Below are 108,724 nucleotides of genomic sequence, written 5' to 3' on the forward strand. Positions count from 1 at the left end.
AGTTCTCACCCTAGTCCCCCAGCGGCAAAGATGTTCATCACAGTGTTATTTAGGGTGGTGTGTGGGAGGGAGGGGCGTATCCAAGGCAACCTGGTGTCCATCACTGGGGAGGAGGAGGTGTCCGTGGGTGTCTAGGGCAAGCATTCTGCAGCTGTGGGAAGCAACAGACTAGGCTGCCCACCCAGCAACAAGAATGGATCTGGATGACAAAAGTAAGAAACGGACGGAAACCTACCACCCAATACCACTGACATAAACTTAAACTTCTTACCTCCCAAATAAAAATATACAATGTGTAAGAACACCCACGAACAAAAACATGTACAATAAACATGATGGCAGGGAAGGAAAAAAGAGTAGGTGGTGAGGGCAAAATGGAGTAAATGACTAAGAAGTAAAAGTAACACTGGCTTTGGTGTGAACCAGATGGTCAAGGGGACTGCTGGGGTCAGACTGGTTGAGTTTGAATTAATTCATCATTAAGCTCTGTCATTTAATTATTGGGTGAGCTTAGGCAAATTAGGTTATCTCTCTGTGACTCAGCGGCCTCATCCAGAAAGTGGGATCACAAGAGTCCCCACATTACAGTGTTGTCCCAAGGATTAAATAACGTAAAAACGTTTAAAGAACTTAGAACAGTACACAGAAAGTGCTATTTAAATGCTGGCTATTTTGTAAGGTTTACGAACTGAAGATTATGATTTATTTAATTTTTTTGCACCTAAGGTTATTAAAAAGGGAAAGGAAGAGGAAAAGGGAGGCCTACTAATCTTGGGAGGGGAGAGAGAGTCAAGAAAGAGAAGAAACAATAGATTTGGATGTGAATGTGGGGCCTTCTGAGTCTGGGGTGGGAAGGGGACATGAAAGGTGTCTGTATTCATCAGGATGGGCTCAGTTATACTGTTGTAACAGTATAATCCTAATATCTCAGTAGCTTAAAACAACAAGTTTATTTTTCGCTTTTGTCATTGCTGGTCAGGACTCTGTCCAAGGGAAAAAAAGAAAACCGAAAATCCAGTCATTCTGAAATGATTCCACCCATATGTGACACCTGCTTGTTGGCCAAGCTGAGTGATATGGCTGCTCCACACTTCATGCGAGTGAGGAAGAGTGACCCCTCCTGCAGCCAGAAGGACTGAGAGTGGCATATTTATGAGGAGCTTAAATGACTGGCTTGAAGCTCCCTTTAAGCTTACCTAAGAACTGAGACAACTTGTCCCTCAAGCCTGGAGCTGGCTCAGAGAGAAGACAAGCCTGTCAGAGAAGTTCCCTCATGGTGGGTCAGTGCAATAGTCACCTATGGCTGCATAACACAGTAGTCTGAAATACAGTGCCTAAAAACAATAATAAGCATTTGTTATCTCACAGTGTCTGTTGGTCAGCAATTAAGAAGTGGCTTAGCTGTACAGTTCTGGCTCAGAATCTCATGACATCAGAGGGGCTGCAGTCATCCGAAGGCAAGACTGGGGATGGAGAATCTGCTTCCAAGATTGCACACTGGCAAGAAGGTACTGGTTCTTGGCAGAAAGCTCCAAGTCGGGCCGACCTGGTGGCTCAGGCAGTTGGAGCTCCATGCTCCTAACTCCAAAGGCTGCCAGTTCGATTCCCACATAGGCCAGTGGGCTCTCAACCACAAGGTTGCCAGTTCGATTCCTCGAGTCCCACCAGGGATGGTGGGCAGCGCCCCCTGCAACTAAAGATTGAACACGGCACCTTGAGCTGAGCTGCCACTGAGCTCCCAGATGGCTCAGTTGGTTGGAGCGCGGGCTCTCAACCACAGGTTGCCAGTTCAACTTCTGGAGTCCCACAAGAGATGGTGGGCAGCGCCCCCTGCAACTAGCAACGGCAACTAGACCTGGAGCTGAGCTGCGCCCTCCACAACTAAGATTTAAAGGACAACAACTTGACTTGGAAAAAAGTCCTGGAAGTACACAGTTCCCCAATAAAGTCCTGTCCCCCTTCCCCAATAAAATGAAAAAAAAGAAAAAGAAAAAGAAAGCCCCAAGTCCTTGCTATATAGGTCTCTTCACAGCCTTGTCAAAGGTCTGCAAGATATAGTGGCTAACATTCCAGGAGAAAGCATATTCCAGGAGAAAGCCAGGAGGAAGGAGTCAGGTGTCTTGTGACCTAGCCTCAAAAGTCATACACTGTGACTTCCACCAATTTGTTAGGAGCCAGCCACCAAGTCTGGCTCACATTCAACAGAAGTGAGAATTAGTTTCTACCTTTTGAAGGGAGGAGGGTCAAAGAATTTGTGGATGTATTCTAAAACCATCCATGGTAGCCATATGGTGGAATGGTAGGGTGTGTGTTTGGCTATGAGAAGGCTCCATAAATGTCCTATTGTCTCAGGGGCATTATGGGAAATGTGGTGGAGACTTCCAGTTATCACCAAAATCTGGTCTCCCCTTTGAGCATGTCCTCAGTTCCACACACTATTCTAAGTACTCATATGTGTTAATTCAAGTTATTCTCACAACTCCATGAGGTAATAAAACAACACGTAACATTTATTGAGCCCTTATTACATGTCTTAAGTGCTTTACATGTATCAACGCATTTAATCTCACAAGAACTCAATGAGACAGGTACTGTTTTGACCCCCAGTGATAAATGGGGAAACTGTGGACCAGAGAAGTTAAGTAACTATTCCAAGGTGGCACAGCTGGTTAGTCAGGGAGCTGGGATCTGAACCCAGGCAGCCTGGTTGCAGGGTCCATGCTCTTGACTATTACACTACGTTATAAAGAAAAGTCACTGTACTTAATGCATGCATTGTGACTGTAAAAAGTTGTTCCTGTTGCTGGAATCTTTTCAGAGAGGTCATTGTGCTCCATAAACCTTGTAAAGTAATTGACATAGAATAGTGTATTGCCTGAATGAAGGCATGCCTTAGCAAAGTTCATCGGTGCACCATTTTTTACATCCCCATTTGACAGATGTGGAAATTGAGGCTTGGCAGGGTCAAGCCATTAACTCTGGGTTGCATAGGTAGAGACAGAAGCAGGAGTAGGGGTAGGCAGCCAAGATGAGGTCACGCCAGGCAGTCTGCAGGGCGACACTAATAGCCCCTTTTGGTGTTGGTGTGAAGCAGGAGGGCAGAATGCCAGGGAAACCATTGGAGAGATTTGGCTTTGAGCCCAGAGGAGGAGAAGTGAAAGAAGGTGGCTCCAGCGTTGGGTGGGGGCGAGGGAGGTACTGTGTTCCCAGAGTCCACTGCCAGTGCCCAGCCGCCTCTCCAGGCCACACTGAATGGTTGCAGAAACAGTGGCCTGTCCTCATGCACTGTTGTGGGAGGATACTTTGGGACAACCTCTTTGGAAAACTTACCGCAGCATCTGCGAAAGTTGGCTCCCTGCACATCCCCTCCTCAGTGTGTACCCAGGAGAAGTGGGTGCACACGTCCGCCAGGGGTCACCTACACCAGCACCCACAGCCACGCTGTTTGTAATAAGCCCACATTGGAAACAACCCAGTGTCCACCAACGGGAAACTCATTAGATAAACTCACTTTGTTGTTCTATTTTTGTTGTTGCTTGTGTTTTAGATTAGTAAAGGCGCACTGCTGCTTTCCTGTACCTTTATTCAAAGCTAATAAGTGCTTTTCTTAGTTTTCTAGTAGCTGGGTGTAAAAATAATGTGTTGCAGCTTTACAGTTTTAAAAATATTTTAGATGTTCTTAAATTATGAACCTTCTTAAAGTTACTGTCTTGCCAGATGCCCAACCTGGCACCGGGACTCACACTGACGCTCCTCTTCCCGCCCCCTATGGGGACATGCGCTTGGGCTTTGCTTTACCTAACAATGTTCCTTTGGGTCTGTGATGTCCTGTAAACCCCTCCCCTGCTAACAGAACCCTGTGTCACTTACCCACTGGCAAGAATACAAGGTTGGACCATTCAACCGCTAGAACTAAAATTTTAAATTGATGCCAGACCACTGCACTGCACACCATAGCTGAATAATATTATATGTCAAGTATAATTTAATATATATATATATAGTCACAGGAGGTGGAGTACAGCATAGGGAATAGAATCAATGGAATTGTAATAGATATATACGATCTCAGACGGGCAAGAGATTGGGGGAGGGGAGTTATCACTTTGTGAGGAGTGAAATGTCTAACTAGTACATTGTTTTGTAATAAACTAATAAAATTTAAAAAAAAGAATTTTAATTACCAGTTGCAGACGTGGAGTGTTTTTACACTGATCTCTTGCTAATGTGGTTAGCAGTATGCTTTGCATGTAGGACTTAGTAAACTCTTGAATGATTAAAAAAAAAAAGGCACCCACTGTGGCACATTCATCCGATGGACTTCCGCACAGCCCCGGGATGGATGCGGTCAAGACGCTCACACCGTCTTGGCTACCTCCCTCCCGCGCAATGTTAAGCAAAAGACGCCACAAGCAAACAACAGGGTCGGGTCCTTAGATGGTAAATGGATGGCGAAGTGACGGTGGGAAAGTGCGGAAAGTGATGGTGGGAAAGTGAGGAGGGAGAGACTGATGGAGGGGCTGGCAGGCTTCTGTTTCTTGACCTGGTGGAGACTACGAGGGTTTAATTTCCCAGTCATGGTTTAAGCTGCAAACTAGAGTTTTAAAACTCAGTTATATATTTTATCCTAAGAGTAAGGATAAGTGACACGATCTGATTTACATGTCTTAAAATTGTGGTAAAATACAAACAACATAAAATGTACTACTTAAATGATTTTTTAGAGTACAGTGCAGTGGCATTTAACGATTTTTAAGGGTACAGTGTACAGTGCAAGGGTATATTCACGTGGTTATGCAACCATCACCAGCATCCTCCTCCCGAACTATTTTCATCTTGCAAAACAGAAACGTCCCATTATACACTAACTCCCCTCAACCTCTGGTGTCCAATATTCTACTTTCTGTCTCTAGGAATTTAACTGCTCTAAGTACCTCCTATAAATGGAATCATGTGGTGTTTGTGTCTCTGTGACAGGCTGATTTCACTTAGCAGAATTTCATCAGGGCTGATCCAAGTTGTAGCACAGGTCAGAATCTCCTTGCTTTTTAAGGCTTTGGATGGATGGAGCACCTTGTGTTTATCTGCTCATCCGCTGACAGACAGACACATTAGTTGCTTGCATACACCATTTCCCAGAAAATAAGACCTGGCCGGACAATCAGCTCTAATGCATCTTTTGGAGCAAAAATTAACATAAGACTCGGTATTATATTATATTATATTAATTATACTGGGTCTTATTTTACTATAAGCCAAGACCAGGTCTTATATTAATTTTTGCTCCAAAAGACACATTAGAGCTGATTGTCCGACTAGGTCTTGTTTTCAGGGAAACACCTAATGTGTTATGCCCTTTTCTGGATGTGTGCTACATTTCACAATACAACAGCTTTAAAAATAAATAATGTGAGGTGTAATTTGCTAAGTATTGTGTGCATGTACACACACACACACACACACACACATACACACCCTGGCCTGGGCCTGGGTGTCTCCCTGAGGCAGAGGTAGGGCCATTGATTTGTCTCCTGGGGCACTTCTCCGCTTAGTCAGTTACTCTCACCACACACACAGGGTGGGGCTCCAAACGCTGTCACACCCATCTGCCAGCTTCCTCTGGACTCAGTCACCTGTCCTGGGGGCACTCCACCGTTCTCTACTCAGACCTCAGTTCCCAAGCTGCTCCTGGGGACAGAACACCTTATGCTCTCAGCAAACCTGGGGCTTCTCTGCAAACAGCTGCCCCCCACCTCCTCTCCCAGCATGCAGCTGGAGTAGCGGGGTGACAACAGGCCGTCTGCCCCCTACAGTCACTGCTGTTCTTCCTGTTCCTCCGACACAGGCCCTCACTCAGCTTTCCCCTCTTTTTGTCTTTCTTTCTCTTTCTGGGTCTCTATTCCTCTCTCTGTGGGTCTCAATATTTCTGTGCCTCTCCTTTGCTTGGCTTTCAAGTCAACAATTACAAACTGATAACCCAATTAAGAAATAGCAGAAGAACTTGAATAGATATTTTCTCCTAAGATACACAAATGGCCAATAACCACGCGGAAAGATGCTCAATGTCATTAATCATCAAGGAAACAAACATAAACCACAATGACATACTACCTCTCACCCCCCGAGACGGTTATAATAAAAAAAAAAAATCAGGTAATAATAAGTGTTGGTCAGAATGTGTTGAAACTGGAACCCTCATTCATTGCTAATGGGAATGTAAAATGGTGTACCTGCTCTGGAAAGCAGTCTGGAAATTCCTCAAAAAGTTTAACATCAAGTTACCCTATGACCCAGAAATTCCATTCCTTGGTAAATATCCAAAATAAGTGAAAGCATATGTCCCCCCAACAAACATATACACGAATGTTCAGAGCAGCACTATTCAGAGCAGCCAAAGGGTGGAAATAACACGAATGCCCATCAACTGATGTACGAATCACTCAAATGCAGACTATTCATGCAATGGAATATTACTCTACCATAAAAAGGAATGAAGCAGCAATACACGCTCCCATGGTCGTGAACCTTGAAAACATATGCTGAGCAAAAGAAGCCAGACACAAAAGACCATGTGTTGTAGAATTCCATTTATAGGAAATGTCCAGAATAGACATCCTTAGAGACAGAAGGCCGATCAGTGGTTGCCAGGGCTTGGGGGTATTGGGAAGTGACTGCTAAGGGGTGCAGGGCTTCTTTTTAGGGTGATGCAACTGTCCTGGAATTAGATAGTGATGCTGATCATATGATCTTGTGAATGTACTAAAAATCACTGACGGTTAAAAAAGGGAAAACAAACAACCAAAGCCTGAGTTGTAGAGTCAGATTCCCAGCTTGGCTCCTTGTGATCTGTGTGACTGGGGCACAGTTCCCTCACCGAGCCTCAGTGTTCTCATCTGTGTAATGAGGACGTATTTGTAACATTACTTTTGCTGTCAGGGGAAAATGGGATGCTGGATTCAAAGTCCTTGGCACACAGACATTGTCCCATAAACGTGAGCTGGGAGCAGCAGGAGAGGTATCCCATTTGATCCACTAGAAATTCTAATTGGTGAAGAAGACTCAGTCCCCATCCTCTGCCCCGCCCCTGGCCCCAGCCTCCTCCCTGGCCTCCCTGCCTCCAGTCTCCCCACTTCGGTCCATTTCCTCCAGGTCCCAGAGCTGATCCAGCACCCCTCCTTTGCTCAAAGCCCTGCCATGCCTCCCTAGTGGCCCAATACAGAGTCCAGCCTGCATTGGAGACACCTGGCCACACTCTCCCGTGCACACCTTGTGTCATCTATCACCTTTGCTGTGTGGACTCAAGCACTCTGCATGGCCTGACTCACACCTCTGTACCCTTAGCCTTGCGCCCGCAATCCCCTCCCCTTTCTCTCCTTCCCCACCTTCCCAGTGAACTCACTCAATGTTATGCCAACGTCACTGCCTGGCACACACCCTTTGACCCAGCCACTCCAAGTCTAGGAATTTAGCCTTCGGATAACACCCATACAAAGAACTAAGCATAAGGATAGTCACTGCAGCACTCATCATGGCAGGGAGAAATAACCTAGATGTTTATCAGGAGGGGACTGTCAGATAAACCCCAGGAGGGGGCTGTTAGATAAACGAATGTGACAGATGCCCACGGACGGAACTCTGTCCAAGACGTGCAAAACCTAATGTGCTCTGTGCTTTGCCCTTCCCTCTCTCGCTGTGTGACCTTGGGAAAATTACCTCCCCTTTCTGAACCTCCATTTCCTTATCTATAAAAGAGAATATTCATAATCTCAAAGGTTACGGTGAAGATGAAACAACAAAACAGGTGAGGGAAAACCATCTCTATAGCATATAGTAAGCATTCAGAAAATGTTGACTTTTAATATTAGGGCAGAGGTTGGCACACTTTTTCTGTAAAGGGCCAGATAGTAAATATTTTTGGCCATGGTCTGTGTTGCAACCATTCAGCTCTGTTGTTGTAGCAGAAAGCAGTCACCGAGAGTGCATCAATGAATGGACACAGCTGTGTTCCAATAAAATTGTATTTAATAAACCAGACAGCTGGAAAAAAAAACAGACAGCTGGCCCATGGGCCATAGTTTGCCAACCTCTCTATTAGAATTGAGAAAGAGGCAACTATTTATTTTCATAGGCTTTGTATGCCCCACCAACCTCTGAACTCTTGTCCTTTACAGCCCTTATTAGACTGCATTGTGGTATCGGTTTCGTCTTCCCTTTAGGGCTCCAGCCCTTCCCACCCCAGACCTTGAACTCTCCCATGGCGGGAGCCTTACTTGAGCTATCTCGATCTTCAGAATCCAGCCTCCATCCCTATTCTAGGAGCACAGCAGAAATAGTTGTTAAATTCATTCATTCATTCATTCATTCATTCATTCATTCATGGAAACAGCATATGCACCAACTGTATGCCAGGCACTGTTCTAGATACTGAGGCCAACAGTGACCAACACAGACACAGACTCCTGAAGCTTATGTTCAAAGTGGGGAGATAGATCCTTAATAAAATAAACACAAAATATATACCCTATTAGATGGTCTTATGCACCAAAGAGAAGTAAATAAAGCAGGAAAGGAAGATGAGAGGTGAAGGGGTGCTGCTAATTTTTGTGGCTCTGCCAGGGGAGGTGTCATTGAGAAGGTAAAGTCTGGAAGGAGATGAAGGAGTGAGTCACAAGGCTATCTCAGAGAAAGCTTTCCGGGCAAAGGGAACAGCAAGTGCAAAGGTCCTGGGGTAGGAATGTGCCTAGCATTTTCAAGGAATAAAACCAGTGTGACAGCAACTGAGTGAGTGAGGGACAGGATCAGAGGGATGATGGAGTGGCTCGTTCAGTCTTTACAGGCCGTATGTGAGTGCTTTGCTTTAACTCTGTGTGGGGTGGGAGCCTGGGGAGATGTCTTAGTCTGCTCGGGCTGCCCTAACAAAATACCACAGACCGGGCAGCTTAAACAACGGGAATTTATTTCTCACAGTCTAGAGGCTGGGAAGTCCAAGATCAAGGTGCCAGTAGATTTGTTCACCAGTGAGAGCTCTCTTCCTGGCTTACAGACGGTGGTTCCCCCCTCTGTCCTATGGTGGAGAGAGTGTGAGTTCTGGTCTCTCTTCCTCTTCACATAGGGGCACTGATTCCATCATGGGAGCCCCAACCTCATGACCTAATTACCTCCAAAGACTCCATCTCAATACCATCATAATGAGGGTTAAGGCTTCAACAGATTCGTTTTGGGGGGACACAAACATTCAGTCCATATGGGGAGAGTTTGGGCAGAGGAGGGATGAGACGTGATTGAGGTTTTACCAGGATCCTCTGGCTGTCAGGTGGGGAAAAGGCTGTGGATGGAAGCAGAGAGCCCAGCGAGAAGGCAAGAGATGGACCAGGAGGTGATGGTAGGCCGGCCCAGAGTGGTGGCAGATGAGGTAATGAGAGGTGGTGGAATCTGGAGCATGTTTTGAAGGTGGAGAATATGGAAAGTCTGAGATCAGGCATCAGCATGGTCGGGTAAGGGCCCTATTCCAGATCACGGACTTCTGGCTGTGCCCACATGTGGCGGAAGGGGTGGTGGAGCTCTGTGGGGCCTCTCTTATAAGGTCGCTATTCCCAATCACAAGGGCTACACCTTCATGACTTGAAGGTCCCAAAGGTTCCACCTCCTAACACCTTCACCTTGGGGGTTGGGATTCCAACATTTGAATTTGTGGGGGGACACAAATATCTAGATCATAGCAACAACCCAGATCGTCTGCAGACATTGCAAGTGTCCCCTGAATGACACAATTGCTCCCTGTTGAGAATCACTGATCTAATGTGATTACAAAAATCTGACAGCCCCTGTATCAGAATATTCTTAGCAGCCCTATTGTAATAAATCCAAGCTGTAAACTACACAAATACCCATTCACAGTTGGATGAATAAAAAGTGTTATGTTTGTACACTGGAATGTCATCCAGAAGGAGCTCACAAACTTTTTCTGTGAAGGGACAAATAGCAAATATTTTCGGCTTTCTGGGCCATACGTTCTCTGCTGCAGCCCTTGTAGCATGCAAACAGCGATTGACAACAGCAAATGAATGGTGTGGCTATGTCCCAATGAAACTTTATTTATACAGACAGGCAGCAGGCAGGTTCTGTCCCCAGGCTGTAGTTTGCAGATCCTCACCATGCAAGATGAAAATACACAACCCACGACAGAACCATGCAGATACGTTATATAAGAATGGGAAGAACTAGTCTATGGTGTTAAAAGTGAAGATAGTGGTGACTTGCCAGGGAAGGGGCACAAGGAGGATTGGGGGAGGGGCTGTGGTATTCTACATTTTAAATCTGGCTTCACAAGCTCACTTTGTGATAATTCACTGAGCTGTACCTTTAGGATGGGAGCCCCTCTTTTATGTTTGTGTTGTTTTACATAAGGTTGGCAGGGGTGTCGGCTGTGACAGTTTGAGACCTGGCACAGCAGCTGGCACGCACCAGAGGCCCCCAACCTCTGTTTGGAAGAGGGATCTGATGGCTTCCTAGCCTCACAGCTGTTGGGGCTTCTCAGAGCTGCTGACAGAGTGAATTCGACACTGCGGAAAAATTCTCAGGTTCTTAGAAGAACCACGCCTCCGTGATTCTACTCCCTCTTAATCTCACCGGTTTCAAACCAGGAAACGAGCAGGAAAAAAACAAATTAGACACCTGTGAGATGCCAAGGGAAATGTAATAAATGCCAGGCGATGAAATTCACATTCATTACTCATAGGAGAGCGCTGTCAACGCCTCTCCTTCAGGCTATGACTCAAGTGTCCCCTCCACAGAGAGACCTTCCCAGGCCACCTGACCTGAGGGAGCAGCCACTCACCCACCACTTCCTGTCCCCCTTCTCTGCTTTGTGCTTTCCCTTAGTTTGTGTTAGGGATTAAATTGTGCGCCCCTCGAAAGGACATGTTAAAGTCCTAACTCCCAGGATCTCAGAATATGACCTTATTTGGACATAGGGTCATTGCAGATGGAATTAGTTAGGATGAGGTCATACGGGAGCAGGGTGGGTCCCTAATCCAACAGGATTGGTGCCCTCACAAAAAGAACACCATGTGAAGAGATGCAGAGGGCCAAAGCCACAGGACTCCAAAGGCAGAGACCGTGGTAATGCTGCTGCCAGCCAAGCAACACCAAACGTTGCTGGCCACTCTCGGAGGCTCGGAAGAGCCTCAGAAGATTCTCTCCTACGGGTCTCAGACGGAGCGTGGCCCTGCTGACACCTTCATCTCAGGCTTCTGGTCTCTAGAACTGTGAGATAATACATTTCTGTCTTCTTGAGCCCGTTTCTGCCTTGGCCAAATTGAGAAGTACTGGCATTTGTTTTGCAGACTGTCCTTTGGTTTTGATTTGTTTGACGTTTTCCTCATGCTTACATGCAGTTAGGCATTTTGAACAGAAACACCACGGAAGTGATGCCAGTTCTTCTCGGTGCATGACATCAGGAGGCGCATGACACCATGACGTCACGAGGTCTCATTACTGAGCCTATTAGCTTTGACAACTTGCTTTGGACACTGTCTTCCTAGGGCTTCTCTGTAAACTTACTATTTTTTTATACAGGGTTCATTTGATGTTAACTACTGTTTATCAGTTTTTTTCAACACACATTTACTGGACATGTACTATGTGCCAGGCCCTGTCCAAGATGCTGTAGTGACTAAGAGGAGAGACACTTTTCCCCTCTGGGAGGTCACACCCTCGTAAGGAAGATTGATGGATGGCCAGAAATCCGCAACAGCCCAGTTGGTGACCATTCTCACAGGGCACTGCAGGGGCTCAGAGGGTGTGTAGTGGTCTATCTGAGAGAGTCAGAGAAAGCTTTCTGGAACAGGGGATATTTGAGTTGGGTGTTGAGAGATGAGTAGGAGTTCACCAAGGAGAGACAGAGAAAGGAATTCTGGGCAAAAAGAGCTGTGTTTATGCAGAGATGAAAGAGAGCAGTTCCAATGACAAATTGAAGAGCTGGGATATTGTCCTAAAAGCACTGCAAGGGCTGTGAACAGGGGATAGACAGGATCAGTTCTGGGTATAAAAAGACCTTCTGGGGCCATAGGGGGAACAGACCAGAGAGGAGAACCTGGAGGCTTGGGAAGAGACTGGGATGAGGGTCCACGTGGGAGAGGATGACGCTTGAATGGAGGTTGTAGCTATGGGGATGAAGAGAAGGGCTTGGGGCAGAGACGGGGGTCTGGATGACCTACCTATGGGGGACAGGCAAGGACGAACGAGGTAGTGACAATGGTGTCTCTGTTGGATAACCTGGATAACTGGATATACCAAGTGGCCATTTACCAAGAGGGAAGATACATGTATTGGAGCAGGTTTGGCAGGGAAGATAATGAGCCCTGTTTTAGCATGTGCTTGGCACGTTTTAGAGAGATTTCCTTCCAAGATGATTGGCCCCAAGAGATGTGTGGAGTTTAAAGATGTAATCCCTTTGCTATTTGGAAAAGAAAGGGTTTGGTTAAAGTATCTTTCTCTCTTGCTCTTCCTATTTCTCTTGGAATAAACAGATGGAGATAATGTAGACAAAAAAGTACCTGGCATCAGTAAATACTCATTAGATGGTAGTTATGTGTGTTTTTTTTTAATGTAATGAGTACTTACTAAGTGCCAGACAATTATTACTATGGTTCACAGTTTTTTCTCATTCTCACCGCTCCTTTATTTCTTCCTTTCCTCACCCCCAGTGGGAAGGCAGCTGTCTGGAACAATAACACATCTGTGCAATTAGCTTCCATCCAGTTTGAAAAGCAGTCACTACTGCAAGAGTCAGGTTGGTTTCCCTGTAGCTACTTCTAGAACTTTCCACAATGATGGAAGTGTTATCTATCTGTGCTGCTGACCTGGTAGCCACCAACCTTGTGTGACTATAGAACACTTGAAATATGGCTAGCAAGACTGAGGAACTGAATTCTCAATCTAATTTAATTTTAATTCATTTAAACTTACAGCCTCTTGTGCCACTGGCAATCATGCTGGGCAGTGTGGTCCTAAAACTAAACTTGCTCCCCAGGAAATATAAAAATTTATCCCCTTTCCCCCAAAGGCACAAAGTCTCAAGAGCTATTGAGGTGGCAGGGGAGGGGGAGAAAAGAATAATAAAAGGGACAAACTGGGAATCTTCTATGTGGATGATGGGAGTGTGAACTGAGTTAGTTAAATAAAAAAGGCACATATCCTTCCTGGAACTGAGGAATAAAAAGACAAACAGCCCAATTCAAATATGGGCCAAAGATCTGAACAGACACTGCGTGAAGGAGAACATATAAATGGCCAATAAGCACATGAAAAATAAAATGCTTAACATCATTAGTCATCAGGAAAGTGCAAACTGAAATACTCACACACCACAATGGCGAATATTAAAATGACTGACAGTGTTACATGTTGACGAGGATGTGGAGAGACCAGAACTGCTGATGGGAATGTAAAAGGCAGGCAGAGTAATATCCCCCAAAGATGACCATGTCCTAATTCCCCCACAGAACCTGTAACTATGACCTTACACGGCAAAAGGAACTTTGCAGATGTGATTAGATTAGGGATCTTGAGTTGGGGAGACGATCCTGGATTATCTGGTGGGTCCTAAATGTCATCAGAAGGGTCCTTATATGAGGGAGGCAAGAGGGTCAAAGTCAGAGGAGATGTGATGAGGAAGCAGAGGTTGGAATGACGAGGTCACAAGCCAAGGAGTGAAGGCAGCCATGAGAAGAAGAGAAAGGGATTGAAGCTAATTCTCCTTTAGAGTCTCCAGAAGGAACTCAGTTCTGCTGACACCTTGATTTTAGCCCTGTAACATACATTTCATATATCTGACCCCCAGAATTATGAGGTGATAAATTGTGCTGTTCTAAGGCACTGAGATTGTGGCAATCTGCTACAGCAGCAATAGAAAACTAATACAGCCACCTTGGGCAAAGGTCTGGCATTTTCTTATAAATTAAACTTACACCTACTCTACGACTAAGAAATTCCACTCTTAGCTATTTACTCAAGAGAAATAAAAACGCGTGCCCCTTTGAAAAACTGGTACAAGGATATTGATTGATAGCAACTTTATTTATGATAGTCCCAAACTGGAAACATGCCAGGTATCCATCAACAGGAGAATGGATAAACAAATGGCTACATCCATATAATGGGGTACCACACAGCAATAGAAAGGAACAAAATATTGATTCATATATAACAACATATCAAAAACATTACAGGGAGTAAAGGAAACCAGACACAATAGATCACTTACTCTAGGATTCTATTTATAAAAAGGACTAGAACAGACAAAACGAATCTATGGTGATAAAAGTCAGAACAGTAGTTGCCTGGGGTGGGGTTGAGGGGGTGAGTGGAGGTGGGGAGAGAGCATAAGCTAACTTTCTGGGGTATAGAAATGCTCTCTATTTTTTTATACCTGAGTATATACTTGTTAAAACTCATCGAATGATAGGAATTGTGCATTTCACTGCATTAAAATGTCACCTCAAAAAGGGAACCATAAACAGATAAAGAACTCTATGTAATAATGTGCTTGATGAAGTGTTTAGGACTGAAGTACATGGATGTCTGCAAATTATTCTAATGAGTGGGTAGACTGCAGGGTTTCTCAACTTTGATGCTACTGACCTTTGGGGCCACATCATTCTTTGTTGTGGGGCCGTCCTGTGTATGGGGGGATGTTGATAGCATCTCTCCCACACACATGCGTTGTGACAATAAAAAAAAAAAGTCAACTTCCAGACATTGCCAAATGTCCCCTGGAGGGCAAATTTGTCCCTGGTTCAGAATCAATGAGATAGAGGAAAGGATAAATGGATACATCTGTAATAAAGCGAACATAGCAAAATGATAACAATGGTAGAATCTTTTTTTTTTTTTCACCTCTTTTAATTTTCAGGGAAACAATGGTAGAATCTAACCAGGGGCTACTGTGTAGTCATCGCACATGTTTTTTCAACCTTTCTATATACTTGAAATGTTTCAATGAAATATTAGGGAATAATGCACAAGTTCTAAGATCCAGCAGTACTATTTCCTAGCGTCTGTCCTAGGGAATAGCAATTGGCCCATGCTTACAAGAAGGCATGTATCAGAACATTTATTCCCCACCCCCCATTTCCTTGTTTATGACAGCAAAACACTGGAAACAATCTACACTGCCCATCAACCCTGTGAACTGTGGATTGTTTAATACAAACTATAGTGCATTCATGGTATGGAATTCTGTGCAGATGTTTTTGGGTTTGTTTTGAATGAGAAAGACATGCATGTATAGCTCAGAGCAAACTTTAGGACATACTGCATGCGGTGCTGCCAGGACGTAGGTAACGGGAACTGTAAAGGGGATGAGGGAATTTCAGAGCGGACGGATCTGTGCTCTGTGAACCTCTGTGAACAGCTGTGAACATCTGTGAACATTCACAGACTTGTGCAGTAGAAAGGGTGAATTCTACCTTATATAGAAAAATGATCTATTCTGTAATTATACATTTGTATATGAATGCTACCTTAATGAACCTGGCTTTTACAAAATCTATTCTGAGTAGGAATCTGTAGGTTTTATCAGAGGCAGAAGAGATCCATAACAAAGGTAGGAACCATCTGGTGCGGGAAGGCAGGCTCACGAGGGTTAGGCATGACTGTTGCTTGGGCACATTTCTATCACCTGCCGAGGTGCAAATAGAAGGGGAAGGAAGGACATTTAAAGGACAGGGTCCTGCCAGGGCTCAGGCTGAGGCTCAGAGGTGGGTCCTGGGACAGGTGTGCCAACCACGGGGCTGGAATACAGGGAACCTCCAGGGAGTGATGGGAAGGAGGCAGGACAGGGTGAAACCAGATGGGGACTCTCGTACATATGGTTTCTACTCTGTCACCAGGATGTTATCATATACAGCTGGCCATATATTCGTTAATTATACACCTGCCTTATCTGTCCTTCCAGCTTGCTATTCAGATGGGTAGTCAGTTCTGGAAGCCCAAGGGACATCGGCCACTATGCTGGGCTCTGAGAAACCCGAGGTGAACCGACCCTGGTCCCTGCCGTTGAGGAGGTCCCAGATCAGCGGAGGAGACCAACAGGTGAGCAGGTAGTGCCCACACCTGGGGAAGAGGCTATGGAGGGGCCACAGCCGCTGACAGAGCTCCCTACTAGAAATCATGGAAGACTTCCTAAAGGAGGAGGCATTGGGGGGAGGCTTTTCCCAATGCCCTGAGGCCACTCTCAAAAATAATCATAATAGTAATACCTGCCAATATTTATTGTTTACAGTGTGCCAAAATCACTGCACTTGGCCTACAGAAATCAAGTAACTTATTCAAGTTAACCCTCCAATAACTCTATATGGTACTTTGATCATTACCCCCTTCCACAGATTAAGAAAATTGAGGCACAGACTCTGTTCCCCATCCCCAAAATGTTCCTGCTCTGGTTGGGGAGACCACTACAGACACAGTCTCAATCCAATGAACTTGTGCTTTAATGGTGTTAGCAGAAGGCATGGTGGGAACTGAGTGGAGGGCATGACAGAATCTGGTTGGGGAAGGAGTGAAGGGTGGGGGAAGACCTCCAAGAAAAGACGGCCCCCTAAGATGGATCCTTTGGCTGGGCGTGGAGTTAGGCGCATAGAGTTACATCATAGTTTCAGTTCTTATCTCTCTATCATTTGTCCATACTCTATTTTGCTTTCTTTTTTTCTTTTTCCCTTTAATTCTCTTGCCCACCCCGTTCCCTCCCCAGCACCCCATGGACAAACCCAACACATTTAACATTCATACATCCTTGGGTAGCTGTAAACACTCGCACACCAGACAGTGGAGACAGTGCGTATCTCCACCTTCTAAATTGATACAAAAGATATAAATTATATCTTTTTAATTGTGCTATAGACCGATTTTGTTTCTTATATTTTCCACTCAACATTACATTTTTAGGATCTCTCCTTATCACTTGTATAACTCTGACTTCTTGCTTCTAGAACACCATGAGGGAATCCACTCTCTTTTACTTACCCAATCCCCAAGTAACAGACCCCATGGTGTTCTCCATGACTCCACTCCCACCCAATGCTGGCCTGGGCATCTTTAGATATGTCCTTGTATGCCACCTGTGTCACCCTTTCCTGTGGGTTCCTACTTGGAAATGGGATTGCTGGGAAACAGGATATGTGTGTAGTTAATGTCACAAAATTCTATCCAATTATCTAAGGGGGATCCGAGGTGCTATCAGCATTTTACCAGGCAGAGAAGGATGGAGAAGGGAACAGTCAGCCCAAGGGGCTGAGAATGTCCATGGTGCATGCTGGGGGCAGGAAATTATGGATGAACCTCCCCCTGGGGTGGAACCTTTCACAGAACAGCCGTGTAGTAAACACTTGACCGGATTACTTTCTTTTTCCTTTTCTTTCCTAAAAAGGAAACTAGTATTGTTGTGGGTGGCACTTTAGCAATACCTGTTAATATCTTAACTGCATTATACTCTAAGCCAGCAATATCTCTACATGCACTTAAGGAAGTAGGAAGAAGGATGTTCACTGAGTTATCATTTGCAAAGGTGAAAAATGAGGAACCACAGAAAGCACCATCAATAGGAGAGAGGTCCAAGGGAGTACAGACTGTGACTATGGACTGTCATGCAGGTGTGAAAAAGATTAAGGTGAATGTAAATGTTGGGGCATGGAAAGTTCCCCAAAGCATATTGCCAAGTAAAAATAGTAAGCCACAGTGTAATATATCAAATATTATCCTACTTCCTAAACACGAGATCACAGGGTATATTTCTCAGTTACTTATCCATGTGTATAAGTCAGAGGTTAGCAAACTTCCTATAAAGTCTCAAATAGTAAATGTTTTCAGCTTTGAGCATCATACAGTCTGTATGACAATCCCTCAACTCTGCCCTTATAGTGTGAAAGAAGCGATAGGTGATACATAAAAAAATGAGCTTGGCTGTGTGCCAATAAATCTTTATTTATAAACACAGGCCGAGGGCCAGATATGGCCTACAGACTTTTGTCTGCTGACCCCTGATGTAAATAAATAGTATATTTTCTGAAGAAGCCACACCAAAATATTATCAGGGGTACATCTGGAAGGGGAAGTGAGAAGGAAAGTGCTGGTCAAGGGAAATGTTACCCTCTTATTTGAAATTTTCCACCTTGTGTAATTAAAATGGTCTTACCTCAAAAAGAAAATAATGTTTTAAAAATAACCTTTTCTCAACGATTGTCATTTTAGAAAATGCCAGCAGCAAGTAAGAGTAACAAGGAGGTAAAAGTTCACCGTCATTCTACCAGCTCAAGTAGAATTGCCTAAAGGGTTTATTTCATCTCTGCAACAGATATTTAAGGAGTACTAACTGTGTGCAAGGAACTGTCCTAGGTGCTGGGGACAGAGCAGTAAATAATCAGTTCCTCGCCCACTCTAGGGCTGATACTCTGTGGTCAAAGAGAGACGGACAATAAATAACAAACCGCGAATAAGTAAATGATATAATATGTTGATATAATATATGATATAATATGTAAAGGTTAGCAGTGCTATGGACAACGAAAACAGGAGAGAAGCTTCCGAGGGGCTGGTTGGATATTCAACAGAGTGGTCAGAGAAGGCCTCAGGACTAAGGCGACATTTAAACAAAGACCTGAATCAATGCAGGGAGCGAGCCCTGGCAATGTCCGGGAGGAAGAGTATTCAAGGCAGAGGCAACAGTCCGTGCAAAGGTCCTCAGGTGGGAGTATGCCAGGTGTATTCACGGCACTGAGTGGTGTGGATAGAGCGCAGTGAGTGAGAGGAGAGGGTGGGAGGTGAGGTTAAGGAGGGGACATAGGGGACCATATCCTGCAGGGTCTTTTGCTCACGGTGAGGACTTCACTGTTATTCTGAATGAGATAGGAACCCTGGGAGGGCTCTGAGCTGAGGAGGGGCATGAGCTGATTTGGGGAATAGAGTGAGGAAGTCAAGAAACAGAAGCAGGGAGACCAGAAAGGAGGTGACTGCAATGGTCAAGGCAGGAGGTGGGGTTGGGTTGATTAGACCAGAATGGTGGCAGTGGGTGTGGCAAGAAGGGGTCAGATTCTGGACACTCTTTGAAGGTCAAGTTGACCTTCCATTGATCCATTTGTGGATCCATTGATTCATTGATTCTTCCATCCATTTGCCCATTTACTTATTTACTCATTGTGTATACCCTCCATTCATTCATTTATCCATCCAAACTGTCATCGATGCCCTCAATCACCCATGTATTTATCCATTCATCCATTTATTCCATCACTTACACACATCCATCCATTTGTTTATTTATTCATCAGTATCAACTGTCATATGATCCTTCCACTCTAATGTCCCTTTCTCAGGAAGCCTTCCCTGATGCCCTTTCTAAAATAATTCCCTCTCCTGCCCTCCTTTCCTTTTTCTTTGCGGCACTTGTCCTGACTTGCCATTGTGGTCTGTAATTACACGTTCACTTGTTAGGTCTGTGTCTACCACCAGAATGCATTCATTCCTTTGGCAGGTATTTGTTGAGTATCTACTGTGTGCCAGGTTCTGTTTTAGGCACTGAGAACACAGCAGGAAACAAGACAGACAAAAATCCTCACTCATGAGGAGCTGACCTTTTAGTTGCGGTCATCAGACAATAAGCAATACATTTAAGAAGTCAATTACTGGCAGACTGGAGGAGGCTGAGTGCTGTGGTAAAAGAAAATTGAGAGCAGGGGAGGGGTATCAGGAGAGAAAGTGCTCAGAGAAGGCCTCACAGAGGAGTGATACTTGAGCAAAGCCTGGAAGAAGATGAGGGGCCCAAGTGGTTATCTAAGGGAAAAGCATTCCAGTAGCGAGAATGACATGTGCAAAGGTCCCGAGGCAGGGCTGAGCCTGGTGTGTTTGAGAAGCTTCCAGGAGGCCAATGTGGTTGGAGCAGAGTAATCAAGAGGGAGAGGTTGGGAGGTGAAGGTAGAGAGAGGACAAAGGGTGAGGACTTTGCTTTAACTCTGGAGGCAGGGGTGCACTTCACTTAGATGTAAACAGGTTCCCTCTACCTGCTGTGTAGGAGCAGATTAATGTCTAAATTCTGTGAGACCTGTGATTGATTATGTCTTTGTTTTCTCCATCTCCTCAGCTTTAGCAACAAGGGTATGTCCGCAAACTATGGCCCACAGGCCAAATCCTCCCACCTCTTATTTTATTGAAACACAACCACACCCATTCATTTATATATTATCTATGGCTGCTTACCTGCTACAAGGGTGAGTGAAATAGCTTACAGCAGCGACCATCTGGCCTTTGAAGCTGAAATATTTACTGTCTGGCTTTTTCCAGGAAATGTTTGCTGGCCCCTGGTCTAAAACAAGGCCTGGTACATAGTAGGCACTCAATAAATATTTGTTGTCGCATAATGGGGCCCTTCACTCATCTGTGACCCACACGAGGGAGGCCGCCAGCTTTCTCTTGTCCCAGAGCCATTTCCAGCTCTGAGTCACATGCAGGAAAACAACAGCCCAGTGACAAAAATAAAATACTGGAACCATTGAAATCTTGCCACAGAGAAAATGCCCAGGCAGGATTACAGTCAAGACTCACAGTGACACTTAGCATGGTCTTTGTCCCTCTGTTTTCCTACTAAGGTCCCCTTAGCCCCCACCAGGCACAGAAGCTTCTCCCCCAATATTTTTCCTCACTCAAAAATGCCCCCAAACCCTCTTCCACAGAGGCTCTCCTGTCTCCTCCCTTCTCAGCTCCAACATTTTATTTTCCTACATGAACTTGGAGCCCCGCTGGCTTTTTTCTTACACCTGTGCTGCCCATTGTTCAGATTCTCCATAACAAGGGTAGTTATGAGTTAAGAATAATGAGAGCTGTGTCAGCTGGCAGGAATTCCTCTCTTCTAGGAACTCGGAATTCTCCCATATTCCCATTTTCTTTCCCCCCGTTACGCATCCATTCTGATATTCCATCCACTTCCATTTTCTGAGTTCCATCTCTACTGCAGTTTATGCTGTACCCTGAAGACCCACTGAGGAATCAGACCCGGCCCCTGACAGCCAGAGGCTCACAATTTAATGGGGACAATCCCAGTGCTGGGGGAGGAGGGGAGAAATAGATGCAGGGTGGGTATGGCTTGACCATCAACGCAATGAGTGTGGGGCTTAATCCTGGGGACCCTTTCTGGCAGATTTGGAAGGAGGACAGATGGAGGGCTCTGAGGCAGTGGAGTGTCTCCTTCCAACTTGGTTTCCTGGGTCTCGGCCACCTTAGTGGTTTCATATGGTGATCCACAACCCAAGCTCTGGAGCCAGACTACCTGGGTTCAAATTCAGACTGAGGCTTTCTAGCTGTGCAACCTTGAGCAGCTTTCCTTCAATGTCCTCATCTGTAAAATGGTACTTACCACTTAGAGTTATTGGGAGGATTATGGGATTTAATACATACAAAGGGCTTAGAACTGCACCTGGCATACGGTAAGTGCTCAATAAATATCAGCAACTATTAAAATGCTTAGCACAGGTGACCACCTCCTAGAATGCCCTCAGCAAAAAGACGCTCAATATTATCATTCAATGATGTCATCAATTATCCCACAGAGTGAGCAGCATTAATGACATCTCCCTTGGTGGGAATGATGACATCACTAGTTGCCAGGTAGATTTAATCCTGGATGGCATTGATGACATCACCAGTTATCTGGGAGAATATGGTTAGATTGTGGGTGCCAGAGCCTGATTTCAGTTTGAATTTCTGTTGTTCCAGTCCACACCCTTCCTTGGTGCCCTCAGACACATGGGATTTTCATCTGTCTGAGCCTCAGTTTTCTAGCAGTCAAATGGGGATAATAAAAGCATCAATCTCATAGGATTGTTGAATCTAATGAGTTAATACATACAAAGGGCACAATGTCCAGCACACAGTTGGCACTCAATAAACAGCAGCTCCTGTTATCCTCTCTGTAGGAGGCTTTCAAGGAGGACACTCTGCCAGAGTAACAGGGGCCTTCAGCTCTGTCTTGGTTAAGAGCATAGACTCACGAGTGTGACCTATTACAATCTGAGCCCAGATCTGCCACCAGGAGCAGCCAGAAGACTCTGGGCATGTTACTGGCCTGCAAAGTGGGGTAATGACAGTGAAATAATGAGGATGCATTGAGATAATGATGGTCATGTTCCCAGCAGAAAACCAGGCCTCATACATGTGAGCTGTATCATCACTGCAGGTAGCCTCAGTAAGATCCTCCCCTCCCTAGAACTCAGTTTCCCCATCTGCAAATAATGGGCAGTGCCATGGCAACTTCAAAGCTTCTTTCTGCCAAGCAAATGCTTTGGGAGTTGGATGCTTGCACCTGTGTCTGTCCTCCACCCAAGTCCAGCTCTCTCCTCCCATCTCTTACCTCTCCACCTTTCCCTTTCCCTTTCTCTGGCTTCTTCCCCCGTCCTAGACTTTCTCTCTCTATCTTGTTTCTGTCCTGCATACTATCAGAAGGCTATGTGTACGGCGATAAATAACAATGGTAATAACAATCAATGCTTGTTTATTGAGATTTATCTGATGGCAGGACCCCACTAAGCTCCTTGCATGCATTAACTCATTTCATTCACACAATACAAGGACTTGTTACTTTTGATTCAACAGTTATTGAGCACCTACCTGTGCCAGGCCCTAAGAATCCAGCACTGAACAAAACAAAAGATCCCTGCCCTCATGGGACTTACTTCCTAGTGGGGACACAGAGGATAAACAGATAAACAAATAAGCAAACATTACCAGTGCTATGAGCTAAAACAAAGCAGGGTCATGGGGAGAGTGATGAGGGGAACTGTTTTATATAGAATGGTCAGGAAAGGCCTTCTGAAGGAGGTGACACTGGAGCAGACCTGACGATGTGAGACCTGACGAGGCAGCCATGTAAAACCGGGGTAAAGAGCATTCTTAGTGGAAGGAAAAGCAAATGCAAAGGCCTTGAGGCAGGACCATGCCTGGGGAGTGTTTAAGGAGTTGAGGAACAGTCAGGAGGCCAGTGTAGCTGGAATGGAATGAAGGGGAGAATGGGAGATTAGATCAGACAGAGTCGCAGGGTGGCCACATTGTGTAGGGCTTGTGGGCCAAGGTGTGGACATCAGCTTTTACTCTGAGATAGAGCCATGAAAGGTTTTGAACAGAGAAGGGGAGCAGTCTGAACAGAGTTTGACAGGTTCGCATTGGCAGTAGACTATGTGTGTGTGTGTGGGGGGTGACTATCAAAGGGGAGGCAGAGGCCATCATTCCCATTTTACAGATGCAGAAATAAATGGAACCTCAAAAAAGGCCAGCAACAGCTGTTGAGCAGCTGGCTGGGGCTTGATTGGAGTGCAGCCCTCAGTTCCCACTCCAGGTGTTCTCTTCTGGAGCCTAGTATACACCTGTAAAATGGGGACACAGCTCAAAGACCAGTTGTGCAGAACTCACCAGCAACAGGTGAGCTTCAGACATGGTCATCACCTTGGGGTTCAGCAGAGCCTTCCCTTTGCGACTTTCAGAAGCTGACTTCCTCTCCTTAGCCTCCGTTTTTCCATCTGCAAATTGGGAAGCACTAACCAACGTTTGGGTGTAGTATAGTGGCTAAGAGCACAAGTTCCGGAGTCCGATTTGGCGGGATCCAAGTCCTTGCTCTGCCATTTGTCAGCTCTATGACTTTTGGCAATTAACACCCTCTTTTTCTAAGCTTCGGTTTACCTCATCTGGAAGATGAAGATCTTAATAACATCAATTCCGAAGGGTAGTTGTAAAGATTAAATGAGATCATGCAGGTAAAGCGCTTAGCACAGTTCCTGGCACACACCGGGCACTCAATAAATGATCATTATTTACCGACAGTATCGCCCACACCTTCCCAGTGGGTGAGAGCCTGGGAGAGTGCCTGGTACGCGGTCGGCATTCGACAAAAGTGAATTCTCTCTCCGGTCTCTCCTGCCCGCCAGCTCCCCAGGGATCCAGGCATTCCGGCCTCCAGTCGCTCCCCTACGCTAGCCCTCACAAAGGCCCCCATTCATGCTTCGCGTACAAAGCCGCCCATTCACCCAGGTCCCTTGGGTCTCCCGCCCCCGGCCACCTCCTGCGCCTCGCTATTGGTCGCACCTGCTGCACTTCAGGCCTCTGGTCCCGCCCACGACCGCTCCGCCTAGCTCCAGGCTCCGGCTCGGTCCTTTTCCCACGGCTGGCACACTCCAGCAACTTCTGATTGGCCCCGCCTGCCAGCCGCTCCTCTTGATTGGCGGGCGCGTCCCCCCATGGGCGGGGCCGTAGCTTGCCGCAGAGGGCGCCGATTGGTCGCTGCTGCGCTCGTGTGGGCGGGGCTTTCCAGGCGGGTCCTCCCCTCTTTCTCCTCAGGCCGAAGCCTCGGGACGGCTCTGGAAGCCGGTGAGTGCCCGGGGCCCGCTGCCCGCCGGAGGCGGCGGAGCGGGACTGGGTCCGGGGTGGCTGGGGCCTCAGGGCTGCAAACGGGGCCCCGGAGGCTTCGGCCCGGGCGGGGGGGAAGGAGTGACGACGGGGACACTCACCTTGGGCGCGCTGCGGGACTGCGGCGGGGGGGGGCGGGGCGGGGCGTTTAGACTCCCCCAACTTGAATTTCTACTGTGTGCAAGGCAGGGTCGGGGTACTAGCTGGCGGCCCTGGGCCTATTCCGCAGATGGAGAAACTGAGGCTCACTTTGGGACCTTGGACGCTTTAATACCTGAGTCATCGCCTTCAATCCCCCGCCCCCAGATGACAGTGTCTGTTTGCACTTGTAAAAATTGCGGACCAGAGACAGGGATCATGACTCGCAGAGGCATCAGGGTGGGGAGAGACATACTTGAGCGCCTGCAATGTACTTGGAAGCTTTTGTTTTTATAATTAAATAATGCTCTTTAATTACGTTAACTCGAGGTGGCCTATATTGTACCCATTTTACAGGGAGAGGAAAACCGAGGCTGGACAGAGGCGGTGACTGCAGGGGGATGGGGTTGAGGACAACACTTGAGAGACCAGCTGTGTGCTGGGTGCCTTCGCCTTTTTAAACCCATAGCAGTTCCCTGAGGAAGGCTGCGGTCCCTATGGCGTAGATGGGGAAGTGGGTTCAAGAGGCACCAAGTGGGACGAGAAAAGTAACACCTTTGAGGACCTACGACACGTTCTTCCCCAAACCCCTCGTTCTAACTGCAGAAAACGATCCGAGCTCTCTTACTGACTGTATGACCTTGAGTGCGTTACTTCGCCTCTCAGTGCCTCGGTTTCCCCATCAGAGAAATGGAGATGCCGATCGTCCCCATCTCAGTGGTTTTTTGAGATCATTGTGTGAGTTAAAACTCAGGGAGCTGTTCTGAGAGCAGAAAACACCAGGCACACAGTAGGTGTGCTCACCACTATTTAGTCCTCATTTCACCCATGGCGTGATTGAAGCTCCGCAAGCCAGAATAGCGAACGTGTCGTCCTCTTCTTTAGTACTCCTCGTACCTACCCTCTGTGGGTTTTGTCCCATTTCCAGGGCGGGAGGGACTGAGGCTCAGCGAGATTAAACGATTTGAGAGGCATTACTTGTGTAAGCACTGAGCTGGGCACTTTCTCCCACGTCGTTTTATTTGTTTCACTGGCCGCAATTCACAGAGCGGAAAGTTGCGGCCCAGAGACAGCTTGAGCGGGATTCGAACCCCGGAGTCCTCCAACCTCTCCGCAGTGGGCGCCTGGCCTTTACCGGTCAGAAGTGGGGAGCCCTGGCGCCGCCGCCCCCGCCCGCCTCGCAACGGGCTCTTCCCCGCCTTCCCCCATCCTCCTGTCCAGGGCCTGGCGGCTCCCGGGCCCGCCCCCTTCCCTAGGCCGGCAGGTGCTGGGTGACATCAGAGCCAGGCTTCCTCCTGGTGACGCGACGTGGCCCCGCCCCGCGCTGGACCGCGGAGGTAGCCGCACCTGAGAGCTCTGGAGCGGACCTGGGATTCCCGTATCCCCTCCCCATCTTCCCGCTTCCTGAAACGGCCGGCTCCCCCAGGTAGCCCGAGGGATCTGCGGTGTTAGGGGTCGGCGACCCGGCTCATGGGTCTCGGGGAGATGGGGGTTGGGCGCTCGGATTCCTGGATCCGAGGAGGGGGGTTGGGGGCCAGGAATTCCAGTCTGAGTAAGGACGGCTCTGGGAGCCGGGACTCCTAGGTCTCGAGGGAGGAAGGCACTCCGGGCTGGGGGCCTGGATTCCCGGGTCTTGAGGGAAGAGGGGTTTGAGGACCTGTACTCGTGAGTTGTAGGGGCAGGGGCTGGGGGTCCCGACTCCTGGGTCTGGTGGGGGCCTGGCCTCTTGGGTCTGAGGGTGGAGGCTGGGGGGCTGGACCCCTGGGCCTGAGGGAGGAGGGGCTGGAGGTCTGGACTCCTGGGTCTGAGAAAAGATTTGTGGGTCTGGGGGCACAGGGGGCTCCTGAATACAAGCGCTTATCTGAGGTCAGAGGGCTGGATGCCAAGGGCCCCAATCCCTGCCTCAGGGGCGGATCCCTGGCTCCTTTTCCTTTTCCAGCCCAGCATTCTCTGCCCCTCCCAGGGCAGGTGAAAGCACCTGCCCTGGTGACAGTAATGAGCCCTGGCAGAGGTGTTAAAGAGGGTGCGGCTGTCAGAGGGGCTCACAGAGGAGGCCTGCAGGCCGGGCCCATGTGGGCTGTTGTCAGTTCTCAGAATCAGTCCCCAGGCACCCTCACCTCTCACCTGGCTACAGTGAGGTGAGGGTGCCAGGACTCATGGGTCCAAGGGAGGAAGGGGCTGAGGGTTCAGATTCCAGGGTCCTGGAAGATTAGGGTCCTGGGGGCCTGGGCTCCTCAGTCTGGAGAAGGAGGGTGCTGGGGGCCTGGGTTCCTGAGTCTGGAGAAGGAGGGTGCTGGGGGCCTGGGCTCCTCAGTCTGGAGAAGGAGGGTGCTGGGAGTCTGCGTTCCTGGCTCTAGGGAGGGAAAGCGTAGGACTCGGTGATTGCAAAAACTCCCGAACTCTTCCTGGTCAAAGGCCGTTGGCCAGAGAGGAAGTGGGTGGGGCAGAGTAGGGTGAAGGTGGGGGTAAAGTCCCAGGGACAGGGACAGGCTCATCAGGGCGGCACAGGAGGCCTGGAGTGAGCTTTGGCAATTTGGGGTCTGGGAGGTGGAGAAACACCATTTGCTCGTGATAGAACCCTGCTGTTTGAGTGCAGGGGCCCAGGGTTTGAGGCCAGAGAGCATCAGGGGTCTCTGGGGACTAGGACTGCTGGTACTGGGCAGGTGAGGAGAGGGTCTGGGAGGATGTGGGACATGTCACCTGGACCAGGTTTCTGGGTGGCAGAGGCTCTGCGGGAAAGACAAGAGCCTGATGGGACCAGATCTGGGGAAGCTTTAAGAGGAGCTGAGTGTTGGGAGGGACTTTTCCAGGGGTGTGTTGGAGGTGAGGGGCCTGGAGGGCAGGGGCAGAAGCCCCGAGGTAGAGGAGACAGAAATACTGGGCTGTTCCTGTGACTGGTGTGGTAGGGCCATGAAGTGGACATCTGGGGCAGTGGAAGAGAATAAAGTCTCCGTCAGGAACGGGCCACAAGACAGGGAGAGTATTTTTCATGACCAGTGCTTAGACTGTTCTAGAATTGCTGTGGTCTGTTCACTACTGTACTGTGGCCCCTTTGAGCGCGGGGAGGGGTCTAGCACATTCTGGCTCACCCAGTGCCTCCATTATAGCTTTCAGCTCACACTGGGTTATGATGGTCTGAGACTAGAGCTGGATCACCCCAGACCAGGAGCTCCTCGAGGCAGGGTCCTGTCTGACTCATCTCAGGGTCCCCAGACTTGGGGCAGAACCTGGTACTTGAACGGCCTCAGGGAAGGTTGACTGACTGGAGGAAGAAGGAATGAATGGGTCCAGTCTTCCCATTATAAAGAGAAGGAAGCCAGGTCACAAGGAAGGAAGGCACTGTTAACTGAGGGAAGAGATTCACGTCTGTTCTGCAGGCATGGGGTAGACCAGAGGTAGTCTGGGAACCCGAGTGACAGAAATTAGATTGATACCTTTCTAGGGTTCATATCTAAGAGCTCAAAGTCCTCATCATGATCTAATCTGGTCCCCTTTGTCCCCAATCTTACCTCATCTACCACCCGTCCCCCCTGGGAGGCTTGGCTCCAGCCTCACTGGCCTGTCGCAATGCCACAGACGTACAGGCACACCTGCCTCCGGGCCTTTGCACTGGCTATTCTCCCAGCCTGGAATACTTTTCCTCCCAACATTCCCATGGCTCGCTCCCTTCATCTCCCTCAGATCTTTTTTCAAATGCCACATCAGAGAGGCCTTCCCTGACCACTCCAATTAAAACTGCAACACCCTTCAACCCTAACATCCTGCCTTATTTTTCTCCTTGGCATTTCTCATCATTTAACGTACTATATAATTTACTTATTTTTCTTTTTATCTGTCTTCTAGGATTACAGCCACACTATTTAATAGAAATATAATACAAGCCAAATGTATAATTTAAAATTTTCTAGTAGCAACATTAGAAAAAAAAAGTAAAAAGGAACAGGTAACATTAACGTTAATGATACGTTTTTTAACCCAATACGTCTCAAACATTATTGCAATATGTCATCAAATAGAAATCTGGTGTGTATCTTGTACTTAGAACCGCATCTCAGTTGGATTCTCCATTTTCAAGTGCCCAGTAGTCACATGGGGCTATTTATATTTAAATTTAATTAAAGTCGAATACAATTAAAAATTCATTTCCTCAGCCGCACTTGCCACATTTCAAGTGCCCAGTGACTCCCTTATTTGACGACACAGGGCTAGCATGTAAACCTCTTATGGAGGCAGGGGTCTTTTTCTAGCTTGTTCTTTGCTATATGGCCAATGCCTTGAACAGTGCCTGGCTCACAGCCTGACTTATCAGATAAGTATTGAACGAATGAAAGAATGAATGGAGGGGTAAATGAATAAAATGAGTAAAGAGATCTGTGGACCCATTTTGCAGATGTGTAAAAAGAGGTTTGGTGAAAAAGGCAGTGGGGATTGCCTGGGGGATTTGGGATGGGGATGGAGCCCCACTTGACATCAGTTCTCTTCTCTTCCCCTGTAGACCATGGCAGCAGTGACCATGACTGTGCCCGGGCGGAAGGTGCCCCCCAGGACCGGCCCAGTGCCAGAGGCGGCCCAGCCGTACCTGTTTGCACCCCGTGGGCCAGGCGCGGGTGTCGGGCCTGGGGGCTCGGGCACCTCCCCGCAGGTGGAGTGGACAGCACGGCGCCTGGTATGGGTGCCTTCAGAGCTACACGGGTTCGAGGCGGCGGCGCTGCGGGATGAGGGCGAGGAGGAGGCCGAAGTGGAGCTGGCGGAGAGTGGGCGGCGACTGCGGCTTCCGCGGGACCAGGTCCAGCGCATGAACCCGCCCAAGTTCAGCAAGGCTGAGGACATGGCCGAGCTGACCTGCCTCAACGAGGCCTCGGTGCTGCATAACCTCCGTGAGCGGTACTACTCTGGCCTCATCTATGTGAGTGGCCTCCTGCCTGGGAGGGCATTGCCCAGGGTGGGAACCTGGGTGTCAGCACCCCGACGTGAATTAACGTGAGGGTATTTATAATCTTTATCCCACATCGTGTGACTATTCCTACCCTGAGTCGCCAAGTTGTAAATGATTGCATTACCACGCGGGGCTCAGACTCCATTGGGGGTGCTCTGTAATAGTATGCGGTAGACGCACCTTAATATTTCCGTGAAGTATAAATTTTCTGAATTCTCAACTATAATGCATCCAAAGTGTTTTGAGAAAGGGATATGGGTCTGTAATCCTAATTAGCGAGAACCCTTGAGAATGGAAAATCGAATGTCAGGCTGTGCTAAATGCCTTCCATGTATTAATTCCCTTTTTCTCACCTTACACAAAGTAGTCTATTATTATTCCCATTTTATCTAAAAGAAAACAGAGACCCAGAGAGATTTAATAACAATACAAGTTAACATTTATCAAGCATGTACTAGGCACTCGAAAATATATCGTCTCATGGGGACGGGTGGAAAAAAAAATTTAATAGCAGGTTATAATTAAATAATACATTACTTCAAGATCAAAAACTAATGAGAACACATAACTTACATAAAAAAATATATATATTGTCTCAATAAATCTTCACAATTATAAAGCATTTTGTAGATAAGGAAACTGAGGCACAGAAAGATCAAAGTCACCTAGTTGGAGGGTGGGCAGACCGAAGTCGTCCGTCTCCAGGCTCTACCGTTTGGCTGTGGTGCCTCTTAGGGTTAAGACCAGATTGACGACACTGAGGCTGAGTATGATAGTCTAGTTTCTCTTAAGCATTGATTGTCTCTCACCTTATCTAATCTTTACAGCAAATAGATGGAATAGGGAGGAGTTCTTAATCCTGCCTTCATTTTAGAATCACCTGGGGAATTTCAAAAAAAATACAACACCTGAGCCCCACCCCAACCCATTTAAATCTCTGGCAGGGTGACATGGTAGTTGGTATTTTTACTAAGCTTCTAGGTGGTTCTAATGGGCAGCCAAAGCGTCATTAAGAGCAAACAGGATTAGAGAGATTGACAAGGAATGTCGACAATAATAATGAAAAATAATAATAGTGGGTGGCTAGCAAATATTTATTGAGCACTTACAATGTGCCAAGTACTGTTCTAAGTGCTGCATGTGGGTTATCAGCTCACTTCTGGGTCCGGGTCTGTTGTTATCACCTGATGTTCAGGAATGTTAAGTGATGGCTCCCAGGTCACAGAGACACGAAGAAGTCCTGCCAAGATTTGAACCCAGTCATCTGCCCCTAGAGTCATGCTCCAAACACCAGCTTAGAGGGCTGGTGTGAGACTTGCTCATTTAAACTGGCTCCACATGAAAAATCATAAAATACCTAGCTGAAAACCTAAGAGGAAAAGTTCTGGTTTTATATTTTTAAAAACTACAAAGCTTTCATGAGAATAGTGAAGGAATATTTTGATAAGTGATGGATGAGATATATAAAAAAAATAAAAATTAATAAACTGGCCCCAATAGCTACCCATTTGAAGGTCACAAAGCATGAAATCAGAATATGTTTATGAATTCTAACTCCCATCTGGGTAGGAGGAAGCCTCCTCCTGTGGGAGGCCAGTGACTGGCTCAGGGCTCCTCAGCTTGTGGTGGCAGATGTGGGATTTGAATTGAGGGCCGTGTGACCCTGGATAGGGTTAGCACCTTCTCCAGGCTGCACTGGCCCCTTCTGATGCCTCACTCGCCTTTGTAAGCCCTTGGAAAGGGGCCTCTGCCCAAGCCACTCCCCTGATCTCACCAAAGGCATGGAGATCAGAGGGACCCCCAAAGCACTGAGCCACCCTTTGCCTTTTAATTAATACTCCGAACCCTCAAAACAACCTTATAAGGTATCTGCTGTCATGCCCATTCTGCAGGTGGGCAAACTGAGCCTCAGAGAGGGGAGCCACGACTTGGATGACACCCCACAGCTAGGAACTGGCTAAGCTGGGATTTGAACACTGGGCATCTAACTCCAGGCCCTATGTCCTATCTACTGCACTAGGAAGATAACTGGGAAAGTTCAGGGGAGAAAATGGTGAGGGCTGAGTGAATGCTGTGGCCCAGGAACCAGAGAATTGAGGCGTGACAGATGGAAGTGAGCTGGGAGTTTCCAGAAGCCCAGATAGAAGCGAATGTACAATATGAACACGTGCATGGCTCCCAGCATCCCTAGGTGCCCTAGGGAGCTCTGTTCCTGTCCCCATTTGATGAGAAAATGAGACCCAGAAAGATTCAGGTGCTTGCTGAAGCCACCCAGCTAGACAATATCAGAGGTGCGATTCAAGCACCGCCCTGCTGGTCTTTGGGCCCATGCTTAATACTTTCCTATTTTGCTGACTGGCCACTGGTGATGGGAAAGGCAGTGTTGCCCAGTGGAAAGGAAGGGCATCCCGGGCTCTAGAAACTCAGTTTCTGCCACTGATAGGCTATTGGGCTTTAGTTGCTTGGGGTCACGGGTTTAGTTGCTTGGGATGCTTGGGGGCAGGAAGGGCGCCCATTTGTTGAGCACTTGTGATGCTTCCTGTTCTGTGGGGGCACTGGGAGATTCATTGTGGCTTTTTACTCTAGAATCCTTCTAGGGGGTGGGGGTTAAAAGCCCCATTTTCCAGGGCTGGAGACTGAGGCTCAGAGAGGGCAAATCCCATGTGCAGTCACACAGCTAGAAACCCAGGCTGACACGTCTTCGAAGTCTGAGAGCTCTCAGCTCCCAGGCAGGATGGGTAACACGAGAGTCCCAGGACCCATGTTACAGTGCCTTTGTGGGCCCCTCCTTGGGCCAGCTGGTTTTTATCCCCACAGCCTCTGTAATGAAGCGGGGAGTGTCATTCCTGGTTTCTCAAGGAGGAAACCGAGACTATGGGAGGGAGTCACTGCTCTGAGCAGAGGTGGAGGTGGGAGCTGGACCCCGTGAGTCTGCCTTCAGAGCCCCGTGTGCTGGGGCAGCCGCTCCAGACCCTTCCACCAAGGTTTCCTCAGCTGTGACCCAGCAACTCGGGTGTCCCCGACCCTCTCGGGGTGTACCAGCCTCTGCCTTTTGCCCATTGGCCTTGGCAGCCAGCTCAGGTTCCTGTCGGGGTGTCACCCAGGTGACAAGGTGTGGCTGCAGGAGAGGGCTGGGGTGGGGTGGGTGGCATGGGGGAGTGGGTTCCTCCGCCAGCCAAGAGTGGGGGCCTGGGGCGCCAGCAGCCATGAGATACCCTCCCAGGGAATGTGGTCTGGCGGCCCCGCCCTCAGAGAGCCCGGGACCGCAGCTCCTGGGAGCACCCAGCAAACCGGTTGTTCTGCTCCCAGCTGGCCACCCACCCTCCCACCGTTAAAAGGGAGTCAGGCAGCCTGTGGTGACCACACCCTGCTCTGCTGGAGTACAAGCTGTCATGGAGTTTAAAGCAGTCCTGCTACTAACCAACCAACTAACCAGCTCCTGGCTAACTAGCTAAGTAGCTGACTAGCTAGCTAAGTAGCTAACTAGTTTAATAGTTAATTAGCTACTCCACTAAGCAGCTGACTCTCTGGCTAGTTGAGCTGGCTAATTCCAGCTAGCTTAGTGGTTAGTTCTCTGGGTTGCTTTTACTAGGTGACCAGCTAGCTCTCTAGTGGTCTAACTGTCCTGAGTGCCTCTTGCCCGTGTGTGCTGAAACAGTTCTTAAGCAGTTCCAGGGTCCTGAACCCAGGCCCAGCAGATGTGTGGAAAAATTCAGGGAGTCCATGAACTTGGATTAAAAAAAAAAAAAAAAATTACATCTTTATTTTCATGTACCTGGAACCTGAAATTTAGGATTTCCTCCAATAAGAGTGGACCACTAGTACAATACACAATCTATAATATACCTGTTTTATGCAATAGAACATATTTAGATGTTGTGTTTAAATTTGTATTTAATCACAGGTAACACTTATTTGGTTATATAATCTAATTCGTGCAAGCAGAACCTGTGAGTCTGTTATTAATAGAAAACACAGACTATACCTGTCATGTTTCAGTTGCTGCTGATACCCTCCCCAAGATATTATATGTATATTCAAGCAAATACATAAAGATATTCCTGTTCCACCCCTTTCAATGCAAACAGTTCTCACCTTGTTTCCTTTCACTTGATAGTACTTTGGAGATCATTCCATACCCGTACCCTGAGAGCATTATAGGAATCTGTTGTATGAACACACATTCAGGTCGCTTCCAGTCTTTGCTGTTATAAGGAGTGCTACACTAGATCAGTTTGCACGCAGTCATTTCATGTGTGTGTACGTCCAGGTGTTGACAGGCTGTGACCCAAGTCTGGATGGCTGCAAATGCCACTTTCTCTTTCGGCGAATCCTCACCCATATACCACCTTTGTGCAATTTGGAAAGATTCTTTTCTACCATCAGCCTGAAAATGTTTGTAACAAATGTGTTCAGCCTGCCATTGTCCTGATGTGAACAGCAACCTCTTTGACTGGTGTCCTTGTGCAGTGCACAACCTACCCCACTGTACACGGTAGCCCCGTGGTGCCCTCTAGGTCACAGGCAGGCAGCTGAGGCCCTCTCCTTTTTTGCCTACTGCAGACGTACTCCGGCCTTTTCTGTGTGGTCATCAACCCATACAAGCAGCTTCCCATCTATACAGAGGCGATTGTGGAGATGTACCGCGGCAAGAAGCGCCATGAAGTGCCACCTCACGTGTACGCAGTGACTGAGGGGGCCTACCGAAGCATGCTCCAGGGTGAGCGGAGGGCTGCGGAGGCTGCAGATGGCCCTTCACTGAGGGCCTGATTGGGGGTCAGGATCAGGTCACAGGTCCAGATTCTCTGAGGCTTCTTTGTGGACACGAGGGAACGCAAATGGAGGGCTACGTGGGTGAGGTTCTGGGTTCTACCGAACAGGCCTCTTTCTATCTGTCCCTGTGTTCGTTTCTTCTCTCAACAAGCAGCATTTGGGAGCCAATTGGTGCCAGTCTTTTGCCAAAATTTCTCTTGAGACAATGATTCTTAGAGAGTTCATTCATTCAACATTTATGTTGGTGACGTGATCCACATTGTCATGGCGTGAATGGCAGTCCCTTAGGTGATGGGCAGCGTGGGGTTGCTGTGTACAGCTGGGCAGGTTGTACACTGCATAAGGATGTCTGTTACAGGGGCTGCTGTTCGTGCCATGACAATCTAAAATTACATAATTCACATAACATACATAATACGTTTATTATTTATTATATATCATCTATATTTTAATAAATATTTTGTATATCCGAAAATATATACTAAATATTTTTAAATTTATATCTTTCTATCATCTGACATATAGTCTGAGGCAATATATTTCTGTTATACATATTCTACTTATTTACCATATGCTATATTTCTAGTGTGTGTTATAATAGTATGTTTACATCGTGTAATGCTGTGGTTCTGAGTGTGGTCCGCTCACCAGTATTACCTGGGAACTTGTCAGAAATGCAAACTTGGGCCCAGACCTGCTGAGTCAGAAGCTCTGGGGGTGAGGGGCAGCTCCGCAGTCAATGTTTTCACAAGATTCCCCCAGGCTCCTTCTGGAGATTGTAGTGCAGGTATAATAGACAATCTGTAATATACCTGTTTTGTGCAATAGAACATATTTAAATGTCATGTTTTATATTCACGTTATAAATTTGTATTTAATCACAGGTGACACTTATTTGGTTATATAATCTAATTTGCTATACATTTATTTTTATAATTTTCAGCTGTTATTATATCCTATTATTATATCTTAGGAATAAATGTATAATAAAGTAAGAGTTAGTTGAGAGCCTACTCTGTGCGAAGCACTTTTCATGGATTAACACATTTAACCTCCCACCAACCCCATGAAGTAGGTGAGCTCATCTCCCTGGCTTCCAGATGGGGAAACTGAGGCGCAGAGCAGTGCAGCTTTGCCCACAGTCGCACTGGTGGGTGGGTGGCTGAGGTGGGATTTGAACCCAGGGCCCCCTAGCACTGCCTCCTTGGGGTCCAGGATATCCCTCTCGTGTCTTTGAATCTCACATGTCCAGCATGAGGCAGCACATAGAAGGGGCTCAAACTGAAGTTTGTTGACTGAATTACATTCTGTTTAGTTGGAGTTCATTGTCTCCATTTTATAGGTGAGGAAACTGAGGCTCATAGAGGGTTAGCTGCTTTCCCAGGGTCACGCAGCAAGCCAGAGGCTTGAATCAGATGGGGTATTAGAATCAAGGAAGGTCACATATCAAAACCGAAACTTTTCCTTATTCCCCTGGGATGATTTTGAAAAGGGAGTGGCCAGTGTAAGGGGCCGGGGTCCTGCTGGAGAGACCATCTCATGTGACATGTCCCCTTCTGTCCCCCACAGATCGTGAGGATCAGTCCATTCTTTGCACGTGAGTAATCCTGAAGGGCTTCCTGGAGGAGATGGGGTCCTGGCTGGCTATGGCTCTCCTTGGAAAGTGTGGGGCTTACCTGGCATCATTGCCAACCTCTCTTACTTCCCCTTGTCCTGCCCCAACCCCCACCCTCCATAGTGGAGAGTCCGGGGCTGGGAAGACAGAAAACACCAAGAAGGTCATCCAGTACCTCGCCCATGTGGCATCGTCACCAAAGGGCAGGAAGGAACCAGGCGTCCCGGTAAGTGACCTGTTTTGGAACATGCTCTGGACCCTGCCACCAGCAATGCCCCCTCCATCTCAGGGCCTGCTTCCCCATAGCTCCCTGCCTCCCTCATAGAGAACCATTACTGTGGGTCTTCCCCTGGCTGCCCATGCTGCCTCTACACCTACTATGTGTCTGATAAAATGCTGGGAGTGGCAACAGGGTGGACAGAAATGCGAAGGCCAGTTCTGGGCCTTATTGGCCCTTGGAACAGCACTTGGTGCATAGTAGGTGCTTACATTCCTGAGCACCGTTTATGTATCGGGCCTGATTTAGGTACCTGCAATGCCCAGGTTGGCCGTATAAGTGAGCATTTATATAGTGTTTGTCTCTTTGCTCACATTCACTTGACACTCCAGTGAGGTGGTTGTTATTTTCCTGTGTTAAAGATGAGAAACGGAAGGCGTGGCTGGGGTGAATTGGGTTTGGAGGTCACATACCCGGCAAAGGCTAGAGTGGATTCAACCCGAGGCATTGTGGTCACCCAGGCCACCCCACTCCACGTACCGTTTCCCCAGCCCCTCGTCTTCCCCCCACTCCGCCCACCGCCCAAGACCACCAGTTCACCTGTGTGTCTGTCCGTGTTCCATGTGCTGTGTCCCGGTCCGTGTCCTGGTCCATGTCTCGTGTCCTGTGACCTCCTCAGGCCTCCACCAGCGCCATGTCTTATGTGAGTAGCAGGGAATCACCTGAAGTCATGCTGCCCCTCATGCCACCCAGGTCACCCCAACCCGCAGTCTTCCTGGCAGACAAGGCCCAAGGCACTGATGGTCCCATCTGCCAAGGAGCCACACAGCCATTTATGGCAGTCCTACTATGTGCACGTAAGGCCCTGTGCTGTCATTTAATGCATCCCTGCTGTGTACACACAGGGCCCCCTGTTTGTGGCAGCCCTAGTGCATACACACACCCAGGGCCTGTGCTGTCATTTAGTGTGGTTCTACTATGTGTGTGTAGGTCCAGCCTGCACTGCCACTTAGGTTAGCTCTGCTGTGCGTGTGCAGACCGGCCACACATACCAACATGAAATAACCCAGAGACCAAAACCACTGTTTACTGCTGATGTGCTAAATGTGTAAGATGGGGCCCACAGACACTGTGAATTCACACAACCCAGAGACCCACACTGCCATTTAGTGCAGGCCTACTGTATACCCCCAGCTCAGGCTAGAGACTAGGCTTACAGGAAACTTAAATAGTCAACCAAAAAAAGCGGAAAAACTGTTAAAAAAAAAGAAAAAAGAAAAAGAAATAGTCAATGCTCTAGGGAACCTGGCTAGAAAGGAGGGGAAGGGGCTTGCCATTTATTGAGCACCTCCTATGGTCCTGGCTCTGACACCCACGTGGGTGTGGGGAAATTCAGAGTAAGATCCCTACCCATGGAGTAGTCTGGTTGGGGAAGGAAATTACTCTTTCTTGAATGCCTGTGATGTGCCAGTTTTAAACATTTTACATAGATAGTATAGATTTTTCCTTAATTTCATTAGTAATACATGAGTACATATTCACTGTAACAACAACAAAAATCAGATAAAGTGAAATTCCTCTTTCCTGCCCTCAGTCCCCCTTCCTTGGAGTGGCTTACACCGTTGACAGTTGGTGTGTATCCTTGCAGACCTTTCTCTAAATGTTTCCAAACTGTATACATACCTGTAGAAATGTGAGTCTCATTTGGTAGTGTTTTTCCTCAATTTATTTTATTATCAATGGGATCACATTGTAGGTATTGTTCTGCAGTTTGGTTTCTTTGTTTTGTTTTGCTTTATTTCCTCTTAACAATGTACCTTGAAGATGTTTCCTTGTTCCCTTCACAATAGACTGAAGGGCAAGACCCAAATGTGGGAAAGCAGCACACACCCAGACACACACACGCACGCGTGCACACACACACATTCAGCCAGCTGTAACACAGACCCCGACCTCCAGCCCTGGTTCTCACTGAGGTGCTATCTCCCAACCCCCGCAGGGTGAGCTGGAGCGGCAGCTTCTCCAGGCTAACCCCATCCTGGAGGCGTTTGGCAACGCCAAGACGGTGAAGAATGACAACTCCTCTCGATTTGTGAGTGCTGGGCGAGGGCGGTTCCTGGCTATACGTCAGCCAAAGGGCAGCTGGGCATGTAGAAGGGTGGTGGGGGAAGGCAAGAGGTGTGTCTGAGGGAGGAGGGGCTGGCGACCTGGGTCCTGAGGAAAGAAGTCAAAGGGGCCTGGACCTTGAATTCCCCAGGGACCCCCCCCCCCCGAGGGGCCCCATGATTGAGGTGGGGTTCAGGTGGAGAACGAGAGAAAGTGAAGAGGCTGCCCTGGTTCTGGGAGGGGTGAGTGTGGGTTGGGTGTGCCTGTCAGCCCCTTGGGAAGCAGAGGATCCTAAGCTCCGCCCTTGCCCCTACCCTCCCAGGGCAAATTCATCCGCATCAACTTTGACGTTGCCGGATACATCGTGGGTGCCAACATCGAGACCTGTATCCTTCATGACCTGGAGGGTGCCTGAGGGGACAAGGGTGGTGGCTGAAGAGGGGGACTCTTGGGCTCACCACTTGTGGGAAACAGGCATCCACACAGGGAACCTGGCTTCCTGCTACTTGGACACTGTGCCTCAGTTTCCCCCTCTGCAGAAGAAAGATCACAGAACCTTGGGAAGGGATAGACACAGCATCCCCACGTGGAGGGAAGTGGGTTGGGAGCTTCCACTGCTTTTACGAGAAGGTCAGCACAGCCTCACTATGGGGTCATGGGTCGGAGGTCCCTAGGACCACCTCTAGTTTCAGTGATTCACTAAGATTCTCAGGACTCGACCATGATTCATCACAAGGAAAGGACACCGAGCACAGCCAGCAAAGGCGCACCGGGGGAAGTGTGGGGGAGGTCAGCGCAGCGTCCAGTGTCCTCTCCCCGTGGAGCCACACAGGACATGCTAATTCCCCTAGCATTGAGTTGTGACAACGTATCGTGTGTACCGGGGAGCTCATCAGACACTCGGCGCCCAGGGTTTTTATTGAGGGCTGGTCATGTCTATCACCCCCTGCCTGGAACATTCCAACATTCCAGACTCCCTGAAGGAAAGAAAGCAGGTGTTCAGTAGAAACCATGTTGTTTTGTACAGACAGTTTAGGCGCAGGGAGCCCCTCCTGAAATCCAGGTTCCCAGACACCAGTCAAGGGCAGCCTGGCGAACAGGCAGTCTCAGGCCTGCTGTGTCCACCCTGTTCTGACAGGCGGCATGCAAGCTCCGTAGGAATTTACGAGATAAAACAGGAGCTCCTGGAGTGCAGATCTAAGAATGGCCAACAAATCACACCAACCTGGGCTCCAATCAAGCTCTGCCACCATGAGGCGTGGGAACTTGGCACGTGATGTGACCTCTCTGTGCCTCCGTTTCCCCTTTGTAGAAGGGGTAGGATCATAGATAGAACCTATCCTTCAAGGGTCTGGAGGGCAACATGAATCAAATTCTTAGCACGGCCACATGATAAGCACTCAAGAACAAGGTCCAGTATTAGAAATTAATGATTGGAGTAAATTAACAATGTCCTAATCACTGTTAATATTATTGACTAATAACTATTGATCGTAAAATGTTAACAATATTAATAATAACCCTATCTCTGGCCTCAGGGGTGTCTGATAAGCTTACTGTCTTCCGTAATCTGGGGAAGGTTGAGACATCTCGTGTCCCCTTGCAGCGACAAGCTTCCCACAGTCCCCAAGGCCCATTTCTTCTCTGTGTCATGGCTCCTGCTGACACGGGTTCTTATCGCTCCCAACCCTTTCTGCCCCATCCATCCTGCCATCCCGTGCCTCCTCCAACTGTGTGGGTCCTGCAGTCTCTTTTTATCCTCACACTCATGTTCCCACCTGCTGCTGATCGCGAACTTTCTCTCATCCATACTCCACATGCCTTTGTGGTTGCCTCCTCCAGACACAGCTCTTAGGTCCCAACTGTCTCTGCCTGGGGGTCAGTGAACAGCCTGTGGATTTATGCTCATGGGGCAGGTGCCACCCCCAGGCCAATCAGATGGGTCTGGGGCTCAGCCTGGCTCCTGGGCATCAGTGTCGGCGTGACCAACATGTCTTGAGTGTTTACGATGCCCATGGTGCCATCCGGAGAGCTGTCTATGTGTTAGCTCAGCTCCTCCTCTCTCTAACGCCACCAGGCAGATGCTGTTATCATTCCATTTAACAGAAGAGGAAACTGAGGCTCAGGGCTCTTGGCACCCAGGGTCGTACAGTTGTGTGTGTTTCCCCCACCCCACCCTGCCTTTGTGGGACCCCCCTCTTCCTGCTTCTCCCCACGCCCCCAGCAGGTTAGTAACCCCAGGGCTTTAAGTCAGTGGACCTCGGTTTGCAGCCAATCGGGCAAGGCTCTGTGTTATGACGATTATGCAAAATATGTTCTCCGTGGTCCATGAGTGTGGGGCACGGAGGGTAAACGAGTTATTGGGTATTTTATTTGCTCTAAGGTGTCTCACCGATTTTTAGTGTGTGAACGAGCCATGTGATTTTCCTAGAAAGGAGGACCTAATAACCCCAATATTCATATAGGGGAAACTGAGGCTGGGAAGGTAATGATGCAGGTGATATTCTTACTATAACTCATTTACCCTCACAGCAACTCATTGGTGGGTGCCCCTTGCACAGATGAGGAAACTGAACCACTGGGGTTAAGTGACATGCTCAAGACCATGAATCTAGTTAGTGGCAAGGTCAGCGGCCTGGGCTGTGAAAGACTCCACTGCTGTATGGGATAGCAGCGGGCAGAATGGATTGAGGGGCTGAGTGGAATCTCCACCCCTCTTTGGTGGCACCTTGACTCGCCTCTGCCCAGACCTGCTGGAGAAGTCGCGGGCCATCCGCCAGGCCAAGGACGAGTGCAGCTTCCACATCTTCTACCAGCTGCTGGGCGGCGCAGGGGAGCAGCTCAAGGGTCAGTGCTGCCGCTCAGGGGCAGTGAGAGGGGCCACGCCGTCCACCCGGAGCTTGAGCTACTTCCTGGCTTCTCTGGGCCTCCAGGGAGGAGGAGACGGGAAGCACTGGTGTTTTCAAGCACATGCTTTATGTCAGGATCCTGCTGGGGAGTGGATTCTGTCATCTCCTGGATCCCGCTGCCCCTTCTTCCTGCCGCCTCACAACTTTTGCCAAAAAAGAGAATTCGGCCCCTCGCCCACCCCAGGCTCGGGCTGCCGGGCAGATTCTGCTGCCCCCTGGTCCTGCCGTCTTCTGGATGTTGATCACACTGGCTACATAGCTATGTGGCTCCTGTTCACACTCATTTACTTCTCTTGTGCTTACTCCAGCGTGTGTGACTCCAGCTTTGCCGCGACTCCCGCTGCCTCATGGGTCCCCGTGGTCCTGGTCTGTGTGGCTTCATGGCGCCTGCTGCCTCACGCTCCCCTTCACTCTGGCTCCTGCTGCCACGCTCCTGCCTGAGGTTCCTTCTGTCTCCTGCTCCACACTCTTCCTGCCCGCTGGGCCGCCTCCTGGCCCCTTGTCATACAGGCTCCCTCTTGGGGTGGCTTCTGAACCCCCACGCCCTCTGCTGCTGGCCCCTGCGGCCCCGGCTTCTGCTAACTTGGTCACCCTCGGGCCTATTGCTTCTGCCGACCAGCGGCTCCTGCCTGCTCTGGGCAATTCTGGAACTTGAGAACTCTGTGGAAGGAGGGAAGAGAAAGGTCTAATATGTGCTGAGCACCCACTCCATGCCCCATCCTTCCACAGAAACTGTGAGAAAAAGATTCTCACTCATTTAACAGAGGAGGAGACTGTGGTCCCCAGCGGGGTAGTAACTCATCCGCGGTGGCCACTGAGAAAGCCAGTATGTCAGTCTGACTCCACAACTTGCCCTTGACCTTGGCCTCTGCTCATTATTCCTACAGCCGACCTCCTCCTGGAACCATGCTCCAACTACCGCTTCCTGACCAACGGGCCAGCGTCCTCCCCCGGCCAGGAACGGGAGCTCTTCCAGGAGACCCTGGAGTCCCTGCGGGTCCTGGGATTCACCCATGAGGAAATCACCTGTGAGTGAGCTCCAAGTCCCCAAGAAGGGTAGGGGTGGGCACTGCACAGGCAAGAAGGGGATGTGGTCATTCACTCCTTGGTTTATTTGCTCAAGTGTTTATTAAGAAACTACTGTGTGTGGGCACTGGAGCCACGGCAGGGAATGAAACCAACAAGTGTCCGTGCTTAAGGGAGATTGACTAAACGAGAACCACCGTCCAGATAAGGGAAGAATTCTATGGTCTATGAGAAGGCGATGAGTGCCAGGGAGAAAAACAGAACAAGGAATGGAGGAGGGTACTGTTTTAAGTAGGTAATTTGGAAGGGCCCACTGAGATGGTGATGTTTCAGCAAAGGCCTGGAGAAACTCAGTGAGTGAGCATTGGTGATATGAGGGGAGGAGCATTCCAGGCAGGGGGAACAGCCTGTGCAAAGGCCCTGAGGCAGGAAAGGCATGGCATATTCGAGGAATTGAAACTTCGGTCTAGCGTATGACAGAGGGAAGTGAAGGAAGGAGCTGCAGAGGCAGGCAGGACCTCAAACGCCAGCCTGAGAGACTGGGATTTTGTCCTGGGGCTGCTGGGGAGCCACAGAGAGCTGGGAGCAGGGCAGAGGCAGCTCTGAGTCATGTGGAGGACGGACTGGCGGTCTGGAGGAGGCTGAGGTGAGGGTGCAGAGAAGAAGGTGTTGGTCCGAGCTGGGTGGCCCTGGTGTGAAATACTCAGGTCATTACCCTGGGTTATGCTCGTTGGCCCCTTGACCTTTTCACCAGTTTGTTTTGAGAGTAGTCCTGTTGCAGTGCTATATTCATAAACTAGGGCTGCCATAATGAAGCGCTGCAAACCGAGTCTCTCAAACAGCAAAAATTGGTTGTCTCCCAGTTCCGGAGACCAGAAGTCTGAGATGGAGGTGTTGGTAGGGTTGACGGGTCCTGGGAGAATCTGTTCCCTGCCTCTTCCCTAGCTTCTGGTGGTTTCCTGGCAACCTTCCATGTTCCTTGGCTTGTAGAAGCATCACCTGATCTCTGCCTTCATCTTCACTTGGCGTTCTCCCGTGTGCACGTCTGTGTGTCCAATTTCCACTTGTTATAAGGACACCCGTCATCCGGGATTAGGGGTGCACTCTACTCTCGCGCAACCTCCTCTTAACTTAAATAGTTCCGTTTGGCATGGCTCACAACCCAAATAAGGTCGCATTCTGAGAGGTCTTGAGGGTTAGGATATCAACATACCTTTTGGGGGGAGGGATACGATTTACCTAGAACAAGCACATAGAGGTGGACCTTAGTCTTTTTTGCAAAAGCTGACGTTTTGTTGTTTGGATCAATTATGATTTTTTCACTGGTCCAGGGCTGAGCGGGGCCAGGCCAGACTCATTCTCCTCTGGCCCCTGGTGCTGCGGGCGGTCCCGGGAGGGCAGCAAACTAAGTGCCAGCTTGGCTATCCACCCAGGCTGCACACAGGCTGGTCTCCTTGGGTGTATTGACACAGGGTCCCAAGTTTCTCCTGCTGGATTTCCCAACCACAGTTGCGTAACTCCCCCGCCTGCCTGTCTCCACTCTCCTCCCTGGGCAGCTGACAAACAAATTCAGAAGGTAGCTGTGGCAGAGGCCTGCACCTCCCAGCCTGGTCCCTTAGTTCCCGCCTGGCCTCCTGACACATGTCACCTCAGGTAACCCTCCCGGTGCAACCTATGGCATGTAGTGACATAATGTGAATATGTCCAAAGGTCCTACTGGGAAAACCAAGTCTCCTAACGGCCACCCCCCTGCCGCCCTGCTCTAGTCTCCCACTGTTAAGCTTCCTGCATTTCCTTCTAGAAATGGTTTAGGTGAGTAAGAAAAGACACATGTTATTTTTTCTATAAAGAGAGGCATTCTTTAGCTGTGCTGTTATTAAAATGTTAAGATATTTCTCTACTGATTTAAAAATTCCTGCACAGCAGGAGCTTGAGGTGGACCCCACCTCCTGACTTTCCTCCCAGGACCATCCGAGATATACCAACTAGCAGGGAAACACATCTGGCATATCAGGCCCCACATCGAGTCCCAAGTGGCACTGGGGTTGGCTCATCACCCAGTGCTAGGGGCCTTTGTCCCCCACTTTTCCCACCAAACAGTATATTTTGGCCATCATTCTGTTTTAGTCTATATACGTGAACTTCAGTGTTTTTTTTTGTGGCTGCGTAAGGCTTCATTGTTTAGATGAACTATGAGTCTTTTAACCAATCCCTGCCTTGCAGGCAGACCCTTAGGGTGATTACGTCCCACTGCTGCGGGAATGACTGCCCCCCTCCACCAAGAAAAAGCCATGAATATCCTTGTACATAAGCCTTTGTGCTCATGTGTGAGCAGAACCATAGGCCCAATTCTTAGAAGTGAAGTGGTGGAATTCAAGGAGAGGAGCAAGTGTTGTTTTTATCCAGCTTTTAAAAAATTAAATAGGCTTATTGAGATATAATTTACGTACCAAACCATTCACCCATTTAAAGTGTACCAGTCAGTGGCTTTGAGCATATTCACAGAGTTGTGTACCCATCACCACCATCAATTTTAGGACATTCTCAGTGGCCCAAGGAGATAGATAACCTACATCCCTTGGCCATCACTTGCCAGTTTCCACGGCCAGCGCCTGGCAACCACTATTAGGCTTCCTGTCTCTATGGATTTGCTTATCCAGGACCTTTCCTATAAATGGAATCATTTGATATGGGGTCCTTTGTGGCTAGTTTCTTTCACTCAGCATGATGGTTTCACGGTTTACCCATGAGGTCACATGTATCAGTGCTTCATTCCTTTTTATTGCTGAATGATTTTGATTTTTATCTTTTTATTATAGGACATTTCAAACACGTATGCAACTAGAGAGCAGAGGGTAATCACCCCCTGGGTACCTGGCACCAGATCCAACAAATACGCACTGGTGGCTTTTTAGGTCTCACCTCTAATCCCTTCCTCTCTCTTCCCACTTTTTTAAATTGTAGAGAATCAACCTTGTCGCCGTCCAGAAGGTGGCGCTCGTTTTCCGTTCCGCCATCCGTGCTCTTGGAGCCCTTTTCCCCACCTGCACGCCAGCAACCATCCTTGTGAGCTTTTCTGGCTTTTGCTGGTGTGGTAGGTGGATGGGGTCTCATTATCTCTTGATTTTGTGTTTCATCCATGAGGTGTGGAGCCAGCTGGTCATGTTTTCATAGGCTGTCCTTTTGACAAAAGAGGAGACAGTGGTCCAGGGGAGTGGGGCGTCTGTCTGGGGACTCACCCTAACTGATGAGGAGATGGTGGAACCCAGTGTGACTTGAAGGCCAGCCCCTGATCCTTCCCAGAGAGGCAGGTGGGCGCCTCTAGGTTGCCCTCGGGAAGCCCAGGGCAGCAGGACATAGAACGTGGGGGCCAGTCCAGCCAGGACCTCCATCCTCCATCCGCCCGCACTGGCACCATAAATGCCACCTTGAGAGGTTGAGCTGGGAGCCTTCCCCAAAGGGAGACAGGTTCCCATTCACATGAAGCAGGATCGGCGTCACCAGCCCCAGGCCTCTGCCTCTGCAGGCGGGGACTTGCTTGCGATCTGCTGGTCTGAAGTCACCCGTGAGAACTAACTGCCAACTCCTCAGGCATCATATTTACCCGGGTGCTTGGCACCACTACAGGTGTCTAAGCCAACTGTAAAAGGCCATTTTAAAGGCTATGAGGGAACTCCTTCTGGGCCGGTCTGAGCTGATGTTAAGGAATGAATGATCATTCAGTTTTTTAGGGGTGATGATGTCATTGCATGTCTATAAGGAGGTGTCCTTATTTATTTAGCTTTTGGGAGGCACCCTGCGGGAACCTCCCAGCATTTCCGGAGCTCTCCACTGTCCCTGTCCAACCAGTCGCCCTGAACCCAGACAGGCTGAAACAGAGACCGCTGAGCCCATCCCTCCCGCTGGGCGGCCCGGAAACCAAGGCCCAGGAGGCCGAGATTGCTCAAGGTCACAGCAAACTCCTGCCACTCACTAATGTGTCTCCCATTCGTTAACTCTTTGCCATTTATTCATTAACATATCAGTTCGTTCCACACGTGATGGAGTGTGTGAGGCTTGGCTAAACTAACAGGGACCAGCACAGAACTAGCCCGTGATCTGCGAAGCACTCCAGGTAGCCTCAAATCACACAAGTGGATTAAAGTTCAGTCTGTGGAAGGGTGACAGGTGGAAGGTGCTTGGAGCCGTGACTGCATGTCACCAATTCTGATGTGGTCTGAGAAAGGTCAGGGCAGTCCCTGGAGGAGGCGTGGCTTGGCTAAGCCCTGATGGTCCGGCAGGAATTTACCAGGCGTGGGTGGTGCGGGAAAGGCATCTAGGTGGAGGGAACTGCCTGGGCAAAGGCCTGGCAGCACCAAAGAGCTGAAAGGAGGCTGATGTGGCTGGAGTCAGTGAGGGGATCCCGGGCTGGAAGGAGTGTGAGGGTCGGGGACAGGTAGAAGACCCTGATAAGAGGTTAGATTGAATCTCAGAAGTAGTGGGGATCATGGAAGGAATTCTTGCCCCGAAGCTGGCAAGCTAAAGTTGATTCATGAAAACATTTATAGAGCACGTATGTAGAATGTACGGTTAGGAGATTAGTAAGGAACAGATACTTCCCACAAGGAGTTATGATCTCAATGGAGACAAAGAGGAAAAATTAATGTTTGTTGCACACCGAGCGTGCCCTACAAACTATACCAAGACCTTGTTTTTGGAGATAGAATTCACATACTGTAAAATTTGCTATTGTAAAGTGTACAATTTAGTAGGCTGTAGTATAGTCACAAGGTTGTGCAATCATCACTATAATCTCACCAATTCCAGAACCCAGGTCCTTTTTTAACAGTGATTTTTTTTCTGGACTGGGGCTTATATTTCAAAATGTATGAAATTCAAAAACAATAAAAGATGTAAAAACCTTCGAGTGTCCCCGGCTCCCAGGAGGCCACCTCTGTTAGTGGGTTTCTTGTGTGTCCCTCAGAGCAACGCCTCTTGAAGCCATTAAGCCAGTGAAACCATCTTTCTGTTTTCAGGGTATTTTTTTTAATCTTTGTATTTTGAATAATTTCAGATTTACAGAAAAGTTGCAAAAAGAGTACAGGAAATTGCCACATGCTCTTCTCCCAGATTCCCCAGTTGCCACATTGGTTTTATCTTCTTTTATCTTTCCAGTTACTTATTCTGAGCTGTTTGAGAATAAGTATGTAGACGAGGTGCCCCCTTTACCCTTTGTATTAATTTCCTATGACCACTGTCACAAATAACCACAAACACAGTGGCTTAAAACAACACACATTTATTTCCTTACAGTTTTGGAGTCAGAAGTTAAAAATCAGTCTAACTGGGCTAAAATCTGGGTGTCAGCAGAGCTGGCTCCTTCTGGAGGCTCCAGGGGAGAATCTGGGTTTTTTTTTTTTTTTTGGTTTTTACCTTTTCCAGCTGCCAGAGGCTGCCCACAATGCTGGGCTTATGGCCCTTCCTCCATCTTCAAAGAACATCACTCTAACCTCTGCTCCAATGGCTTCTCCCTCGGCCTCCCTCTTGTAAGGACCCCTGTGATTACATTCAGAGCCCACCTGGATAACTTATGTTAATTTCGATGGGACATTAATTTAATCACCTCTGTAAAGTTCGTTTTGCTCTGTGAGGTAACCTTCACAGGTCCCAGGAATTCAGATGGGCACATGGGAAGGTGCAGTATTCAACTACCCCCCTGAATCTGTCTAACAACCACAACACAGTGTCCTCATCAGGAAATTAACATTGCCACCATTAGTACCATTATCTAATCCACAGACCATGTTGTCCCAATAATGTCCTTTATAACAAAACATTTTTCCCCCACAGGCCTTATGCCAATTGTCCCAATAATGTCCTTTAAAGCAACAAAAAAAGAAAAATTAAATTAAATTAAATTAAATTAAATCACACACACACGCTCACACACGTCTCTAGTCCCCGGTCACACGTTGCATTTAGTCATCACGTTTTACTCCCCATCCATCTGGAACCGTTCCTGAGCCTTTATCGTTCGTGACCTTGACGCTTTTGAAGATTACACACCAGTTGTTTTGTCTCCAACTTGGGTGTGTTTCCTCGCGATTAGACTCAGGTTACACATTTTTGGCAGGAACATCCCAAGAGGCTACTCCTCCCTCCCTCCACTACCCCCTTTTTCTAAGTAAGCTGCGTAGAAGCGTAACATAGACGCCAAAAAGTGCGCACGAATGGTTAGCGTCCAGTTCGGCATTTCCGCCAGAGAATGCCCGCATCACCAGTACCCAGAAGCCCCCTCTTACCCCTTCCCATCACCAGCACCTCCTGCATGTAACCATTATTCCGGCGTCTAACAGCATGGACTTGTGTCACCTGTTCTTGAATTTGGTTCAAACTCATCCAGTTTGCGCGCTGTCCTGTCTGGCTACTACTGAACCCTGTGATTGTGAAATTCGCCCGTGTTCAGTGAGTGACCAGCAGGGGGCGTCCGAGGGCCCGGCTCCCCGGGGGGCGCTCAATTTGCAAAGACTCATTGAGCAAGGCGTATTAAAATTTGTGTGCTTTTCTGTATGTGTGCTATATGTACGTATTTACATTCGAATTTTACGCTTAAAGAGAGAGGAAAAGGGAAGCACAGCCGTTAAGAATACAGACCTCAGAGTCAGGCCGCTCGGGTTTGAATCTCAGGCCTGTGATTATGAGCTGGATGATCGTAGGCAAGTTGACTACCAAAATGTGCCTTGGTTTCCCCTTCTGTCAAATGGGGATTTTACTCAGTTTCCCATCTGTATAAATGCTATTGCAGGACTTGTCTCACTGAGTTTTTATGAAGGTTACATGAGTTATTTTGTAAGTGTTTGGAATAGGATCTGGCATGGAGTAAGTGAAAAAAACAAAATCAGTGTCCATTTCAGTCCGTAAATCGTGAAAACTGTTCTAGAACCAACAGTTCTAGAGGTGGCTGGGTGCTTGCCCTGATCCGTAACATCACCATAAACACAGCAGATACAAATCCAGCCTGTTATATGGTCACTTAAGTGCCACGTGCAGCTTTGCTGTCTGAGGCGAGAGTGTTCGAAAATGCTGACCAAATCTTGATAAAATTCTGAACCAACACCAGCGGCTCCCCTTCTGCAAAATTCACTGTGTATTAAAACAAAACACGTTTGTATTTATACGTAAACCAGGATTAGTCTCAGATCGTTACAAACCACTATTTGCCATTCATTAATGTGAATGTTCATTGGATCGTTTAGAAGTTACAGAGGATATGGGCAATTCTTTGTGATACAGAAGGGCATCTGCTTCCGGTCCCCACCTGCCCACTCTCTGTGACACCAGAAACACTTCACACATTGCGTCAGTGCCCCCCATCATGATCCTAACCAACCCTACAAATTCCTGATACTATTCTAGGGGGCAGCATTGTCCACGTACAGTGCGCTTTGTGGCAGCTCTGCACATACAAGCAACGCAGATGCTTCTCAACTTACCTAAGGTTACTACCCGATAAACCCATTGTAAGTTGAAAATCTCCTGAGTCAAAAATGAATTGAATACACCTAACTACTGAGCACCAGAGCTTAGCCTAGCCTACCTTAAACATGCTCAGAACGCTTACATTAGCCTACAGTTGAGCGAAATCATCTAACAAAGCCTATTCTGTAACATGTGTTGAATACCTCATGTAAGTTATGTAATTATGGCTGTTGCCTTCATGCTGGGCAGTTATCTTGAGTTCCATCTCAAGAGTCATTGCTTTCCCCTTCTTACCAGTGCAGGAGACACAGATGGGTGTTTTGTAGACAGAAGGGATGAGAAAACAAAACGCAGCATCCAAAAAACGTTGGCAACACAGTACGTTGTGGAGTGGAGTGTCAGCTGTTTACCCTCGTGATCGCGTGGCTGGGAGCTGAGGCTCACAGCCGCTGCCCAGCAGCACTAGAGAGTGTCGTACTGCATATCATTAGCCTGGGAAACGATCAAAATTCAAAATTTGAAGTACCGTTTCTATTGAATGTGTATGCCTTTTGTACCATTGTGAAGTTGAAAATATCATAGTTCAAACCATAAGTTGGGGACCATATGTACAGAACATCCTCATTTGTGGTTTCTATATTTTGTGAATTCCCCGACACACTGCATTTATTCATAATCCCCAAACCAATACTCCTGGTGCATTTGTGGTCATTGCGATTATTCATAGAGGGGTCAAAAATTTGAGTTGCCCAGGGCACACTCAATGATATCCAACAAGGTGACACTCTGCCTTTTTACGTCAGCACAAACTGTAAATTGATGTCCTTTGTGCAGTCTATTAGTGCCACATTTCATAATTCAAACACAAACTGTGTTTTTGTGTTATTTTTGTTGATGGTTTTACTGTCAAAAATGCCTTCCAAGCATAGAGTGTAATGCTGTCTAGTGTCCCTAAGCGTATAGGGAGGCTGTAATGTGGCTCGTGGAGAAAATACGTGTGTTGGATGAGCTTTCTTCAGCCACGAACGATGGTGCTGTTGGTCGTGAGTTCCACGGGAATGAAGCAACAATACTTATTAAGAAGATGTCTTTAAACAGAAACACACATAAAACAAGGTGACGTATTCATCAGTTGATGAACATGTGACCAGAGGCTCACAGGACCCAAAGGAGCATTAGCTTGCAATCACTAATTCAGAATTCACAGTGACTCTGTAGAACATTACCGCAAATCAGGAGAACTGACTGTGCTTTATATTTTGTGCCTTTTTTACATACAGAGCCTTGTGCCATATATACCATTATGTACGTCCCATTTTTCACTTGATATTTTAGAAATCTTTCCATATCTCTAAAGTCCCTCCTCATTCATTTCCCTAAGTTCCTTTAAATCTTACCCGCATCACTTTATAAAATGGACAATGTGAGCAACACTGAATGGTGGTGATAAAGCGAACCTCAAACACGAGATACAGGAATCATTTATCCATTCATATGTTTTCAGGCCAGCCCAGGGTCACAGGTGGATTTTCAGCTGAGGGTCGTAGTGTAATTTGACAGAGGGTTTTGAAGCTAGATTTGTACGGTGCTAGTTAAGACAACGCACGGGTCCGGAGCCATACGTGATCTTTCTCTCTGCCACCCCTTAGCCATGCTGCGGACAGTCTCGGCAGTTCTCCATTTTGGCAACATCGTCCTGAAAAGAGAACGGAACACTGATCAAGCCTCCATGCCTGACAACACAGGTACCGCCCCCTGCCCTGCTGCCCACCCACCTGACCCTGCATCCCTTGTTCCACATGCAGAGCAGGCCCCTGCCTTGCAGGGCCGGCCTCCAACCCAGGAGCACTCTGATTTCCTGCCCTTGCCTGAGTCTTTAGCAAAATAACATCTTTTACCTTTTTCCTGATTATAAAAATATGATCTCTGATGAAAGTTTGAACAACAGCAGCATGCCAAGCTGGGGGGGTGACGGGAGTGGGTGGGGGGGGTGTGGGGGGGCAGGGGGGGCGCAGCAGGATACCCCATCATCCCCGCCTCTCTCAGCATGGAGTAGATCACCTCCTGGCCTCTGTGCTCTGCATATATATATACTTTTCTGCCTTTCAAAAGCAGAATTATAGTTGATATTCCTTTTTCACCAAAATGGAAATAGCTCTGCTTCTTTATTATTATAAAATAATACAAGCTGGATGGGGGAAATTCTGGCAAGACAGAAAAGTATAAAGGCAGGGAAATTACCCTTAATCATACTCCTGAGAGATAATTACTGCTAACATTCTGGGGTATTTCTCTCTGGGCTTGGTTCTATGTCTGTATCCATGTGGAAATAATTGTCACAGAAATGAAATCATGCTTCACACCCCTTTCTCTTTGAAATGGGAAGCACTTTCTGTCTTGATTATAAAATGCTATTGGCTCATTTTCAAAAGCGGTACAACACAGAAAATATGAAGGAAGGGGTGTGGGTCAGAGCTGTCACCTGGGATGTTGGGGCTCTATTCACTCACCCGTGCACACTCACTTTCTCATTTGATTGGCAAGATTTGGACCAGAATTTATAAACTGTTTGAAAACCTGCCTTTCCCCCATGATGCATTGGGGGTAACTTTTCAAGGTTATAAACTAGAACTGTACTAGGGTTTCTTCTTCTGGGATCTGTGGGGAGAACTGTATGTCATTATAATCAGTCTCCTTTGAAATCCTATGTATTTCATTTTTTCTGCATTTGCAAACATTAATCAGAGAAGCAGTCGGGCTTCACCAGCTGGCAAAGGGCAAAGGGCAAAGGCTTAGAACCCTATAAAACCATCCTGTTCCTGGCAGCGTACTACCCAGTGTACCAGTGTACTAGTACTACCTTGCACATTATGTGCATTTTCTTTTTTGTTTGTTTGTTTTTAGATTTTTTATTAGGGAAGGGGAAGAGGACTTTATTGGGGAACAGTGTGCACTTCCAGGATTTTTTTCCAAGTCAAGTTGTTGTCCCTTCAATCTTAGTTGTGGAGGGTGCCGTTCATCCCCAAGTTGCCGTCCTTGCCGTCTTTTCAGTCCTAGTTGCGGGGGGCGCTGCCCACCATCCCTTGGGGGACCTCGAGGAATCGAACTGGCAACCTTGTGGTTGAGAGCCCACTGGCCCATGTGGGAATCGAACCAGCAGCCCCTGGAGCCAGGAGCACAGAGCTCCAACCGCCTGAGCCACCGGGCCGGCCCTATTCAAACTTCTTATGTTGGTGCTTAAATACTTCCCATATAATGCAAGGTTACTGTAGAATTAGAAACTGCAATTGCCCCCTAAAAGGGGGGGGGGACTTAAATCCTCATGACCTCACCTCTCAGAAATAATCACTGTTGACATTTTGGTGTATTTCCTGCCACATATTTTTCTTTTTCTTTTTTGTTTCTGCTGGAGCTAAGTATTTGTAGTAACTGTTTTCCCATTATGGTAGTGATAAATGCTTGAAAACATTTATTAATTCTCATTTTAATTCAGAGGAGAAACAAGAAACACACTTGCCTGCACAGCCCCACCCCCATTTTCGGCAAAAATATCTATTAACATTTTGGCACCCAGCCATTTTTCTATGCAGTGTTTTTTCCTACAAAAATGGAGTGTATATTACATAATGTTTTGTAACCCGAGTGTTTTCCTTTTAGTGTATTACATACTTTGTTCTGTTTCATTAAATAGTTACCAACGTAATTTTTCCCCGCTGTTTTCTTGTAAAAAAATTTTTAAACATATAGAAAAGTTGAAAGGACTTATTTAGTAATGTGTTATGTTTCTACATTTGCCAAAGGGTTTCATTCGCTGACCTCATTTTCATTCTAGACTGTTTACTTTTGTTGTCATTGTAAATGATGTCTTCTTATTTGTTTTTCCTTTCTCCCTCTTTTCCACAATGTAGAAGAACAATTAATTAATTTTTCAATATTTGTTTTGGGTTTGGCCACCTCAATGAACTCTTATTCCAGTAACTTTCCCCCCAACATTTTATTAGGAAATTATGAAACTTATAGAAAAGTTGTAAGAATTTTATAATAAACCCCCAGCTATCCACCACTTAGATTCTACCATTAGCATTTTACTACACTTTGCTTTATTAGATATCTTTCCAGCCATCATTCATCCACCTTATTTTCTTGTGCATTTTAAAGTTGCAGACGTGGGTGCAGGTCACACATACATACTTCTGCCTTCATGTCTTTAACTGGCGCCCAATCTTTGTTTACAATTCTTTCTTTGATTCAAAATGAAATGTACCTATCATGAAATGCACACATCTTGTTTACTGTGTAATGAGTTTCCAATGTAATTTTTAGTGATGGTAGAACAGCTATTAAAATGGATGAACTCCACTCCCCTAACCAATCCCCAACTGTTGGGCATTTAGGTTGTTTCCTGTTTTTTCCAGTGTAAACAATATAGTGATGAACACTGTTGCAGTCCCATCTTTGCTCACATCCAGGATTATTTTTGGCCACTTAGGTTCCGAGAAAAGAATGGTTGTGCCAAAGAACACACGTTTAAGACCTGTGATACCTCTAGTGGGAAAGGCTGGGTGGGCTTCTGTTCCACCAACAGTGGGGGGTGCTGCCATTGCCTCTTCCCAGTGCTGATCTGATCTTGGTGCCTCTCATCCTCAGCTGCCCAGAAACTCTGCCGCCTCCTGGGTCTGGGGGTGACAGATTTCTCCCGCGCCCTGCTCACCCCCCGCATCAAAGTTGGCCGAGACTACGTGCAGAAAGCGCAGACCAAGGAACAGGTGAGTGGTGCTGGTGGCGGAAGGGCACAGGGCGAGCTGGGTGTCACGGTCCTAGGTCTTTAAGCAGCTTATACCGTTTTTCCATGCTCACTCAACAAACTTGTGCTGAGTGTCTGCTGGATTACTGGCTCTAGTCTAAGTGCTGGGAATAAAAGCAGTATTGGAAACAAAGTCATGCCCTCACGGAGCTCAGGCTGTAGTAGGGAAACAGATAATAAAAGAAGATAAATAAACAGGATGCTTGTAGGTGGTGATGTCTTCTCTGAAGAGGAGGCTTAGGGCGGTCAGGAAGTTCCTCTCTGAGGAGGTAATGTTCGAGTTGAGCCTAGATGGTTAAAGGCAGAGGGTACAGCCTGTGTAAAGGCCCTGGGGCTGGAGCAAGCTTGGCGAGTTGGGAATGTTAAGGAGGTCATTGAGACTAGAGAGTGGGGAAGAGGTTGGTTGAACCTGCAGTCAGAGAGGTTGGGAAGGGACAGATCATGCAGGATTTAGGGACCACAGTAAGGAGGTGAGTTTTATTCAGAGTGCAGCAGGTCAGCAAGGGTTTAAGCCAGGGAACAACTTGATTCAGTTTGTCTTTTGTGAAGACCCATTGTCTACTGTGTGAAGAATTGGGTCCAGGGAGCACAGGTGGAAGTGGGGAATCATGAGTAAGCTGCTGCAATAGTGACCAGGCAAACGACAATGCGACTCAGACCAGTGTGGCAGCAGTGGGAGTGGAGAGAAATTAACACAAGCTAGAGGTTTTCAGAATCCAGGTTTTGGGCGAAAGCCTCTGTTTGGCCCCAAGCTGGACTTGAGGTACTAGGACAAAGAAGACACAGTGGGGAAGATGAGGACTAAACTTTGGGGGTCATTCTGACCTAGGTGCCACTCTTACCTGAGGTACTATTGTTAGGATCCATTTTAAAGATAAATAAATGGGCACAGAGAGGTTTATTCACATGTCTGAGGTCACACAGCCACTACTTGGCAGAGCCAGGATTCAAACACAGGTTGCCAGGCTCCAGAGACCATCCTCTTAACTGTTACGCTGTTGAAATTGGTTCAAGGGGTGGGAAGGATTAATGAACTAATGGGCTAATGGGCCCTGAGCACTTCACACAGTGCCTGGCACACAGTAGGATTTCAATAATGGTTGGCTGTTTGTTGTTCATTGCATCATTCTTGAGGGGCTCGGTCCCCACCCAGTGTTTTCTTGCCTGGGGGTGGACTGAGGCCACTGATGTGCAGACCCAGCCCTCACTGTGTCCCCTGCCCGGTAGGCTGACTTCGCGCTGGAGGCCCTGGCCAAAGCCACCTACGAGCGCCTCTTCCGCTGGCTGGTTCTACGTCTCAACCGTGCTTTGGACCGTAGCCCCCGCCAGGGCGCCTCCTTCCTGGGCATCCTGGATATCGCCGGCTTTGAAATCTTCCAGGTCTGCACTTTGTGCCGCCAGAGGGCCAGGAGGGGCCATCACTCCGGCCCTGTTCCTCTTGCTCTGGGTTCCCATCCCCCCTTGTTGGGTTCCCGTCCCCCCTCTCTGTTCCCATCCCCCCTTGCTGGGTTCCCATCCCACCTCTCTGGGTCCCCGTCCCCTCTCTCTGGGTCCAGTCCCCCGTCTCTGGGTTCCCATCCCCCCTCTCTGGGTTCCCATCCCCCCTCTCTGGATCCCCATCCCCCCTCTCTGTGTTCCCATCCTCCCTCTCTGTGTTCCCATCCCCCCTCTCTGGGTTCCCATCCCCCTCTCTGGGTTCCCATCCCCTCTCTGGGTCCCCGTCCCCTCTCTCTGGGTCCCCGTCCTCTATCTCTGTGTTCCCGTCCCCCATCTCCCCGGGCCCCCATACTCTCTCTCCGGGTCCTGGCCCCTCTCTTACACATCCCCTCATCCTCTACAGTTGAACTCCTTCGAGCAGCTGTGCATCAACTACACCAACGAGAAGCTGCAGCAGCTCTTCAACCACACCATGTTCGTCCTGGAGCAGGAAGAGTACCAGCGCGAGGGCATTCCCTGGACCTTCCTCGACTTTGGCCTTGACCTGCAGCCCTGCATCGACCTCATCGAGCGGCCGGTGAGCCCGTGGCACCGCCTCCCACCCCACCCCCATACCCACCTGCAGTACCGACCATGGCCGTGGTCCAGCTCCTCACCCTGCTGGCCTCAGGCCTCCCCATCAGGAAAACGCAGAAAATGACATCGGTCCGTGTGACCACTAGATAATACAACCTGAAATGTGCCTGCCACAGGGCCTCACTTGAATCAAAGGGCTAACTGACAGCTGTAACTGTAACTATTGTTCTCACTCACATTTGGTTGTAAGTCCAAGTGTCACGAGAACTAATAATTAGCCGCAACCGATGTGTCCAATATTTGGTGATCTGACTTAGTCTCCCCTTCCTGTCAATGGCCAGGCCAACCCCCCCGGGCTCTTGGCCCTGCTGGACGAGGAGTGCTGGTTCCCAAAGGCCACAGACAAGTCCTTTGTAGAGAAGGTGGCCCAGGAGCAGGGTGGTCACCCCAAGTTCCAGCGGCCGAGGCACCTGCGAGACCAGGCCGACTTCAGCGTCCTGCACTATGCGGGCAAGGTAGGGTGGGGGCCCAGCCTTGGGGCACGTGCGCGGGAGTGGGGACCACTTGGCTCCAAGTATAGGGAGGGTACAGAAAGAAAGCAGGGGCCACCAGATGTCCACTGGGACAACATACCAGGGCAGGGACCAGGAAAGTCCTAGGTGGAGTGAGGACTCCACCTTGCTGATGAAGTCAGCAAAGCTTCCACAAGGAGAGGGTATTTGTGGTGGGTTTTGAGGGATGGATAGGAGTTGACGAGATGGAGAATTATGTGCATTTTATCCACTCATTTGGAAAACATATGCTTTTTGTGTGCTCAGCCCTTTGTTGAGTAAAGCTAAGGCTCCAAGTCAGACATGGGTTCTGTTCTCACAAAGGTCCTTATCTGGAAGGGACACAAATAAAGACTATTAGGACATAAAGGTGATGGGTGCTTTCATGGGGACAGCTAAGGGCAGTGTCAAAGCCCAGAGGAGGAATGCCATGGGAAGTTTTTCACAGAGGAGAATAATGCTGGGTCTGAAATCTAAACCAAGGATCACCAAACACTTTCTGTAAATAGTTTCAGCTTTGTGGGCCAGTCTCTGTCACAACCACACAATTCCATTGTAGCATGAAGGAAGCCACAGATAATACATAAATGAATATATAAATGAAGGTTGTAGTCCAATAAAACTTTACATACAGAAAGAAGTGGGCTGTACTTTGTTTCCCCTAAAATAAGACCTAGCCAGACATTCAGCTCTAATGTGTCTTCTGGAGAAAAAATTAATATAAGACTCGGTCTTATATTATGTTAGATAAGACCCAGTCTTATAGTAAAAAAAGACCACGGCTTATATAAATTTTTGCCTCAAAAGACACATTAGAGTTGATTGTCTGGCTAGGTCTTATTTTCGGGGAAACACAGTAGTTTGTTGATCCCTGGTCTAAATGATGAGTAACAGGTAGCCAGAAAGGATGGGAGAAGGGTGGGAAGGGCTCTCCAGGCAGAGGGAACAGCATACACAAATGTTGGGAGGCAGAAGCCCCATGTGTTTGTGTCTAGCATTCTGTGCCTTTTCCATACATTTTCTAAGACCTCTCGAGAGCCCAGCCCTGTGCTGGGCTGAGTCAGACCTGGGTCCTGGCCTCAGGCAGCCCCTGTCTGGTGGAGGGAACATGTAGAGGGAGTTGTAGTGGTCATAACTGTGACCCTGGGAGCCTCAAAGCAAAGCCCTGAGTACTTGGAAGGAGCCAGCCATGAGAAAATCCACAGCGAGGGAATCCGAGGCAGTGGGGACAGCAGGGGGAAAAACGCTGAGGTGGAAATGCACTGGCACGTTTGAGGAACAGTGCGGAGGCCAGTGTGACTGGAGTAGAATGGATAAGGAAGTGCTGGTAGATGAGATGGTAGAGGTGGGCAGGGAAGTGAGGGAGAGGACCATGCTGGTGGAGGGTGCAGTTCAGAATATGGACACAAGGTGGCACCAATGCTCTCTTCTGTGATGAGCCCCGCAGCTGGGCATCTCAGAGCTTCTGGGAGGCTCCTTGAGATATCTGGAGTGCTAATGAACCTGCAAGTTCATCAACCTCAATATCTGACTTCATTCAGGTTGACTACAAGGCCAATGAGTGGCTGATGAAAAACATGGACCCTCTGAATGACAACGTCGCAGCCCTCCTGCACCAGAGTACGGACCGGCTAACTGCAGAGATCTGGAAAGATGGTGAGGATCAGCTTCCCCTGTCCCTGTCCCTGGAGCTCTGGGCATCCCTTCTCCGAAGCCACAGTATGAGCAACTGTGTTTCAGAGGCTGAGTTCTGAACCTGAGTTGTCTGCACAGAGGCAGAACTGATGTAGTCAGGTCAGTCTCACAATAATGTTCCTACTTAGTGATTGGTTGATTGATTGATATCTCAAGCAAGCATCATATTCAATGATATAACACTCCTCCTTAATCAGAAACAAGACAAGAATACCCACTGTCAACACTGCTGTGAAACACTGTTTTGGTGATACTGGCCTATGCAATCAGACCAGAAAAACAAATAAGTATGTGAATATTGTAAAGAAAGAGATAACTTATTATTTGTAGATGGCATTGATCCCTTGAAAAATCAAGAGATTTGACTGAAAAAGAATTAATAACAAGAAAACGCAGAAGAGTGGTATTTTACAGATTGGTCAACGTTTAGGCTTTGCTTACTTTGCTTTTTCACGAAGTTCCCTTCAGGAACCCCGAGAAGAAGACAGGAGCAACAGATCTAGATATAGTTTTAGAGGGTTTTCTTGCTCCAAAAAGACCCATCAGACTGAATTTAGCCATTAGTCTTTTCGAAATCACACTTCCAAGAGGCATGGGCAGAAAAGCCAAATGTCTTTGTGGTAGGGCCCTGCATTTTCCCAAGCTTTGTCTGTTGCCATCCCCTTCATCCTTAGAGGAGGTTTGAGAGATGGTTTAATGCGATTGGCAGGGCTAGCATCTTGATTTTTCCTGATTCCAGCTTTCTTGAATCTGTCAGTTTGCCTTAATCTTTTATTGAAGTGAAAAGCATAGTTGTAGAAGTGCTAGCCCATACAATTAGACAAAGGAACAAAATAAACAAGATAAGTGGTTCCCAAAACGAACTCACAAAGCAAAAATGTTATGGGGTACCTTGATCTTGTGAGCTGATTTTAGAAAGAGAAATTTGATATTTGTTTCTCATATACTTTACATGAGAAGGATTGAAAAGTCTCATTTGATGTTCAGCAGCAAAACCAGATTCTGCTATGAGAATCGTCTCCTTCAGGCTGAAAATCTTCCCCTTCCCAACTTCTTTAAAATCTGTGCCTCATTCATGGATACACGTTGGTCCCCAGTGATCCCCCATATTCCCCACCCCATATATTCCTGGATCTCAAAGGATTCCAAGAGAGACACTGGAAGCAGTAAAGCCTCTTGAGTCCTAGTCTGGAACCTGGCAGTGTTACTTTTCCGCAGTTCTCCTGAATAAAGCAGTCACAGGCCAGCTCAGATTCGAGGAGATGCAAGTCACAGAGAGGGTGGGAAATTGGGGCCATTTTTTCATCAGTTTCTATTACAGTTGCCCTGAACCCAGAGTTGGGTGCCCAGCATCCTGGAAGCCCAGGGGAAAAGGCAAATGAGACAAGTTCTCCTCAAGAGAGGCAAACACAAGCAGGGTGAAAGCATTGAGTTAGTCCTCGAGCTTCCTGGCAGCCAGGGCAAAAATGGATACCTAATGAAACATACAGAGCCAACCTCTAGGGAGAGAGCTTTTCCCCCTGGCACTGAGTTTTCACAGAGGACATTCGTCCTTTCAGTCAACGTTGCTGCCCTGAGTGGATAGACACAAAGGTGAACAGTCCCGTCTCCTTGGCTTTAAATGTTTATGACCAGCACTCAGGTTTTCCCTCCTGCTTTGCCCTGTGCTGTTGACTAATAACCCTCTCTCTTTTTCTTCCTGCCACCTTCTTTCCTTCCTCTCTTCTCATGCTACTTCCTTTGCATTTTCCTCCATCTGTCCTCATCCCCCAGAAAATGGGGGCTTACAGCAGTTCTCTTTCCTTGGCTCCTTCCCACCGCCACCCCCAGGATCTTCAGGGAGGCACAGCTCTGCCATTTCTCCGCCAGGGGGTGGGTGTTGCTCTGCATCGATGGGTGAGATTTGCTGGACAAGGAGGGTGGGTCTGTTGGACTGGGAACCTGGTGTTGAACCTAGTTTTGTCCCCTCTGCTCTCCATAAGGAGGTTTCTCATGCTTCTTCTTCCTCCTTGTCAGCTCCCTTAGCAGTTTTCAGACTGAATGCCTCCTTCTAACCAAACTGCATGTAAAACTGTGATAGTATCAGCTGAAATTTATTGATTGTTTACTATGTTCTGTGCACTGTGCAAAGCCCTTTTACGATTATTAATACATAGAACCCTCTAGCAACCCCATGAGGCAGGTGTTAGTATATTGCCCCATTACACAGATGAGGAAATTGAAGCACAGAGAGGTTAAGTGACCAGCGCAAGGTCACACAGCCAGTAAGTGGCACAGCTGGGATTTGAACCCAGGACATCGGATCCCAGAGTCTTAGCTTTTACCTGTGTTATAAGAACTTAATAAGTGATAATTAACATTTTGATGATAATTGGAAGTATGGCGGTGGGAGGGAGAGTTGAACCTGGGGAGGAAAATGCCATATCTGAGCCCCCACCATACACCAGATCCAGCCTAAGTGCAGAATATCTGGTTGACCTCTGATGACCATCATCATTGGAGACAGCAGGACATCAGATTTTGGGCCAGCTGCAGGATCCTGAGAAACATGGCATGATTCGATCATTGAATTTGAGAAAAGGAATGAGTGTTTCTCACTAGCTTAAGTGACACCATCAAATGACAATAGAGAAACAGAGTTATCACGAAATCCTGCCTTTCTAGAAAAATGCTCAATATGGAGGCAGAATATTTCAAATATTTAATGTAAAAGCCAGGCTTTATTACATTTTTAATGTGTCTGTTTCAGGTTCCTAAAAACGCAATTGTGCTGTTTGTGATTATCCTTTTCCCTCTCTGTGCCTCTGTTTCCTCATCTGTAAAATGGGGCAATTCTTTTTTAAAAAATATTTTATTGGGGACTATTGGGGAATAGTGTGTTTCTCCAGGGCCCCTCAACTCCAAGTTGTTGTCCATCAGTTGTGGAGGGCGCAGCTCAACTCCAAGTCCAGTCACCGTTTTCAATCTTAGTTGCAGGGGGCACAGCCCACCATTCCATGCGGGAATTGAACCGGCAACCTTGGTGTTGAGAGCTCATGCTCTAACCAACTGAGCCATCTGGCTGCCCCACCGGCAGCTCAGTGGCAGCTCGTTGTCTTCATTCTAGTTGTGGAGGGTGGAGCTCACTGGCCCATGTGGGAATCAAACCCACAACCCTGTTTGTTGTTCAGAGCTCGCACTCTAACCAGCTGAGCCATTGGGCCTCCAAAATGGAGCAATTCTTACAGGCCCATAAATAAGCCATTGTATGTAAAGTGCTTTGAGCAGTGCCTGGCAGAGAATGTGTGCTAAATAAACATTTGCTATCGTCATTGTCATTTGTCGATAAGGAAAATGGAGATCATATCCTTGAGGAGAAGAGGTGTCAGAGGACAGGGTTCAAGAGGACTCCCACTGCCTGGGTTCAAATCCTAGATCTGCAGTTTCTAAGCTGTGTGGACTTGGGCACAGTCTTCTACCTTTCTGAGCCTCAGTTTGCCTGTTAGTCCAATGGGGCTGGTAATACCTACCTTAGCAGTCAGTGTGAGTTATTTCATATGTAAACTGTCAGATCCTATAAATAATAAGACCCTTGACCTTTGGCCAACCCAGCCTCCTCCATACCCGATCCCATTCTCTCCCTACATCTGATTTCCTCTTCACACAGTGGAGGGCATCGTAGGTCTGGAGCAGGTGAGCAGCCTTGGGGATGGCCCACCGGGTGGCCGCCCCCGCCGGGGCATGTTCCGGACAGTGGGACAGCTCTACAAGGAGTCTCTGAGCCGCCTCATGGCCACACTCAGCAACACCAACCCCAGCTTCGTCCGCTGTATTGTACCCAACCATGAGAAGAGGGTAAGTGACCCAGCCCGGGGATTGGGTAAAGGCCTGGCTGCTGGACTTGGCTGGAGCCACATCTGGTCTCAGGCTCACCTCTGACTGGCTGTGTGACTTTGAGTGAGTTATTTCCCCTCCCAGACTCAATGCCCTGTTCGGAAAGTTCATTCATTTATGGGGACTTAAATTTTATTGAGCACCTACTAAGTGCCAGGTACTAGGGATACATTAGAGAGAGAAGCACAGCCAACCCCTATTCTCACAGTCTGGGGAACACAGACATTCAACTAAGTACCCACAATGAACGTCCAATGGAATTTGTAGGGGTGGCAAGTGTCACATAAAGTTTGATCTGGTCAGTGAAGTCACAGAAGGCTCCCTGGAGGAAGTGTCAACTGAGCTCTGAAGGATAAGTGTTATGCTGAGCAGAACAGCTCATGCAAAGGTCCTGTGGTAGGTCAGAGCATGGAAGGTCCAAGACATAGAAAGAAGGCTGTCGGAGCTGGAGCTGTCACATAGGTGTGGGGAGACCATGCCTGGCCTCCCAGCACACCGAAAGTTTTTTTTGTTGGGAAAATCAGAAAACAGGCTCTGTAGAGAACGGTCAACATGAGTGGAAAATGAGACCACAAAATTAGGTGCTCGAGGCTTACATTGTCCTCAGAAAGTAGCTGTGGTTATTGGGTGGGTGGATCTCTGTGTGTGTATCTTTTCTCTTGTCTGCAAACACCATATTTTATCAAATCTAAGACACTTTTATTTCTGACATTTTAGCATCTCTGAAATTGGGATGTGGCTTATAATCAATGGCTTGTCACTTTAATTGACAGTGCTTTTTCTTTCTTGGTCGTATATAAAATAACTGTGTCTTACAATTGATGGTAGCTTATATTTGATGAAATATGGCACACGTGGACAGCCATTTCTCTAAGAAGCCTTGGTCCTTTTTAGTGGAGAATGGTACTTAGAGTCTAAGATCTGGGTGCTAGGTGCACTCAGTGGTATTAGGGTGTCACTCCCAGGACCTCTCAGTAAACAGCTATGTATATATGCACAAATGTATATACATGCATATACATAGGTATACACATGTACACATGTATATGTATATACACATTTACTTTTATATTTATTCTTAGAACTAGCTTTCTGTATTGAAAGCCATGAATTCATACCAGTATGTCAAGTCCAGCCCAATGTCACAGAGTTCATTGTAACTGTTTCCCCTTTACAAATTTGTAACTCTTTTCTTTTTTTTGCAACAAGGAGAAACTGAGTCCTATAATATAGTACATATTTACTTGTTTTCTGAGTCCCCTTTTATGTAACCAACCTCCTGACTTTGCTGGGCTTCTCCCTTCTTGAGCCTGCCAAATGTTTTTTCAAAGAGTGGGATGGAGGAAGGAAAGAAGGAAGGAAGAAAACAAAATGTTCTTGTGAGACCTTCCTATTTGTTGTTTCCAATTCCCAGCCATTTTCAGCTATTTCTCTGGGGCTCTTTTGATTGTGAGAGTGTCAACTTTGGCTTAAGCAAAAGTGAGAATGTATATGTTCACATAATTGAAAATTCCACTAGTGGGTTCATTTATAGCTGAATCCAGGTGTTCAAATGGTGGTGTCAGGAATCTTTTTCCTTGTTTTGGATCTGCTTTTCTATGTGTTGCCTTCTATCTGAAGAAATCTCTCTCTTCCTCCTGGGAGTGGCATGGCAGCCTGCAGTGGCTCCAGGCTTTCATTCTTCTTGTTCAGCAACCCTAGGGGAAAGAGAGGACCTCTTGCCTAGTGGCTCTAGCACAAGTCCCAGGGCTGGCTCTCATTGGCCAGGATGGCTCTTGGGCCCATCCCTGGACCAGTCACTCTGATTGGCCAGGCCTGGGTCACATGACCATGCATGGAGCCATGGTAATACCAGTTCTATACACTTATGGACTGAGACCAGAGGGGGAGGGATCACTCCCACCCACAATATTGAAGCCTTATCGCCAAGGAATACAGGATATATATAGTTATAGGGAAACAGAAACTCCTTTTTGCCAGAACATGAATAAACCTGAGGGCGGGGACTTTTATCTCTTTTATCACAGCTGAGTCCCCAATACCTAGAACAATGCATGGCATACAGTGAATATTCCATAAATGTTTACTGAATGCATAAATATTAGACAAGCCTAGGTGGCCCTAGAAAAAGATCCAGACTTGTGGTTTGCATGTTTTACTTCCTACCCTCCAGAAATTCAGATTCTGCCCTGGGCTAGGGCCGAAGCGTTGGATTTTTGGTTTGTTTGAAGTTTCCCAGGAGGTGCCAGTGTGTTGCTTGTGCCGAGAATAGCTAATCTAGAAGGTTCCATAACAAACTGGGGAATTGTGTTGACTACTCTAGGGGCTGGAGCAAGGCCAAAGTTCTCTTTTGGAAGGTATCATTTAAATTTTTGTACTGTTTAGATTTTTATCATTTTTACCCAAAATAATGACTTACGGGCTTTGTTCACACACCACCTTGGCCGACTCTCCTACATGCTAATTCAGCTTCCCTAGCCTTCCTCCCTTCTGTCCTTCGCATCTATTGTTATTTACTTCTTTCGTTTATTAATGATTTCTTGACCACATTTATCGTCAGTCTTTCCCAGTGGACTGTGAGCTCCCTCAGGGCAGGGATTTCTGCCTGACATGTAGTAGGTGCCCAGTAAATTAGGTTGAACAGTATGAAATGGCCAACCATTTTTCGAGGGGCCAAAATGGCCATTCCCCCTGGTTTCCCTGGGCTGCTGTCCTCCAATGAGTGATACCCTCCCATCCAATGAGTGGCGCGCCTCCCCCAGTGGCCACCGCTGACCCCTCGTGTACGACCCTCTCTCTGCAGGCCGGGAAGCTGGAGCCCAGGCTGGTGCTGGACCAGCTGCGCTGTAACGGCGTTCTGGAGGGCATCCGTATCTGCCGTCAGGGCTTCCCTAACCGCATTCTTTTCCAGGAGTTCCGGCAGAGGTGAGCTGGGTATGGGATGGGGGGGCTTCGATCTGGAAGCCACCATACTTGTGTCCCAAGTCCCCCACTGCTACTTCTGAGCCAGGGGACTCCAGGCAAGTTCCTGAGGTTTACTGGGCCTTAGTTTTCTCCTCTGTGATGTAGGAGAGCAATACCTACTCGGTGTGCTCCCTGAGAGAAAGGGCGTACAGTGCTCTGCGGCAATCGGCATTTCTTTAAAAATGCAGTGGAATAGGATAAAACAAAAAATATCAACACACAAGGGGCAATAATATGGTAAATATTATAATAGAAACTATACCTCATACAAGCCGCATTTAGCAGCACTGTCCAGAAATAGAACATGAACCCTATATACAATCTAAAATTTTCTAGTAGTCATATTTTTTAAAGTAAAAAGAAACAGGCAGAATTAATTTTGACATTTTATTTAATCCAATACACCCCAGATATTAGATAATATTAACGTGTAGTCAGTATAAAAATTGATAGTGAGATATCGTGCATACTTTTTTCCCTACCAAGTCTTCAAAATGCGGTATGTCTGACCCATAGCACATTTCAGTTCGGACACTAAATTTCCAGCCGTCAAGTGAAATGTATGTAGTCCTATCAAAACAGCAAAGTGTGTTTAACAGAAAAATATTTTACACTGCTTCAGTTTTTAAATTGAAATTTCACTTAGTGTAAATTAGATACAATTAAAAACCCAGTTCCTCAATTGCCCAGGCCACATGTCAAGGGCTCAGTAGTCACATGTGGCCGGCCAATCGCTGCTGTATTGGTCAGTGCAGGTGTGTAGTTTGCTACTCAAAGTGTGGTCCCCGCACCAGCATCTCCTGGCAGCTTGTTAGAGATGCAAGTTTTCAGGCCCCAGCCCAGTCTTACTGAACTAGGATCTGCATTTTAACAAGATCCCTGGTGATTGAGAAACACACACATACACACACTTTTCTTGATCACCAATCATAAAACAATGTATATCATATTTGACAGGTATATGTATGTATATTGTATATATAACACACTTTATTTTATATGAAATGTCAAGATCCAGCAGGGGAAAGGCTCTGAGGACAGACACGTATGTGTTTATAAAATGTATCATCTTTACTCTGAATGGCACTCAGAAATTTGAACGAAACTGATTTAAAGTACTTAACTCAAGGCCTGACACATAAGAAGTATTCAAAAACTTCAGCTGCTTTTTCTGCGTGGGTTATTCTCACATTTCCATCCTGAGACCCACTGCAGTTCTATGTCTCGATGAAATACGGTGGTGATGTAATAAAACACTTAGTCAGCACGTGGTAAGTGTCCAGGGAGGGAAAGCCTTTATTGTCAGTGTCATTGGTGGTAATATTAACGTTTCTAGCCCGGTGTGTGGCACTCAGTAAATGATTGAATGTTCATTTTTCTTACTGTTCTTGTTATTAGCATCATTGTTATAGCCATTTGTCACTCTGAGCACCGTGCCGGCCAGGGTGACAGTTTGCTGTAACTCTTCTCCCCCACCCCTCCCCGCCCACTGTAGGTATGAAATCCTGACACCCAATGCCATCCCCAAGGGCTTTATGGATGGGAAGCAGGCCTGTGAGAAGATGGTGAGTGTGTGTGTGTGTGTGTGTGTAGTCCCAGGTATGGAGGAGGGGTGCTGGGACGTCCCCTGTCATTGCCCCTCCTCGTCCTCACCCATTCCCTCCGCCCCTCACAGATCCAGGCCCTGGAACTGGACCCCAACCTCTACCGTGTGGGGCAGAGCAAGATCTTCTTCCGGGCGGGGGTCCTGGCCCAGCTGGAAGAGGAGCGGGACCTGAAGGTCACAGACATCATTGTGTCCTTCCAGGCAGCTGCCCGAGGATACCTGGCTCGCAGGTGGGGCACTACACTGTCTCCTGGAGTCCCATTGGCTAAGGCTGGGACAGGCAGGGTTGACCAGATAGCTCCAGATAGCAGGGCCTCCAAGATGGTAGAATGGCTGAGAGACAAAGGGATAGAGTCGCTTGATGCCCAGGCTTCTTGTTCTGCAGTCCCTGAGGCCCCTGTGGGCAGGCCCATTGCTGAGCAATGCTGAGGACACCGAGAAAAGCTAGACTCCACCATATGGTCACTCCACCATAGGGTGACCAAGCATCCTGCTTTGCCCGGGACTGGAGGTTTCCCAGGACGTATGATTTTCAGGGCTGACACAGAGGAAGCCCCAGGTAATCCAGGTCAAGGTCGTCATCCTACTCGCCAATCCCTGAGGGACTCGAGTCTGAAAGGGGAGACATATACCAGCACAAAGTGTCACAGTCCGGGGCAAGATGTGCTTGGATGGGGGTCATACAAGTGCAGCGGAAGGCCCTGCAGACCAGGATGCCCCCAGGTTACACCTGATGACCCGGTGGGCAAAGGAGGATGGGAACGGTGTTCCAGGCAGGGCAACAGCTTGTGTGAAGGCCAGGTGATGTGTGAACCCAGCACACTTCTGGAATGTGGGAAGTTTGTAGGAGTGTCTCCTTTTCCCTTGGAACTGGCCCAGAGGAAGGATCAGAGGAAAAGGGACTCCCAGACACTAGGCTGAGGGTCCAGGACCTTGTCCAGGGACACAGGGGAGTCACAGGAGGGCTGTGAGCAGGGGAGGGGCAGGTGTAGAAAGATCCCTCTGGAGGCACATTGGGGATGGACTAAAGTCTGTGAGATTGGGGAGGAAGCTAGGGTGAGGGTCTAGGGGGGTGAAGATGAGGCCTGAACTAGGACTGGGGGGCCAGAGGGGAGGGTACGGGTCAGAGAGAGTTGAGGGCAAGAGGAGTGATGAACTGTACACAACAAGATTTACCAATACTACAATGATGCACACAGTAGGCATTTAATAATGTTTGGTTAGTTGAAGGGAGATTCACTCTGTTGCTAAGGGGGCTGGGCCTGGAGGGGCTGAGCACCCACCCTCCCACACGCCTGTTTCCCCACTCAGGGCCTTCCAGAAGCGGCAGCAGCAGCAGAGTGCACTGAGGGTCATGCAGCGGAACTGTGCGGCTTACCTCAAGCTGAGACACTGGCAGTGGTGGCGTCTCTTCATCAAGGTGAGGGCACTTGGGGAGATGAGGTGGCCTGAACAGCGAGGAGACAGGACTTTGGGGGCAGGTCTGCCTGAACAAGTGACTTCCTTTGTTTGGGCCTCAGTTTGGTGCATCTGTAAAATGGGACCATTCAGCCCAACCTTTGTTAACCAGGATTCTTTAGATAGCAAGTGACAAAAAAAATCTGACTCAAACAACATGAGTAAAAGATGCAGGATAGCTTCAGGTGCAGCTGGATCCAGGGCTGAGTTGGGAGTCCCGAGGACTCCCTCAGATTCAATGATTCCCTGGAACTCAGAAAAGCTGTTGTACTCATGGTTATAGTTTATTACAGTGAAAGGACAGAGATGAAAATCAGCAATAATGATTGGTGCACAGGGCAGAATCCAGGGGAGAACAGGTGCTTCCTGTTGTCTCTCCCAGTGAAGTCATTTAGACATAATCATATAGACATAATCTTCCAGAAACAATATTGCCTACTGGGGAAGTTCACCCGAGCCTCAGTATCCAGAGTTTTTATTGGGGACAGTCACATAGGCATGGTTGACCGCCCACGTGTTTGACCTTAGTCACTCAGTCTCCAGCACTCCAGAGGTCAAGTTGATACCACGTGGCAGAAGCCCCCCAGGTGAACAAAGTCACGCTTATCAGGAAGGATATTCCAAGGGTTTAGAGATTATCTCCCAGGAGCTGGGCAAGAGCCGACCGTGGGTTTTCGACAACTCAGGCCTACTGAGTTAACCCTTTATTGCACAAGGGCCCAAACAGTGATGTCAGTTATTCAACATTCTGTGTCTCCCATTTGGCTTTCTTCTGTGATGGTCACCTGCACACTTTCCCCCATGGGAGCCACCAGCAGATTGAGCCCCACTTCCTTAGCTAGGCCAGCAGGGGCTTTTCTTATCTCAGAGCTCAGAGTCCCAGGTTTCATTCTCATGGCTTGCTGGAATCATGTGACCATCCCAGACCAGTCCCTACACATCAGATGAGCCAGGCTGGTGTCATATGTCCACCTGAAACAGAGGGGCAGAGCCAGGTCTTCAGACCCTCTGTGAGCTTGGGGACAGTGTGTTCCCCTAATAGGGAACTGGACAGGAGGTAGGAGGGTGGAGATTTGGAGGTAAAAGCACCGCTGTTCAGTGTAATTCTGAATACAGTGTCTAAGCTGTCAGCCTATATGCCCTCAGCCAGTGTTAACTGAACACCTACTATGTTCCAGTAACTTTTTAGGGGATTGTGATAAGATGGTGAATAAAAACAGGCAGAGCTGTGCCCATGGAGCCCATGGTCTAGGGCAGGGGTCCGCAAACCCAGTGCAAGATGCCCGTTTTTGTAAATGCCCACTGGTTACTATATTACCTGTGGCTGCTTTTGCATTATAGCAGTTGAGTGGAGTTGTTAAAATAGAGACAGGATGGCCTGCAAAGCCTCAAATGTTTCCTAGCTGGCACTTTAAGAAAAAGTTTGCCTACCCTAGGTCAGGGGCTGGAGAGCAGGGAGAGTGGACAGGTAACAATGAATAAATCCCGCCAACAAATATAAAGTTATCGTTGTGATAAACGCTATGAATTAGGGCAGAAAAGAAAATAATAGAATAGAAAAAGACTTGCATGGAGAAGAATCAAGTAGAGCTAAGAGCTGAATAGAAAGCAACAGAACAAATTATCCGAGTGTATCCCGCTTAGCAAGGGGGAGGTGGTTTTGTGAAACTCACATTTTGGTTATTGATGTATGTGTGGTGCCGGTTAATCCCCCCTGAATCGCACCACGTAAAGTGAGATAGATATGGTCTGTCTCACCATAGACCTGGGACGAAGAACTTTGAGAAACAGTGTGGTACAGAATAGCAGCAGCCAGTGTCTGTTGTATGCACAGGTTTATTTAGCCAAAAAGGAACACGTTTAGGGCTGCTTGCCACGGACCCCTGACTGTTCTTTCCAAGTGTTAACTCATTCCGAAAACCTTGTGCAGTAGGGGCTGTTGTCACCCCCATCTTAGAGATGAGGACACTAATGTGCTTGTCTGAGTCTCTCAGCTAGCCAGTGGAGGAGCTGGCCTTGGAACCCAGGAATCCCACCCCGCTCACAGTGTGCGCTCTTAGCTCCTGGGCCATCCAGCCTCCCACCTATTCCGTTACCTTGACCTCCCCCTAGGTGAAGCCACTGCTGCAGGTGACGCGGCAGGATGAGGTGCTGCAGGCGAGGGCTCAGGAGCTGCAGAAAGTGCAGGAGCTACAGCAGCAGAGTGCCCGCGAGGCAGGCGAGCTCCGGACCCGCTTGACACAGGTACCAAGTGGGGCCGCGGGTGGGGTGTGGCTGTGGGCGGAGCCAAGTTGAGAGGGGCGGGGATTCCAGCTGAGCCGGATGTGCGCAGGGCAGGGCTGTGGGGAAAAGGGGTAGGATAGGGCAGAGCCAAGGCGTGCTGGGGTCCATTAGGATACAACATTATGTGGTGTGGCTGAGCCGTGATGTACAGGAGGCAGGGCCCTGGGGATGGAGCCAGGGTATTGGGTGGGGGGCTGATTCTGCCAAACCAAGATGCTCAGCGGGCTGGGCTCCAGGAGCTCTGCCATGTGGCAGGGCTATGGTTCACAGGCAGTGGACTATTGATTGATTGTTTCCTGTATTTCTGGCGTCTTAAAATAGTGCTGAAGCAAACCCCTTGAGCATTTGTCTGTTCACTGTTTCTGAACTATTTCCTTTGAGTAAATTGTTAGGCATAGGAGTGTGAAATGAGATGTGAGAGGAGTGAAAGGCCTCTCTCGGGCTGTCTGGAGGATGCACTGGGAGAGACAGAGACGGGGTGGAGGCCAGGAGTCTGGGAAAGAGGCTGGGGAGAGAATCCGCTGGGAGAGGATGAGGCCTGGCCTGTTGGGATTGGGGGGACAGGGGAGGGGACAGAGCGGAGAGAGTCGGGGGCTGGAGGAACGGGAGGGGCTGGGACTGATGGGCTGTGAGGAGAGGACGGCACTCAGGGGTCTGACTCTGTGACGAGAAGGATGTGGAGTCATCCCGCGATGGGGACCTGGGGTAGGAATGGCTTCGGGAGCTGTGTGTCAGAGCAGAGCAAATCGGGGCAGGAGGGACCTGGTGCTCCGTTGAAAGCCGTCCTGGGAGCTGACGACTGACCTCCTACCTCATCCCTAGCTGGAAGAGGAGCGCGCCCGCCTGGCAGAGCAACTGCGAGCAGAGGCAGAGCTGTGTGCTGAGGCCGAGGAGACCCGGGGGCGGCTGGCAGCCCGCAAGCAGGAGCTGGAGCTGGTCGTAGCAGAGCTGGAGGCCCGCGTGGGTGAGGAGGAGGAGTGCAGCCGCCAGCTGCAAAATGAGAAGAAGAGACTGCAGCAGCACATACAGGTCTGGTCTCCAAGTGCCCACAGGCCACCTCCCCCACCCTTCTGTCTACCCCCCCACCTTGCTTCTGCAAACCATGTCTCTTTGGACCATGAATCTGCAGAAACCTCAGCTCAAAGTGGCTTAAGCAAAAAGGATACTTTTTTGGTTCAAATCCTGGGGAACTCCAGCATGCATGAACTTCAGGCACGGCTGGATCCAGGTGCTGAAGTGATATCCTCTGGTCTCTGGCACTGTCCTTCTCCTGGGCATCTGCCTCTGAGCTGCTGCATTCACAGGCCGGCTGCCCCCTCCCCACCATGACTGCCCCTCAAAATCCAGTGTGTACTTCACACTTGTGGTACATCTCAACTCAGATGCTAAATTGTCTGGCAGTACTTCATCTGCATTTATGTTTCATAGCTTCTTCGGCTGAAAAAGTACATTACGTACCCAAGTTATTCCAAACATACTTAAAAGTTTTCCAGTGATTGTCTGTTTTTAAATTTAAAACAAAAAAAATTAAATGGAAAATTCAGTTGCTCAGTCACCCTGACCACATGTCAAGAGCTCAGGTGTGCTTTAATCAGCTCCTCTTTACCCCGTTGGTGAGGGAGAGATGCTGCCCTTCGGTCATGGAGATGGCCTAACACACCACACCCAACTCTGGACAAATGAGATAGACAGCAGTTTATTAGTCACAAAAACTCACAGCCTGAGGGAGGCCGACCCCACACCACAGAGAGCCACACAGGGGTGCCCTCAGGAAATAGAGTAAACAAGCTGTGGCTGTGGGAGGCAGCTGTGTAGCAACAAGAGGGTGAGGTGACCTCTGGTTCCTGCGCGAAGGTGTGATTGGTTTGTTTGCTTAAATTGTGAGGGCTGGCAGGCAACTGACGTCCACTACACAGGTGTAAGCAGGCACTGTGCCTGGTCCCATGGCTAGGGGACCTTATCCTTGGGAACAGAGCGGGTCGGAAGGCTTATGATTAGGCCATTTTAGGTTCTTCCAATTTTACCAGATGTCAAGGCATACACTAGGTAGTCAATAAATACTTGTTAAGCTAATGAATTAAACAAGAAGACTAGAAAGGGTTTGATCTTTCCCAGCCTCACCCAGAGTGTGGGTCTGTCTGAGTCAGAAACCCCGGGAGTCTGTACACTGTCTCCTCTACCCCAGCTCCCAGCCCCTGGGTCCTCACCACCCACCCCGCTTCCCTACTCCAGGAGCTGGAGACCCACCTCGAGGCTGAGGAGGGGGCCCGGCAGAAGCTGCAACTGGAGAAGGTGACGACAGAGGCAAAGCTGAAGAAATTTGAGGAAGATCTGTTGCTCTTGGAAGATCAGAATGCCAAGCTGAGCAAGGTCGGTGATGGCCTTGTGAGCCCCCAAGGGCAGAGGAGTGGGCGCATTGGTGGGCGTGTGGGTCCCTCTCTGCATCTGGCCCCAGCGACCTCCACCTCTGGGGTCTTTGTCGCTCTCAGTTTTAGCTGTGTTTCCCTTGAACCCTTTCTCTCCCCTTGCCACCCTTTGTCATACTGTCACTCAAGCAGGCATTTATTGAATAACTACTGTGTGTCATTACTTATTGCTGTATCACCAGACACCCCAAAGCCATGTGCTGCTGACCGATGATTCTGTGGGTCAGCAGTACAGGTCCTCCTCTGTCCTGCCTGTGGCTCTCTGGCAGTCATCCTCGCATGGTGGTGGGGGCTGGGTGTCTGATGTCTAGTTGCTCCTCCATGAGGCCTCTCTCCCCACAGGAGAGCCTGGATTTCTGACATGGCAGCTCAGGGCTCTGAGAAAGGGAAGAGAAGCATTCAGGCCTCTTAAAGGCTTAAGCCTGGAACTGACATAGTGTCACTTCCACTGAATTCTGTAGATCAGATTTTGGCAAATATTTTCTTTAAAAGGCCAGATAGTAAATAAATATTTGTGGACCACTCCATTTCTGTAACAACCATTCAGTTCTGCCATTGTAGCGTGAGAGCAGCCACAGACCGTACATAACCGAATGGGCATGCCTGTGTCCCAATAAAACTTTATTTATACAGACAGGCAGTGGGCCAGATTTGGCCTGCAAGCTGTGGATTGCAGACCACTGAGCTTAAAGCAGTCAGAGCTCCAAGAGGTGGGGAATTAGACTCCATCCCTGGATGGGGACCCAGCGAAGAATCTGCCACCATCTTTAATCTGCCACAGCTAAGTGTGGGCTAGGCACAGGGGATGTGGTATTGAACTAGCTAGAGAACCATCATGCCCTCGTAGGTGGGAGAAAGGGTTACCAGAGGAAGTAAACATAATCACATTTTGTGACTTAATTATAAACTATGTCAGAAAAGAACAGAAAATTGTGGAGAGGGTGGCCTGATCTGTTCCAGGGGTGGGCAGGGTGAACTTAGGCTTCCAGGAGGATCAGTGCCCTGAGTTGAGAGTTCAAGAATACACAGGAGTTTTCTGGAACATTCCTGTAGTACAATACCTATTCTGTTCTACTCTGTTCTATTTCCTTCGTTTTGAGGGTCATGCCCACATGGGATTTCCAAAACTGCTCATGGTGTGAAAAGTACTGCTCCAAGCCGGTGCTTCTCAAACTCCCATGTGCACGGGAATCACATGGGGAGCTTGTTAAGACGCAGAATCTGACGCAGCTGGTCTAGGGTGGAACCGAGACTTGCTGTCTCTAACAAGCTTCTGTTTGATTTGATGCTGCTTGTCCATGAACCATAGTTTGGGCAGTAGCAAGGGTCCAGACCTCACGTACGAATGCAGAAGATGTCCAAGAACGTTGGCTGCAGTGTTGTTTGGGAGAGCAAATGATTAGAATCACTCTCAGGGTCCCTCTGTGGGAAGGTGGTCAATGAATGGTGGTGCACTCCCAGTAATTGGCGTCTACACAGCAGTTGACAGATGTGCTGGTGAGTTGGGGTGGGTGTATAGACACTAGAGAATGGGAAGGGATGAAGGGCTTGGGAGCAGGAGGGTCAGGGAAGGATGGAGATGAGCAGAAAGGCAAATGAGAATGAGACCAAAGACGAGGGTCGGGTGGGGGTGCTGCTCCTGACGGCTCCCCCTTCTCTCACCGCCCGCAGGAACGGAGGCTACTGGAAGAGCGTCTGGCCGAGTTCTCATCCCAGGCTGCCGAGGAGGAAGAAAAGGTCAAGAGCCTCAATAAGCTCCGATTGAAATACGAGGCCACGATTGTAGACATGGAGGGTGAGTGCCCGCCCCCAGTAGGAAGCCATGGGGAGGCATCTTCTCGGGGAGTCTGCAGTGCCACGGCGCCTCAGTGGTCATATCTGCTACATGGGGGCAGGAAAGGAGGCTTGGGACAGAGTGGGTGTCCTCCCAGCTCTTACGTAGTTTCTGTCTCTCTCAATCCCATCTTATTGCTCTCTTTTTGGTGTCTTGGGTCTCTCTCTCTCTGACTGCCCCACTCACTTTTTCAGGCACTTTTTCTGGTCTCTGTCCCTTGCTGTAGACTCAGAATCAGAAGCAGAATGGAGCGATTGCAGGAGGAGGCTGGGGAGACGGGGAGGAGAGGACAGGGCAGAGACAGTTAGCGAGCCGGAGCAGGGGCTCTCATTGGAGGCAAGGAGGAGAGGACCGTGTCTGGGGGACACGGGTGCTCCCCAAGATGGGGAAGCTGGAATGAGAGGAGGCATAGAGGGAGATGCTGAGCCTGGCACCCTGCCTGTGCTGGGGCTGTGGGTCTCCGTGGGAGCTGCCAGGCCTGTGGGTGTGGAGCCCTCACACATGGCCCCCTCTCCCACCTCCAGACCGCCTACGGAAGGAGGAGAAGGGCCGCCAGGAGCTGGAGAAACTGAAACGGCGCCTGGATGGGGAGAGCTCAGAGCTGCAGGAGCAGATGGTGGAGCAGCAGCAGCGGGTGGAGGAGCTGCGGGCCCAGCTGGGCCGCAAGGAGGAGGAGCTGCAGGCTGCTATGGCCAGGTGCAGGGGGTGGGCTTGGTGGGGTATGCAGCATGGGCGTGTGGCCTGCCAGTGTGGGGGGCACGCCAGCGAGACCCTCCTGGGTGCCAAGCCACACCCCCCCACACATGTGCCACATACCCCTTCTGAGCCTCAGTGTCCCCTTGTGTAAAATGGCCCTAGCAAGAGGTCTAAGCCCACCTGGTTAAGGGAAAAGTGAAACAAAGTCCTGGTGTCTAGTAACTTACATAGTTCTGGGTGTGGAATTGGGGCAAGAAAATGTGATTTTTCCCCTCTCCCCTCCATCCCCGCCCCACTCAGCCTCCCAACACCACATAGGCTGTGATTTGATAAGTGGTCTAGCCGGCTTAGGAATCATGATCACTTATAATCACAGTCATTCACAATTACTGTACCAGATATGGTGCTGGGCATTTCAGATGCTTTTTACCCATTGTGCTTCATACAATCTGAGATGCTCTTGATTATAGAAAAAATGTGCCTCTTAGAATCTCTGGTACATTGTGTGTGTGTGTGTGTGTGTGTGTGTGTGTGTGTGTGTGAGTGTGTGTGTGTGTACCCTCAAGTTCAAATCCTGGCTCCTTCCCTTTCTGGCTACTGGACCTCACCCAACTGCTATCACCTCTCTAGCCTCAGCTTCTTCATCTGTAAAATGAAGTGACCTTACAAGTCACTCCTAGGATTAGTGTGGAGATTAAATAAGAAAGTCCTCATAAAATGCTTGGCACACCCTAAGCCCTAGGTAAATTCTGGGTGTGTCTGTTACTACTTGTTATTATTTTATTTATCTGTTCTTGTTATTTTTTTTTACATTGAAATGAAATTCACAGAACATAAAATCAATCATTTTAAAGTGTACAATTCAGTGGCATTTGGTACATTCACAATGTTGTGCAACTACCACCTCCATCTAGTTCCAGAACGTTTTCATCACCCCAGAAAGAAGCCTGGTACCCATTAAGCAGTCACTGCATTTCCCCCTCCCCCCAGGCCCTAGCATCACCAGTCTGCTTTCTGTCCACACGGGACTTAACTATTCTTGATATTTCATGCAAAAGGAATCATACAGCATGTAGCCTTTTACACTCATTATTTTTATTGCCATCCTCACGGCAGCCCTGTGAAGTGGGGTGTTATGTCCTCTCACAGACCTGCTATTCAGAGAGGTTGTCACTTGCCAGGGCAGGTGACCCAGCAGGGGCTACAAACCTGGTCTGCACAGCTCCCTGAGGACTTAATCCCCAGTCAGCACCACCCCTTGATCCAGCTTCTCTTTGCAAGAGGCCATGCCCCGTAGGGGTTATAAGGCGGGACTCTGAGGTCAGCTCTGCCACTCACTGACCATGTGGTCAGAGCAAGTACTGTCCTCACTCTGTACCTCATTTTCCTCATTTGGTGTGAGCATTAAGTGAGATGATAAAGTCGAGGGTTTGCCCGTGGCAGGAGCTTAATAAGTGTCCCTGTGATTACTGTTAGTGTCATTCCCACTTTGCAGCTAAGGAAACAGGCTCTGAGTACTGGACGCACATACCCAGGGCAGAGCTGGGGTTTGAAATTGGGTCTGACCCCCTCAACGTCCACGTCTGGCCTGTCCACCCCCAGAAGTTGTCCCTGCCCCCTGCCTGCCGATGTACCAACTCCGTGGTCGTTGTCCACCCCCAGGGTGGAGGAGGAGGGCGGAGCCCGGGCCCAGCTGCTCAAGTCCCTGCGGGAGGCACAAGCAGGCCTGTCGGAGGCCCAGGAGGACCTGGAGGCCGAGCGTGTGGCCAGGGCCAAGGCGGAGAAGCAGCGCCGGGACCTGAGCGAGGAGCTGGAGGCGCTGCGGGGCGAGCTGGAGGACACTCTGGACTCCACCAACGCGCAGCAGGAGCTCCGGTGAGGCCGGACTGGCACAGCCTGGGCATATGCAGGGTGGGTGGAGGAGGAGAAGGACTTGGGTGTGAACTCTCCATCTGCACAGAGGTTGAGTCACTCAGTTGTTTATTGAGCACCAGCTCTGGGTATGGCCCAGGCCAGCTGGGGGCAGAGATGAGTCAGACCCAGGCATTGCCCCCCGAAACTCCTGGTCTAGAGGAGGCAGATTTGGACAAAAAACAGACCCAGTCCAGAACACAGCGTGCTGTCATGGAGTAACATAACATGGTAAGAGGAGACCCCTAAACCACATCTATGAGAGAGTCCAGGAAGGCGTCCTTGGGAAGGGGCCTTTTGAATAGGGTTTTGAAAGATGAGCAGGAGTTTACCCTCAAAGCCACACTTCTCACAGAGCATCGCCGTCCAGATCCCTTGGGGGAATATAGAGTGAGGTCCCCATCCTTGGAGAGAAAAAATAAACCAGCATAACTGTTGTAAGAGGGCTCCCCCAAAGCCCCTACCTTCCTCTGTTCTGGAATTTTATTTCCTGCCCCCCTCCTCCAACAAAGGTCCAAGAGAGAACAGGAGGTGACAGAGTTGAAGAAGGCTCTGGAGGAAGAGACGCGCATTCATGAGGCAGCAGTGCAGGAGCTGAGGCAGCGCCACGGCCAAGCGCTGGGAGAGTTGGCGGAGCAGCTGGAGCAGGCCCGGAGGGTGGGTTGGGGCAGGAGTGGGGGGTTGGGCGGCCATGGCGGCGCGGCAGGTTGCTGGGTTGGAGGAGGTACCTCTGGCCGGTTCTAGGCCAGCCCACCTGTCTGGGGTTCTTTCCTCGTGTGTTCCTGTCCTCATTCCACCTTTCATTCAGCATGAATTCAGTGCATACTATGTTCCAGGGATGATACTGGGGCCCCAGCAGTCAACACAACCACCCATGCTCCCTTCCCTATGGGGCTCATGTTTTAATGGGAGAGGCAGAGAGTAAACAATATAATACACATTCATAATAGATATTGGGTAATAATGCTATGGGAAAATGATCAGGAAAGGGGGATCAGAGTGCTAAGTGGGGGGTTTGTGATTTTAACTGGAGGCCATGGAGGATTCTGTGAAAAGGTGACATCTGAGTGAAAAACGGAGGGAGGTGAGGAGTGAACCTTCTTGGCATCAGGGCGAAGTGTATTCCAGACAGAAGGAACAGAGAGTACAAAGGCCCCGAGGCAGTAAAGTACCTGGGTGTTTAAGGAATGGTGAGGAATTCCAGGGGGAATAGACAGTGCAAAAGCCCTGAGACAGGAGTGTGCCAGGCCTAGTTGGTGGAGGGAATCATAAATCTTTATTTGTCTCCCTCCTGCCAGGGCAAAGGTGTATGGGAGAAGACTCGGTTGGCTCTAGAGACAGAGGTGTCTGAGCTACGGGTGGAGCTGAGTAACCTGCAGACCACACGTCAGGAGGGTGAGCAGCGGAGGCGCCGCCTGGAGTCACAGCTGCAGGAGGTGCAGGGCCGGGCTGGTGATGGGGAGCGGGCACGAGCAGAGGTTGCCGAGAAGCTGCAGCGAGCCCAGGTGAGTGGGGTGGCCAGGGCAGTAGTGACCTCCGCTGCGTGACCTTGGGTGAGATACCTGCCCTCTCTGGGTTTCTGTTTGGTCCACATCAACCCCATTGCCCCTCCCAACTTATCCAACATAATCAGGCATGAATAGTTAGTACTGCGTTTCCCCGAAAATAAGACCTAGCCGGACAATCAGCTCTAATGCGAAAATTAATATAAGATCCGGTCTTATGTTACATATTATAGTAACATAAGACCGGGTCATATTAATTTTTGCTCCAAAAGACTCATTAGAGCTGATTGTCCGGCTAGGTCTTATTTTCAAGCAAACACGGTATTTGGTAAGCGGTTATTATGTACGAAAAGCATCCTATATATTTCACTAAATCTTCCTGACTCTATCCTTTAAGGAAAGTGCTAATATTGTTCCCACTTTACACATGAGGAAACTGAGGCCCAGGGAGGTGAAGTTGATTGTTTAAGGTCACTGAGAGCCAAAACCCAAACCCAGGCCTGCCTGACCCTGTAGCTCTTAACCCTGCCACAGCCCTCACCCTCCATTCTTTTCTCTTTTGGCCTTCAATAATCTATGGTCTGATTAGAAACGCCTGGTGTGAATGCCTGGACAATATCATTCTGTGACTATTAGGAGAACAGTGGGTTTTCAAATTTAATTGTATTGTGTCTTAATGAAATGACTAATATCTGTTCATTATTGAGAATACAAATAAGCAAAAAAGAACGGAGGGAAGAATGACTTTTAATTCTCCAACCTCTGTGGGGGAAAACACATTTACAGTTTTTAATTTCCAGATGAACAGAGACACAGGGTAAATGTTAGGCTGCTATAGCAAATAGACCCAGAATTAATCAGCTTAAATAAAAGACACCTGCCTTTCCCTCTCAAGAAACAGACTCAAGTAGTCGAGGCTGGCCAGACACTATGTTCCATGACGTCACTCAAGACCCAGATTTTTTCATCTTGTTGCTGCACAGCTTCATTTTCAGAGTGCAATCTGGATTATAGGCACATTGTGCTCTAATTTAGAAAGGAACAGAATTTGCATATATCACTTTGATTGCAATCCATTGGCCATAACATAATCACATGACCACAGCTAACTGCAAGGTAGGATAGGAAATGTAGTTTCTAGCTGGCAGCCATGGTGTAGTAAATAGCCTGTCACAGTGGGACCAGGGGAGAATGGATTTGGGGGAATAGCTACGGTCTGCCCCAAATGGAACCATGCTATGTAGTGGTCACTGTAGTAAGTAAGCACTTTACATATTACAAAAATAAATCAAAAGTAGAGTTTGGTGGCCGATAGCAGGAGTTCTAGGCAGCACTATACAGTAGAAGTTTCTTTAGTGTTGTAAAAGTTCTGTATTAGTACTATCTACTTGGCTAGTGAGCACTCGAAATGTGACAAGTACATTTGAGGAACTGGATTTTTACTTTATTTGATTTTAGTTTAAATTTAAATAGCCACATGTGGGGGGGCTACCATAGTGGACAGCACAGCTCTAGAGCCATTCTACCTGGGCTCAAATCTCAGTTCTATCACTTGTAGCCGTGATCTTAGGCACATTTCCTTATCTCTCCGTGCCTCAGCTTTCCTTTATGAAAACTGGGAATAATAACTACCTCATTAGGTTGGTGGGTGAATCTAGTGAACCGATAGTTGTAAAGTGCTTAGAATATTTCCTAGGCACATTTTGTTTACCCATTCATCAGCTGATGGACATTTGGGTGTTTCTCCTTTTCTGCTGACATGAATCTTGCTGCTAGGAAAACTCCTGTACATGTTTTTTGCATAGACATGTATTGCACTTCCCTTGGGTATATACCCAGGAGCAGAATTGCTAGGCAATATGGTAACTCTATGTTTAACCATTTGAGGTCCTGCCGGACTGTTTTCCACAGCAGCTGCACCGTTTTACATTCCCACAAGCCATGTGCGGTAGAGATGGGAGGTAGAGGAACCGATAGGGTCTGCTGGGTGGAAGCCGCCATTAGAAGGTACCCCTTCCCCACAGGCTGAACTTGAGAACATGTCTGGGGCACTGAGTGAGGCCGAGTCCAGAGCCATCAGGCTGAGCAAAGAGCTGAGCAGCACGGAGGCCCAGCTGCACGACAGCCAGGTAACTACAGCCCACCGTCAGCACCAAGCCCCCAGCCCCACACCTTCCGCCCCTCTGCCCATGCCTGACGTGCATTCTCCCCTGTCTACAGGAGTTGCTGCAGGAGGAGACCAGGGCCAAGTTGGCCTTAGGGTCCCGGGTGCGAGCCTTGGAGGCTGAGGTGGCAGGGCTGCGGGAGCAGCTGGAGGAGGAGGCAGCCGCCAGGGAGCGAGCAGGGCGTGAGCTGCAGACAGCCCAGGTCCAGGTGAGAAGTCCTGGAGGGGGATCTCAAGGGGACACTTAATCCCCCAACCTGCTCCTCCCAGGTTTCCCAGCTTAAGGATGGCCCCATTGCCCAACTAGTCATAGGCCAGATTTCTGGGCTCCAGTCTCACCTCCGACTCTCCCTCAGCCCCCAGGGCCTGTCAGTGCAGAGCCCCTTCCCTCCTGCCCCCTCCTCCTTGTTTCATTGCCTACTTTCCATCCACACAGCCCCAGCCTCGCTCAGGCCTCGTCCTCTGTCACCTGGATCCTCATCTCAGCTGCCTTGCATCCAGTCTCTCTCCTTCCAGCTCACCCTCCATGTGGTCTTTCTACCCCTAATGGTGACCCTGCCCTTCTCTTGCTCACAGCCCTCGCATGGCTCCCTAGCGTCCTCTGGACAGACTCCATGCCTCTTACCCGAGTGTCAGAGGCCCTGTATTCTCTGCTCCTTCCTTTGTTTTTAGCTGTGTTCATCTCTCACCTCTTTTTCCCCACTTCATTGGGAAACACTTTTCATTCTTCAGAACTTAGCATCAGCCTCTCCTGTTGTGGGGAGTCCCTGACCACCCCTTATGAGCTCCCACAACACTTCTTTCTCCCCTGTCCTCACTCTAATCACCCTGGGCTGGAACACTCTCCGCCCATGAGTTCCCCCATACACACCAAATGGGGAGCCTCCTTTAAAGTGGAACCCTATCAGAGTTAGATCTGGTCCCCAACATAGGCCAACATAGAACCTGATGTGTGGGGGGCCTTGAGAAGTACCTGTTGAGTGAGTGAGTGTCGAATGCATGCCTGCAAATATCTTCTTCAACTGGCAAACTCCTACGCATATTGTAAGATCCATCTCAAATGCCGCCTCCTCTAGGAAGTCTCCCTTGAATGTTCTCAACAGATTCTGAACCTCTTCTCTGAACTCCCATGACTCCCACACCTTAGCCTCCATCACCCTGGCTGTGACACTCAGTCTTCCCCATCAGACTGAAGGTTCCCCAGGGCAGAGCCCAAGTCTAATTCTTCTTCTGGGTCCCGGTGAGAATAATTTTGATCTCCTGGAGGAGCTGGGGTTCATAGAACTCACAACCTCAGTCCTACTCCAAAGGAGAGAAGAGCCGCGTGGAGCGGGTCATTTCCCTCTTTAGGCCTCCGTCGCATCTGAGAAAAGGGGTGCTATCAACTCACACCTTGGTCGCAGACATGACTGCCACCCGCCCCCTGTCTCTGCCCCCCACCCCAGCTCTCAGAGTGGCGACGGCGCCAGGAGGAGGAGGCAGGGGCACTGGAGGCAGGGGAAGAAGCACGACGCCGGGCAGCCCGCGAGGCTGAGGCCCTGACCCAGCGCCTGACAGAAAAAACGGAGATTGTGGAGCGGCTGGAGAGGGGCCGCCGGCGGCTGCAACAGGAACTAGACGATGCCACCGTGGACCTGGAGCAGCAACGGCAGCTTGTGAGCACGCTGGAGAAGAAGCAGCGCAAGTTCGACCAGGTGGGTCACCTTGGGTTCCCCTGATGGGACATCAGGGTGCTAATCCATCCTTCCCACAGTCATTGTGGACCATCAGTGATGTGTGATGTTACAGCTCCACTACGAACTTGGGGGACCTTAGGGCGAGATGTTTCTTCCCTCTGAGTATAAAATAAGATGCTCATCCATCTTGGCTTATGTCTCTTGTCCCAGAATAAGTATAGCACCATTTTACTCCCAAACGTGTCCTGAAGGTTCACCAGAGGATACTGACGAGGATTAAATGAAATAACACGTCTCACTTCTCCTGCTGCCTCACTGTGTGCCTCAGGCAAGCCGCTTTTCCCATTTCGGCCTCAGTGTGCCCATCTAGGAAATGGGGATAATATTAAACAGCTGGCAATCCAAGGATGAAATATTAGGTTGGTGCAAAAGTATTGCAGTTTAAAAGGTTAAAAATAATTGCAAAAACTGCAGTTACTTTTGCACAAACCTAATAAAAATCACAGAACCCCAGAACATTAAGATCAGGCAACCCTGAGGTTCGAATCTCAGCTTAGCCCCTTTCTGGCTGTGTGGCTTGGGAAAATTGCTCAACCCTCTCTGTGCCTCGTTTTCTTCATCTAGAAAATGGAGGCATCATTATTCGCTTTCACTTTTGAAAGATATTTTCACTGGGTATAGAATTCTAGGTCAACAACGGTTTTATTCTTTCAGCTCTTGGAACAGATCATTCCATTATCTCTGGCCTCCATTGTTTCAGATGAAAAGTTAGCAGTCATTGAAATCATTGTGTCCCTGTGAGTCATGTAATGTGTTTTTCTAGCTGGTTTAATTTTTTTCTCTTTATCTTTAGTTTTTAGCAGTTTGACTATAATATGTGCAGCTGTGAGGGTTTGTATGTATCCTGCTTTGGGATTGCCAAACTTCCTATAGCTGTGGGTTGGTGTTTTTGACCAGACATGGAAATTTTCAGCCATTATTTCTTCAAAGATTTTTCTTCTTCATTTTCTCTCTTTCCCCTTCTTCTTGGACTCCAAATACATTTATGTTTGACTGCTTAATGCTGTCCCATAGATCATTGAGACTCATAGATCTTTTTATTTGTCAATTACAGTTGACATTCAGTATTACTTTATATTAGTTTCAGGTGTACAGCATAGTGGTTAGACATTTATATAATTTATGAAGTGATCCCCCCTATAAGCCTAGTACCCATCTGCAACCATACGTAGTTATTACAATATTAATGATTATATTCCCTATGCTATACTTTACATCCCTGTCACTATTTTGTAGCTGCCAATTTATACTTCTTAATACCTTCACCTTTTTACCCAGTCCCCCAACCATCTCCCTCTGCCAACCATCAGTTCTCTGTATCTACAAGTCTGTTTCTGTTTTGTTTGTTCATTTATTTTGTTCTTTAGATTCCACATATAAGTGAAATCATATGGCATTTGTCTTTGTCTGACTTATTTCACTTAGCTTAATACCCATTAGGTCCATTCATGTTGTCACAAATGGTAAGAATTCATTCTTTTTTATGGTCAAGTAATATTTCATTGTATGTATGGACCACATCTTCTTTATCCAGTTGTCTATTGATGGGCACTTAGGTTGCTTCCATATCTTGGCTATTATAAGTAATGCTACAGTAACATAGCAGAGCATATGTCTTTTTGAATTATTGTTTTGGGTTTCTTCAGAAAAATACCCAGAAGTGGAATTACTGGGTCATAAGGTACTTTTGCTTTGAATTTTTTGAGGAACCTCCATACTGTTTTCCATAGGGCTGCGCCAATTTGCAATCCCACCAACAATGACGAGGGTTCCCTTTTCTCCACATCCTCGCCACACTCATTGTTGATTTATTGATGGTAGCCATTCTGAAAGGTGTGAGGTGGTATCTTATTGTGGCTTTAATTTGCATTTCTCTGATGATTGGTTACATTCAGCATCTTTTCATATGTCTGTTGGCCATCTGTATGTCCTCTTTGGAGAAATATCTATTCCGATCCTCTGCCAATTTTTAATTGGATTGGGGTTTTTTGTGAGTATGTGTGTTAAGTTGTATGAGTTCTTTATAAATTTTGGATATTAACCCCCTATTGGCTGTATCATTAGAGAATATCTTTTCCCAATCAATAGGTTGTCTTTGCATTTTGTTGATGGTTTCCTTTGCTGTACAAAAACTTTTTAGTTTGAGTTAGTCCCATTTGTTTATTTTTTCTATTTATTTCCTTTGCCTGAGGAGCTATATCAGAAAAAAATATTACTAAGAGCAATGTCAGAGAGTTTAATGCCTATGTTTTCTTCTAGGAGTTTTATGGTTTCAGGGTCTTACATTTAAATCTTTAATCTGTTTTGAGTTTATTCTTATATATGGTGTGAGAAGGTGGTCTAATTTCATTTTTTTGCATGTATCTATCCAGTTTTCCCAACACCACTTATTGAATAGACTACCTTTACCCCTATTGTATATTCTTGCCTCCTTTGTCATAGATTAACTGATCATATAAGTGTGGGTTTATTTCTGTGCTCTGTATTCTGTTCCATTGATCTATGTGTCTGTGTTTATGCCAGTACCATGCTGTTTTGATTACCGTGGCCTTATAGTATAGTTTGATATCAGGTAGCATGATACTTCCAACTTCGTTCTTCTTTCTCAAGGTTACATGGGCTATTCAGGGTATTTTGTGGTTCCACATAAATTTTAGAATTATTTGTTATAGTTCTGTGAAAAATGCCATTGACATTTTGGTATGGATTGCATTAAATCTGTTGATTGCTTTGGGTAGTATGGACATTTTAATGATGTAATTCTTCCTATCCATGATACATGTTTCCATTTATTTGTATCTACAATTTCTTTTTTCAACATCTTATAATTTTCTGAGTACAAGTCTTTTACTTCCTTGGTTAAATTTATTCCTAGGTATTTTTTGATGCAATTGTAAATGGAATTGTTTTCTTAATTTCTCTTTCTGCTAGTATGTTATTGGTGTATAAATATGCAACTGATTTCTGAATATTAATTTTGTATCCTGATACTTTACTGAACTCACTTATCAGTTCTAATAGGGGTTTTTGGTGGAATCTTTAGGGTTCTCTATCTACAGTATCATGTCATCTGCAAATAATGACAATTTTTATTTCTTCCTTTCCAATTTGGATGCCTTTTATTTCCTTTTCTTGTCTGATTGCTGTGACTTGGACTTCCTCATCATAGAGCTTAATTTTTTCTTTATTTCCTAGAATTTTATATGTTTTTTATATAAATCTCTTTTTATTGGCTTCTTTCACTCAGAATAATTATTTTGAGATTCATCCATGTTTTTGCATGTATCAATAATCTATTCCGTTTTTTACCGTTCAGTATTATTCCTGTATAGATAAACCACATTTTATATATCCGTTAATCTGTTGATGATCATTTGAGTTGTTTCTGGTTTTTGCCTATTATGAATAAAACCTTAGTCTTCTTAGTAGGTTGTAGTGGTTTTAATTCACATATCCCTAATGAACTATGATGTTGAACATCTTCTCATGTGCTTATTTGCCATCCATACATCTTTGGTGAAGTGTCTGTTCAAATCTTTTGCCCTTTTCTTTAAAAAAAAAAAAAAATTGAGTCATTTCTTTTCTTATTGAATTTTGAAAGTTCTTTCCATATTCTGAATACAATTTCTTTATCAGATCTATAGTTTTGTAAATATTTTCATTCAGTCCATGTCTTGTCTTTTCACTCTTTTAATATAGTTTTTCAAAGAGCAGAAGTTTTTAATTTTGATGAAGTCCAACTTATTAATTAGTTATTTTATAGGTTATGCTTTTGGTGTTATGTAAGGTTTCCTCCTCTGTTTTTTCCTAGAAGTTTTCTAGTTTCAGGTTTTATATTGAAGTCTATGATCCACTTTGAGTTAACTTTTTAAATGGTACTCTCATGGCTCCAAGTTAATTTTTTATGTACAGCAGGTCCTCAAATAATGTCATTTCGTTCAGTGTTGTTTCATTATAATGTTGATGAGATGGTTTAGGAACTCAATTCTTGTTTATATCAATTAGCCTCTGATAAGATTTGTTTTGTTACATGTCTTTTGCGTAAAGTCACTTATCAATAACATTAAGTGAGACTTATTTACAGGATTATTAATTGTTCAGACACTATTTGTTGGAAAGACTCCCTCCACTGATGTGCTTTTGCATACATATTGAAAATTAGGTAATGTAAGTTCTCCAATTTGTTTCTCCTTCTTCCTAGGTTGTTTTGCTTCTTTTAGTCCCTTTGCATTTTCATATGTATTTTAGAATCAATTTGTCAATTTCTGCACCAAAAAAATCCTTTTGATTTTGTATTGCATTGAATCTGTAGATCAATTTGGGGAGAATTGATATCTTAATGATAGTGAGTTTTATGGCCCCGGAACATGGCATATATGTCCATTTATTTAGGTCTTCTGTAATTTATCTCAGGAATGTTTTGTAATTTTTAGTGTACATCTTTACATCTTTTTCAGATTTATTTCTAAGCATTTCATATTTTTGATGCTATTTTAAATGCTATTGTTTTTATTTCAATATCTGACTGCTAGGATATAGAGATGAAATCAATTTTTTTATATTAATCTTGAATCCTACAATCTAGCTGAATTCACTTATTAGTACTAGTAGATTTTTATATAGATCCCATTGGGTTTTCTTCCAGTTCCTCTGGGACTCTTGACACATGTATGTTTAACTGCCTGATGCTGTCTCATGGGTTATTAAAGCTTTGTTAATTGTTTTACAATGTTTTTTTTCTTTCTTTGCTCTATTTAGATCATTTGTATTGATCTGTTTTAAATTTTACTGACTCTTCTGGTGTCCAATCTGCTCTCAGTTTCATCCAATAATTTTTTTATTTCAGATATCATATTTTCCAGTTCTGACATTTCTATTTGGTTCTGTATTACAGTTTCAAATCCCTCTTGGAATAACCCTGTCTCTTCACCCATTGTATTCATCTTGTTTTGGAAACTTTCTTATCATAGTCCTGGTGTGATAATATCTTGGTCTTCTGTGGATCTGTTTTCATAGGTTGATTTTTCTCTTTTGACTGAGTGCTGCCCTCTTCCTTTTTTTGCATGTCTTGTGAGTTTTATTGTTTTTAATTACTGTATCTTAAAAAATACAGTCCTGGTTGAAGTACATTTTAAAAATATAGGTATATGTTTTTTCTACCACTACCCCAAGAAGAAGAAACACCTTGCCTCTGTTGGGTATCTAGAGTGAGAGACTATCAGTTTTGATCCGTTCAAGAATTAAGCTGGTTTGGGACATGGTTGCGACTTTAATCCCTCTACCTCCCTCTTGTGTCTGCCTCTGTCTGTCTGTCTCTGTTCTTGGCTTGGCTGCTCCCTTTTCCCCACGCCCTTGTACATTCCTTTCAGCTAATCTGTTTCCCCCACCCCATCTTTTTCCACCCGGAAGCTCCTGGCCGAGGAAAAGGCAGTCGTGCTGCGGGCAGTGGAGGAGCGTGAGCGGGTCGAGGCAGAGGGCCGGGAGCGTGAGGCTCGGGCCCTGGCGCTGACACGGGCACTGGAGGAGGAACAGGAAGCACGTGAGGAGCTGGAGCGGCAGAACCGGGCCCTGCGGGCAGAGCTGGAGGAACTGCTGAGCAGCAAGGATGACGTTGGCAAGAGCGTGAGTGAAGCCCCCACTCTCTGAGACACCTGTGTGACAACTGCCTGCACACTTGGTGCTGGGAGAGAGACATACACACACGTGTGTTGCTGTCTCACACAGAGCACGAAGAGAAGTAGCCATCCAAGTCACATGTTCATGCACAAGCACAGAACAGGAGCAGGGCTGCTAACCAAATACGTGTTCACAGACACCGAGTGTGAGGAAAATCTTCCATCAGACACACATGTTCATACACAGAACATGAAAGCTGCTCACAAAACAGACTTGTTCACATGCATGTATATGGAATGTAAGAAGCGTCTTCTGTTAAACACACATACATGTTCACATGTACATGTAGAGCATGAGAATCACTCATCACATGTGTGTCTGAATACTCAGAGAGAGAACATGAAGAGAATTTACCACAACATACAGGCTGAGAACCGCTCCCCAAACATGAGTATGTGCACGCACGCACACATGCCACACACACACCACATTCACACACACAATGTGAGGAGATCCCCACCTTGCCACCCCCAACCCCATCAGGCCTCTGTCTTCCCCTCCAGGGCCTGTGAGGGTTACCCCAGACCTGTTCCCAGGCCTGCCCACCCAGCCAGTGTCCCAGCCTTCGGAAAGGTCCACTACGCCTGCCCTGCATCCTACCTTCATTCACTTAATAAATACACGTGTGGGGCACCAGCCAGGACAGGCCCAGGGACACAGGTCACCCTGACTAATGACTGGAGGCGTTGACAGAATACGTGTTTAGCTGAGTCCTTGGACAGACGCATTGCCAACATCCCTCCTTATTGTTAGACTGTGTACTCCTGTGGGTGTGACAGATGAGGGCTTTATTTTCTTCACACACTTTGGTATTGATCCGCTGGAGCATTTAGCCAGACCTGAAGAGAACCCCTACCCTCAGGATGTACCCTTGGCCTGCACCCCCAGGGATACTGGAGCCAAAATCCAACGCATACTGAAACTACTAAGGCCTTTTCTTTGGGAAAACTGTCAAGTTATTTATAGTGACTCCAAAGGCCTTTGTGGGAAATGGTATGTTGATGGGAGAAAGTTTGATTCCTGCAAGTAAACAAAATTGATTGGCAGGTGCCACATAGTAAAGGAGACCAAATGGCCCCTTCCAAGGGCTAAAAGTAGACACTTACGACTGAGCAGCGTTTCCGTGAGTGTCATCGGCAGTGGTCATACGCAGACATAGTCCCTGCCCTGTGGACTCACAGTCCAATGTGGGGGACTGTTAAGCACATGTTAAATGACCATTGTGACTAAGGCTGAGTCGAAGAGGGCTCAGTGCCTACAGCACGGGTAACAGGGAGGCCCTGACAGGTCAAGAAACGCTTCTCTGAGAAGGTGACAATTAAGGAGAGGTGCGAGGTGGGTCTCCGAGAATTCGTAAGCCCAGATTTGCTTTCATAGGGCGTTTGGGATTTTAATTTACACCTCCCTGAAAGGTCTGGGAAACTCCCAAGCTGAGAAAAAAATAGAAGGGGATAGTGGGTTGGTGATATCTTGGGGAGTCTGGCAGAAACCAACACTGACAGCGCTGAAGTTGCATGTCTTCAACACCTTTCCACCCTGGATTCCCAAAGATGAAGTCCCAGTGAAGTGAACTCACAATCCAAAATCACAAAACTCATAAGGACATTATTCACCACGAGTGAGAGTCAGTTGACCTAACAAACACTTGAATTAGATTTTCAAGAGCTTCAGCTATAGAATTGTCATGCATAGGTTATTAATAAAGTATGTTTTAGGATGACTCAGAATGAGACATAGTAAGTAGGTGCCCAGGAAGTTTCGAATAAGTGAATGAACGAATGAACTAGGACGGTCATGTAGACTTGGGGTCCCCTCATTCTACCCTAGGATAGATCTAGGACCCTGGCCTCCCTCAGTGTCCAGGACTCACTCTCCCTCCCCACCAGGTACATGAGCTGGAACGAGCCCGCCGGGTGGCAGAACAGGCAGCCAGCGACCTTCGAACACAGATGACAGAGCTGGAGGATGAGCTGACAGCAGCCGAGGACACCAAGCTGCGCCTGGAAGTGACTGTGCAGGCTCTCAAGACGCAGCACGAGCGTGACCTACAGGGCCGAGACGAGGCTGGTGAGGAGAGACGGAGGCAGTTGGCCAAGCAGGTACCAGCAGGCTACGGGGGAGGCTGCAGGGTACCCAGCCAGCTGGCTGTGCCCTGAGGCTTATGGGCAGCAAAAGGGGCTTGAAGTCTCACCCACCCACCTGCTCCCCATCGTTTATACCCAAGTGCTGTCTGCTAGTCCACCAGCCCCCTGTTCCCCAACCCATTCTCCACCTAACCCATGAACCTCCACACAGATCCAACATTCCCCACTGACATACCCAGACACTCTCCATCCACCAAACCATTCATCCACCCACCACTCAATCACCAACAAACAGTTCTACACAACGAACTGAGTCCAGTTTCTCCATCCACCTAACCTACCAAGCAACCACCTCTCCGCATCCCAACCACTCCCCAAACCTTAGCCCAGTGCACTCCCAACCTACCCACACACTCACTGACCAGCGGGTCCACACCCCCTTCCTGCACAACCTCATTCATTGACTCTTTCACCCGCCTTCTCATGTGTACCATCACGCTCTCCTTCTGTGCACCATTCATTCATTACTGATTCAGTCCCGTGGTCTGCTGAGGGTGAGGCCCTCTACTACGTGATTGCTGAGCAGGGGAGGAGCAGGGGCAGCTCTGAGTATACAGAGACCCTCTGGAGCCCTGCTGGAAATGGGTTGGAGGAGGGAGGTGGAGAGTGGAGGCTGGGGCACCGGAACGGAGAGGAGGGTTTGGGGTGGAGAGGCAGGGGCAGGAGCTGGAGGTTACACATCTATGTCACTGGCAGTAGAGGGAACCTGGGCCTCCTGTGCCCTGAGCCCGCCTCTCCTGGCCTCCCCCGGCCTCCCCCCACAACCTCCAGCTGCGGGATGCAGAGGTGGAGCGGGATGAGGAACGCAAGCAGCGTGCCCTGGCGGTAGCAGCCCGCAAGAAGCTGGAGGCCGAGCTGGAGGAGCTGAAGGCCCAGACCTCTGCCGCAGGGCAGGGCAAGGAGGAGGCGGTGAAGCAGCTTCGCAAGATGCAGGTGAGGGGCGGAGCTTAAACCGGCCGGGGGGCGAGGCTGAAGGGGGGGGGGCCGCATCACAGATCCAGGCCAGACATCAGCTTGGACCCCTCCCTCCACCTGAAGACCAGCACTTCCGGATTAGGAACCATCCTTACAAACTTCCAGGTCCCAAAGGCTCACTTGGTTCTTTTATTGTTTTTATTGCCTTTATTTAAAATGCTAATTTTTAAGTTCAATTCCCTCATTTTATTTAATTTTTGAAATAGAAATAGTTTAGGGTTTTTTTTTCCCCTGGGGCTCTGGCCCAGTGACCAGGGGAAGCTGGAGGAGGAGCAGGTTCGAAGGGAAACGCTGAGCTCAGTGAAGAGGTGATGAGGGTGAGGAGACTGGTTGTGTAAAAGTATATATGTGTGAAAAAATATATATATGTGTGTGTGTGTGTACATATGTATGTTTTGGTGATAATGATAGAACAAGGTAGGTCCATCGATTGTAAACAAATGTCCCACTCTGGTGGGGGGTGGGGGTGATGGGGGAGGCTATGATGGGGGGGCAGGGGCTATATGTGAAACCTCTGTACCTTCTGGCCACTATTGCTGTGAACCTAAAACGGCTCTAAAAAATCAAGTCGATTTTTTTTTTTTTTGGTAAGTATAGAACTGGGCTGTCCGATGCAGTGGGTTCCGGCCCCGTGTGGCTGGCTGTTGGGCGTCTATCAGGTGGTAGGTCCAAAATCCTAATTACATACTGGATTCTGAAGACTTAGTCCAAAAAACTATAAACTATCTCAATAATTTTTATATTGATCATAAATGGAAATAATTTTAGATAGATTAGGCGAAATAGAATATAGTGTTCAAACTAATTTCGCCTGTTTCTTTTTACCTTTTTAATATGGCTACTAGAAAAGCATTTGTCCTCACAGTATATTTCTCTTGGGTAGCGCTGGTATAGAAAGATCCCTCACAAAAAGTGAAAATTGCCAACCATGTCATCTCTGAGAGAAAACCCCTACCCTGAAAAGCTATTATTATTATTAAGCAAATAACACTAACAGCAGTAATGATAATTGTCCTACTGCTCTCAAGTCCCCTGCTGTCCTCACTATGGCTATTAACAGTGACACACTACTCCATTGTAAAGATATGGAGTGGGGTCTTTTAAATGGCGGTGGACATTTAGTTTGTGTTTTAGTTTTATTTTAAGCACCATTGAGGAGAAAACCCTTATACTGGGATCTTTATACTCTCTCAGAAGTAGTGTGGCCTAGTAGCAAAGTGGCTAGAAGAGTAAACTCAGAGGCCCGATGGCCTGGATTCACATCCTGGCTCTGCCACGTACCACCCTGGCCATGTTGCAAAACTCTCTGTGCCTCAGTTTCTCCAACTGTAAAGGGGGGGTTGTAGGAAAATAGTACCCCCAACTGCAGTTGTGAGGATTTAAAGAGTCGGTATGTGTATATAACAGGCCTGGCCCAAGGTAAGTTTGCTGCAGAGTCCAAATACTATACCCATTTTAGGCTTACTTTAATTTTAAAGTGTTTCTGTTTTAAAAAGGAAGCAGCTGAGACCCAGACAGGGGGAGGGGGCTGGCCCAAGGTCAGTTCAGTTGAGGGCAGGGCAGTCAGTTCTGCTGTGGGCTGGTGGGGAAGCCCAGGTCTGCAGGACTCTGGGGGAGACAAGGCGCCCCCCCCCCGCAGTGCTTCTGCAAGGGTAGGGAGTTCCCCATGAGTCATGACCAGGCTGAGCCTGCCCACTCGCTCCTTTCTGTCCAGGCCCAGATGAAGGAGCTGTGGCGGGAGGTGGAGGAGTCACGCAACTCTCGGGAGGAGATCTTTGCCCAGAACCGGGAGAGTGACAAGCGCCTTAAGGGACTGGAGGCGGAGGTGCTGCGGCTGCAGGAGGTGAAGCAGGATGGGTGTAGGCCTGGGATGGGAGGCTGGGGGTGAGGGTGAGGGTGGGCGGGAGGGGAGGCTGGGAGTGTAGGAGGGCAATCACACTGGGCCAGGGCGCATTAGGGATCCCTGGGAGGGTTCTGAGCAAGAGAGGGGCAGGGTCTGCTTTGGGCCTTACGGAGGATGGACTGGAGTGGCAGAAACTGGAAGCAGGTAGGCTCGGGAGAGAGGACCAGTCCTGAGCCAGGGCTATGGGGACACAGAGGAGGAACAAGGCAGAGAGAGTGAAGGGGCAGGATGGCAGGGCTGTGGGTAGTACGGGGGAAAGGGAGGCGAGGAGAGACCTGAGGGTCTGGCCTGGTGGCTGGGGAAACATGGAGGAGGAGCAGGCTTGAGAGGAAATGCTTGAGCTCAGTGTAGAGGTGCTGAGGGTGAGGAGCCTGGGGCAGGCTCTCCTGAGACAGACTTAGGAAACATCTGCCTGTAGATCGAAGTTCATGCCAAGGTTACCCAGGGACTGCATGTTCATCTGCAGTGAAAAAAACAATGGCCAAGAGACTTGAAATGTGAGAGGCAAGGAGACCGATGCCCAGACGGCCTCCCACAGCCTCTACTGATTACCCCCTCTGTCCTTGCAGGAACTGGCTGCCTCAGACCGTGCCAGGCGGCAGGCCCAGCAGGAACGAGACGAGATGGCCGACGAAGTGGCCAACAGCAGCCTTAGCAAGTGAGTGGCGCATGGTTATGTGGAGCAGGGCCTCCTCCTCTGGCCCTCCTGCCCTCTCACATCCCCGTGGTCGGGTTCTTCCTAGGACAGCCATTCTGGAGGAGAAGCGTCAGCTGGAGGGGCGCCTGGGGCAAATGGAAGAGGAGCTAGAGGAAGAGCAGAGTAATGCAGAACTGCTCAATGACCGCTACCGTAAGCTACTACTGCAGGTGAGCACAATCCAGTCACCCCGTTAGCCCAGATCCCCACTGACCTGGGACCATAACCTTCAGTCCTCTTATTCAACAGACATAGGAAAAGGGAATGTTTGAGTTGGGTTTTGCAGGATGAATAGGAGTTCTCACAGAAGGGAGGCACTTGCATTTCTGAGGTTTCTCAAGGGCTGAATCCAGAGATGAACTTATGTGGGGCCTTTGTCCTGCAGAATTTTGTAGGGAAACAGACATGACATGGAACTACACTGTCACATTATATGTAGGGTGGCATGTGTGATAATAGAAGTATCCTGGGCGGGCCCAGGAGAGAGAGAGAGAGAGAGAGAGAGAGAGAGAGAGAGAGAGAGAGAGAGAGAGAGAGAGAGAGAGAGAGAATTATTTGCAAAAGTCACAAGAAGGCATTTGGAATTTGGAAGAAAAGACGTTTGGCTGGGGTTTTAAAGCATAAGTAGGGGCTAGGCAGATGGAGACAAACATATTTTCATTTGTATATTTATTTATAAATATTTTCTGAGTCTTCCAGAAATCCAGATCCTCTTGGGTGATTCTGGGGACCTGGAGATGGATCATTTCAGGTTTCTGCCCCTAAGGACATCCTAGTCTGATGGAGGAGACGGACTATCCCAATACACAGATACAAATGAAAATGGAAGAAGCACAAGACACTATGAGAACTTAGATGGGACTACTGACCTCGCTTGGAGGCTGAGGGGTATCAGGGAAGACTTCCTGCTAGAGGTGGTTCCTTAAGAGGTCTTATAGGAAGTTCAGAGTTTGGAAGTTAAGAGTTTGCCAGGCAGACAACAGAGGTATGGGATTTCCAAAGAGAGACCTATGTTTCCATTATTTCATTAATTAAAAAAAATTTTTTATTGGGGAATATTGGGGAACAGTGTGTTTTTTCAGGACCCATCAGCTCCAAGTCAAGCCGTTGTTTTCACTCTAGTTGTGGAGGGCGCAGCTCACTGGCCCATGTGGGAATCGAACCAGTGACGTTGGTGTTATGAGCACTGCATTCTAACCAACTGAGCCAACCAACCACCCCTATTTCGTTAATTTTTAAAGACACATTTTGAGGCCTCTCCTGGGCCATGTCCCAATACTGCTGGGGACTCAAAGAGTAAGATCCCAGCTCAGCCCTTGTGGAGCCCATAGGCCAGTAGGAGAGGCAGTCACACTCCAGGATGATACAGCTCACACTCAGAGTGAAATCCCAATCACCTATGACACCCCACACTCTGGTCCTTGGCTAACTCAGACCTTATCCCTAACCCTTTTCCCTCTAATTCACTCTGCTCCGGCTACACCAGCCTCCTTACTATTCCTTGATGATGCCAAGTTTATTCCTACTTCAGGACCTTTGCACTTACTGTTCCCTCCTCCTAGAAAGCTCTTCTGCCAGACCATCATATGTCTCACTCCCTCAAAACTTCCCTGGCAACCCTATGTGAAACAGCCAGCCTCCCTCCAATGATTTCTCTCCATTCTCTCTGCTTTAATCTCTTTCATATCACTTACCACTGCCTGATATTATATTGTATACTTACTTGTTTGTCTATTATCCACCTCCCCAACAGAGTGTAAGTACCTTGAGAGTAAGACCTCTGTCTTAGTTTTGTTCTCTGCTCTATCCTATACCTAAAACAGTACTGGGCGCTCATTGTAAATGAAATGAATAAGCCCATACATGTGCTAATGGAGGGAGCAGAGGATACTACAACTATAAAGAATGATGTGACTTAACCCAACCTGCATCCTTGGCTATTGGTGAAAGGAGAACCTTTTTTTTTTCAAAAAAAAAAAGATTTTATTAGGGAAGGGGAACAGGACTTTATTGGGGAACAGTGTGTACTTTCAGGCCTTTTTTCCAAGTCAAGTTATTGTCCTTTCAGTCTTAGTTGTTGAGGGTGCCGTTCAGCTTCAAGTTGTCCTCTCAGTCTTAGTTGTGGAGGGCACAGCTCAGCTCCAGGTCCAGTTGCCGTTGCAGGGGGCACAGCCCACCATCCCTTGCAGGACTCAAGGAAATTGAACTGGCAACCTTGTGGTTTGAGAGCCCACTGGCCCATGTGGGAATCGAACCGGCAGCCTTCGGAGTTAGGAGTATGGAGCTCTATCTGCCTGAGCCACCGGGCCGGCCCAAGGAGAACCTTTTTAAAAAGCAAGATAAAACTTAAAAAGGGATTCACAAGAAAATAGCAAATATTGAAGACAGGCTAAGAAGACCCAACATATGGATACTAGGTGTCCCCAAAGAAGAAAACCAAAGCAAGGGAACAGAGCAAATAACCAAAAACCATACATAATGCAAGAAAACTTTCCTGAAACAAAAAAAGTTTGAAGCTACATATTAGAAGAACACACTGTGTACTTAGGGACATTGACCCATTAAAAAACTGATACCAAGAGATTATAGTAAAACTATTGGACTTGAAAGGGGGTGAGGAGATCCTTTAGCCATCCAGGGGAAAAATGAGCACATGATACATAAGGAGAAGAAAATTACATTATCATCAGATTTTTGACAATATGACTTTATGCTGGAAGAAAATGGAGACATATTTAAGGTACTCAAAGAAAGCAAATGTGAGCCAATGATTTTGTATCAAGCAAGACTTACTTTCACGCGTAAAGAACACAAACAAGTTATCAGCATGCAAGAACTTGGGGACTATTCCCATGAGCTCTTCCTGAGGAATCTGCAAAACCAGTGGTTCTCAAAGTGTGGTCCCAAGACCAGTAGCGTCAGCAACACCTGCAAACTTGTTGGAAATGCAAGTTCCTGAGCCCCAGCCAAGCCCAAGTAAAGGAGGAATGCTTTACTTGGGGTAGGGCCTGGCAATCTGTGTTTAAACAAGCCCTCTGGGTGGTTCTGAGAACTACTGCCCTAGAGACCCAGGTTCAAATGATCAGAATCACTAGAGAGACATCAGCATGACAGAGTAATGCGCATACAGTTTACTCATAGCTAAGAGCAAGTGAAGGCGGAGGAGTGAGTTAAAAAGATAATGGCTAGCGGCTCAGTTATGTGCAGTACAACTATTTGTTAAATGGAAAGACTGGGCAAACAAGCAAACAAAATTATTACTGCATTCAGTAATTATATTGGTAGTGGTAGTATTATCATTGTGTTTCTGAAACATTGTGATGTGGGATAAAGTAAATGATTAAAGATGGGATATTCTAAATCTATCATAACCTGTGTCCATAATCTCAGGATCCTCAGCATGTAAGAACCTAGATATAGATGTCATAGAGAAGAGGCTAAGTTAAAAACAAAACAAAACAAATCCCTGTAGTCCTGAATTTGACTTGGATATATTCACTCCTGGACGTATGGGGTATTTTATATAGCTCCATCCCATCTCTGTCCACCCAAAAGCCCTAGAAACAATAACCAATCCAGTAGCAGTGAGCATCCCTAGGGCCCAAGGTGTGGTCTAGAAACACCATTTCCCACTTTAAAAGAAACTGGAGCTTCTTTAGAAACTGCTGATCCCAGATCTGAAACAGGAAATGAACGCGAATAGCCTGGAATGGCATGCTTTATTCTGCTCAGGTTGCCGCAACAAAAGTACCACAGATTGGGTGGCTTAAACAACAGAAATTTATTTCTCACAGTTTGGAGGCTGAAAGTCCAAGATCAGGGTGCCAGTGAAGTAGGTTTTCTTCCAAGACCTCTTCTCTTGGCTTGTAGGTAGCCCCCATCTTGTGTGCGCATGATGGAGGCCGGGAGAGGGTAAGCTCTCCGGTGTTTTCTTATAAGGTCACTAATGCTGTCATGCAGGCTGCAACCTCATGACCTCATCTAGCCCTAATTACCCCCAAAGGTTCCATCTCACAGATACTATCACATTAGGGGTTAGGGTTTCAACAGATGAATTTTGGAGGGACACAAACATTCAGTCCATAAATACCAGTTATCGAGACAGCTAGCTTGGTTATATCAAAAGCACTTAGAAGTCAATCTAGATTCCTGCTGGCCCCAAATGGAGCAATTCAAGCTTCAACAAGGATAATAATTGCAATTGCTTTAAATCCACCAAATCTGTTTAAATCCGTGAGTTCACAATATGTTTAAAAATACTAATGAATCACTATTAGTGTCTCAGGGCTGCTGTAAAAAAATTACCACAACCTGGGTGGCTTAAAACAATAGGAACTTTCTCAGTTCTGGAGGCCAGAAGTCCAATTTCGCGGTGTGTCAGGGTTGGTCCTTCTGAGGGAGAATCTATTCCATGCCGCTCTTCCAGCTCCTGATATTCTCCCGCAATCCTTGGCATTCCTTGGCGTGTAGATACATCCAATTTCTGCCTCTGTCTTCACATGGTCCTCTCTGTGTCTTCTCTCTGTGTCAGTGTCTCCTCTCCCCTTCTTATAAGGACACCAGCCATATTGGATTTAGGGCACACCCTAATCCATTATGACCCAGTGTTAATTTAACGAATTACATCTCCAAAGAATCTATTACCAAATAAGGTCTGGATGGGCATGAATTTTTGGAGGGAGACTATTCAGCCCAGCATAGTCACCTTCAGAGGATGATAGAGAATCAGTTCATTACCTTTAAAACTCTAAAGAGAAAGAGTTAAGTGTCTTGACCCAACTGCCAATGTGAAGGAAACAGGAGAAACAGAAACCTGCTGAATTAGACCATGAGTGTGTAATCAGGAAAATCCAACTCATAGAAATTCTGCAGGTTAAATGCCTCAGAGTCTTCAACAGATACATTTTAAGGAAATAAAAGGTTTGGAGGAGAGAACTGTAGGTTAAAAGAGACTTAAAAGACATACGTATAATTTCTTTTAAAGAAAAGCTTATTATTATTATTATTTTATTTTTTTATTTTTTTAAGATTTTATTGGGAAGGGGAACAGGACTTTATTGGGGAACAGTGTGTACTTCCAGGACTTTTTTCCAAGTCAAGTTGTTGTCCTTTCAATCTTAGTTGTGGAGGGTGCCGTTCAGCTTCAAGTTGTTGTCCTTTCAGTCTTAGTTGTGGAGGGCGCAGCTCAGCTCCAGGTCCAGTTGCCCTTGCTAGTTGCAGGGGGCACAACCCACCATCTCTTGCGGGAGTCGAACAGGCAACCTTGTGGTTGAGAGGATGCACTCCAACCAACTGAGCCATCCGGGAGCTCAGCGGCAGCTCAGCTCAAGGTGCCGTGTTCAATCTTAGTTGCAGGGGGCGGAGCCCACCATCCCTTGTGGGACTCCAGGAGTTGAACTGGCAACCTGTGGTTGAGAGCCCATTGGCCCATGTGGGAATCAAACCGGCAGCCTTTGGAGTTAGGAGCACGGAGCTCTAACCGCCTGAGCCACCGGGCCGGCCCCATACGTATAATTTTTTAAATGAGCAGGATTCAACTATAGAATCTAGGGATGAATCTTTGAGTAGTAAAACTCGAAAGAGGGGTAAGGAAGTGATTACCCTAAAAGTCAGGATAATGTGCTGTTTTAGGGGACGGAAGCGTTGCTATTAGGATGGTTACGTGAAGGGGCTTGTGGAGTGGCCAACTTATCTTTCTTGACCTGGGTGGGGGTGAGAGTGGGGTTTACCTTTTACTACCCATGAAGCCATATATATGATCAGTTTTTTACTTTCAGTTTTTTATTTTCCAATAGGACATATTTTTTTTAAAAAAAAGAGCAAATGCTTAGACATTTATATAACTTACAAAGTGATCACCCTGATAAGTCTAGTTATATAAATGCGTAATCACTATGTTGTACACCTGAAACTAATATTGTATGTCAACTGTAATTGAAAAATAAAAATTTATTTTAAGAAAAGAGTAATAGGTTTTCACAATAAAAAAAAAGAGCAAGTGCTAATCACCACATTGATGAGTTCCTGTGAGGGTGAAATGAAATAAAGTATGAATCAGACTTATTCTGACTCATTTCCGTGTCCCCAGCACAGGGCCTTCAGCTCAGAGTACTAGCTGAATAAATAAATGGGAGCTATTATTAGGGGTGTGTTTACACATTCTCAATGTAGTAGCTACTGTTTATTGAGCTAGCATGTCTCAAAATGATCCTGCATATCACTCATATCAGAACCACCTGAGATGTTTGTTAAAAATGTGGATTCCTGGACCCCAGTCCAGACTTGCTGTATCAGAATCTCTGGAGGGTGGGACCCTGCAGTTCGCATTTTCTTCACAAGCTCCCAAAATGATCCTGGTGTAAACAGAAGTGTGATAACCTTTGAAATAGACTCATTCACAATCAGAGGTAGAATTATAGCATTTAAACAAGTTTGTGATAGTCTTGTGGACTTATTAAAGTAGCAAAAATCTACCCAAAAGGTTAAAACCCAGGATTGGTACTGCTGTTGGCAGATAAGCCAATCAGGAAAAAATGCACACTCACATTTGTTGAGTCCTTATTATGTATCAGGCTTTGTGCTATGCACTTAACAATCGTCAACTCACTTAATTTGGGAGGTGCCTGGATTTACCTACCACCTTCCCTCTGAGACCACCATAATATCCTGCCTTTCTCACTGCTACAGGTGGAATCACTGACCACAGAGTTGTCAGCCGAGCGCAGTTTCTCAGCCAAGGCTGAGAGTGGGCGGCAGCAGCTGGAGCGGCAGGTCCAGGAGCTCCGGGGGCGCCTGGGTGAGGAGGACGCGGGGGCCCGGGCCCGCCAGAAGATGACCATTGCTGCTCTTGAATCTAAGCTGGCCCAGGCTGAGGAGCAGCTGGAGCAGGAGAGCAGGTAGGTGGGAGGAGGGTATGGCTGGAGGTAACCTCCACATTGTGATCTATGAGATGAAGGGGAGCTGTGTTACAAACACCTGGTTTAGTGTTTGATTATAATATTATAATATTAATAATGGTTATAATCATAATATTAATGGTTGCTGATTTACTATATCATTTAAGATGCTTTGGTCTGCAAGTACCTGCACTCTACTAAGAGTATATTTAAACAGTGATGTAGCAGTTAGCTATAGCTACATAACAAACCATCCTAAAACTTAGTGGTTTAAAACAACAACTGTTTGTTATTGCTCATGAGTCTTTGGGCTGGCTGGTAGGTTCTGCTGATCTGAGCTTAGTGGGTCTCACTCATCCATCATTGCTCACCTGAAGGTCAGCTAGATGGGTTTGCTAATCTTGGCTGGGCTCTCATATGTCTAAGGTCTCGCCTGGGACAAGTAGGCTAACTTGTTCCTGCTCCAGGCTGACCCAGGATTGTTCACATGGCAGAGTCAAGGTTCCAAGAGTGAAGGAAAGTGTTAAAGGCTTCTTAGAGCCTAGACTTAGAACTGGTACAATGTCACTTCTACCATATCCTGTCACTAAAGCAAGGTATGTGGCCAGCTCAGATTTAAGGGAATGGAGAGATGGACTCTGCCTCTTGATGGGAGCAGCTACAAAGTCATATTGTAAAGGGTGTGGATACAGGAAGGGGTGAGAATTGAGGCCAATTCTGTCATTAATACATCACAAAGGATTTATTTTTCTCACATAATAAGAAGTCCAGAGCTGGGCAGCTGAAGGATGGCAGGGTTCTGGGTTAATATCTGTGTAGTTCCCTTGGTCTTTCCCTCATGGTCACAAAATGTCTGCACTTGTACCAAACCTCATACCCATACATCTGTGTTCAAAGCCAGGAAGTAGCAGCAGTGTGGGACTGAGAGCATTTCCATCTCCAGTCTTTGAAACAACCAGGAACACCTCCCAACATTTCCACTGTGCTAACAAAACCAGCAGAATACTTACTGCCAAGCCTAATAAATATCACTCTTCCAATACAATAGATTTTTCTCCTGCTCCATACTATTTATAACTTTTTAATAGTTGCTATTTAGTAACTGTTTAATAATAACTTATTATATCTCAGATACTAAACTACTTGTATATACATGTGTGAATCACAATCCTTGTGAGAGAAGGGCCGTTACTAGCCCTCTTTTTTTTTTTTTTAAAGATTTTATTGGGGAAGGGGAACATGACTTTATTGGGGAACAGTGTGTACTTCCAGGACTTCAATCTTAGTTGTGGAGGATGCCATTCAGCTTCAAGTTGTTGTCCTTTCAGTCTTAGTTGTGGAGGGCGCAGCTCAGCTCCAGGTCCAGTTGCCATCCCTTGCTGGAGTCGAACCGGCATCCTTGTGGTTGAGAGGACGTGCTCCAACCACCTGAGACATCCAGGAGCTCAGCAGCAGCTCAGCTCAGGGTGCCGTGTTCAATCTTAGTTGCAGGGGGTGGAGCTCAGCATCCCTTGCAGGACTAGAGGAGTTGAACCGGCAGCCTTGTTGTTGAGAGCCCACTGGCCCATGTGGACATCGAACTGGCAGCCTTTGGAGTTAGGAGCACAGAGCTCCAACCGCCTGAGCCACCAGGCCAGCCTATCCCTCTTTTATATACAGAAAAACTGAGGCAAAGATGGGCTACAAATCTTGGGTGCCTGACCTGTAATTCAGCATCTCTACCATCACGTGGTGGAGAAGAGTGTTGTTTTATACCAAAAGGTATATAACGTTCCCTTTTGCTTTTATTCAACAAACATGTATTAAGAGTGTACTGCTTACCTTCCCATGCCTGGGCACTGGGGAAATGATGAACAATTGAGACATAGCGAGTCCCTGCCGGAATGGAAGTCATGGTCAAGTGAGATTCCCCACCTGAGGTAGACTCAGGAGTTATCTTTATCACTGAGTTTCTGTACATCCCTCCTTTCAGACCCAGGCCTGTCCCCTGACCTAACAAGGAGAAAGACTTATGAGCTGGACATGGCAACAAAGGGGAGATCCTATGAACTAGTAGGGCTGGGGACCACAGTTGAAGGAGAAGCTGGATGAGCTCGAGATGGCATGGTTTTGGAAGGCTTCCTGAAGGAGAAGACATTTGAGCTGAGCCTGAGGAGTGACAAGATTTCCAGAGCACAGGGTCCCAAGCAGAGCAGCAGCCTCGGAGGAACATATGGGAGACATCAGGGCATTTGGAGGAGTTGTGATTGGTCCTGGGCGTCTGCGACTTAGGAGAGGGATTGGGGAGAAAGAGCCTTGAATGCCAGGCTGAGGAACTCTGTCCTTGGGGTGATGGAGAGCCACAGAAGGCTGTGAGCTTGGGTGGGACAGGGCCAGTGCTAGGTGTAGGAAAAACTCCTTGGGACCAAGTTGAGAACAGACTAGAGGAGAAATACTGGGAGCTGGGAGGTCAGGGAGAAGGCTGGATGATAGTCCAGGTGGAAGATGAGCCCTGGGCTGGGACTGGGGCTCGGGCCGTGAGAATGGACAGGAGGGGATGAAAAGGAGAAAGTCGGGAGCAGAAGGGATAGAGCTGGGGGCTAATGGGCTGGTGGAGGTATGGGGGAAGAGGACAATGTTTGGGGTTAAGGCCTGGTGACTGGGGAAATGTTGGGCATTGGGGGAAGTTGTTGAATTCATTGGGGAACATGATAAAAGTGAGAGGCACAGGCCGAAGGAACTGGCCCCAGAGGTTCACGGAAGAAGTTGTTCTTGTCCATGGGGCTTGCCAAGGGCGCAGGGCTTCATGAGAAATGTAGTTTGAAGTCTCTGGGGAGGCTTTCCAGAGGGTGATGGATACACCGGTCTGAGTTCCCCCTCCCCCATTATACAAAGAAACTGAGGTACAGAGGGTGTTAGTGACTTGCTCAAAGTCCCCCTGAGAGCCAGAAGTGGCCAGCTGATCAGTAGCTAAGTTAGTCTCCCCACTGCATCCCTTTCCATGGCTCACTATCCTCCCACTTCCACCAGACCCATGCCTGCCTCTCAGCACATTTGGGGCTGCCATGTCCAGTTGTGGCTGCTGAGCACTGCCTTTTTCTAGGGCCCTCATTACATGGACTTCCCCCTAGGTGTGATGGTCTATGGAGGAGAGGGGGGACAAGCAGGGGCCTTGGGGATGAGGAACTTTGAGCCAGGAGGGAAAGGACTTGACAGGAGAGAGGAGGTGAGGATAGCTCCAGGTGTCTGGCCTGCAGATCTAAGTTGATCACACGGAATCGGGAGGAGGAGCAGGTTCGGGAGAAGGCACTGAGCCCAGTGGGGAACGTGAGGGGTGTGCAGAACCTACTGATGGCCAAGGCTGGAGGCTGGAGCTCAGGAGACAGATTTAGCATACACCAGCTTGTTGATGGTTGTGGAAACCTGGGCACAGATGAGTTTGTCCAGGGAAGGCGTGTTAAGAAAACAGCAAAGAGGATGGAGCTTTGGGCTTCGAGAGTGTTCCATAGACACATACAGCCAGAGTAGGAAGTTGAGAAGTAAAAGACAGAGGAAAAAAGAAAATTCCAGACCAGGTGGAGGGAAGGTCAGGTGGGAGAGGAAGAGGCCTGAGCTGGGAGCTAGGGTGGTGAGGATAGAAAGGAGGGGACAGGACAGAGTTCAGGGAGCAATGGGAAAGGGTTTGGGTCCTGACAAACTGGGGGGTGGCAAAGGAGAGAAAAGGAGTGAGCACAGTGCCCAGTGGTCTGATCTGGTGACTGGCAGGCAGTGGGTCAGTTCCCTGAGAGGAGGATTAGAGGAAATACAGTTGAGTGCGAGGGAGCTAGTGGGATATGGAAACTGGTGGAGACATGGAGACATTTTTAGGAATATCTTAGTAGAAGCCAAGGACATAGGTGCCCTGAAGTGGCGGAGCCTGGGTGCCAGTGTCTGGCCTAAGTAGACTGTGGGAGTCATTAGGAGTGGGAAAGAGGGAAGAGGCCAGTTCAAGAACAGAATGGCAGCCACAGGACAATGCCAAGAGGACAGAACCCCAGGGAGCACCTCTCCTGATTCTCCCCTTTATGCTTCTCTTCAGGGAGCGCATCCTCTCTGGCAAGCTGGTGCGTAGGGCTGAGAAACGGCTTAAAGATGTGGTGCTCCAGGTGGAGGAGGAGCGGAGGGTGGCTGACCAGCTCAGGGACCAGGTGAGTAGCTGATGTCCCTGGGGAGCAGTGGAGGGTTGGATCACTGCTGGAGAAACAGCGCATGTGGTCTCTGGAGGCAGTGAGTTCCCATCACAAGAGGCAGAATGCAGGTGTGGGACTGGAACTGAGTATAGATACCATCCTGGGGCTTGGTACCATCCACAGAGAGCTGGAATCTGACTTTGCCATGCATAAATTCTGGAATCTAGGTAAACTGAGCTTTCTAGGAGCTAAGACCGCCAAGGAGAGGGAAGAAGTTAAACCCTACCCAGAGGCTAGGCCGGGGCTAAAATAACAGCACACACAGTGTTTATTGAATGCTTTCAGTGTGCCAGGCACTCTGCTAAAGGCATAACGTATAGTACATTTAATTCTTATCAGAACGGTATGGTAGTGTACTGTTATTTCTCCCTCGCATTCAGGTGAGAAAACTGAGACACAGAAAGGTGAAGCAACTTGCTCAAAATTATTTAGCTAATAAGAAAAGGGACCAGAGTTCAAACTCTAGCACTCTGGCTGCAGCCTCTGTGCCCTTAATTATTTATCGAGCAGTTACTGTGTCCCAATCTCTGTGCTACCTCCTTTTTAAAAAATACATACTTGCCAGTCCCATTTCACAAGTGAGGAAATGCAACCTTTAAAAGAGGATATATAATAATTTGCACCAAAGTCATACCATGTTTCCTCGAAAGTAAGACCTAGCTGGACAATCAGCTCTAATGCGTCTTTTGGAGCAAAAATCAAGACCTTGTCTTATTTTACTATAATATAAGACCCGGTCTTATCTAACATAAGACTGGGTCTCGTATTAATTTTTGCTCCAAAAGATGCATCAGAGCTGATTGTCCGGTTAGGTCTTATTTTCGGGGAAACACAGTAGTTAGTAGAGACAGAGCCTGGATGAATCCCAGGTTTACCTGGCTCTAGATAGCATCACTGTGCCCTTAAAAGCTCAGCTGTGTTTTATTCACCATTCACTTCCCAAACAATTATTGAGCACTCACCATGTGCCAGACATTATGCTAGGCATTAGAGATATGGCTGTGAATGAAACAGGGAAGGTCCGTGCCCTGACAGAGATCACATTTTTAGCATAGGAAAAGAAAGACATAATGAACTTATTAACAAGCAAAGATAATTACAAATTGTGACAAGGACTATGAAGAAAACAGGGAATAAAGAGCGAAGGAGACATGGAGGATTAGGGGGCGGGTCAGAGAGACTCCTGAGGGGGTGGCATTTAATTGAGACCAGAAGGGTGGGGAAGAGCCAGGCAGAGGGAACAGCAAGTGGAAAGGCCCTGGCTATGGAAATAAGAATGGTGAATTCAGAGCACAAGGAATACCAGTATGGCTAGAGAGAAGAATGGGGTGGGGGAAAGGTTAAGTGATAAGAATGAGGGATGAGGACGGTAACCAGAGACATGACCCAACCTCCCTGCTCCCTCCCAGCTGGAGAAGGGGAACCTTCGAGTGAAGCAGCTGAAGCGGCAGCTGGAGGAGGCCGAGGAAGAGGCGTCCAGGGCGCAGGCGGGTCGCCGGAGGCTGCAGCGTGAGCTGGAAGATGTCACAGAGTCTGCTGAGTCCATGAACCGTGAGGTGACCACACTGAGGAACCGGCTCCGGTATGGCCACCCCATGCATATGATGGATCCTCATCCCATCAATCCATTCCCATCTCTCTCTGTCCCCCATCTCTCTGTCCCCCATCTCTCTCTTGGTCCCCCGTCTCTCTCTGTCCCTCTGTCTTCTTATCTCTCTCTGTCCCTCTATCTCTCTGTCTCTCCATTTCTCTGTCCCCCAATCTCTCTCTATCCCTCTGCCCCTCCATGTCTCTCTGCCCTCACACTGGCCCTCTGCCCATTTGTCCATTTCTCCCTGTCTCTTCTCCCCCCGCCCAATTTTATTATCTCTCTCCGCATCTCCCTATCTCTCACTCTTCTCTCTGCTCCCCTATTTAATCTCTGTCTCTCCTTCTCCCCGCAGGCGCGGACCCCTCACCCTCACCACCCGCACCGTGCGCCAGGTCTTCCGACTGGAGGAAGGCATGGCATCAGACGAAGAGGCCGAAGAGGCAGAGCCAGGGTCTGGGCCGCAGCCCCCTGAGCCTGATGGGCCCCCGGAAGCCCAGCCCCAGTGACCCCTCCCAGTCCCCAGCCAGCAGCCCCTTCCTGGCCCGGTGGGTGCTGGTACCATGAACCCACCCCGTGGCTTCGTGCACTTTGGAAATGGCGCCACCTGCTGGCACCACAGCACATATCAACCACCCCCTGGAGGGGCCCCCTGAGACCTCCGGTGAAGCCCGGAACACAGAGGAGCAGGGGAGCAAGGAAGCAAGGACGGGGGCTCTCGCTGGGAAGGAAATGCGGGTGTAGTTGGCGCACGGTGGTCCCATCCAGCTCCCATCCTTCTCTCAGTTGTTAATGGTCTTTATTAGGAAGGGAGCCTGCTCCCCTGCCCTCCCCAGCCAGGGCCTCTCCTCCTCCCTCCTCCTCTTTCCACTACCCCTTCCCCCTCCCAGGCCTCCACGAGCCTTTGATTCTTACAGAGGGGCGGGATGAGGGTGCCCTTTTCCTCGCACCCACTCTGCCCTGCCTTCTGGTTGCTCTTGTGTGCTCACAATTCAGTTGGCATCCCGTGCGGGCTGGAGGAATCTTCTTGACCCTCCCAGCCTCCAGCTCTGGCGGAAATAAACTCCAGCTTCAAAAGGACCCGATGAAGCCGTGTGTGTTCCTGCAGGGGGGTCTCTGGTGGGCCCAGATGGGCATTGGCTCCTTCTGCTTGCTGGGGTGCAGTGGGGTGGTCTGATTCTGATTAGTTGGCCAGGGTACGTGGAATGCCCTCCAAGGTAGTCCCTCATTATTCAGATGAAGAGACTGAGGCTCGGAGCTGCGCTGTCCCTGGCTCCAAACCTCCAGTCAGTGAGAGGCAGAAGGGGTGCAGCACTCTGGCTGACCCTCAAGTCTTAGCAAAACTGATAGCAGTGACTGTGGAGCCATTTGTTGAGTCACGACCATTTGTTTTAGCTGTTAAACACGGGAAGTTTGTCTCAACTCAGCACAACCAGAAGAGGCAGAGATCTCATTGCTTTCCAGAACCTAGGACAGTGCCTGGCACCTCCTTGGCATTC

General features: G+C 47.9%; 1 protein-coding gene across 10 annotated transcripts; it reads left to right on the forward strand.

Annotated features, from left to right (window-relative positions):
• The first annotated feature begins 24,358 nt into the window (after positions 1-24,358).
• Positions 24,359-108,309, forward strand: MYH14 (myosin heavy chain 14). Of its 10 annotated transcripts, none has more exons than XM_081031132.1 (43): positions 24,359-24,402; positions 29,075-29,485; positions 34,079-34,235; positions 35,858-35,885; positions 36,027-36,129; positions 36,800-36,823; positions 38,120-38,212; positions 38,549-38,612; positions 40,975-41,073; positions 42,023-42,163; positions 51,269-51,364; positions 54,267-54,385; positions 55,651-55,803; positions 56,264-56,437; positions 56,778-56,951; positions 58,529-58,643; positions 60,456-60,578; positions 62,329-62,516; positions 65,359-65,480; positions 67,015-67,084; positions 67,195-67,355; positions 68,437-68,545; positions 70,696-70,827; positions 71,689-71,895; positions 73,099-73,236; positions 74,964-75,087; positions 75,651-75,822; positions 77,485-77,697; positions 78,246-78,390; positions 79,032-79,238; positions 81,263-81,367; positions 81,459-81,611; positions 82,848-83,096; positions 88,548-88,760; positions 90,701-90,913; positions 91,730-91,891; positions 93,648-93,776; positions 94,406-94,494; positions 94,580-94,703; positions 101,221-101,429; positions 105,487-105,595; positions 107,047-107,219; positions 107,581-108,309. In XM_081031132.1, the coding sequence occupies exons 2-43, from the start codon at positions 29,078-29,080 to the stop codon at positions 107,732-107,734; spliced, it is 6,141 nt and encodes a 2,046-aa protein (XP_080887258.1). In that variant the 5' UTR covers positions 24,359-24,402; positions 29,075-29,077; the 3' UTR covers positions 107,735-108,309. The 10 variants fall into 10 exon arrangements, with proteins under 10 accessions (XP_080887258.1, XP_080887262.1, XP_080887264.1 ...); XM_081031130.1 differs by lacking the exon at positions 24,359-24,402 and adding an exon at positions 25,855-26,005; XM_081031134.1 differs by lacking the exon at positions 24,359-24,402 and adding an exon at positions 25,855-26,005 and having other exon boundaries at positions 60,456-60,554.
• Positions 108,310-108,724: the final 415 nt, after the last annotated feature.

This window comes from Rhinolophus hipposideros (assembly GCF_964194185.1).
Source record: "Rhinolophus hipposideros genome assembly, chromosome: 21".
Classification (NCBI taxonomy): domain Eukaryota; kingdom Metazoa; phylum Chordata; class Mammalia; order Chiroptera; family Rhinolophidae; genus Rhinolophus; species Rhinolophus hipposideros.

What these genes read in the sequence shown, in the direction of transcription:
- MYH14 (XM_081031132.1), top strand. Translation starts at nt 29,078, where the DNA reads ATGGCAGCAGTGACCATGACTGTGCCCGGGCGGAAGGTGCCCCCCAGG. An exon ending in CCACCAGCGCCATGTCTTAT is followed by an intron (nt 36,824 to 38,119) that starts GTGAGTAGCAGG and finishes CAACCCCCGCAG; the next exon opens with GGTGAGCTGGAGCGGCAGCT. An exon ending in TTCCAGGAGTTCCGGCAGAG is followed by an intron (nt 65,481 to 67,014) that starts GTGAGCTGGGTA and finishes CGCCCACTGTAG; the next exon opens with GTATGAAATCCTGACACCCA.